Below are 117921 nucleotides of genomic sequence, written 5' to 3'. Positions count from 1 at the left end.
AAAAGTAAAAGAATCACCTCTGTAAAATCAGGGTGGTGAATACCTTACAGGGTAATCAGATTCAAAACATAGAGAATCCCTCTAGGCAAAACCTTAAGTTACAAAAAGACAGAAAAACAGGAATATACATTCCATTCAGCACAGCTTATTTTATCAGCCATTTAAACAAAACAGAATCTAACGCATATCTAGCTAGATTACTTACTAAGTTCTAAGACTCCATTCCTTTTCTGTTCCCAGCAAAAGCAACACAGACAGAGAGAGCCTTTTTTTCCCCCCCTCTAGCTTTGAAAGTATCTTGTCTCCTCATTGGTCATTTTGGTCAGGTGCCAGCGAGGTTATCCTAGCTTCTTAACCCTTTACAGGTGAAAGGGTTTTTCCTCTGGCCAGGAGGGATTTTAAAGGTGTTTACCCTTCCCTTTGTGACACCCCCCCTTGGTAGATTATTCCAGAACTTCACTCCTCTGATGGTTAGAAACCTTTGTCTAATTTCAAGCCTAAACTTGTTAATGGCCAGTTTATATCCATTTGTTCTTATGTCTACATTGCCGTTTAACTTAAGTAACTCCTCTGTAAATACATCAAAGAGATAAATACAAGGGTGGGAGAGAGCAACCATATCTCCCCTCAGCCTTCATTTAGTTAGGCTAAACAAGCCAAGGTCTTTGAATCTCCTCTCATAAGGTAGGTTTTCCATTTCTCAGATCATCCTAGTAGCCCTTCTCTGCACCTGATCCCGTTTGAATTCATTTTTCTTAAACATGGCAGACCAGAACTGCACACAGTATTCCAGGTGTGGTCTCACCAGTGCCTTATACCATGGTACTTACACTTCCCTGTCTCTACTGGAAATACCCTGCCTGATGCATTTTTGGACTGCATGATCCTTTTCACAGCTCAGTCATCCTGTGATCAACTAATTCACCCAGGTCTTTCTCCTCCTCCTGTCGCTTCCCACTGATAAATCCTCAGCTTATAGCAAAAATTCTTGTTGTTAGTCCTTAAGTGTATGACATTGTACTCTTCATTATTAAGTTTTATCCCATTTCTATTCCAGTTTTCAAGGTCATCCAGACCTTCTTGTATGGTATTAGGGTCCTCCTCCATATTGAACTTCTGAACTTCATGTCATCCACGGATTTTATTAGCACAATCCCAGTTTTTGTGCCAAGATCATTAATGAAGTTAAAATAGGTCCAAAACCCAATCCCTGAAGAACTCCACTCATAACCTCCCTCCATCCTGACAGTTCATCTTTTAGTATGACTCCTTGTAGTCTCCCCTTTAACCAGTTCCTCACCCAACTTTCTGCCAACACAGTAATCCCCCATCTTCTGTAATTTAATAATTTCCTATGTGGAACTGGATCGAATGCCTTACTAAAATCCAGGTAGATGTGAACTGATTTTTGTAGACAAAGAACATGCAGATATCTTAAAGAATGAGATCACATTGGTCTGGCACAATCTACCTTTTGTAAAACCATGTTATATTCTATCCCAATTACCATTTACCTCTATGTCCTTAACTACTTCCTCTTTCAAAATTTGTTCCAAGACCTTACATACAACTGAGGTCAACCTAATGGGCCTGCAGTTTCTTAAAAATAGATACTATATTAGCAATTCTGTAGTCATAGGGTACAACCCCCGAGTTCACGGATTCATTAAAAATCCTTGCTATTGGGCTTGAAATTTCATGTGCCAGTTCCTTTAATATTCTTGGATGGAGATTATCCAGCCCCCTGATTTAGTCCCATTAAGCTGTTTGACTTCCACCTCAGATGTGGAAATTTCCACTTCCATATCCTCATTCCCATTAGCCACCCTTGCACTATCCCGAAGAACCTTATTACCACTTAGACACTTTGCCTCAGTTTAAGTGTTGTCACGCCTCGATTATCTTTAATTTCCACCCCATCCTCAGCAGTCCCACTTCTTCTTTCCTTAGTTTCTTTCTACTTATATGGCTACAGAACCTTTTATTATTGGTTTTAATCTTCTTTGCAAGGTCCAACTCTGCTTGGCTTTTGACAGCTCTCTTTTCTGACCTCCAAGAGGAATCATCTTTCCTTGCTGATCTAGCCCATTCTGCTTTCTCTTAATACCCTCTTTGAGACGCTTATCCATTCAGCTTGGTCTGCAACCCTTCCCTACAAATGTTTTCCCCTTGCTTGCGATGCAGGCTTCAGACAGTTTTTGCAATGGTGACAAAGTAATTCCAAGCCTCCACCACATTCAGAACCTTGAGTTCAGTCCAGTCCACTTCCCTAACAAATTCCCTTAATTTTTTAAAGTTTGCCCTTTTGAAAATCAAGGACCCTAGAAGCAGATCTATTTTTGTTTATCCTTCCATTTAGTTTAAACTGAATTAGCTCATGATGACTTGAACCAAGGTTGTCCCTACAATCAGCTCGTCTATGAGGTCCTTACGACTCACCAATACCAAATCTAAAATGGCATCACCTTCAGTTGGTGCAGTGATTCACACCCAGGAAAATCTGGGCCCTACTACTAGTAGTAACACTCTTCCTCCAATCTGTGTGTGATTATGGGAAACTAACTTCCCAGATAATTCCCAGTATTTATTTCATTAAAAACATTAAAGAGGTCTCTATCCATATCCAAATTGGATTCTGGGGGGTCTGTAGCATACCCCAAGCACTAGTCCTGGGGAACCTCTGGTAGTTCTTCCTCAGTGATTTTTGACCCAAAACAGACGGTCTTATCCATCACTTCTTTTATTTAGTCTACCTTGTCATTAATATACTACTCCACCACCTTTACATTTATTTCTGTCTTTCTTGAACAGCACATACCCTTCAATACCTGTACTCTAGTCATGACTACTATTCTACCACATTTGCTATCCTTACAATACCTGGTTTCACTTCCTGCATGAGTAGTTCTAGTTCCTCCATTTTGTTATCCAGGCTCCTTGCATTGGTATACAAACATTTTAATTGTTTCTGCTTGGCTTTGCCCAGATTCCTCACCCAATTGGGTACAGCCATTTTACTGCCAGTGTCACCTACCTGTTAGCTTAATTGATATGAGCACTCTTTCCTCTTAACGTTCATTCTTCTACCCCCTGCTGTTCCTTTCTCCATTGCTGCATTCTCTTTCTTGATTTTCCTCCATCAACATTAGAATCAGACATGAAGATTACACGATCGTCTCCCAACCATCTCCTCTGAGTTCCTAGTTTAAAGCTCTTTTAATCATTTGTGCCAACCTCCAACCCAGATGTCTATTTCTCTCCCTACTCAGGTGGAGTCTGTCCCATGACAACAGTCCTCTGTCCCTGAATACTTCCCAGTGGTCAAACACTCCAAAACCCACCTTATAGCACCACTGCCTGAGCCATCTGTTGATCATCATACCTTTGAGATCTGGATGCACTGGGCTTGGGGGGCGGAGAAGGAGTGCTGTTCCTAGGTGCAGGGGCAACGGGACTCAGCAGGGGATCCCGGTGAAGATGGTTGGAGCTCAGCAGGGAGGTCTGGGTGTGGGGGCTCAGTGGGGAGGTTCGGGTGCTGGGGTAGTGGGGCTCGATAGGGTGGGGATCGAGGCGCAGCAGGTCGGGGATCAGTGGGGTGGAGGGGGCTCAGAGGGGTCCAGGTGTATGGCAGTAGGGATTGTCAGGGTGAGGGTTTGATGGGCCTGCTTAACAGGGGAGCCCCAGCTGCTGCTGAGGGGATACTGCATGCCAGACTCTTGCTTCTCCCCACAATTCCCCTATCCCCTTTCTTCTCTATCCCCCTCCCCTCACTCCCACGTTCCCCTCCCCCTGCTCTATTCCACCCCTTCCTTCCTCACTGCCTCTTCCCCAACCCCCGCTTACCCAGCCCCACCACAGGCACTCACTGTTGCACAGAAAACAGGAAAGCTCCCAGCACACACAAAGGGAGCACAACTACCACTCGGACTCAGGAGGCGGTGTTCAGCTGCAGAGGCAGCAGAGCGGAAAGCAGCCTCCTTCAGCTGGATAGCTGTGTGCTTGCAGAAATGAGGGCGGGCAGTGGCATAGAGCCCTGTGTGTCTCCCCTGTGCCTCACTCTGTTTGGAGGGGGCAATCCCCCCCAAAAAACTGCAGCCATGGTCACCCCACCTCCTTCCTCCAGCGTGGCTTCCCTTTGCTTCCCTGCCATTTTCTGCAGGGAAGCCTAGGAATTCTACAGGAGAGCCATTTTTAGTGGGCATGCAGAATCTCCCAGGCAGTATACTTCCTTCAGTTTGCATGTGAAACTCCAGAAAAAGACCTGTAAATTACTCTAAGATTTCTATATTTAAAATAATCACTGAGTTATATCTATTCCTCTTAGTTTTAATTAGAGTATGAAAACAAATATTTTATTAAGAAACCCTGATGCTTTAGTGAAGCACCATGTGTAATTTCAGTGTATTATATACAGATAGTACAGATATATTTTCTATAGGAAAAATGAACAGAAATATATGTGTAAACATTCTTGGTGAAAGCCTGCCACCCACTGAAGTCAACTGCAGAACTCCCATTGACTTCAGTGGGGCAGGATTTCACCTCTAAAGCATATAGCAGTGACAGAATATTTTAAAAGTGCATATGTTATGTGCAACAATTCTTTAATTTTGAACATTTTATATAAGCATATTTAATTCATATCTATTACGCCTCCTTAATTCAGTCTCTTCTGGTTCCAGTATCTCTCTATTTATTATTTCTTGAACTTCTATCACCTTTGGCTCAATCAGCTGACCAAGTGTGAATTCATCATCACACAGTTCATACTCTTCCTTTCTGTAACAACCATCAGTATCTTCAAGCACATCTTCAATACTATGATCTTCTTTGTCATCTGCTTTTTCCTGAGTGTGTCTGCCAAACGACTGAATGAGATCTTCAAGTTTCTCATTACACGTGTGATTAACATCTTAGTTTACAAAACAAGAAAATGGAGATTTAAGATTAGTGATAGGGTTTTCAGTTTCAGAAGTCATTCTTAGAAGTTTCAGTTTGAATTCCTCCAAAAAGTCTGACTAATGCATTAGAGACCTATTGAGGTTGAGAACTCATGATGCAGTCAGACAATTCCAGTCTCACTAATAAAGCAGCAGAGGACTTCTGGCTCTAAATGCAGCAGTGTATTCTGGTAGGATTGAACTGTGTTCCCACCTCTAAAGATCCAACATCTCAATTTGTAACTAGGTACCCCACAGGTAAGAATTGAGCTGCTACTTTTATAGACTATAACAAGTGGCAAAAAATAAGATTTTAAAATACTGTCTGATAATATTCACCAGTATGGAAAGTAAGAACCATATTGCATCCAAGATGTATGAACTGAACATTCAATTATTTACAACTTAAGTAAGCTAAACACTGATTTTACTGTAATAAGGATCTACAACAGGGGTCTCAAACACGCAGTCCGCGGAGCTATTAGCTGTGGCCCGCCAAGTTCTCCGTATCCCCTCCCAGTTATTTCCTGCGGCTACCAAGCTCCCCTCCCCCGCCGCCTCTCCAATGCGCCTCATCCCTGCTCCTCTACCTACCTCCAGGCTCTTCCAGCCGCCAAACAAAGTGCTGTTTGGCAGCACTTAGCGGTTTCCAGGAGGGGCGGCGGGAGCGGGGAGCTGTGTGCTCAGGAGAGGAGGCGGATAAGAGGCGGGGCAGGGATTTGGGGAAAGGGTAGCGGGCAGTGTCAGTGATGCGGCCCTCAGGTCAATGTATTAGTCTTCATGCGGCCCTCCTCGTAATTTGAGTTTAAGATCCCTGATCTACAACATTGACTGAAAACTAGAAGTACCTTTTAGTTTCATTTCTGATTTATCCAATCCACTTTCCTTCATCAGCTGCCTAATGGACTGGAGCTGTGTCATTATTTCATCTTTCTGTTCACAAGCCAAAGCATTAACACTGAAATGAAGAAAGACACAAGAAGCTGAAGGTTCACCTGAGCTACAACTGGAAATGAATACTTGTCAAAATTACATTGAAAATATTATTCTGACTCCAGAATAGATCGAACTATTTTTTCCAGGTGAATTACTACTACCATGGTTGGAGTGACTAAACAGTTTGAAAACTTGTTGGCAACCATCATTACATTTCCTCTGAAGATTGAGGGAGAAAAAAGCAAAACTGAAATATAGCTACTGGCTGATTTCATTACTGAATTTTTATGATGGGTGTTCCAGATTAAGTGCCCACTGAAACATGGAATTAACGATGAAAGCTATTCTAGACAACTTGTCTAAAGACCTCAGAAGGGGAACATTACAGCTTCGATAAGAGTGTTTTATCAAGATGTTTTGTTTTGAAGAGATTGCCGTTAGAGTATTAGCCAATTGCAAGTTTGTCATTTAATTTTCTGGATTTAATAAGTTTCAACACATGCAGTACCTGTTAAATTTAATAATGTATTGAAAGTTAAGTTCAAGAACAGCACTGAGGTAATACATTTGCTTTAATTGAATAATGTAGTTCTCATGAAAGATGTCAAATCAACACCCAGTACTCAGTACACATGCAGACAGGGACTCTTGATTGCTGATGTACAACACTCCCAATTAGTGTGCCTCAACCCTACTTCAGGGGAGGTACTTTTCTAGAGGTATAGGGAATGAGCTACTTATTTTCTACTGAGACTACCAATGGATCAGAAATTATGATAATTCCCTATGATATACATTCATAGCTACTTAAACCAAATAAGTTAAGTTAATAAAGGCCAAATATGGTCGCTATCAAATGGTAGTTACTTTTGGTCACTACCCATGATCTGGAAGGGGAAGAAACTCCATATTATGTTAAGTCATGAGCCATCCAATCCCCAGCAAAGAATTTCAAATGCTATTTAGGTTTACTTTGTATTTAGAAGAGATTTCACTAAACTATACTTACTTCTCCTTCCTCAGAATCTGTATTAAGTTTCAATTAAGATCAGTTTTTCTACAACTGGGCTTTCCATAATTTTGAAGACAATCTTTAATAAAAATCATTTGAGGAAACCAGGAATTTTACTTAGTACTTAAGATAATATTGTTTCTAAAGAACTGAAGCAAAATTGGTGAACGTGTTTTATATGGGTGTTTTGAATGTGGCAAGACATGAAAATACCACTTTGCAGTATTATCATCCCATTACTATGCAGCTTACATCTGTATGTCAAAAAGGGAGCCGTCTGTAGGAATGCCTGTTTAAATCTGAAGAGTTGGCTACTGTCTGTACAGCATTATACAAATGCTACATTACAAACAAGGTTTCTCAGTACCTCATAAATAAGATAATCTTGAGATGTTTGTAACTCCCTAAAAAAGTTAGAAGTCAATTAGTATAACTTTATTTAAGGCATAATCTGTATTCCTTATCCTGGAATTACTCACCAGTTTGACAGTGGGTCTAACTGAGTCAATAAAGAATTTAAAATTTTCTCTGTCTGTGCTAGATGCTGCTCCAGTTCCAAAAGCTGATGTTCTAAAAGAAAAGAGTGTATTAGACATGTGTTCACACTGCAAAATGGCAGCAAAGAAATAAAAACCAATTATATTTCTGGTTGGGTATACATCAAAGAAATAAAGTAACCCCGTCTCTGTAAAACTTTGGAGTGACTGTGTGTAAAAGTTGCTCAGCTCTTGGCACTATCTTACTAAAATAAGGAGGAACTGAAGTTCAGAAAAAGTAACTCCAGTTATCAGACAAATGCGGGAAAAAATTGACGAATGAAGAAGAAAAACTATACACACAATTATTTTTCTAAGCATGATGGGGAGGACACCCTAATAGGTTATAGGGATTTGAAGGATGTAAACACCAGCAAAGGCACAGGAGTTGGTTAGGGTAGTAAATAAAAAGCAATGTAACTAGGAGCAATAAAGGGGAAATCATGACTACAAAGGCAAAACATCCTGAGAGTAAATATTAAGCTCTCTTGCAGGCTCCCCGAAGGACGTAACAGAAACCACATTACTTGGCATTTAGACTAGGCTCAAAAAGACACTAGAAAGTGTGTTGCGGGGAACAATCCTTTATTAATATGCAGTGGTAATGGATTACTCCATTACTCTTTACTACATCTCTTCTATAAAGCTGTTAAACTTTATAGTATAGTTAAAAATCATGACATGCCCAGTCTGACCTACTCTAAAAAATGACATTAGTACACATTGATCTTCTGCTCTAGAGTGCAAGACCCAAGAAAACAGATTGTAATCTACTTAAACTGCCAAACCCCCACCCTCAAAATTACTTTATTGGAGAATATTCAACCAACCATAACGGGTGGGCAAACTATGGCCTGGGGGCCACATCCAGCCCTTCAGATGTTTTAATCTGGCCCTCGAGCTCCCGCTAGGGAGCAGGGTCATGGGCTTGCCCCCCTCCGCATGTGTCATGGCTCCCAAAAGCAGCAGCATGTCCCCCCTCCGGCTCCTACGTGACCAATGGGAGCTGCAGGGGTGGTGCCTGCAGACAGGGCAGCGCACAGAGCCGCCTAGCCACTTCTTAATGTGGAAGACAGAGCGGGGTCCCAGCCCAGAGAACTCTCTTGCATCCGCAACCCCATCCCAGAGCCTGCATCCCCAGCCAGAGCTCTCTCCCGCACCCTAAACTCACCATTTCTGGCCCCAACCCAGAGCCTGCACCCCCAGCCAGAGCCCTCACCCTAACCCCCAATTTCGTGAGCAATCATGGCCTGCCATACGATTTCCATACCCAGATGTGGCCCTTGGGCCAAAAAGTTTGCACACCCCTGAACCATAAGAATGGCCATCCTGGATCAGACCAATGGTCCATCTAGACCCGTATCCTGTATTCCAACAGTGGCCAATGTCAGGTGCTTCAGAGGGAATGAACAAAATGGGGCAATTATCAAGTGATTCATCCCCTGACGTCCACTCCCAGCATCTCATAGTCAGAGGCCAGGGACACCTAGAGCACAGGATTGCATCCCTGACCATCTTGGCTAATACCCACTGATGGGTATTATAATAGTGTTATAATATCCTCCATGAACTTATTGATCTCATTTTTGAACTGAGTTATACTTTTGGCCTTCACAACATCCCCTGGCAATGAGTTGCACAGGTTGGCTGTGCACTGCGTGAAGAAGTACTTCCATTTGTTTGTTTTAAACCTACTGCCTATTAATTTCATTGGGTTACCCCCTGGTTCTAGTGTTATGTGAAGGAGTAAATACCACTTATTTACTTTCTCCACACCAGTCACAATCATATTCCCCCTTCATCATCATCATCATCATCATCTCCTCTTTTCAAAACTGAAAAGTCAGTCTTATTAAACTCTCCTCATATGGAAGCTGTTCTATACCCCTAATCATTTTTGTTGCCCTTCTCTGTACTTTTTCCAATTCTAATAGATCTTTGAGATGGGGTGACCAGAACGAGACATAGTATTCAAGGTATGGGCATACCATGGATTTATATAATGGCATTATGACATTTACTATCTTATCTTCTATCCTTTTCCTAATTATTCCTAACGTTCGGTTCGCTTTTTGGAATGCGACTGTGCATTGAGTGGACGTTTTCACAGAACTATCCATAATGACTCCAAGATCTCTTAAGTGGTAATAGCGAATTTAGATCCCATTGTCTTGTATGTACAATTGGGATTAGGTTTTCCAGTGTGCATTACTTTGCATTTATCAACCAAAAATGTCCTGTTACAGCAAGTTATTCTAAATGTATATTGTGTCCTCATTGCCAAAAAGAACAAGCCAACCAATAAACAAAAGTCATGCCCTTAGCATTTTGAAACCAAAGGCTCACAAATAGCTCCTTTACCTGAAAAATGAAAAAAAGAATTCTATAAATGTAGAAACAGACAAATTGCTAAGGATGTACAGACAAGAACAGCACAAGCATGTAGAGACAAAAATCAGAACGCCTAAGACAAAAATGTGTTACGTCTAGCAAGAAACAAAAGGCAATATGAAGAGGTTCTAGAAATACATTAGGAGGAAGAGAAAGTACTGGACCACAGCTTAGCTGGAGAAGGAGAACTAAGAACACGTGACATCAAGAAGGCTGAGGTGTTTAATGCCTGTTTTGCTTAAGTCTTCCATAAAAAGGTTAACACAATATTAACAATAAGAGGGAAGGAACAAGTTAGAGAATATTTAGATAAATTAGATGCATTCAAGATGGCAGGGCCTGACAAAGTTTACCCTAAGGAACTGAAGGAATTAGACATAGCAATCTCAGAATCATTGGGAATTATCTTCAAAAATTCACGGAGGACGGGTACGGTCCCAGAAGCCTGGAAAACAGCAAACATAGTACATATCTTTAAAAAGGGGAACAAAGGACTCAGCTAATTAGAGACCAGTCAGCCTAACTTTGATACTTGTAAAAATACTGGAACAAGTTATTAAAACAATCAATCAATTTATAAGTGCTTACAGGATAATAGGGTTTCATGTAATAGTCCACATGGATTCATCAAAAATAAATCCTGACAGGCCCCTTCTTCGATAGGGTTACTGGCCCACTGGCTGGGGTGGAAGTAGCATGTGTGATAGATCTTGATGTTAGTAAAGCTTTTGACACAGTCCCACATGACAGTCTATTAAGCAAACTAGGGAAATGTAGTCTAGAAGAAGTTACTATAGGGTGGATGCACAGCTGGTTGAAAGACCATTCTCAAATAGTAGTTATCAACAGTTCACTTGGAATGAAGTGGAGAATATGCTCGTAAAGTCTGAGGAGGACATCAAGCTGGGAGGGGTTTCAAACACTTGGAAGGACAGGATTAGAATTAAAAACAAAACTGAAGAACTGGTCTGGAATCAACAAGATGAAATTCAATAAAGACAAGAGCAAAGTACTGCACTTTGGAAGGAAAAAAATCAAATGTGTGAACACAAATTGGGAAATAACTTGCTAGGCAGTAGTATTGCAGAAAAGGATGAGGGTGTTATAGTGGATCATAAATTGAAAATGAGCCAACAATGTGAATCAGTTTCAAGAAACTCAAATGTCATTCTGGGACGTATTAAGAAGGGTTGTATGCAACACAGGAGGTAATTGTCCCACTCTAGTTAGCAATGGTAGGCCTCAGCTAAAGTTGTGTGTCCAATTTTGGGCACCACACTTTAAGAAATATGTGGACAAGCTAGAGAGTCCTGGGGAAAGCAACAAAAAGGATAAGAAGTTTAGAAAACCTGAACTATCAGGAAAGGTAAAACAATGGGACATATTTAGTCTTGAGAAAAGAAAGCTGAGGGAGGACTTCAGTCTTCAAATATGTTAAGGGCTGTTATAAAGAAAGACGACAGTGATGAATTGTTCTCCATGTACACTCAAGGCAGGACAAGAAGTCAATTGTTTAATCTGCAGCAACGGAGATTTAAGGTGGATATTAAGAAAAACACTCACTAAAACAATAGGTAAGCTCTGGACTAGGCTTCCAAAGAAGGTTGTGAAATCCCTACCATTGGAGGCTTTTAGGAACAGGCTGGACAAACACCTGTCAGGTATGATCTTGGTATGCTTGGTCCTGCCTCAGAACAGTGGGTGGGCTAGAAAGCTGCTCCGAGTCCCTTCCAGACCCACATTTCTCTGACTGTAAGTATGCCACTACTGAGCACTGCTCTATGCCTATCACATACTCAAGCACCTAATTTTAAATTAACAGTCTTGCTAATGTTCTTCAAAGCATTTTAATAAACTAAGGGATTGGGTTTTGTTCTGCAACATATCAATGAATGCATATGGTTTTATTTTAGAAGGAAAACTATGCATTTTGCAATTATGCAGGTTCTGAACTGATGCCTTGCCTGTTTCTTTTGCCTTATCTTCTGTATTTTTCTGTTTCTTGGAAGAACTTCCTTCTTGAGATTTCATCTAAAAAAAAGTGAAGTTACACTTAACCCAACATAATAGCTTAATATATGTTTTAGAAGATAGAAACCTTATTTAAGCATCTAAATCTATTAAAAGTCTCAGCTACTGTTTACTTTGTGATATTTTCATTCACCCTTGATCCCCCCACTCCTCAAATGCAGCAAAGCTCTCACTGAAACTATCCAAAGCTTTTTGCTAAAGGGACATTTTAACATTTGTGAAATAATATCCATAAAACGTTTGTCCAAATCACTCTAGTTTTGCTAGTGTAGTAGGTGTCCTGTTGCTTTCAGCAGATGCATTATATGAAACAAAGTAATTTTATTTGTTTCAGATTATCTCACCAGAAGTACTCACTTCAGAATCAGGCAATTTATTTCAGAAGCTGCCAGAAAACAAGCCAAGGATAACAAAGATGCGTGTATAAAACTACGTTCAAGATCTTACATATGTTCATCGATCCAAAATATTTTGACTTCTACCTCAAATATGTCATTGTAAGCACATAGAAAAAAAACACTGATTTACACTGCTACCTTAAACTAGGTGCCACATTTTTGTCAAAACGGTTTACAGAATTTCTCAAGTCACTGTATGAACAATGCATGAAAATTGCTATACGGCTATTCAATTGTGCAAATACACAAATTGGTCTCAAATTTATGAAGGGGAATTTGTTTTAGCAGACACATTAACACCTTCAATTTACATTTAACCACAAAAATCTTCAGAAATTTAACCTCCTAGACCATATAATTATGCAAGACAATTAAGACTCCATTTCTGATCAATGTATGCTAACTGCCTCAACAACAGTAGGTTAATAAATCTCCAAGTATGTGAAGACTATAAACACCAAGAATGCTGAGGAATGCCAGCATACAGGGTGGTAGGGAGAAATCTCAATGGGAATGATACCTTTATTTAAAAAAAAAAAAAACGTTATGCTGAATGTCAGGAAAATTTTCTTGATAAGGCCTTTCGGGCCCTGGAATTCTCCTCCAAGAAAAGTGGTGGAAGCCCTATCTATATCTAGGGCTTCCACTATTTTTCTTGGGAAAAATTCCAGGGCCTGAAAGATCTTAGCAAGGAAAACAAAAATATATATATAATATAATATAAAATATCATATAACATCTGGAGCATTTAAAAGGCAAAGGGGGGAGGTTTTGCTTTTAATACTGGATAAGCAACCTCTAGCAATGACCTTTTCTCTCCAACCATACAGTTAAGCCTCATGTAGCACAGGCCCTCATCCTGAATCTCAATTACCACTACCTTTTCTTCTCCAGCTTTGAGAAATGCAGTCTGCCCTGCTTATATCGCTGCAAAAATAGTTTTCATGGCTCACCACTTTGACTAGGTCAGCCCCCTTTGCATTCCTCCTTCTCCTCACAGCAAACACGCTACTCATCTTTTCTTTTAAGGCCCTCCATGATACTTCTGCAGGAATTCTATGCCAAAATATTCTGCATATTTTGTCAAAATAACACAATATAATCATGCTTATGTCAATTATTTTGGTAATACAGCAAGTATGTCTGTAATAATTGCTGGAAAGGAGCCTGGGAGTGAACCTGGAGGGTTGTTGGGTGTGGGTGGGAGAGTATGGAACAGGGTTTGTTTGTTTGTTTTGAGGGGGGTGGATTGTTAGGCAGTTCGGAAGCATCCCCCACACTGACCCTAGCCTCTCACCCTCACTCAGCCACCCTCCCATGCCCCCTGGGGTCCTACAACACCCCCCTCACTCAGCCACCCGCCCATACGCCCTGCCTCCCCCATCACCCTGCACCCCCATGTCCCCTGGAGTTCCCCTCATCACCCTGCACCTCCAGTCCTAGTCAGCCCCTAGCTCAATGCTGTCACCCCAGTAGCTCCTGTGCCCCCACCCCAGTCTGTCCCCCCCACCCTTCTGAACCCCAGTCTATGTGACCCCCAGCAGCCCTGTGTGCCCTGCTCTGTCCATCCCTCCATATCCTGAGTCTCCTCACCTGGCCCTGTTGGCAGGGCACTGTGAGGAATGCAGTCTCTCCCCTCCTCCCTATCTGCAGCTGGCTGCTCCAGCCTGAGTCAGCTGCCCTCTGTTCTGGCATCACAGCAGCCCCTGGTGGGTAAAATGTGTAACCACAGCACCTCTCCAGCAGAATTCTATTTTCTGCAGAGAAAAAAAAAAAAAAAAAAATCTGTGAGGGACATGAATTCTCCACATGTGCAGTGGCACAGAATTCCCCAGAAGTACCTTCAAGGCCTGTCCTCCATTATCTCCTATGCACATGAAGATGTCAACTTCAGCAGCATCCGCTTTGATAATGACACCAGCCTTTGTAAATTTAACAAATGTGTTACAAACAAGCACCTTCACGCTCTCTCCCATATTGCTTCTCATGCATGGGAGGAGGTTCCCCATAAACACCCACAAGGCCAACTGATCAGCCTCCTTAAAACTCTCTTCTCTCACGATTGCCATAAAAGAAACTTACACCAGCTGCTGACTGCTGTTAAACGTGACAACTACTTTTCATGCTGACCAGTTTTGACTTATTACCTTATGCTCCTTGTTTGTTGTACTCACCTGTAGTCTCTGGTCTCATTTAGACTGTAATCACTTCAGAAAAGTGACTGTCATTTTATTATGTGTTTGTATAGTGCCCAGAATGGTTTTCTCCAGTTCTAGGACTAGAGATCTTAGTAGCTACCACAATGCAAATAAATATCAGGTCCTCACTTCACTAGAAAACTGGATTACCACCTCTCTTTTGGCACTAAAAATACATATGGTGTTCTATTTTTTAAACAAAATTCCCCATTGTTGCTGCATAACTGATGGGAGGAAAAAAGTCTAGACTTTTCTTACCGCTAAAGATTTCAGGGTGTGTCTATACAGTGCTCCTAGCATGCTCTAGAAGGTACCTAGTTACATGAATTAGGTACCTTTAGACCCTGCTGGCATGTTCTAAGACAAGGCAGATAGATTTACTCCTGAGAGAATTTTACAGAAAAGAAATTAAAAATTCTACCTATTTTATTTGTCAGACCACCACCACCACACCATTTTCAATTATTTGCTGAAAAGTATTTTGAAATAAATTACCTATATAACTGAAAATGGTGTGGTTCATAGAATCATAGAATATCAGGGTTGGAAGAGACCTCAGGAGGTCATCTAGTCCAACCCCCTGCTGAAAGCAGGACCAATCCCCAATTTTTGCCCCAGATCCCTAAATGGCCCCCTCAAGGATTGAACTCACAACCCTGGGTTTAGCAGGCCAATGCTCAAACCACTGAGCTATCCTCCATTGTGTTACTGTGTTATTTTGACAAATAAAATAGGCAGCATTTTGCAGAAATTAAAGTTTTTAGGCGCAGAATTTTTAATTTTAGGTTCAGCATTCCCTCAAGAGTACCAGGGTTCTGTGTGGTACAATTTAGATGCAGGCAGCTCTGTGGGAAATCCAGGTGCAAGGGGGATCTGTATGCACAGGGACTCGTTGTGGGGTTCTGGGTGCAGGGGAGTCCAGGTGAAGATGGTTAGGGCTCAGTGCTGGGGGGTCCGGATGCTGGGGCAGTGGGTGAGGTTTAAGGGGGTGGAGGGCTCTGGATGCAGGGAAGTCTGAGGGTGGGGGGCTCCTGATGCAAGGGGTGAGGCTTGGCAGGGTAGGAATTCCGGGGGGGGCAGGGGAGCTGGGACTGGTCCAGATGCACAAAGGTTGGGTAGACAGGGGGAACAGCTCCCCATACAGTGACCCCTTTCCTCGCGGAGGAGGAACAGTGGGGCTAAGAAATGGGTGGATGGGTCACTGTACGGGGAGCTGCTCCCCGTCTGACCAACCCCCATGCATCTGGACTCACCCCACATACCCAAACCCCTCACCGAGCCTCACTCTCCCACATGCAGAACTCCCAAACACTGAGCCTCACCGTCTGCACCCACACCCCTCCGTCATTCAGAGCTTCCTGCAGCTGGGGGGAGGTTTCTGGGGGGTTGATCTGACCCAACCCTAGTTGCTCCATGTGGGGGAGGGGGAACTTCATCTCCATGTCGTCCTCCTCCCCCATCCCCTGCCCAGCTGGGACTAATGTCCCTGTGCAGCCAGGGCACCCACAGACACCTCCAGCCCCTTTCCCTCCTGCAGTGAGACTTACCTATCCCCCAGCTGCTCCAGGTGCCTGGACAGATGCATCTGCACTGCCAGGGCGTGAGCACTGGTACAGCTTCTCTTTGCTTCACCACAGAAACCATTTTTCTGCAGGGAAGCAAAGAGAATCTGCAGGGGGACACGTTTCTATGTGGGAAGACAGAGAGAGAGTTTGAGCTGCTGCTTAGATTATGAATAGTACTATTATATGAGGCTGTATTTCCAAAGTCTTGCCCAAGACCCAGAGAGGGAAGTTAGGATCTTAGATTTTAAATGTAAAAGACAAGAGGAAAAATGAAGAGTTAGAAAGGCTCCATACACAAAAAAAAAGCAGTAAACAGCACAGTTTTTACTTTGCAGCTCACCTTTGAAACGACACTGGGCAAAAACCAAAATAGGAGTATTTTAAAGAACAATCTGCATGGACACAGGGGAGGAACAAATGACCTGTTAGGTCTTCACAATCTCTCACTTCTATGGTTAAGATATTTATATTTAATATTTACCTTTAGGAATTTGTATGCTGCAAACACCCCCACACCAATAGCATACAAGGGCATGAGAGTAAAAGCTAAGTCTTTGCCACTTCCTCTAGTTCTCTCACTCTTCCTGTCCTTTTCCCTTACATGCCTCATCTGCTGAAAGCTTTGGTATGCTTTACTTTCAGAACCTCCTGAATTCAGATGAGACTGATGAACTCTCTCAGAGGCACCTGCAAAATGAAATATTTTAAAAGAAAAAGTTTAGCCTTGTAGTTAATTTCAAAATGAGACTGTTCTGAGATTTTCCTCCTTGTAGATTCACCATTTCTTTAATATTGTGTCAACTGAAAGCTATTATAGAACAACCACATACAAGACTACACTAGACCACCCTTTCACATATGCACAGTAAAGGTTATCTTTAAAAAATTCTCAAAGTAAAACACTCTTTCTTCAAAGCTACTAAATTAAACACAGTACAAGATACTAGGCGATTTCTTTCTTACCAACGGAAATAATTTGGCAAAGTAATTGCAAACTGCAGTTAAGTTAGATATAACCAGTAATACACTGACATTAAAATGAAAATGCAAATAGCAATCTGGCATTGAACTTAAACCTACTGGAACTGATTTTTATTATTAGGATCAAACTTTCACTAATTTTTCCATAAAAAGAGCTTTGATTTCAGTATTATCTATCTTTAGAAACAGAAATTTAATGTCTCCCTGTCTAAGCAAGAGATATTCACTGAAATAACCAGATCAACATATGTAAAATACAGGTTTTAGCTCTAGGTTCAGTGTTATTGTGAATGCTCTTACGCACGTGTAGGAGTGTCATATCTCAGTACAGTTAAATATATAGTATTACACATATGCAGTACACATTTTCCAAACACTTAACTCTATTTCTAAAAAGGCTTTCCATGTGTCTTATTAAGATGTCCTATTGACAACTGAATCAACAAGGAGTCTGAAGTTTCAAAATTAGTGTCTTTGAAATGTGAATTGAGGAGAGCAAGAATTGTATTGAAGCATGAAAAGTCTGCCTCCCGCATACCAATATGATCTAGAAAATGGAAAATGAAATTTTAGCAACCTTTACATGGCTAACCAATATATACCCTTAAGATGAAAAGAAGCATGAAGTTTCAGACTACAGTGTAATTCTCCCCCCAGAAATAAGTAACAAATGCATTCTTAGCTCAAGTGCCACCTCCCAGTCAAAACTTCTAATATCCTTCAGAACACCAACACAGCTGAGGATTTCTAGTGAGAGTAACGAAGAACATAATTATAGACAGTTCTCATGTGAATCATAGTAAGCTTACTACTTCTGCCAATAGTTGCTAGCCTATGGCCATATTTTGCTGCCTATTGAACAATGTGCCTTAAAGTTTCCAGAGATGTGAGCCTTGTTTCATTTAACACCACTTCACAAGAAGGTGATACTGTACTTGAAAAAAACAGTCCCTGGTATTATCTTACATCAAGATAGCAGTGTCCGGTGAATGTACAACAAGTGGGATTCAAGCCTTAAACAAAAATAGACATTGCAATTTTGTCACAGTCAAAGGAGAAAGATTACTAAAATAGATTCCTCTAGGTGGAGGAGTGGTTTTGATAAAAAAAAAAAAAAAAAAATTGTAAGTCAAGAAGTGAAAACATGAACTTAGATGCAGGGAGACTAAATCATGATATTTTGTAAATCTAGAATACAATGTCTAATGTGAGAATAATTCTTAGGGGTTTTAGAATTATCTTAAAATGCCAAAGCCCTCACCAAAAAACATTCAGACCTCTAATGATGAATTGGCAGTATAGTTGAGATTAATATCAGCTCTTCAGTGGAGCGGTTCTCAACAACCCTTCAAGTTCTGTCATATTTAATCAGTTTGCAGCATCTGAAATTTGAGCAAGTTTTACATATCCAATTGTTGTTCCTTGGAACATGAAGTAGAGCCGGGTACCCATATTAAGATATCACATGAGCTACTCCAACTAATGCAGACAGAACTCAAGACAGCACAAACAGCTACCTCAATCAAGTTCATGGATATCCTGACAGAGCTAAAAAGAGTTTAAAATGACATTGGCAGGTAGCAAACAACGTTTGAATAAAACAGTTAAGTCATTAGGCCATTTTGTATTAACTCAAACCCAGGAAGATTTTGGGTTTAAGGTTCTTATCAAACCTTTGGCATAGCTCTGATTAAGGGATTGGTACTCAAAATTAGAAAGCCTGCTTTTTATAGCGCCGCAGTATTCTTAATATAGTGTCCAAAAGTCACTAGATTCTTTCCTAACATATGGATGACAAAAATTTACAGTCTTAACAAACCAAAAAGGGTAAGGTGACATGGAAGAAATAGCATGCAATAATTATTTTTAAGATATATATTTTCCTTCACCTCATTATTTTGCCCATTAATAGTTAGTCTTTACTTTCTGTTGTTTTAACTTGTGCTCAGTCATAGCCATTTGTACCTATTTCCAGTTTTGTTCGTTTTCAAAACATTTAAGTTACTTTAATCTCTTATTTCCTTTTTTTTTAAAAGCCATTTATGTAAACATTTCTACACGCTTAAACTTGTTTAAATCAATCATCTTGTGTAGTCCTCATGACGAAGGCTACGATTTAGTCATGGGTATTTTTAGTAAAAGTCATGAACAGGTCATAGGCAATAAACAAAAATTCATGGCCAGTGACCTGTCTAAGGCTTTTACTAAAAATATCCACGACTAAATGGGTGGCGGCCGGGGGGGGGGACGGGGACGCTGATGCGGGGGGGGCCGGCTGCTGCTGCTCAGGGGGAACACCACTCCAGCAGCGGCCAGTGCACCGAGCTGCCGGGCTGCCTGAGCAGCTGGGTGCAGAGCTGGTCCAGCAACTGCTGGTGTGGCTGTCCCCAGAGCCATCTGAGCAGCTGGTCCCGGAGCCAGCTGCCTGAGCCACCCTGGGGTCAGCCACACTGGCCGCTGCAGAAGTCACAGAACCTGTGACTTCTGAAACCTTTGAGAAAACACATGGACAAGTTAAAGCACTTTCTTCGGTCTTCTTTCTTTTGCATAAATAACCAATGGGAAAATAGGCAGCATGATTTACTGACCAAACATCCAAGATGTGCAAGGGTCTTACCTAACGTATGAGTCAGAGTCTGGATATCTTCTGAATTGGCACAGGGAACTGAATATGTGGGAACTGCACAGCCAGCTAAAGAGTTTATTTTACTTTGTTACCATACCAAAACACTGGCTCCAGTAGGTAGTGCACAGGAATGTGGGCCAAATGCTGGCCTCCAGTCAAACAGGATGAATTGATTTAACTCATTGATTTTGATCATGATTTAAATCAGCAAGCAGGAAATTTTTATTTAAATAAAGAATTTTAATCTCATTTTGCATTTGCACTTTTTAGTCCTTCTAATGAAAAGTTGAATCTCATTGGTTGGTAAATATATTGATTTTTAATTAAATATAGTCTTTACTCTAAGTTTGGTGGTACTTTTTGCTAATAAGGAGGAAATGCTATATCTATTTAATTATATAGCTTAAGAGATTTATTCAGATTCTTATTTTTATTATGTTAAAAATGGCCTCTGGCATCTTATTTACTAAATGATTAATATGTTGCGTGTGATGTTTTTCCAGCTGCATGTAGATGGAAAATTAGAATTAAAGATAACTTGAAAATGGCGGGGTTTTGTGTTTTTCGTTAAATACAACCCATCTTAAATTCACTGGATAGGCAAGAAAAAAAGTTTATCAAGATATATTTTATATTTAAAACTAACTTATTTATTAAATAAAAGGAAGTATTAGCTATAGTTCCAATTGTTTCTGGTCTTCATGTACTTCAAGATTTTAAAACTAGTACATCGCATCCCAATTTTATTCATAGATTGGAAGAGAAAAACAAGCTTTCCCGCTTTTTCAGCTGCCAATCAGTATCTCAGTTTTGAACGGATTAGTCAGTGAAATGAAATACATGAATAAACTGAAATGGAGTGTGTTCTCTACACCTGAAGAGACTACTGCTATCAAAAGGTAGTTTAGCGCTTCAGTAAACTCTGATTCCAGGTGCTTAGCCAGTGACTTTCAACATTTCAGCAACATGACTCTTTAAATTTTACCAGCAAATATGTGCTGCTTGAATATTTAATTTAATTTAAATGGTTTTAAATAGATTATAATAAATTCAGGTCTTAACATAGGTTGTCAATCTCAAATTAATTTTGAATAGTTTTTTTTTAAATGTAATTTAAATTTTAAAAATCCATTTTTTAAAGTATTGATTTTTATCCACCCTGCAGCCGAGAACTCATCTTCAGTAATCGGCATGGAACATACTCAGATGTAGAAGGGATCTCTTGTAGTTCAGTGCAAACCCCTGTGACAGTGCCCCCCATAAGGCTTTATGGAAATACGCTTATGCATATATATGACATAACTGGAATATATTCTATGCTACATATGCCATGTAACATGTCTATATAAAGGTTATGATCTACTGCATCTATTAATCCTACTTGGGGGGCAAACAGCTGTGCATATCTCTCTATCAGTGTTCTAGAGGGCAAACAATTTATGAGTTTACCCTGTATAAGATTTATTCAGGGTTTGGGCCCCACTGGGAGTTGGGCATCTGAGTGTCAAGGACAGGAACACTTCTGTAAACTGCTTTCAGTTAAGCCTTCAGCTGTTAGGGGACATGGTTCAGACCTGGGTCTGGGTTTGCAGCAGGCTAGTGGGTCTGGCTCAAACCAGGCAGGGCACTGAAGTCCTAAACTGACAGGGCAGGAAAGCAGGAGCAGAAGTAGTCTTGTTATTTCTCCTGGTTTACAACTGCCTTCAATTTATCAAATCCTAAGGCTGTCTCAAGAAGTTAAATTGATCTAATTAATTGCAAATATTAAAATGGAGCACTTGCCTTTAGATATATAGGGCCAAATCCTTGGCTGGCATAAATTAGCACAGTTCCATACCAATTTAGACCAGACAAGGATTTGGATTTAGTGAACAGCTCCAATCTCAGCACAGATGAAGATTATTAGTTTTAAACAAACATCACCCCCAATGCCTGTTTGCAAAAGTAAATACTAGCACATGATCCACCAATCAACATTATTTGATTTCCTTATTGAGATTGTAACACTCAGCTTTTTCACACTTCCCTGCATCCTGTTTTTACCATTTATTTGGAATAAAAATAAGACTAAGACCACCAGTTGGTTACAAGCAATACCTCGTTAGCCTAATAAAATGTGTGCTTTTGAGAAGAGAGCATCATCTACACTTTTAGGAGAGGGGGGAATGCTCCCAGTTACCTCCTCTCTATTAAATGAAACAAAGTGTGTCTTAGCAATGTCTCTATCTTGTGATTCCTTTATAATCACTTCATTCTGTTGACTGCAAATAGTTATGTTTATTTTATGCACCAGAACACTGGGTGAGTGTAGGAAGTTAGATAGTTTGACTTATTCAGAGTTGATTGTCACAAAACTCTTTTCAAGCTAGCCTCCGATGTGTAGCTCTAAACATGAAAACACAAAGCAATTCCAACTATTGGCCACATATAAGTGTTTACAGAGAGGGAGGCAAAGGCCAAAGCCTGGTCTACACTATAGGGTTGCCTTGACACAAGCGGTCTTACATCACCTAGCTGTGGAAGTCTTCACTTACATTTGACTCCAGCTGACATAAGTGCCTCACTACACCAATTTAGTAACATCACCTCCCCAAGCAGCCTAGAATCAGGGTCAATGTAATTAGGTCAGCATCCGTGTAAACACGGAGTTGCTTACATCAACTACTAGATGCTTTCGGGAGCCACCCCACAATGCCCCACACTGGCGATAAAATTGGTAGAAGGGCTCCTGGTGGTGTCGAGGACCCACACCACCAACACAAGGAGCCAAGCCTGCACAAGAACACAGGAGCGATCTGTGGCTGTACGCCACCATAAGATAGGTCGACATAATTTTGTTGGGTAGACATGGCCTAAAAAGGCTGTGGCTTCACCCCATTCCACAAACCCTCCTGACTGGAGACCAGGGTCACAGATTGCGCCATCTCTCACACCCCCAAGCTAACCCCCCGCGGGGGGAGGGGAATAGCATAAGAGAAACTGCTGCCTGTTACCCTTTCTCCCACCACCTCTCCTCCAGCTAGGGGGACAAGGGGGGGAGAGGGGGTTCAGCCTGTTACCCAAAGCCGGCCCACCGGCCTAAGGAGGACGCTTAACAACAAGTGGCGCCGCCAGTCTCCGCTGCTGCTGGGACAGAAGGGAGGCTCGGGCGGCGGCTCCTCCGGAGACAAGTCGCAGCGCCCGGCGGGAGGGGGCGGTCTGTACCTGTGGGGGGCGGATAGGGACCGTAGCGACCGGGGCCAGCCTTGCCCCCCCGCAAGGCTCTGCCTGCTCCTCCTCCGCCCCCGAACAGCCTGGGCACCGCCACGAAGAGGCAGAGCAGCAGCACGACAGAGACCATGCCCTGCTGCAGCGCAGAGACCGCCATGGCTTAGCCGCGCGCGCCCAGACGCCCGCTGCGAAGCCCCGGCCCGCTGTCCCTTCAGGAGGAAGGAGTCGGACCTGCCGAGGAGCTGCCAGGGAGCCCGGGATGAGAGGCGGCCCCAGCCCTGCTGCGGCTCCTCCTCCCCTGTCGGTATCGCCCCCCTGCGGGCTCCAGCCTCTCCTTGGCTAGCAGCAGGATCTGGTTCAGGCAGCGCTGCAGTCATAGACGGTCCCCCAGCCCTGTCATGGGTCCCGCTCCCTCATTGCAAAACAGCCCCCAAACACCCCTGCACAGAGCCAGGTCGCGCCTTACAGTCCTCCTAATACACCCGCCACAGGAACACCACGTGGTGCAGTACAGCCCGGTTACACCCACCCACTGAAACACCACGATAGCAGCTGCTCAGTGCTCCAGTCAGGTCACACAGAAACACCACGGTACGGAGCCTTTCAGTGCAGTACAGTTATAATAAACACACATTCTTTAATGCAAAATAAAAATTAAGACATTATAAATACGCCTCATCCACAAAAAAGCAAGATTTAGTAATGCCAAATGCCTTTCCCCATGAGTGTTTTAGACTGAGATAGATGAAATCTTTAATAAATAAAATAAAATAAAACACGAATAATTAATTATTATTATTTATTGGACTATTGTAGCTGAATAGACGAGAAATTTCATTCCGTAATGGGAAATATTTACAATTTCAAAATATTCTCTCTCTCTCTTCACCCCCCCCCCCACACGCACACACACACTTACTTTTAATTCAGCATATATCCTTCTTATTACTCAACAGTGGAAAATGTAATTAGACAAGAACTCGAACTGTTCAGGTAGTTAGAAAGAATGGGGATGGAAAACCTCTGCGCTATAAGAAGTATATTGGGAATGCTGGAGTGGACTTGACACATTTTTGGAGGCTATGCAAATGTTTCCAGATTGGACCTGTTTCAAACATTTTCCAAGAAAGATCTCCAGAGTCTAAGCCCTCTCTGATCTGAAAGCCACCGCAAATTTAACTCCTCATCCTGACATCTGTTTGTCAGGAGCTATATGTTTTTACCAAGATGCAGGAGGTACCAATGCATTCCAGGGAGGCAAAGATTATTCTCATTCATACGTCTACAGACTTGGTGGCAACCAGGGGGTGACAAATGCACAGGGGACGGGGCTCTTTGCTGCTGCAGAGCCTTGCAATTAATATCAGGTTGGAGGAAGGGATGGTTTTCAGGGAGAGAAGTAGAGTTAGTGATGCTATTATGTGTGAGTTCCAGGAAATTTGCAGGTGTCAGAGTGCTGTAGCTCGATGTCAACGGGAGGGAAAGAGGGCTATGTTAGTGCTTCCAGATTACTCTTTCGGAGGGGGATACAGAAAATGCTGCTGGGGAGGAATCCTGATGCGGAGTAGAATCTATACTGTGGACGAGTGGCGGGGACGACTTAGTGGGAGACTGTCAATGCATGCATGTTGTGAGGGGGCCCAGCCAGTGCTGTGTGTGTGGACGGGTCCCCGGAGGCGGAGGGGCTCAGTCAGAGCGGGGGGTCGGGCTCGCCTGGGGGCGGGAGAGTCTCTCGGGGACCGTTGCAGTCACAGCGCGAGCGCGCCCGGGGAGCCGTTTGAGAACTTGACTGGTGCCGCTCCCGGCGCCGGGTAGAGGCCGCCTGCGACCGCTGCCTCGCTCGGACCGGCGGCGCCATGCGGCTGTGGCTGCTGGCCGTGCTGGGGCTGGGAGTGCTGGCGGATGTCTGCCGCGTACAGGGCAGGAGCGCCAGGTCGGTCCTGCCGACCATCACCAACCAAACGTTCATCAACGCGTGCGTGCGGGAGCACAACAAGCACCGCACCGCCGTCCGGCCCGCGGCCGCCAACATGCTCTACATGGTAGGGAGGGGCCGCTGGGCCGGGGTGATAAAGGGCGGGCGCAGCTGGGCGGGCTGCGGCCCCATGGGAGACAAGAGGAGGACTGGTTGGAGGGGGCGCTGCCCCACGGGGGACGTTGGAGGAGGGGCTGGTTGGAGGGGGCGCTGCCCTCTGGGGACATTAGAGGGCGCGCTGCCCCACGGGGGACGTTGGAGGAGGGGCTGGTTGGAGGGGGCGCTGTCCCATAGCGCCTATGAAAGATCAAGGCTGGAACCAACCTAAGAGTCAGAAATGAAAAATAAAAATATTAATGAATAATTGACACTTAAATGGCTGGTGCTGCGAAAGCATTTTATAAAGGGAATGGTGAAGTATAATTGTTCCTATTTTACAGATTAGACAAAAAGGCCACATCTACAATGTAGATCCAACAGGTGGGGAGCCATTTACACTACCATTCAATACAGATCAACTGCGTGCCGTGGGCAGGACCAAAACGTATTTTAACATTTCCACCGCATAAAGCTTCAGCCTTGAGCTTTGCAGAGTTGCTGCCTATTTCGGGAACACCATTCAACCCTCTCACTGCAAAAGTAAACCATACCGTACCAGGGGCTAACTGGGTCCCCCCCGGCCCTGTCGGATTCGCAGTGTACAGAGGACCTTTCTTGTTTAGACCCAGGTATTGGAAAGGGGGCAGGCAATTCTCCTTTACTGCAGTGGAAGCTGCAGCCTCACCTCAGGATCAGTCCCACACGTTACATTCATCAGGTTTGAATGTGAGGGAGTGATTAATTTATAATTATATTTAATTATTTAAATATCTTATTTAATGGCAGCTAAGGAAACTTGATAAGAGAGATCTTAAGAGAGGGAAATTCAAGCTACCTCTAGGATTGGGAGGTGCCACAGGGCATCATGGGGATTGTAGTCTTTGATGGTCCCTGGGTCTCTCTCTCTCTCACAGGTTTCAGAGTAACAGCCGTGTTAGTCTGTCTTTGCAAAAAGAAAAGGAGTACTTGTGGCACTTTAGAGACTAACCAATTTATTTGAGCATGAGCTTTCGTGAGCTACAGCTCACTTCATCCGATGAAGCTCACGAAAGCTCATGCTCAAATAAATTGGTTAGTCTCTAAGGTGCCACAAGTACTCCTTTTCTCTCTCTCTCTCACACACACACACACACACTCTCTCTCACACACACTCTCTCTATCTCTCCCTCCCTCCCTCCCCCTAGGTGATCAGTTCCTTGCCCTCCTCACAGCACAGACAGGCCTCGGAACATCTGTGGCCAGCAAGATAGAAACTAGATAAATCCAACATGAGGGCAGGATCCTATCACGGCGAACAATGGATGTGAAAATAAAAAGTCAAGCTGCTTAACTGGGGAGAAATGTTTAGGGGTCAAACTGTGCATTGTTACTATAGCCATGTTGGTCCCAGCATATTAGAGAGACAAGGTTGGTGAGATAATATCTTTTATTGGATCAACTTCTGTTGGTGAGAGAGATCAGCCACACTATCAGAGGCTCGTTCACCTGCACATCCACCAATGTGATATATGCCATCATGTGCCAGCAATGCCCCTCTGCCATGTACATTGGTCAAACTGGACAGTCTCTACGTAAAAGAATAAATGGACACAAATCAGATGTCAAGAATTATAACATTCATAAACCAGTCGGAGAACACTTCAATCTCTCTGGTCACGCAATCACAGACATGAAGGTCGCTATCTTAAAACAAAAAAACTTCAAATCCAGACTCCAGCGAGAAACTGCTGAATTGGAATTCATTTGCAAATTGGATACTATTAATTTAGGCTTAAATAGAGACTGGGAGTGGCTAAGTCATTATGCAAGGTAGCCTGTTTCCTCTTGTTTTTTCCTACCCCCCCCCCCCGATATTCTGGTTTAACTTGGATTTAAACTTGGAGAGTGGTCAGTTTAGATGAGCTATTACCAGCAGGAGAGTGAGTTTGTGTGTGTATGGGGGTGGGGGGGAAGTGAGAAAACCTGGATCTATGCAGGAAATAGCCCGACTTGATTATGTAAAGAGTTGTCACTTTGGATGGGCTAGCACCAGCAGGAGAGTGAATTTGTGTGGGGGAGTGGAGGGTGAGAAAACCTGGATTTGTGCTGGAAATGGCCCACCTGTTGATCACTTTAGATAAGCTATTACCAGCAGGACAGTGGGGTGGGAGGAGGTATTGTTTCATATTCTCTGTGTGTATATAAAGTCTGCTGCAGTTTCCACGGTACACATCTGATGAAGTGAGCTGTGGCTCACGAAAGCTCATGCTCAAATAAATTGGTTAGTCTCTAAGGTGCCACAAGTACTCCTTTTCTTTTTGCGAATACAGACTAACAGGGCTGTTCCTCTGAAACAGAGCTCTTAAGACTTCAGGTCTGGGAAAGGTACTCCCAACATCACAGCTAAGTACAAAGGAACAGATTGTTTAGTATAAGTAGTTAACACAAATTTCAAGAGACTATTCAAAGCGAAGTGGCCAGTTAACACTAGGTCAAATTACAAAGGATGAATATAAACAAACAACAAGCATAAAGGGACAAAATTAGAAAGGCCAAAGCACAAAACAAGATTAAACTAGCTAGAGACATAAAGGGTAACAAGAAAACATTCTACAAATACATTAGAAGCAATAGAAGACCAAGGGCAGGGGAGGCCCTTTGTTCAGTGAGGGGGGAAAAGACAATAACAAAAAATGTGGAAATGTCAGTTTTAAGCAAAAAATTAAGTAGTGATTGGATGTCTAATATAGTGAACGCCAGTGAAAATGAGGTAGGATCTCAGGCTAAAATAGGGAAAGAACAAGTTAAAGATTATTTAGACAAGTTAGATGTCTAGTCAGCAGGGCTTGATGAAATACATCCTAGAATACTGAAGGAGCTGACTGCAGAGATATCCTGAGCCATTAGCAGTTATCTTTAAAAACTCATGGAAAACAGACTAAGTTCTCTGTAAGCTGCGCAGCCACGCAGCAGCCTATTTAGTGCCGTGCAGGCACTCAGGGAACCTGTCCAGGGACCTGTCAGGGGAGGGGCACCTCTCCCCTGGCCCCAACATAGGCCAGCCCCCAACCTGCCATGGCAGCCCCCTAGCCCCAACTATGCCACAGCCTGGACCTGCTGCGGCTGGGGCAACCCCCCAGCTGCAACTATGCTGCGGCTTGGACCTGCCACGACTGGGGTGCCCCAACTCCGGCCTGGAGCCAGCCGCAGCTGGCGCAGCACGGCCCGAACCTGGGTGGCCCTAGCCACTGCAGCCCAGCCCATACCTGTCGTGGGGCCCCCCTCCCTGAACCCAGCCCTGTCTGGACCACGGGGGCCGGGGGAAGGATGGCTATCCTGCGGCCCCAGCCCTGGAGCTGCCACGGCCTCTCCCCCCCATCCCAGGTGTTGCTGTGGGGAGAGAGAGCTGGGGGGAGTCCTCTCTCCCTGCCGTAGCCCCAGAGCACCCTCCTGAACCCCTAACAACCTCATCCTCTGTGTCCCGCCAGAGCCTACACCCCCATCCGGAGCCCTCATGCCCCTGTACCCCAACCCTCTGCCCCAGTTCTGAGCCCCCTCCCACATTCCGAACCCCTTGGCCCCACCCCCACCACATGAATTTTTTTATGTGCATCGATATGAAGGTGATGTGTCACACATCACCTCCATATTGGTGCACATAACAATTCATTCTGCACATGGGTGGGAAAAATTAGAGGGAACACGGACGATGGGAGAGATTCCAGAGGAGTGGAAGAGGGCACATGGTCAATTTATAAAAAGGGGAATAAGGACAACCCAGGGAATTACAGACCAGTTAGCTTAACATCAGTACCCAGAAAGATAATGGAGCAAATAATCAATTTGCAAACATCTAAAAAATAATAAGGTGATAAGTAACAGTCAACATGGATTTGTCAAGAACATATCATGTCAAACTAACCTAATAGCTTTCTTTGACAGGGTAACAATCCTTGTGGATGGGGGGAAGTGGTAGATGTGGTATATCTTGACTTTAGTAAGGCTTTTGATGCGATCTTCCATGACCTTCTCATAAACAAACTAGGGAAATACAACCTAGATGGAGTTACTATAAGCTGGGTGCATAACTGGTTGTAAAACTGTTCCCAGAGAGCAGTTATCAGTGGTTCACAAGCCAGAAGTTCCTATCAAGTGGGATCCCATAGGGATCAGTTCTGGGTCTGGTTCTGTTCAATATCTTCAGAAATTATTTAGATAGTGCAGGCAATACCAAGCTGGGAGGGGTTGCCAGTACTTTGGAGGATAGGATTAAAACTCAAAATGATCTGGACAAACTGGAGAAATTATCTGAAGTAAATAGGATGAAATTCAATAGAATAAATGCAAAATACTCCACTTAGGAAGGAACTATCAGTTGCACACATACAAAATGGGAAATGACTGCCTAGAAAGGAGTACTGCAGAAAGGGGTCTGGATTACAGTGGATCACAAGCTAACTATGAGTCACCAGTGTAACACTGTTGCAAAAAAAAATTTAAAAAAGCAAACATCATTTTGGGATGTATTAGCAAGAATATTGTAAGCAAGACATGAGAAGTAATTCTTCCACTCTACTTCATGCTGATAAGTCCTCAGCTAGAGTATTGGATCCAGTTCTGGGTGCCACATTTCAGGAAAGATGTGGACAAAGTGGAGAAAGTCCAGAGGAGAGCAACAAAAATTGATTAAAGGTCTAGAAATCATGACCCATGAGGACAGATTGAAAAAATTGGGTTTGTTTTGTCTGGAGAAGAGAAGACTGAGGTGGGACATGATAACAATTTTCAAGTACATACAGTACAATTTTCAAGTACATACAGTAAATCTTATACGGCCCTTTACTAACTGGAAAGCTCTATAAACTGGCATTTCTAATCTTCATAGAAAGTCCGGTTTATAGTACGGTTGGTGCAGGGCCAGCAGGCTACCTACCTGGCTCCGCGTGGCTCCCTGGAAGCAGCGACATGTCCTTGCTTCTCCTAGGCTGAGGAACGGCCACGAGGAGTTCGGAGTACAGGAAGGGGTGCAGGGCTGCGAGTTGGGGCGTGGGAGGGGTGCGGGGCATGGGCTGTGGGAGGGAGTTTGGGTGTGGGAGGAGGCTTGGGGGAGGGGGTTGGGGCATGCGGGGGGTGGGGTGCTATATCCGAGGGGGGACTCACCTCCTGCGGCTCCCCGCAAGCAGCGACCTGTCCCCGCTGCTCCTAGGCAGAGGTGTGGCAGGCAGCTCTGCGTGCTGTCTCTGCCCGCAGACGCCACCTCCCCAGCTCCCATTGGCCGCGGTTCCTGGCCAATGGGAGCTATAGAGCCAGAGCTCGGGGCGGGGTGGGGGCAGTGCGCAGAGCCCCCTCCTGCACCCAACTCCCTCCCAAAGTCCACACCGCACACTCCCTCCTGAACCCCAACCCCCAGCCCTGCACCCCTTCCATACTCAAACTTCCTCCCTCTTAGTTAACTGGAATTTTTCACTTTCCAGCACCCCCCATTTCCCCAACATGCTGTATAAAAGCATTTACTTTAAAAGGCTGTTAGAAGGAGGAGGGCAAAAATATGTTGTCATTAACCTCTGGACAAGAAGCAATGGGCTTAAATTGCAGCAAGGGAGGTTTAGGTTGGACATTAAGAAAAACTTCCTAACTGTCAGGGTAGTTAAGCACTGGAACAAATTTCCAGGGAGGTTATGGAATCTCTGTTATTAGAGGTTTTTAAGAACAGATTAGACAACACCTGTCAGGGATAGTCTAGTTAATACTTAGTCCTGTCTTGAATGCAGTGGACTGGACTAGATGACCTCTTGAGGTCCTTTCTTGTCCTATACTTCTATGATTCTATGTAGGTAGACATGGCTACAGTTTTTGTACTGATTTTTCTAGATTGGTTTAGAAGACGCCACAGTTAAATCAGTGCAACCTGCTAGTATGGCCACAATTATATAGAGGGGCTTATATTGGTAAAGCTGTATAGTAAATTTTCAGAAATAACAATACCAATATAAGCATTATTAGAGCAGTAGAATTGCATCCACACCAGAGGATTGCACTGATTTAACCATAACTGTTTCTAATCCGATAGTTAAAGCAGTGCAAAAACTGAATGTGGACAAGCTCAAGGCTAAGGAAAGCCAAGTACTGCAAAGTATTCAGGTGAGGTATGTTATGCTGTGGGGGGAGTGGGCTTCCCTAGACCCTCCCCAGGTTCCGCTGTCCATTGTTTATCCTTGCTTCCTCCTCCCCCCATTGGCAGCACTGTGGGGGAGCTCTATGACTCTGTGGCAACTGCACACAGGCAGAGGGTCAGGCTCCTCCCCTTCCCTTCCCTTCCCCTTGCAAGGGATAAGGATCTGCCTGGAAAGAGGGCCAGACAGCCCCAGGATATTCAGTTCTAAGGGCGTAGGCTCCCAGAGTCTATTGCCTCTTTGCGGCGTTTACCTTCTACCCCTCTTCCTGGGGTGTATTGCCTCACTATCAGTCAGGGCACTGCTGGGAGTGGTGCATCTTGCAACTGTCTTCTCCTCAGCTGGACTACCTTATGTTACCAGCATGGAGCAGCCTTCTTCCTGTTCATCTCTCCTTCCTGTGGTAAGTTTCCCCCTTTTAAGGTCCTCCTCCTCCAGGCTGAACAAGTCTTGTAGGTACATCTTGTTAGTGTGGAAGTCTTACCTGCACAAAATTCTCTGTTACTCACACTGTCTAGGGGCACCCACCTTTACTCATTTCCTAGGGCTCAAGGCGTAACCCTCTTAATTGAGGCACCCATCCTTACCCCATTCCTAGGGCTCAAGCATAACCTTACACTTTAGGGCACCCACCCTTACCCTGTTTCTGGGGCTCAGGCATAACCCCGTCAATTTAGGTACCCACCCTCACCCTTCTGTGGGCTCAGGCATAACCTTACACTCTGCGGGTTTGCAGGGTCTTTTACCGGTGAAAGAGCCTTACACACTAATATCCTAATTCTCTATTTATTAACAATCACCAAAAACAGAATGCACACACTACACATACAATGCTCACCACTCCCAATAAGACAGGTGAACTTTTCTTGATGGCCAGTCAGGATCAGGTTCATCTGGGGGACTCCAGCTTCTGCACAGTGTCATTGGCAGAGTGTTGAGGTCTGGCAGGTCTATTTGAGGCTGTGTCCTGGAGTTGATTTCCAAAGAACTCCCTTTTGGACCCCAGTTTACATAGTGTAATTTGAGTCCTTTTTAGCTATACCTTAACCAATCATTATTCTAAAATTTTACTAACCAATCCTAACATAGTGTAACATTCTCTAACCAGTCCTACCCCACCAACTTAATTAATTTACACCTAGCAAAATTAATTATGTAACAGACAGAAACAATTAAAGAACCAGACTGAGACCATACAGATAAACAATAGGGAAGTGGGGACCATAATGACAAAACAATAAAGAAATGAGGATTTCACAGCCACAACTATTGATAAGTCATTTCTTGACAGACAGAATGCTATCAAACTAAGTTTTGTTTAACCATCTTAAGATCTGTTTCTTTATCTGGTGATAGTGGGTGCTATTAGGAGAGGGTCTCCTTACCAGCCCGATACTACATTGTTTTAATGTAGTTTAGATGGAATGTGAGGATGTGACTTCCTCCTTCTCAGCTAACGGCTGCTGCTCAGCTGCTCTTTTAATCTGGCCGCAGACGAAGGCTTTAGGCCAGTGGTGGGCAACCTGCGGCCCGTCAGGATAATCAGCTGGCAGGCCACGAGACAGTTTGTTTACATTGACCCGCCGCAGGCGTGGCCGCCTGCAGCTCCTAGTGGCCGCAGTTTGCTGTTCCCGGCCAATGGGAGCTGTGGGAAGCGGCAGCTGGCTGTGCCTGCGGACAGTCAATGTAAACAAACTGTCTCGCGGCCCGTAAGTTGGTTAACCTGATGGGCCGCAGGTTGCCCACCAGTGCCTTAGGCCTTACAACATGGTTGCAGACAAAGGCCTTATCCTTACAGAACAGGCCCAGAAGAGCTCATTAGCCTCCTCCATACTAATGTGAGGGCATGCTCCTTCAGGTATGCAAACTGTTTCTTTTGTTTTACAACTTACCGTTTTCTCTCTATTAATAAATCTGTTTTTTTAAGAAAACTATTGTTGTATGTGTGATTTCACACAGATGGCCCACAAAAATCCCCCACGAATCCCTCATTCCGTAAGGACAAGTGCTGAATAGTAAGAAATTTCAGGAACCTAATCCCTCCTCTCATGGTCTTGGTAACATGGGGCATGGAGAGGAAAATGTCCTCTCCCTTTAATGGATATCTGGCAACACAGGAGAGAAACCTAGTGTTCAAGGAGATGTGCATTGGTGAGGGCTCAGCTAACATTAATATTCCACTGTGAGAATTATCCCAACCAGAGTCAGTCACTTGTGGTGGAGTCAGTTCTGAATGTGCCTTAATGAACAACATTTATCCCATTAAACAGATACCAGGATATTCTGGCCACAATTTCCTGGTATTTTCATGGTTTCAGTTACAACTAATGGACTGCATTCATTTAAGATAGTTTTCTTCACAGTAAGACTACACAACCAAGCCAATCCTTATTCTCCAAGAAACAAAGGATTAGAGTAGCCAATATAGTGGTGGGGGAATGCAGTGAAGGGAAGCTTGTTTCTACAGTTATCTTCCTTTCCGTGGGTGATGGTCCCCAAACTGTGGGGCATTTCCCCCAAGGGCAGCATGGAGAAACATTCGGGGGAGGGAGAGATAGTGGGGCCCAACCCTGCTCTGACCTAAGCTATGTTCCAGTCCCACCTCAGCCCTGGCTGTGGCTTTGCTCCCAGCTGCAGCCGCAGCTCCAGCCCCACTCCCATGCGTGGCCCCACTCCTGGCCCCTGACCATGGCCCCCGGATCCTGGAGGCAGGATGTGGACTGGTAAGAGGGGGCGCAAGCAAAAAAGTTAGGGGACCCCTGGCATGGGGTGACCGTACGTCCTGTTTTGACCCCAGATGTCCCAACTTTTTTGGCAAAACTGGTAATCAGTTGGCAAGAGCAAATGAGACAAATGCCCAGTTTTACCAAAAAGAGGCTTTGGGGGGGTGAGCAGCAGGGCTCGTGGGGGAGGAGTGGGGGGGGGGGGAGCTTGGGCCAGCCCTGTGCGAGGGAAGAGGGTGGCTTGGGTGAGTGGCTCAGGCTAGTCCAACATAGGGGTAGGGGAGAGGGGTTTGGGCTAGTGCTGTGCCGAACGGGGAAATGGGGGCCCCCTCAGGTCAGCTGTGTGCCACATGGTGGGGCCCCTCAGGCCAGCTCCACATCGCGCGGGGAAAGGGGGACCCCTCAGCCAGCTCCGTGCGGGGCTTGGGTGAGCAGCTCCACACAAGGGGTCAATATGCTCATCCTACCACAGACTGCAGCTGGGCCCAGTCACAGGGTGGGGTCTCAGGGAGAAGAAGAGGAACAGGGCAGTGGGGCACCAGTTAGAGAGGAGGAGCAGGGGCCGGGGCCTGGTTCTGGTGCTCCTGCAGGGCCCCCAAATTGGCTGGGGCCCCTAGGCACAGTGCCCGTTGGCCCATTTGATAATATGCCGCGGGCTGGAGGATTTTATGTTTATTTACCTGTTTCCATAAGCTCTGTTTCAGAAAATGTGTTTTTTAAGAAGTAATAGACACAGAACTGAAACTATGTTATGTATGCAATTTGACATTTCCTTGATTGATATGTAAACACTAAAACTCCCAAATAAACTACTTGACCAAAAACAAAACAAAGAACAAAAGAACAGTTGTGTGTGTAAAGTAATGTAAATTATGTCATTTCTTACTTAAAGATAAAAATGCATTTTTAAAATGTTATGCACTGATTAAAAAAAGTTGCCACCACTGGGATACTCAGGATCTCTTTTAATGTCAACAACATCAGGTGCCCAGGCACACAGGTGAGTGTTGCCTGCTCTCAAGTAACCCAGGGAAGAAAGGGGTGGGGGTTTACACACACTTACCCAAGGTTCCTTCCCCTGCATTGGGCTCACTGGTGGGACTGGCTGGACTGCAGTGGGGTCAAAAACAGATCCTGGCTCACTCTGCAGCTGGTTCCCCTGGCTGCCTGTCTTCCATACACCTCCTCCTCCCTGTTCACGGCAGGGGCCTGTGACTCGGGCTCTTTGGAGGTATCCACAGTGCTGTAAGGGTGGTAGTGGAGTCTCTGCCAAGTAGGGCATGCATCTTTTGTAAAAGTGGGCAGGTCTGCAGACCGATTGTTGGCCTCCCTAGCCTTCTGGTATGCCTACCAAAGCTCCTTGGCTTTCACGCAGCATTGCTGGTCCTGTTGTAGCCCCTGTCCTGATTCCCCAAGCAATCTGCTCATAGATATCCACCATTCTATGTCTGGAGATCCAATATTTCCTGTCTGCGCATCTGGAGGCAGAGCATGTAGCTGGCATGGTCAGCTTGGCAGTTGCACTCAACAGTGGACAGCTGCTAGGTGTCCTCTCCAAGCCAGGCAATCTGGAAAAGGAATTTCAAAAATTAACAGGGCTTTAAAGGGAAGGGTGGGCTTCCAGACTCTGTGACCTTTGGCAGCAGAGTTCACAATGGTGACCAGAGCGGTCAGCACTGGGCATTGTGGAACAGCTGCTGGGGGACAATAAAGGTCGACTTAAGTAATGCAATATCTACACTCACACTGCATTGACCTAAGTACATCAACCTTGGCTCTATGTCACATGGGAACATGGCGTTATTAAGTTGGCGTAATGGGGCTCTTATGTTGGTGGGAGCCAAATTTAAGTGTAGAGTCATGACTAGGTCAACGTAAGGTCAACATAAGCTGCCTTGTGTTGACCTAACTTTGTAGTGTAGACCAGACCTAAGTTTTCTACAGCAACACAAGAAAAAAAAAGAAAATGTTGCAATGAGTCATAGAAGGTGATTCATTCTATAACACAACAACTGTCTTTGTTCTACATCTGCAGAAGTGTTAACTGCCCACTTCACTTTGAATGGTCTCTTACAACAATCTGTTCCTTTTTGTATTTAGCTGACACACTCTGGATATGTCTACTTAGCAACTGACACTTGTGGCTGGCCCATGCCATCCAGCTCAGGCTCACAGGGCTCAGGCTGTGGGGATGTTTCATTCTAGGCTCTGGCTGGTGCCCAGGCTCTAGGACCCTGTGAGGGGGAGGGTCCTAGGGCTGTTGCTGCAGCTCGAACCTGGAAGTCTACACAGCAATGAAACAACCCTGTGGCCCGAGCCCTGCAAGACCGAGTCAGTTGGCATGAACCAGATGGAGGCATCTAGTTGCTGTGTAGTCGTACCCTCTGAGTACCTTTCCCTGACCTAACAAATAGCTCTATGCAGGCTCGAAAGCTTGTCTCTTTCACCTGCAGAAGTTGATTCAATAATCATCAATAATCATTTCTTGTCACTCTTCTATGAGTAAGTCAGTTTACATTTCTATACAGCTACCCTAAAGTTCACTGGTAAGTTAAAGACAGGATTTTGGAGTGCTTGACTGGATGACAGAAGGGGAACAAAATATTTGTATTGTATAATTTTACAGAATTTACAGACAATTTTAGTTAAATTCAATTTATAGCTATTCATTTTCTACTTTAATTTGTCTGATGGATACAAATGCTATTGTAATTTAATTCTCTGCATAGCTTCTTCAACTTTACTGTTTTGCAGACTTGGGATGCAGCTTTAGCACGGACTGCCAGGGCATGGGCAAAAAAATGCCTTTTTAAACATAGTCCATATTTAACAAAAAAATTTATGTCCCATCCTCATTATGGGCATGTTGGAGAAAATATCTGGACTGGACATTACGGGATATTTGGTGTCCCTGAAGCCATCAAATTATGGACCGATGAAGTCCGGCACTACAATCTTCAGACTCACAAGTGTACTAAAACATGTGGTCATTATACTCAGGTAACAATTTTCATTGCTAAAACAGTTTACGCAGCTCAAAGCACAATCCCAAGAATTAGAATTGGTGGACACAATAAATAATTACCAGTTAGTGGCAAATAGCTGTTATAATGAGTGACCCATACCCCACTTTCTTTCAATGTTCCATTTAGATACTTGTACAGCCCCCATCATCATACTGTCTGCTAACTCTTAAGATACAGTTTGAAAACGATCACCCTCGGTTGCACAACAACTATGAAAGACTTCCTAGCTAATACTGTGATTATGTTAACTGTTGTAAACAGAAATTTTCTCTAACTTGGTGTTCAATCTAGCCAAAGCACCTCACTCCTCTTTTCTAAGTTTTTCAATCTTATAAGAAATAAAGAAAATTCTGTAGCGGAAAATGGGGAGTGTGACGGGGCTCCACTCATCACACTGGTGACTCCTGCTGGCCGTCTTTGGGATTAGCTCCGTAGGTCAGTATGCCCACTCCCGGTGGTGCCTTGTCTGCCGTCACTTTTGCTCCCGGACCCACGTCACTCCAAGGACTGCGGCGTCTTCTTCATGAGCATCTGTATCATGCTCTGTGCTCCCCCCTTCCAGGGGTCAGTACTGCAACCCAACTGTTCCAGCACTTCCCCAGTTGTGATGGGGGAGGGTAGGGGGACCTGGACCCACCCATTACTCCGTATCCCGGCACAGGGACCCTGTAGATGGCAGCCACGTGCTGCATCCCCTCCAGCTCATCAGTACCTTTCCCTGGACCACTTTCCTGCGGCCCCAGGACCCTCTTCGACCTTGCCTCAGGGCCTCAGCCTGCAAATCCCAGCTGCCAGCCAGAAGCTCTCTCTAGCTCTCCTGGTCCCTGCTAGCAGCACTGCTTTGTCTAGGGTGCTAGCTTCTTTCTGCCTGACTAGGAGCCTGATTTTCCCTCCGTGAACTCCAGGCAGCTACTGAATCCACTCTGCCCTGCAGTCTTCTTCTATATGCCTGCCAGGCCCTGATTGGCTGCTTCTTGCAGCCCCTCTCCTATTGGCTGCTTCTCTCTCAGCCTCCCTAGGGCTCTATTAACCCCTTACAGGCCAGTGTGGGGCAGATGCCCCATCACAGGGGGGAAGAAAAGAGATAACTGGTTATTTGACAGAAATATAACTCTGTTTTATTTGTATCAAAAAGGTAAATAAGCTTTATGAAAATCTTAAATGATTGTGAATCCACATGAACTTTGAAACAGAATTGTTTTCTAGTATTGCAGATATAGTCACATTTTACCTCTCTGAAGCAGTAGTTAATTTTGTCAGGCTCAAATTGTTAGCTAACAGCCAATAGAAGTGGGTATTTAAAAGAAAGACTTCATCCTTTATTTTTAATTATGAAACACCAGATTGTGAGTTATGCTTATATGTTGATCTTGCATTTTTTCATGTAGTGAAACCTATTAACAGCCACTGGAGTGACTACCAGTTCATCAAGTGGCTTCTGCACTTATGGGACCAAGGCAGCTGTATTGTGAGCTTCCAGAAGCTTTTACAGAGAAGTAAAGGGCCACTCACCTCTTCCCTTCCCTCATGTAGAGTTCTGAGGTTATAAAAGGGGGAGTTAGTCCCAACTGCCTGTTTCTTCTAATTGCCAAGGGTGCCATATCATCTAATTGCCAGATCACACTCAATATCCTCAGTGCTTACTTTGGTTCCATGGTCCTTTTAAGATCCTGCAACAGGTTAATCCAGTCACTTTTGAACTCCAGAGAGCGGGGTAGTTGAAGATTCATTTGGTGATTCACGTATCACTTTTGAAACCCTACACGGAAACCCTTTCCCTCACAGGACCTAGCCGCCTCCTCCATCAGTACAGGTACAGGGTCACAAGAATTATTTATTTAATGAGATCCTGGACTCTAAATGTAAACATGTCAGACTCTGGTATCTTGTTGACTGGGAGGGGTGCAGGCCTGAGGAGCACACCTCGGAATCTGCAGAAAATGTACATGCTACCACACTTGTGCGGGTGTTCCACAGGAATCATCCTGAAAAGCCTGGTTTCACATCACCCTGAGAGTGCCCCTTGGGGAGGTGGTGATGTCATCAGAGACCACAGGGCTATTAGGAGCTTGTACGTTCCAGCCTGCCATCCGGTGACCTACTAACAGTTTCCAGAATTGAAGCTGAACTCCAACAGAGGTTTACAGTCCTGGAATCTAATTGGCAGAACGCTGAGGGACCTGATTGGTTCACAGCTTCTATATAAATCCAGCACAGGAACAGGAAGTTGTCCTTGCAACTAGAATCTCCCTGCTTAGGACTGCTTCCACTGCAATACCTGTTCTTGCTACTTGCCACTGATCTCCTGGTAACCTGACCCTGCCTGCCTCCTGACACCTGACTCTCAGTTTTACCCTTTAGCTTGCCTTGAACTCTGTCCTTCTAGTATCTGACCTGGCCTGACTCCTGACTCCCAACGCCTGCTCTGACCACTAGATCAAACTGCCCATGCTCTGGTCATTACAAAGGCCTCGGTTCCCTTGATTGTATATGCCACAAACGGTACTGAAATCTATGGACCTGAGTGGGTTGACGGAGTCTGGTGCTTATGGTCAAGCTTTGCAAAGAGCTGCTCAGTATCATGGCTCCATATCTGGATGGACTTGGAGGTCTGTGTTGGGGTTTCTCAGTGATCTGACTTTCATCCTAACATTCCTGGCCAGACCACAACTTGGGTTTTATCCTAGAACAGCAGGGTCAGGTCCCCCGTCTCCCAGTCAAGTCTTACTCACAGTCCTGGTCTTTCCCCCGTAGTTCACTGTCTCAGCTGCTACAGCGTCTGCCTTCTTGCAGCCAGTCTCTCATCCACTATCCCCCTGCACTTGTCTGCCAGAGCTTCCTTTTAAGCAGGTCCTCCATAGGAAGCATACCTGGCAGCTGCTGGGGACAGGGCCTTCTTAGTCCAATACTGCTCCACCACTCCTTTTAACCTTAGTGTGGGGGCTGTAAGCCCCAACACAAGGACACAGAGCTTTCTCAGAAGCTGGTCAAGGACTCAAGGTGCATTTCTTTAACTTTGCCTATAAATATATAGCAGTGTACATATTTATTTAAAAGAAAAAACAGTTACCAAAACACTCCACTTCACAATACTGGAGTTTAGTGACTGATTTAGTGATAGTCTTCGTCTTGGATCAGCGGCGACTGGGGTCGAAGAGCTTGCCGTCCATTCTGTATTAGATGTGAAGTACAGAGGGGAGCTTGTCAGCGATGAGAAGGAGGATGACAGCAATGAAGATAGAGGGGTTGGAGCGATGACATAGCCTTTCTTTACTCCTGTCTTGACTAGGAAGGGGTCCGTTTTGTATCCATTGTTGGTGTGGAGGAGTTGGAGGACGGCAACAAATTTTGGCGGGCATCCAAATCTAAGGAGAATTCTCTACATAGCCTCATGATTGATGGAGTCAAATGCTTTCTTGAAGTCGATGAAAGCCATGTACAGAGGTTGATGTTGCTCACGGCACTTTTCCTGAAGTTGGCAGGCAGTGAAGATTATGTCAGTGGTACCATAAGGTGGCCTGAATCCACATTGTGACCTTGGGAGGATTTCTTCTGCCAAGGGAAGCAGCTGGTTGAGGAGAATTCTGGCAAAAATCTTTCCGGAAATGAACAACAGGGCGATTGCTGGATAGTTTGCACAATCTGATTTGTCTCTTTTCTTGAAGATGGTCATGATCATAACATCCCTAAAATCAACTGGGATTTCTTCTGAATTCCAAATCTTGAGGATTAAGATGTGAAGCTGGTGAGCCAGTTCTTCTGCTCCTTCTTCCATCAGGTCCAGATGCCTTATTGTTCTTCATCTGTTTGATGACTTTTTTTTACCTCGACGAATATTGGTGGGGTTCTGAGGTCATCCTTGATAGGATATTAAGGGATTAAGTCAATGATGCTTTCGTCAGCATTGGAGTCATGATTCAGGAGGTCTTTGAAGTATTCCTTCCATCATGCATTGATTGATTCATTGTCCTAAGGAGGTTGGCTCCATCCCTGGATCTGAGACGGGGTTAGCCCTTGGGTCCGAAGAGGGCTTTGATGGCATTGAAGAATCCGCTCATTTCATGGGTGTTGATGAGTTGTTGGATCTCCTTCGCATTGTTCTCCCACCACCTGTTCTTCATTTCCTTTGAACCTCAGCTTTCAGTTGATGGTGGATGTATTGCTTCTGGTTGGAATTGATGTAATTCTGCCAAGCACAGAAGGCCTTGTACTTATGTTTGATCAGGTCTTGGATTTCCTGATTGTTCTTGTCAAACCGATCTTGGTGCTTCCTGTTTGAGAAGCCCAGTGTTCCCTCACACACAACATGGACAGCCAATTTGAGCACTTTCCAGTGATCTTTGGGGTTCTCCATCTTGATTTTGATATTCATCAGTTTCTTGGTGAGGCACTGCTGTAAAAGGTCATGGTATAGTTGGGTCTTTAGGACTCTCGACATTGATCTTCTGTCTGGCTGATTTCTTCTGCATTTTTTGTTTCAGTGCGAGTTTGATGGAAATAATGGAGCAGATAAGGTTATGGTCTATCCAACAATTGCTGCACAAGTCAGCACTTTGTTGATGTAAAGTCTTCACAGTTACGAGCACGGACAATGACATAGTCAATCAGATGCCAATACTTAGATCGTGGGTGTTTCCACAAGGTCTTGTACTTGTTATTTTGGCAGAATGTGGTGTTCGTGAAAATTAGGTCATGTTCTGTGCATATGGTCAGAAGAATTCTGTTGGAATTGGTCTTGCCCACTCCTTTATTTCCAATTGTGCCATTCCAAAGGTCCGAGTCACATCCAACTTTTTTGTTAAAATCACCAAGGAGTATGAGCTTGTCCTCTTTGCAGATGGTGGAGAGAATTTGGTCAAGGTTGGTTTAGAATCCCTTTTTGATTTCATTGTCAGCATCAAGGTTGGATCGTATGCACTGTTGAGTGTTGCATGCTGGTTCCTGGCAAGTTTAAGGTGGAGGGTCATGAGTAATTCATTGATGCTAACAGTCATTGAACTCCAGAATGCATATAACTGTGCCCTGTGTGCTCAGTAAGAAGAATATCTTCAAAAAATATTTCACATTTCCTCTGAAGCCTACAACCAACTTGGCATCACACTCAACACCAAGAAAATGTAAGTACTCGACCAGCAGGCTCCGAATCACAAGGATGCTGCTCCCATAATTCAGATCAATAAAGAGACCCTGGAGAACATGGAGCACTTTTACCTTGGCAGCTATCTGTCGCAGAAAGCTGACATTGGCGAGAAAATTTGACACCGCCTTCAATGCGCCAATGCAGTTTTCGGACTCTTGAGAAAATGAGTCTTTGAAAATTGTGATCTCAAGAATCAAACCAAGCTTCTCATGTACCAGGCCATTGTTATCCATGCTTTTTTGTACATGATCGAGGTTTTGGCACCGTACAGTAGATACCTCAAAGTTCTTGAACAATACCATCAACAGTGCATCCGCAAGATCTTCTGAATCAAGTGGGATGACCAATGCACCAACATCAGTGTTTTGTCCCAAGCCAAAACCTGCAGCATTGAAGCGGTGATCATCTGCCACCAACTCCATAGGGGTGGGTCACATGCTTTGAATGCCAGAGAATCTACTCCCTAAGCAAGTTGTCACAATGGAGCAATGGCCAGCGGATGAGGGGTGGGCAAAAAAAGCACTTCAAAGACACCCTCAAAGTTAACATGAAGAAGTTCAACACTGACATAAACTCATGGGAAACGCAAGCCCTCAACCGATCAAAATGGAAAAGGACCTTTTAGCAAGGATCTGAGTATTTTGAGATCCAACGGAGACAACAGGAAATGGAGAAATGGGAAAGGAGGAAAGAATGCACCACAGCCTGACTCAACAATCCAGATCTACCCCTTCCATCGGGAAATGTCTGCCCCAACTACGACAAGATCTGTGGATTGGTCTCATTAGCCGTCTGAAGATCCACCAGTAATAAGTAGCTATCATTTTATGGAAGACAATTATCCTTGAATTCCGAGGGATTGACCACTCCACAAACAGTTTCCCCCCTGAAGAGAGGAAATGTAGTACATGTGACAGATGTTAGCCATGTTGCTTTATGCGTTACTGGAAGAGGTTCAAACACTACAGTGATAAGGTTGATACAAGAAACTATAGAGAATAGAATAGAATACCTAGTTCTGGTACTGGCTACTACCATCAGTGCTGTTTCGTGTGTTGCTGAGCCCTGCCTTGGTGCTACAGACACCAAAGAACTCTCATCCTGGGTCTTCACTGAGCCCTTCTTTGGATGTGAGGAGTAAACAAGCTTCACATTTGAGAGGGTCTCTGTACCTCAGCTTCAAATCCCCCCATCTTGGAGGTGGCAGCTATTCTGTTTTTGGACCCTGAGAAGTGATGAATATTTTTACACTCATCTGAACTTAGGTAGTGACTTTGGCCAATGGGAAAAAACAGTAAGCTGGAACTCTTGGATTCACACTTAGGGGTAAAGACACCAGTTACCCAGCTTATTGGTCTGTAGGGTATATTCCTTGCCCCTGCATCCCCTTCTGCAGGTGAGAATTGCCTGCTATAAAGCAGAGTTAGCTATATGACTTCCTTATCTCGGGATGCATTACCTTGTCATGTCATCTCTCACGGAGCTGATTCAAGACAAAATCACTTTTCTGTGGGTGCCAGAGATAGACCTCTTGATTATTTCCAATCAGAAATATTTCTTCTGCCTATGGTGTCTTCCCATCAATCACACTGAGCTAAAAGCAGCTCAAAAAACATATATTTTTATATCTTAATCTGTCTATTCCAGTGAATGTACTCTGGTTTGCAATAGTAGGAGACCTCTATCAATGAAGCTGTATCCTACACTTTGGCCTTTATACGGCACCAAGAGTTTTCACCAATTGCCAGACTGACATAACTATTTTTTATCAGCTGTCAGGACATCCAAATCTATATCCAGACTTTGGCCCTCAAGAAAGTGTGCAGGTTCTTCTAGTCCTTGGAACTTCACACACACAAATAATGCTTTACTTTGATCCAAAAGCAAAAGGTGGCTAGCCCTGCATATGCCATATTCTATATGGAAAATGTGATCTTATTTGCATCATCATCCTAATTGATATCTAAAAAGGTGTCTGATTTCAGTTGCTTTCAGGTTACTAGCCTCTTTATTTCATCAAGATTCATTCACATCCAGGAAGGTAGGCACCATAACTTGAATGTCCAAAGGTCCTTAAGTTATCCATCTGGAACCAACCTGGGGGACTGGATAGAGCCACTTCTCCCTTTCCCTTCCTTTTTCCCCCCTTCCCTCCTCTTCACTACTCTGCACAGACCTGATTGGCTAGAGGGAGTGCCATTCCAAAACAAGGCCACACAATTAAGTACAGATCACCTGAGAGGGTTTGAGCCAGTGAGGAGATGGCTGGGGAGAGGCAGGACAGGGAACAAGCCTGGAAAGATTTAGAAAGAGAAGAAAGAAAGAAGAAAACATAAGCAGCAACTCTGAGCTAGGGCAGAGACGGAGACACCACCAGAGTGCAGGAATGCAGAGCCTGAACTAGGAGCTGCTTGGAGGAGAGCCAGCTGCTGCACTGGGGCTTGCAAAATAGGACTCTTACAGCTTGAAGCCAAAAGGACAGCTGAGACCACGCAGCAAGACCCACCCTCACAATGCATGCCAGTATCAAAGTGCACAAACAGGTTTGGGGGGGGTGTATTGGAGCAGAGCAGACAGTCAGTATGTGTCTAGCTTGCAGGGTGTGTGTGCATCTGTGTGCTGTATACTGTATCGGGGGCAAAGGAGTCTGGCTAGCCCCTGCTACAGATCCTGACCTGGGCCTGTTCTTGGCTTTGCGGGGGTTAAGTAAAAGGGCTGTTCTATTGTTAGGTGTGGTACTTGTTCCAGTGGTTAACTCTGACCCCCTCAGAGGGAGGGTTGGTGTTTGTGCAGAGATTTATGGGTGGGACCTGGGGCCCTTCATCCAATCCTGGCATTCCCCTACACAACAAACCTACCACAAGTTCCCTACACTATTAGGGGGATGAAATCAGGGATCAGTCCATCACAACTCAGAGACTCGCCAGGTCACTCAGACTATGAATCACAATTCTTATGACCTAGCATATATTCAATTACTTGGAGATATCAAAGTGTACTCAACTAGATCTCAGGCAGGTTCCATAGCATTCCCTCACATTGTTGTCATCATAAAAATGTACAGGGATGTTAAGCAAAATTCTATACATGCATCAGGTAGCTCTTTTTGGCAGCTGAGGCTTCATTTAGGAGAGCGAGAGATGCTGTCACTTCTAGTACACTCTTGACCTGGGATCCAGAGCTGATGCTTGTTTTGGCAGTTCTGCTGTTTTTGTCACCTAGAACTCCTCAACTCGCATTCCCAGTGGTTGTACTACTCGCTAAACTCCCATAAGTGGGAATGTGCAAAGGCCATTTGAAGAAGAAATGGTTATTTACCAGTAACAAGTTTTTTCAAGATGAGCTTGTGTACATTTACACATCTCACCCACTTTCCCAGAATCTTGGATTAAGAATTCCTAAAATTAGTGGAAGGAATTGAGGAGTAGACCACTTTCCCCTTTTTACTGTGGGAACCCTACATAAGGGGAGGGGGAAACAGAGAGTGAGTGACCAACTGACACTGCTGTGTAGAAGATTCTGGAAACTTCTGGTACACGTTCCTTGATCCGACAAGTGCAAATGTACAGAAGCTCATCCTAAAGAACTCCAGTAACTGGTAAGTAATTTTTATTTTTCTGGGTACTGTAACAGGTGGCTGTACAAAGCAAATAAATCGAAGAACTCTCATGAGACCTGAGATTCTCCTGGCTCTTAGAATAGTTCACAGTGAGCACAATTTAAGCTTTATTTTGTAAAAGAAAAAATTCTTATTTCTTCTAGGTTGTTTGGGATAATTCTCATAAGGTGGGCTGTGCTGTTGTTTTTTGTCGTAAGGCTGCAGGAGTAAGAGATGCAGCACATTTTATATGCAACTATGTACCAAGGTAAGTTATTTTTAAAACATTTTAAAATGAAGAGAGTATTCATAATATTTTATTCCTCTAAAAATAAATTGGAATCCATACACATCAGTAGTTTAGTGTGTGGAATCAGGGAAATGATTCATCACTCAGTTAATTCAGGCATCTAAGGACCCATGAACTCTGATTAATGGTGCCTGGCAGAGGTTGGCTGACCCTCTAAACTGGTCAGAGGACCAGCCTACCTCTGACAGGCTCCACAAGTGAGAATGGGGTAGCTCAGGTTCACCTGGGAGTAGTTAACTGATTGAGTAACAGGAGGTAGTTAATTAGACAGGGAAGCACTTAGGCATGATAAAAGGTTAAGGACCTCAAAGGAGGAACTCCTGAGGAGAAAGGCAGTTTCCAGAGAGAGGATCCCTCCAACAGACTGGTGAGAAACTGCCTGAGAAGCAACACTCCAAAGAGGGAGAAGAAGGGTGAGAGGCTTGGGAAGCCTACAGAGGAGGAGACATAGCTCAAGAAGTGGCCAGGGACTGAGAAGGATTGGTTGTGGCTGTTCCAAACAGAGAGCCTGAGCTGGAACCCAGTGGAGTGGGTGGGTCTTGGCATCCCCTACCTACTCCAGCCAAGAACTTTGAAGAAGAAGGCTTTAAACCCAGAAGACTTAGGGCTGTTTAGCCACCACTAGAACCATGGAACTTCCAACTCTCCATTATCTTGAAGGGGATAGAGACTATTAAGAACTTGTGCAGAGGGCTGGAAGATGAACAATTGAGTGTGATGACATAGGGGGGATGGTGTCAGCTGGTGTAGCTTCCCATCTTGCCACAAAGGGGTGCTAAGGGATAAAGGCCCCATATAATACCACCTGTCAGTAGTTTTGATTTTGTGAGCTTTGTTAGTAAATCTTACACCTTCTAACAAAGGAGGGAACTTCTGCACTAGGAGAGGCCTTACATTGTAGACTCTCTATGTGGAGTAATTTCTAAATGCATGAACCAGATAATTGGTTCAAAGGTAGATGGGTGTTTCTGTGCCTGTAGCAAGATGGAGTGGCCTCCTTCTGAGACTGACAGGGAGGAACCACTCTCTGCTTTCTGGTGAGCAGAGCCAGGCTGGGCCCACCCCTCATGCCAGAAGTGGAGGTGTGGAACAGGAAGTATAAGAGGAGGGGCTTCCAGCTCAGTTGAGCCAAAGCAGGAGCTGGACACCTCTGCCTTGCTGCTAGCCACTGCACCAGAGACTGAGCTGTACCAACCCTACCCCTGGAGGAGGGCCCTGAGGGAAGGAACAGACATCTGCTGAGTACCCCAAGGAGCTGCTGGGACTGCTGGCTGCCAGGCACCCTGAGAAGACTGAGAACCCACGAGCAATAGAGCCCTACAGATGGGTAGGAAGTAGCCCAGAGAAACCAGACATTACTCTTGTGTTGCTGAAACCACAGTTTGTGTGTTTCGGTAGGCTTCCCGCTGACTCAGTGGTGGGATTCTGCATCACTGTTAAGGTCCTGGACTAGGATCTGGTGGAGTAGGGTGGACCGCTACCTCCTGCTGCCAACCCCACCCCTAAGGTGGCAGCCTACCCACTTTAGGCTGGATGTCCTGCATTTGCTTGATATCTGCCCCAGCCACGGAGCTGGGCCAGAGACCACTACTGCACGGTCATGTCCAGAGAGCTTGAGCCTGACTGTTTGCTGTCTGCTTCAGCCCAGGAGCTGGGTTGAAGACTAATTGCCCTGCCCTGCCCCAGTGGACCAGAGCCCTAGACTCTTTGCTGACACTTAGCCAATGGACACATTTAGCAGGGTATCAGTTACTAGATGGTGTAGTGAGGCGGAGTGGCCTCCCTCAGAGGCCGACAGGCAGGAACCACTTGAAGCTACTGCAGTACCTTAATACACCTTCTGTCTGAGCAATTTAGGCCCATCTGAAATGGATAATGTGTAGCCCAGTCATGTTAACTGTTTTTATATAAACAAAAAACCTAATGTTTTAACTATAGTAGAGAATCGTGTTTTAACCCTGGCACAGTGCTTAGGTTAAAATATGGTCTCTTAAAATGGTCATAGTTTTTCTGTGCACAGAGAAAAAACCCTCATGTTGTAACCCAGTAGGTGAGCAGGGCTACAATCTTGTTACACAATCATATTAAAAGAGTTATTTTGGTAATCTAGACAAGCGATTAAGCTATGCTATAGTTTGTGGATCAGTCAATTGGTATTTGTGTTCCATCTTACCTCCTCAAACCACATTATTAAACCTTGAATATTTACTTTCCTAAACCTCATAGGAAACTTGTAAATCTGTTTTTAATCCTTTTGTTATCTGACTGAGAAGATATTAATTTGGTTATAACAGAAAATCCTCAGTTCATTTGAAAACTGTTAGTCAAATCAGTTACCCCAAAACCAAACCTGGATAATGTGCTGTGCTCCAGTTGACTCCTCTGACTTGGCCCACCTCACTGGGCTTTAGAAATAGTCAAGAGCAGAGTCAGGGTACAGCATAAGCAGAATAGGCACATAACATCAGATTTTAAACTGAATAATTTTATTGGAAATTTCTTGGTAAAATCCTTGGAAACTGAATACTTCCTTTTGACTTCTCTTGGGAACTGTAGTCACCTTCACCTATTTCCCACAAACTCCTAGTTTAACATGTCTTCCCCAAACCTAAAACTTTCTATTACCAACCTGGTTCTCTTATGCTTATAGCATCGATCATCTTTTTGGTATACTCTTCACTTCAGAGTTCATCAGAGCCTAGCAGACTTAAATATTTCTTCTCACCACCATCTTCTCAGCTACCAATTGGGATTCCTTAGTTTTTTTCCAAAAAGTTATCTACCATGCTTGCAAGAGCTGATGCCTATTGATGAAAATGTTAAGGTCTCACAAACCCAGCTGCCAGTATGCTTGGTAACTACAATATCCTCGTGTAGATAATGGACTATTTTAATTTGATTTTGCACCTGAGATGTTAAGATAAGTGTTAAGCAAAAATGTATGATGGGGTATATTGTGGGATGAAAACCAAAAAGAACAGAAGCTGCTGGGTACCTAGAGGCTTGCACTCATGGATGGAAGCTCCAGTCAGATTACCTTTTTAGAATTTTGTGGGTGTCGAATGTGAAGGATCATTGCTTGGCTCTTGAGGGGAGAGAATATGATCACAGAGGGGACTGGGGACCTAGACTATGATCAGGAAGGGAATCATTGTTAGGCTCTTATAAATCAGGCTTTTCCTCTACTACTTATTCCACAAGGGTTACTGAAAGCTATTATGTACTTTAATATCTTTAATCTAGTTAAATTTATCTTTAATCTAGTTAAACAAAAGTTTAGTAATCAGTGGGTGAGGTTTTGAAGAGAGCTCCAGGGCCCTTGAGACAGAGTTAAGAAAAGCAGCCAGGATTGCCTAATATTTATAAGCAAGTGTCCTGAGAGGAAGATCAGAGGGGTAGAAGGGCTGTACTAGTGACCCCAAAGGCACCAATGTAAAACAAACTGTGTGCCCAGAAAGGGGCAGGTGGTGACACCTTAAAAAAGGGATACCCAAATGTAGTGGTACCAATGGCCCCATTGACAACCGTTGAGAAACTTGAAGACCATACCTAATCTGTATGATCATTTTATACATTTTCCATGAACGTGTAAATTCTTCGAGCAATGTTCCTGTGAGTGCTCCACTTCAGGCGTGCATGCACCCTGCACCTTTGATCAGAGATTTTGGTAGTGGTGCCTGTTCAGGCCATGTATGCACCCTACACATCCTCATGCTGCATAGTGAGGCTGTATAGGGCTGGGAGAGCAAACTGCCCTCACTTCCTTTGCCCAGAGATGGAGTTTGTGTGCCTGTTTTTTTTCCTTTAGAGTTAGAATATACTACACAGTGTTAGTTTATAGGATTCTTACAACTTGTATAGTTATTAGAACTGTTGTTCCTGTTTTCTTAGAAAAATAAAAGCTATTTAACCCCTTATCAATGGGTCAAAGGGGATGCCGGGCTCTATGAGTTTTAAAATGTGCCTATTCTGTCAAGAAGTGATTCCCATCAGCAACTGGCATTTTCAGTATATTTGTTGCTTGAAGAAAAGGAGGACTTGTGGCATCTTAGAGACTAACCAATTTATTTGAGCATGAGCTTTCGTGAGCTACAGCTCACTTCATCGGATGCATACTGTGGAAACTGCAGAAGACATTATATACACACAGAGACCATGAAACAATACCTCCTCCCACCCCACTGTCCTGCTGGTAATAGCTTATCTAAAGTGATCATCAAGTTGGGCCATTTCCAGCACAAATCCAGGTTTTCCTCACGCTCCGCACCCCCCCCCCCCACACACACAAACTCACTCTCCTGCTGGTAATAGCCCATCCAAAGTGACCACTCTCTTCACAATGTGTATGATAATCAAGGTGGGCCATTTCCTGCATAAATCCAGGTTCTCTCACTCCCTCACCCCCCTCCAAAAACCACACACACAAACTCACTCTCCTGCTGGTAATAGCTTATCCAAAGTGATCACTCTCCCTACAATGTGCATGATAATCAAGGTGGGCCATTTCCAGCACAAATCCAGGTTTTCTCACCCCCCCACCCCCATACACACACAAACTCACTGTCTTGCTGGTAATAGCTCATCCAAAGTGACCACTCTCCCTACAATGTGCATGGTAATCAAGGTGGGCCATTTCTCAGCACAAATCCAGGCTTTCTCACCCCCCCCCCCCCGGGGAACACACACACACAAACTCACTCTCCTGCTGGCAATAGCTCATCCAAACTGACCACTCTCCAAGTTTAAATCCAAGTTTAACCAGAACGTCGGGGGGGGGGTAGGAAAAAACAAGGGCAAATAGGCTACCTTACATAATGACTTAGCCACTCCCAGTCTCTATTTAAACCTAAATTAATAGTATCCAATTTGCAAATGAATTCCAATTCAGCAGTTTCTCGCTGGAGTCTGGATTTGAAGTTTTTTTGTTGTAAGATAGCGACCTTCATGTCTGTGATTGCGTGACCAGAGAGATTGAAGTGTTCTCCGACTGGTTTATGAATGTTATAATTCTTGACATCTGATTTGTGTCCATTTATTCTTTTATGTAGAGACTGTCCAGTTTGACCAATGTAAATGGCAGAGGGGCATTGCTGGCACATGATGGCATATATCACATTGGTGGATGTGCAGGTGAACGAGCCTCTCATAGTGTGGCTGATGTTATTAGGCCCTGTGATGGTGTCCCCTGAATAGATATGTGGGCACAGTTGGCAACGGGCTTTGTTGCAAGGATAGGTTCCTGGGTTAGTGGTTCTGTTGTATGGTATGTGGTTGTTGGTGAGTATTTGCTTCAGGTTGCGGGGCTGTCTGTAGGCAAGGACTGGCCTGTCTCCCAAGATTTGTGAGAGTGTTGGGTCATCCTTCAGGAGAGGTTGTAGATCCTTAATAATGCGTTGGAGGGGTTTTAGTTGGGGGCTGAAGGTGACGGCTAGTGGCGTTCTGTTATTTTCTTTGTTAGGCCTGTCCTGTAGTAGGTGACTTCTGGGAACTCTTCTGGCTCTATCAATCTGTTTCTTCACTTCCGCAGGTGGGTATTGTAGTTGTAAGAAAGCTTGTCAGAGATCTTGTTGGTGTTTGTCTCTGTCTGAGGGGTTGGAGCAAATGCGGTTGTATCGCAGAGCTTGGCTGTAGACGATGGATCGTGTGGTGTGGTCAGGGTGAAAGCTGGAGGCATGTAGGTAGGAATAGCGGTCAGTAGGTTTCCGGTATAGGGTGGTATTTATGTGACCATTGTTTATTAGCACTGTAGTGTCCAGGAAGTGGATCTCTTGTGTGGACTGGACCAGGCTGAGGTTGATGGTGGGATGGAAATTGTTGAAATCATGGTGGAATTCCTCAAGGGCTTCTTTTCCATGGGTCCAGATGATGAAGATGTCATCAATATAGCGCAAGTAGAGTAGGGGCTTTAGGGGACGAGAGCTGAGGAAGCGTTGTTCTAAATCAGCCATAAAAATGTTGGCATACTGTGGGGCCATGCGGGTACCCATAGCAGTGCCGCTGATCTGAAGGTATACATTGTCCCCAAATGTAAAATAGTTATGGGTAAGGACAAAGTCACAAAGTTCAGCCACCAGGTTAGCCGTGACATTATCGGGGATAGTGTTCTTGACGGCTTGTAGTCCATCTTTGTGTGGAATGTTGGTGTAGAGGGCTTCTACATCCATAGTGGCCAGGATGGTGTTATCAGGAAGATCACCGATGGATTGAAGTTTCCTCAGGAAGTCAGTGGTGTCTCGAAGGTAGCTGGGAGTGCTGGTAGCGTAGGGCCTGAGGAGGGAGTCTACATAGCCAGACAATCCTGCTGTCAGGGTGCCAATGCCTGAGATGATGGGGTGCCCAGGATTGCTTGAGAGACTCATATCCCCAGAAAGTGCAAGATTTACACTTCTTTTAAGGGAAGGTTCCATAAAAACAGGAAAATGAAGTATAGATGACTAATGGTGGAGCAAGCCTTAAGTCCAGCTTCAGAGCAGGTACAGAGAATCTCCAGGAGCCTGTAGTTCTGTTAGTGCCAGTCTACATCGAGATAAGTCGCTGAGAGCTTCCAAGGTGAAGGCAGCATCAAAACCCTGGGCTCCAGCATGCTTTAAGTACTGACTGAGACCTACTGAATTTGTTACTGATGGTTTCCCATTAAGGAGGGGGATAAGAAGAACAGAACAGAGTTCCTCCTCAAAGAAAGCTTGGTCACTGGAGACCTCAGGCCCAGAGAGGAGTGCTATGAGGCTCTGAGTCCTTTGGCTAACGTGATGCACTATAAGACTTCATCTAAGTCCCATACCTTGGCAGTAAAGAGCATGATACTGAAGACTACTATTATGGCTACCATCAGTGCCCATGATGGTAAATAGAGTAGCCTCATTAGAATCTGTGGTACCATAAGCAGCACCTCAGACAGCATCAACTAACCCTACCCCCTCGCCTGGGGCCATGGGGGGGAGGGGTCAAGCTCTGAGCCCCCTGCCCCCCCGCTGGGGCCAGCCATGAAGGGGGAGGGGCTGAGAACAGCAAGAGGGGCATAGCCTCTGCTGTAAGTAGTGGGGCATGGGGCTAGCTTCCTCAAGGGGAAGCTTCACCCATGGACCTCTTGGTACCTAATGAGCCTGAGTCTCCCCTCGTTGCAACTTCCAGACACCTCTCGATACTGATATCTGGTTGGTCACCAACCGCACATGTACAATTGAGACTCACTACTTCTCAACATCTACCGTTCAAGAAGAGGTATTGTCGCCTTCTTTACAATATGTGGGAGGGCATTCTGACTCAGAGCTTTCTATTCAAAGCACTCAAGCTTATTCGAAGAGATGTTGTTCTCCTCTGCAGATACAAGACCTGTGCCTATCAATACTTGGGTCAATGAATGATGGCTACCTCCCCTTTGCATTATGGTCCTTCTCATTGGCCTTATTAGAACCCATGGGCAGTGTACCTCCAGCAGTTTCACCAGGCCCCACTATTCTCACAAGAACATAGAAAAACTAGTTCTCTGGTACTTTCCATCCCTCCTCCCCACTCTGAATCAATAGATGAGACATTTTGAGGAGCAAGAGGCGAGGGCCGACCAGGAGGTCACCCCCACCCCTTTACAAATGTCTTCATCGCCTGATGAGACAGTAATGCTGCTGCCGCCACTACCACCATCATTAGCTGATGACTTTTGACAGTTCCAGGACCCGAAGAAATGGGTTGCGGACACACTTCAGATTCTCCTGGGACAAGTTCCCATCATAAGCTCCTGGACATATTGCATGCTTCCACTTCAGCAGAGATAGAAACTACCAGTTAATGAAGCTCTCCTGGAGCCAGCCAAGACCATCTGGCAAACAGGAACATGGAGATCCGTTTTAGTGCCGAAATAAAGGAGGGTCAGCTCATGGCCAAGACATCTTTGCAGGCTTCACTTTGTAGGCGTGACTTGACATGACTAAACATGGGGAAGGCCTCATTTCTTGGAAGACAGGATTAGAGAGGTGACTAGGTCAGTAGGCTGAAAATGGAATGTTTGTGCTAATAAGTACATGGGTCAGTAAGCTAGAAAACACTGTCTGAGTTAGCTAAGATAAGAAGGAACACTCAGCGAACCATTTACTAAGAACAATACTAATTTATTCTGTCCAATTTAGCGAAAGGGTGAAAAGTATATAGAAGACTAACAATGCATAGACAGAGCATGCTGCACAAGGACTTGGTCCTGCAAAGTAACCAAGCCAATGTGTGATGCAATGTATATAAAGGGAGAGTATGTCTCGCAATCAAGGTGGACATCACCCATTTCCAACAGTTGACAAGAAGGTGCGAGTATCAGCAGAGGGAAAATTATTTTGTAATGACCCATCCACTCCCAGTCTTTATTCAGGCCTAATTTGATGGTGTCCAGTTTGCAAATTAATTCCAGTTCTGCAGTTTCTTGTTGAAGTCTGTTTTTGACGTTTTTTTGTTGAAGAATTGCCACTTAAGTATGTTATTGAGTGTCCAGGGAGATTGAAATGCTCTCCTACTGGTTTTTGAATGTTACAATTCTTGATGTCAGATTTGTGTCCATTTATTCTTTTGCGTAGAGACTGTCCGGTTTGGCCAATGTACATGGCAGAGGGGCATTGCTGGCACATGATGGCATATCACAATGGTAGATGTGCAGGTGAATGAGCCCCTGATGGTTAGGTCTTATAATGGTGTCCCTTGAATAGATATGCGGACAAAGTTGGCAACAGGATTTGTTGCAGGGATTGATTCCTGGGTTAGTGTTTTTGTTGTGTGGTGTGTAGTTGCTGGTGAGTATTTGCTTCAGGTTGGGGGGCTGTCTGTAAGCAAGGACTGGCCTGTCTCCCAAGGTCTGTGAGAGTGAGGGATTGTCCTTCAAGATAGGTTGTAGAACCTTGATGATGCGCTGGAGAGGTTTTAATTGGAGGCTGTAGGTGAGGCCTAATGGTGTTCTGTTTCTTTGTTGGGCCTGTCCTGAGCTTTGTTGCTTCAGTTGTCTTTTTAACCCGGGAGGTACAGTTGACTATTAAGCATTCATCATTTAATGGCCACCAGCTCTTTGTGGACTCAGACAACTCACTTCATGCCCTAAAGTACTCTACAGCTACACTTAGATCCCTGGGGATATACACACCTGGAAAGAAAAGGAAATTCAGCAGGTCTCAATCAGCACAAAGATCCCATCCTGCTCAATTTTCCACCTTCCGCTTTGCTTCGCTGTTCTCTCTGTGGGACTTTTTCTGTTCCTTCTCTACTGCAGACTTGGGGAGGCCAGCATCACATATAAGAAAAAATTTGATCCTTCAATAAGGGGTAAAGCAATTTTTTTTCCTAAGAAAAACAGGAACAATTCCAACAATTATAAAAATACTAATACTATAAACTAACTAAAGAACTAACACTATATGCTATATTCTAACTCTAAAGAGAAAACAGGCACACGCTAAACTACATCTCTGGCCGAAGGCAGTTGAGAAGAAACGGTGGGCGGTTCACTCACACAGCCCTGTATAGCCTCAGTAGGGGGCATGAAGATGCATAGGGCACATGTATGGGCTGAACGGTCACCGCTACCAAAGAGATCCAGTCAAAAGGCACAGGGTGCAAGTGTACCTGAAGTGGAGTACCCATACACATCTCTGAGAACTTCAGTTACTGCACAAGGTGAGCAACCTCTCTTTTCCTCTTTTTTCCCTCAGCCTTGGATGACCTTTAGAATAAAACAAATGTCTAAATCTAGCTTACTAAATTTAAACTTGTTTTGTTCTTCTTTGTTTAATTCTCCTTCCCTCCCTCTCAACTGCTTCCTCATTTCCAAACTATTTACTTTGTTTTACTTCTCCTTTCTAGTGTTTTCTTCTTTTCCTCTTACTGGATTACTTTTTCCTTCTTCAAGTACTCATCCCCATTTTCCCCCTCTGCTCTCATTTCTGCAAGTATTCCCCCCCACTCATGCTTCTTTCACTTTTGTCCTTAATATCCTTCCATTCTCCTGTTGCAGATTGGAAACTGGCTGAAGGATTGTAAGTAAAAAAAGGTATGAAGTTGGGAAGGTGTAGAGTGGGGGACAGTAGGGATCAGTGTAGGTCATCTTATTTAGTATCTTCATTACTGGTAAAAAAGGCTGCCTGCACATAAATGGAATTTGCAGAGGATGCTTGTGTTTTTGAAAGTAATCTAAAACCCATAGATATGCAATGGAAGAGAGAATCCTGCAAATAAGTAAAGCTGTGGGAGTGGCAATAGTGGACAACAAATTAGACCTGAGTTTGCAATGTGATAATGTAGCAAAAAACTCCATAAGGTCAATGCAATATTTGGCTGCATACATAGAGGTTAAGTAGTAGAGATAATAGACCATTTAATATGGTACTGGTGCAACAGCATCAGAATATTCCATTCATTTCTTAGCATCACATTACCAGCGAGATGGTTGACAAACAGGGAGAGCAACAACAGTTATGAGGAGACTAGATTGACAAATTATATAGCTTAAAACTACTAACGGATGTGGACATCAAAACAGTCTACAAATGCTTGAAGTGTTCAGACATTAAAGCAAGGCAGAGGAATTATTTAGGGAGGTGCGAGGGGCTATAACTATGCAGGGGAAAAAGGAAAAACTTAAGGTGAATATCAGGCAAAACCTTCCCTGATAATAAGATCTATTAAGATGTTCAAAGACAACTTGGGACACTTTAAAGTGAACAAGACAAAATACTACAAACTGTACTGAACTCTCCAGCATTGACCAGGAGAACACCTGCATCGTAATTCTCCATTTCTAATGTCTGATTTAATTGCTTCTAGTTTCTGCATTCTTTGACCTACTATTAGGGTTCTTTCTGATATCCTGGGTCTTTATTGCCACAGAATACTATCCAAAGTAGGCTCCCAAATTACAGGGACTTTTTGGCCATTGTCTTTATTTTGTTCAATGTAACAAATATAGAAGGATCATGTAAAAATAATAAGACAATGCAACATATGTAGGGGAACATAAGAGTTTGGAAAAATTGTAGACGGGATCTGTTGTGTGACTGTGAATTTTGTAACAAGGTGTCATCTAGTGGTGGAGGAAGAAATGTTCATCCATATTTCTTATGCTTTGTCTGAGGATGGTTTGTAGTTCTAAAAATTGTAAATATCCACACTTAATTCAAATTTTCATCTCATACCTCTGAAGGATTCAAGCCACATGGAGGGATGCGGGCCACTGTATAAATTTGAAATGCATGGTTTTAAGTTAGTAGGACCTTTGGTTCCTAACTCCTGTGTCTGTATACTACCTATTTGTATTTGAAGGATTTAACTGACTTCATGTACAAAATGCAAGATAACATACCCTCTGTACTGTATCTGAAATTAGAATTTTACTTATATTCCTGGATACAAACTACATGAAAAGAATTCAGACTGAGAATATAGATATCAACTATTTAGAGTAATGGGGAATTGCGATTACCCCAAAATAAGCATTTTAAAACCAGGAAATTCAAAGTTAAGGTTAATCTTAAAATAAATGCAAACATCCTGTGTCACAGAAATGCACAGTTAAGGCACCCAAATAGCCTTAACTCTGTCCTGTAGGAACACCATGCAATAACCATACAGTTAAGATTAATGCATCTTTAGTGTTTGTAGTCCTAGATTAAATTTCATGATTTCTTTTTCTATCCATCCTCCTCCCCTCCCATAGTATCACTATATGGCAGAGTTAAGGTTGTGTGGGTCCCTTAACTCTGTCAAACCTGAGAAAAGGCAACATCTATAAGAACATGCATAATGAAAGTCTCTGTGGGGGATGGGAGGGACTGTTAAAACATACTTCACTATGAGAATACCCCACATCCTATATGGCTTATTAAAATACTGCTCTATTAAGTATGACAAAGTTCCTGTTCTTCCTTGGTGGGTCTTGCGCTTATTGGCGGATTTGCTCGCCTTGGAGCTTCACAGCAACCCTCAGCTTGGCCGTTTTTCTTAACCCGCAGTCCAGGTCGACTCCTCCTGTGTCTGACCAGGAGTTGGGAGGATTTGGGGGGAACCCGGGCCCACCCTCTACTCTGGATTCCAGCCCAGGGCCCTGTGGAATGCAGCTGTCTAGAGTGCCTCCTGGAACAGCTATGTGACAGCTACAACTCCCTGGGCTACTTCCCCATGGCCTCCTCCCAACACCTTCTTTATCCTCGCCATAGGACCTTCCTCCTGGGGTCTGATAATGCTTGTACACAACAGTCCGCATTCTCACTCTCAGCTCCCAGTGCCGCTTGCTCCCAGCTCCTCACACGCACACCACAAACTGAAGTAAGCTCCTTTTTAAAACCCAGGTGCCCTGATGGCCTGGCTTAATTGATTCTAGCAGCTTCTTGATTGGCTGTAGGTGTTCTAATCAGCCTGTCTTAATTGTCTCCAGAAGGTTCCTGATTGTTCTGGAACCTTCCCTGTTACCTTACCCAGGGGAAAGGGACCTACTTAGCCTGCTTTCCTGCTGCTGCCCTCTGGCCTGGGCTTTCCTTGCTTTCTGCCCCTGCTTTCGGCTTTCCCCCTTTTCTTTTCGTTGTTGTTTTTTTTTTCCTTTCTCTGCTGTTGCTAGAGTGCTGGCCGGCTGTTAGCCCCTCCCGCCCGCCCTCAGACACTGCTGCGCTCCTGCTGAACCCCCCCCCAAGAGGGGGGGGGCCTGCCGACCTGCTTCGCCAGAGGGGGAGAGTGGAAGGACCCAGCCTCCAGACCCAGCCGCTTGCTGTTTGTCTGCAGACCCGTCTCCGGTCGAGAGGACTTTTATCACTTGCTCCGGCATTTCTGGAATGCAAAAAAGCCCGGAACAGACAGAGAAAAAGCCGTCCACCGGAGGAACGCCGCCCGGGGAATCTATAAATCGCCGTGGAGGGGGCCTAAGACTGAGTAACTTTCGAACTGTGCTCTTGTGTGGGGGGAGGCCTTGACTGTGTCTTAACTGTGTTTGTAGGGACACAGGGGGTGTGGCACAGAGCTGCCCCCCCAATCCATCCATGTCCTCCCAACCCCCACACTACGATCTTCACCCTCCCCCCCCCCACCATCTTTGCTGGCTGTCCAACATCTGCCTCTGGACTAAGCTGCTTGTCCTGATTCCACCGCATGGGCCAGAAGCACCAGCCACCCAAACAGAACTCTCTGGACAAGCGTACGGTGGTTCATGTGCCTCCCCCCCAAATTGTCCACCCCACAGCTTGTCCCTTTCTACCTGACCCCAACTCCTATTAATCACCTGCCACCGCCCCCGCTGGGGCATCGGCAATGGAGGGCACCGGGGTGACCTCCGCCGCTACCATGCCCGTCGCCTCCCCCACACTCTAGGGAAGCTCCCCCCAGCCGGCGGGAAAGGCCAAGGCAAGAAGAAGGGGAAGGACCCCACTAAAACCACCAGGCCCTCCACGACAGGGATCACCCCCGCTGCTGCAGCCCTGCCACCGACCATGGCATCCTCCCCCGCTGCCCCCTCCACCAGCTCTGCGGAGTCCCTCCCTCAGCCCCCAGGACGTATGCCCGGGTGATGGCAGCCCCTCCCCGCCTGCCGCCTCATCATCTCTCCCGCCCACCGCCTCCGCCACCATCAATAGCGGCTGGGGCCCCTTTCCCACCATGACAAGGAAGCACGGTGTCCGACGCCTCCTGGTGCCCGCCTCGCCCCACGTGGAGACCTACGTGCAGGCGTTAGCGAGGGTGGTGGGGCCCTCGGCCATTGTGGCGGCCTCCAAAATGTACAGGAAGGTAGTTTTCCTCTTAACATCAGAGGCTGCCGCCCAGGAAGCAGTGGAGAGGGGCCTGGCGGTGGGAGGGGAGAGGGTGCTTGTCCCCCTAGAGCCGCTAGAGGACCTGGGTGTCCGCCTAGTCCTGACCTCTGTCCCTCCTTTTCTCCCCAGTGCTGCCCTGCTACCCGCCCTTTCCACCCTGGGGAAACCTGTTTCTGTTATTAGCCCTCTCCTGTTCGGCTGCAAGGACCCCACCCTCCGTCACATTTTTTCCTTCCGCTGGCAAGTGCGACTTTTCACTGCTGTCGGCGGCGCGTGACGGAGTGGTGCTCGAAGGGTCCTTCCTAGTCCCCCACCAGGGGACCCGTTACCGGGTGTACTTTTCCACAGGGGAAGCCCGTGCTACCTCTGCCGGGCGTCAGGGCATGTCCAGAAGGACTGCCCCTTAGCCCGGGAAGGAGGGGCACCTGGGATCCCCGAGACCCGACAGGACATCGGCCCCGTCATGGCCGATGCCCCTGGCTGCCCGGAACCCGAATCCGCCCCCCCTCCTCTTCGGACCACCACTACTCCCGCTCAGGCCCAAGGGGCACCTCCCCTACAATGCCCAGATGAGTGGGAGAGCCCTGCCCTCGCCGCTGACAATCTAGCGGGGCCTACAGAGGAGGGTGTGGCAGAGATACCACCAGGCATGGGAGAGAGCCTGCCCCAGGGAGAATCCTCCCTCCCTTATGCTGCCCACCGTCTGTCCCCCCCCAAGTCCCTGAGCCATCGCCTTTACCCCCTGACATGACCCCTGCTAACCAGCCCCCAGCTGATGCCATGGAGGGCTGGGCCCTAGTCCAGGGGAAGCGAGGCAAGCGGAAGGCTCGAGCTCTGCCTCATCTACCCGAGGCGGAGGCCCCCTGGAAGACCAGGAAGGGGGGCACCGATGCCGAACCTTCCGCCTTGCCCACGAGTGCGTCCCATCCACCGATGTCAGTCAAGAAAGACGTGGCAGCACCGGAGGGTAGTCTCTCCCCTCCACGGGAGACCCTCCCCTCCGAGACCCTCGAGGAAGTCCCTTCTGTCCTGACGCCACCCGAAGCCCCCGTGAACCCCGAGGCAACCGTCGTGGCAGGTGCCGGCGGGAAGAACCTCGGGGCGGTGGAAAGTGTCCTCTCCTCCATGTTCGAGGAGATCGAGGCCTTAGATCTGACCCCGGTCGCCCAGGGGGAGGACAACTTTTTGCCAGCAAATGTCGATCTGGGCGACCTCATTCCACCCCTCTTTTCCCCATGCTCCATCCCCTTAACTGCTGCTTCCGCGCCCACCTCGAGGAGTCCCTGGACTTCTCCACCCACCCGGCCACTGATGGCATCCCACTGACGACCACGAGCCTGCTCAGGTGACAGCCAGCACCACGCGGCCGGGGCACGAGTCGCCAGGGGCACCCCCCGTTGGTGCGGAGCAATCGACTTCCTTCCCGGGTGGGGGCCCTACAGAAGATAATCCACATCCTGATGCTGTGGCCGCTAAATCCACCACAGAGTACGCGCCCAGTGTCACTGAGAGCTCCCTCCCCACCCCCTTAACCCTTGAGCCTGATCGGGAGGCGCCATCATCCAGCTGCTTGCCTCCCAAAACCCAGAACCTCGCCCCTGCCCCTGCCCCTACCCAATTTACCTCCTGCAATGTCATTGCCACCCCCAGGGCTGTCTCCTTCCCTTTCCCAACTGATGACCCCCAGGGAGCGGCGTTTGTGTTCTCCTGCCCCAACCCATTAGGAGCTGCTATTTTCCCTCCACCGTCCCCTATCGCCCCAGAGCTTGAGGCAGGCCTAGAAGCTCCAGCCCATCAGGCACCCCGTTGGGGGTCCACACCCTGCTTGTCCGTTTTAGTGGACCACAGGGCTGCACCAAGGGCCCCGCCGGGGAACAACCGGGAAACCGTAACCCCACCCCCCCATGAGCTGCGAGGAGAGCTGCGGAAGTTTTTAGAGGATGTCCGTGGCTCCCGCAACAAGGTACAACTTGCTCTCCAGCGATGGGGGAACTTTTCTCAAATCCTCCGGGCCACAAGGGCTCTCATGGGGGAAGGTAAAGGGACGGGGAAGCAGGATGCCACGGCCTACTGGCGGGTCCACGTCTTCCGTGAACAATTACTCACCTACGGGATGGGTCACGGACTGCTGGGTGGCCCGCTGGGAAATGCGAGCATCCCTGCCAGTGAGAACCCCCCCGACCCTCCCCGTGACACCTCTCACCATCACAATGTTGAACACCCGGGGTTGTAGGATGGCTCTCCGCAGGTCCCAGGTGCTCTCCTTCCTTCGGGAGGGAGGGTACTCTGTGGTTTTCCTGCAGGAGACCCATACGGACCCGACCGACGAAGACAGTTGACAGCTGGAGTGGGGGGGACAGGGTCAACTTTAGCCATGCCACGGTTCGACAGGCTGGAGTGGCGACCCTGTTCTCCCCTGACCTATGGCCCGAGGTGCTAGGGGTCGCCAAGGCCGTGCCGGATCGCCTGCTGCATCTCCGGGTCCGTATGGAGGGGCTCGTGGTTAACCTCGTTAACGTCTATGCCCCGACATCGGGCCCGGAGCAGCTGCAATTCTACCAGCGGGCATCCGCCTTCCTCGGCACTTTAGATTCTCATGAGTGCCTGGTCTTGGGAGGGGACTTCAATACCACCCTCGAGGAACAGGACCACTCGGGGACCGAGCAGAGCCCGGCTGCCGTGGACATCCTCTGGGAGATAGTCGAATATCACTCCCTAGTGGACATCTGGCATGACCACCACCCGGATGACACTTCCACGTTCACCTTTGTCCGGGTGGAAGCCCATCGGTCAAGCCACTCCCTGTTAGACCGCATTTATTTATCACGCTTCCATCTCTTATGAGCCCACTCCTCCAGCATTCGGCTGGCCCCATTTTCTGACCATCATCTAGCCACTGTGCGGAGAGGCCGGGGCCGGCCTACTGGCATTTTAACAACAGCCTGTTGGAGGATAAGGGCTTCGTGATGTCCTTCCGGGAATTCTGGCTGGCCTGGCGAGGGCAGCTGTGTGCCTTTCCCTCAGCGCGGCAATGGTGGGACCTGGGGAAAGTGCGCGCCAGGCTTTTCTGCTGCGACTACACCCAGGGCACCAGCCAATGGAGAAATGTGGCAATAGAGCAGTTGGAACGGGAGGTCTTAGAGCTGGAGAGGCATCTGGCCGCCAGCCCCGAGGACCCGCTCCTCTGCGGAGCGTGCCGGGAGAAGCGGGAGGAGCTCTGGGCCCTCGAGGACCATTGGGGCCGGGGTGCCTTTGTTCGATCCACATCCGCCTCCTTTGGGAGATGGATCGCGGCTCCCACTTCTTCTATGCCCTGGAGAAAATGAGGGGGGCCAAGAAACACATCACCTGCCTCCTGGCAGAAGACGGCACCCCCCTCACGGAACCGGTGGAGATATGCGGGAGGGGCCGAGCCTTCTATGCAAGTCTTTTTCTCTCCGGATCCGACCGACCGTGGCGCTTGCAGAGTGCTCTGGGAGGAGCTCCCTACGGTCAGCACGAGCGACCGAGACCGGCTAGAGTTGCCTCTCACTCTGGCCGAGTTCTCGGAAGCCCTCCGTCGTATGCCCACCAATAAGTCTCCAGGCATGGACGGGCTGACCATGGAGTTCTACCGCATGTTTTGGGACGTCCTCGGCCCAGACTTAGTCACTGTCTGGGCCGAGTCTCTGCAGAGCGGTGTCCTCCCTCTTTCGTGCAGGCGAGCGGTGCTCGCCTTGTTGCCAAAGAAGGGGGACCTCCGGGATTTACAAAACTGGCGTCCCGTCTCACTCCTTAGCACGGATTACAAAATCGTAGCGAAAGCAATCTCGCTGCGGCTAGGGTCCGTGATGGCGGACGTGATCTACCCAGACCAGACCTATACTGTCCCGGGTCGCAGCATTTTTGACAACCTATTTCTAGTCCGAGACCTTTTGGAACTCAGGCGGAGAGATGGTCTGTCGTTCGCCCTCCTGTCTCTTGATCAGGAGAAGGCGTTCGATAGAGTGGACCATGGGTACCTCCTGAACACTCTGCGAGCATTTGGCTTCGGACCCCAGTTTGTGGTTTTCTCCGGGTGCTGTACGCCTCCTCAGAGTGTCTGGGTTAAGCTCAACTGGACCCTGACTGAACTGGTCAACTTCGGGTGAGGAGTATGGCAGGGGTGCCCCCTCTTGGGCCAGCTGTATGCTCTGGCGATCGAGCCCTTCCTCTGCCTCCTCCGCAGGAGGTTGACAGGGTTGGTGCTGCGGGAGCCGGAGCTGCGGCTGGTCCTGTCGGTGTACGCTGATGACGTGCTCCTCGTGGTCCAGGACTCGGGCGACTTGGTGCGGATGGAAGCTTGCCAGGCCATCTATTCGGCAGCCTCCTTTGCCCGGGTCAACTGGGTCAAGAGCTCTGGCTTGGCAGTAAGAGACTGGCGGCAGGCGAGCTCCCTCCCACCCGTGCTTCAGACCATCCGGTGGAGCGTGGGTCTGCTGTTCTTCCTCAGCATTTACCTTTCTGCCACGCATCCCTCTCCGCCGGAGAACTGGGAAAATTTAGAGGGCTGGATGATAGAGCGGCTCCGGAAATGGACGGGGCTACTCCGATGTCTCTCCCTTTGTGGGAGAGCGCTGGTGCTTAATCAGCTAGTCCTGTCCAAGCTCTGGTACCGGCTCAACACCCTGGTCCCGGCCCTGGGTTTCCTGACCAACCTCCGGATATCGATTCTGGGGTTCTTTTGGTCAGGAATGCACTGGGCCCCTGTAGAGGTACTTCAGGCCCTGTTCTCCTTCCTTCAGGGGTAGATGAAGTGTCTGCACACTCAGGTCTGCATCTTCCGCCTCCAGGCCCTACAGAGGCTCCTTTATAGTGCAGGCAGTTCGGCATGGAGCATACTGGCGCCCACCATCCTGCGCCGCATCCGAGGGCTCCGATATGATCAGCAGCTCTTTTATCTCTGTCTGGGAGGTCTTCCGCGAGACCTCTCCGGGCTGTCGGTCTTCTTCCAGGACCTCCTCTGGACTTGGAAATGGTTTTTAACGACCAGGTCCGTGGCAGCCACCAAGGGGACAGATCTCCTCGAGGAGCCCCTGCTACACAACCCCCAGCTCTGTGTGCAGGTGGTGGAGTCCCACTCGGTGCGCCAGAGCTTGATCCTGGCAGAAGTCACGAGAGTCGGAGACCTCCTGGACTACGACCGGGGAGACTGGCTGGATCCCCTGACGCTCACTCGGCTCATGGGGCTCTCTAGACCTCTTACCCCCCGCCGTGTACTTCAGGAGGTGAAGGCCGCTTTGCTGCCCACTGCTAGAGCTTACCTCGATCGGGTCCTGCTCGAGGGCACGCCCCGCCCACCCTCTACCCCAGGCCTGCCGGACCTTTTCATTGGTCCCCTGCCCCGTAGACCCAATTGACCCCCTCACTCCTTTACGGCGAGCCGGCTGCATGAACTGCAGCCAGCATGCTTCCAAACCGCACCAAGGAAACATCTGTACACGCTCGTGCTCCACCCCCTTCACGCCCTCACCCATGTCCCGCCCCGACACAAAGTGGCGAGACCTTCTACCACCTTTGGAGGTTGAGCAGCCCCAGGGGGCCAGCTTATATTCCGCCTTGGTTCCGAGGCCTGTCGGGGACATCAGTTGGCAGCTCCTTCACGGAGCTGTGAGCACGGGCACGTACTTGGCGCGGTTTAACCCCATCCCAGATACTTGTCCCTTTTGTGGTGTGAGGGAAACCCTGGCGCACATATATTTGGAGTGCGCCAGGCTGCAGCCCCTGTTCCGGCTCCTCACAAATCTTTTATTATGTTTTTGGTTGCATTTTCCCCTCACCTTTTTATTTATGCACTTCCCATCTGTGGCCTCACAAAGTCGCTGGATCTCCTAGTTAACCTCCTCCTGGCCCTGGCTAAAACGGCCATCTATAAAACCAGAGAGAGGATGTTGGCTGATGGAGTTTCCTGTGACTGTGGGGCCGTTTTCCGATCCTTGCTCCGTTCATGTATCTGGGCGGAGTTCCTCTGGGCGGCGTCCACTGACTCCCTTGATGCTTTTGAGGAGCGGTGGGCGCCATCTGAGGCTCTCTGCTCGGTGTCCCCGTCTGGCTCCCTTTGTTTTGACCCTTTGATTGTGGGAGAGAGTAAGGGACCCCAGCCCCAGCCATTGCTGCTGCGGACACCACCACCTTAGAGGGGTCCTTTCACATGTGGGTGTACGTGCCCCCCGGCGAGTTGTCCACCCCACAGCCTGCCCCTTTTGTTGGGTGCTTTCAGAGGAGGGAATTGTTGGTGACACTCGGGCATGGCACCAGGTAACTCAAGGAGGTGGCAGACCTTGAGAGTCGATGAAGGCCCCTCGCTCTGGACCACCAGGTAACTCGGAAGGGTGGAAGACCACGAGAGTTGAGGAAGCCCCCCGCTCTGGGCCCAGGCAAGCTTGAACACTTCCCTCCCCTGAAGCTAATGAGAAAACAATTGTGATTGGTTGCTGTGTTACACATTGCATATGCTGTTGTTTTGTAAGTGTGTTATGCAAATAAAAAAAACCTTTTTTGCTTCAAAAAAAAAAAAATTACTCTCCTATAGCCATCTGGCCTGCCCTGTCACATAAGTTACACTAGGATAAAATTGGATCATTTAAAAAAACTGCTGGGCAGTTTCCCCATTTTCTGTGACCAGAAGTAATCTAACCAAGGGAAACATTTTCATTAAAGAATGTGAAGCTATTGAACTCCTGGGCCTAGCTATAGAACTCTATGGGTATGTCTACACTACGGAATAAGGTCGAATTTATAGAAGTAGTTTTTTTAGAAATCGGTTTTATATATTCGAGTGTGTGTGTCCTCACAGAAAATGCTCTAAGTGCATTAAGTGCATTAACTCGGCGGAGCGCTTCCACAGTACCGAGGCTAGAGTCGACTTCCGGAGTGTTGCACTGTGGGTAGCTATCCCACAGTTCCCACAGTCTCCGCTGCCCATTGGAATTCTGGGTTGAGATCCCAATGCCTGATGGGGCTAAAACATTGTCGTGGGTGGTTCTGGGTACGTATCGTCAGGCCCCCGTTCCCTCCCTCCCTCCGTGAAAGGAAGGGCAGACAATCGTTTCGCGCCTTTTTTCCTGAGTTACCTGTGCAGACGCCATACCACGGCAAGCATGGAGCCCGCTCAGGTAACCATCACCCTATGTCTCCTGGGTGCTGGCAGACGCGGTACGGCTTTGCTACACAGTAGCAGCAACCCATTGCCTTCTGGCAGCAGACGGTGCAGTATGACTGGTAGTCGTCCTCGTCATGTCCGAGGTGCTCCTGGCCACGTCGGCTGGGAGCGCCTGGGCAGACATGGGCGCAGGGACTAAATTTGGAGTGACTTGACCAGGTCATTCTCTTTAGTCCTGCAGTCAGTCCTATTGAACCGTCTTATGGTGAGCAGGCAGGCGATACGGATTGCTAGCAGTCGTACTGTACCATCTTCTGCCAGGCAGGCAAGAGATGAGGATTGCTAGCAGTCGTATTGTACCATCTTCTGCCGAGCAGCCATGAGATGTGGATGGCATGCAGTCCTTCTGCACTGTCTGCTGCCAGCCAAAGATGTAAAAGATAGATGGAGTAGATCAAAACAAGAAATAGACCAGATTTGTTTTGTACTCATTTGCTTCCCCCCCTCCCCTGTCTAGGGGACTCATTCCTCTAGGTCACACTGCAGTCACTCACAGAGAAGGTGCAGCGAGGTAAATCTAGCCATGTATCAATCAGAGGCCAGGCTAACCTCCTTGTTCCAATAAGAACAATAACTTAGGTGCACCATTTCTTATTGGAACCCTCTGTGAAGTCCTGCCTGAAATACTCCTTGATGTAAAGACACCCACTTTGTTGATTTTAGCTCCCTAAAGCCAACCCTGTAAGCCGTGTCGTCAGTCGCCCCTCCCTCCGTCAGAGCAACGGCAGACAATCATTCCGCGCCTTTTTTCTGTGCGGACGCCATACCAAGGCAAGCATGGAGGCCACTCAGCTCACTTTGGCAATTAGGAGCACATTAAACACCACACGCATTATCCAGCAGTATATGCAGCACCGGAGCCTGGCAAAGCGATACCGGGCGAGGAGGCGACGTCAGCGTGGTCATGTGAGTGATCAGGACATGGACACAGATTTCTCTGAAAGCATGGGCCCTGCCAATGCATGCAGCATGGTGCTAATGGGGCAGGTTCATGCTGTGGAACGCCAATTCTGGGCTCGGGAAACAACCACAGACTGGTGGGACCGCATAGTGTTGCAGGTCTGGGACGATTCCCAGTGGCCGTGAAACTTTCGCATGCGTAAGGGCACTTTCATGGAACTTTGTGACTTGCTTTCCCCTGCCCTGAAGTGCATGAATACCAAGATGAGAGCAGCCCTCACAGTTGAGAAGCGAGTGGCGATAGCCCTGTGGAAGCTTGCAACGCCAGACAGCTACCGGTCAGTTGGGAATCGATTTGAAGTGGGCAAATCTACTGTGGGGGCTGCTGTGATGCAAGTAGCCCACGCAATCAAAGATCTGCTGATATCAAGGGTAGTGACCCTGGGAAATGTGCAGGTCATAGTGGATGGCTTTGCTGCAATGGGATTCCCTAACTGTGGTGGGGCTATAGACGGAACCCATATCCCTATCTTGGCACCGGAGCACCAAGCCACCGAGTACATAAACCGCAAGGGGTACTTTTCGATAGTGCTGCAAGCTCTGGTGGATCACAAGGGACGTTTCACCAGCATCAACGTGGGATGGCCGGGAAAGGTACATGACGCTCGCATCTTCAGGAACTCTGGTCTGTTTCAAAAGCTGCAGGAAGGGACTTTATTCCCAGACCAGAAAATAACTGTTGGGGATGTTGCAATGCCTATATGTATCCTTGGGGACCCAGCCTACCCCTTAATGCCATGGCTCATGAAGCCGTACACAGGCAGCCTGGACAGTAGTCAGGAGCTGTTCAACTACAGGCTGAGGAAGTGCAGAATGGTGGTAGAATGTGCATTTGGACGTTTAAAGGCGCGCTGGCGCAGTTTACTGACTCGCTTAGACCTCAGCGAAACCAATATTCCCACTGTTATTACTGCTTGCTGTGTGCTCCACAATATCTGTGAGAGTAAGGGGGAGACGTTTATGGCGGGGTGGGAGGTTGAGGCAAATCGCCTGGCTGCTGGTTACGCGCAGCCAGACACCAGGGCGGTTAGAAGAGCACAGGAGGGCACGGTGCGCATCAGAGAAGCTTTGAAAACCAGTTTCATGACTGGCCAGGCTACGGTATGAAAGTTCTGTTTGTTTCTCCTTGATGAAACCCCCCGCCCCTTGGTTCACTCTACTTCCCTGTAAGCTAACCACGCGCCCCTCCTCCCGTCAATCACCGCTTGCAGAGGCAATAAAGTCATTGTTGCTTCACATTCATGCATTCGTTATTCATTCATCACACAAATAGGGGGATGACTACCAAGGTAGCCCAGGAGGGGTGGTGGAGGAGGGAAGGAAAATGCCACACAACACTTTAAGCACAGCACTTTAAAAGTTTATAACTTTAAAATTTATTGAATGCCAGCCTTCTGTTTTTTGGGCAATCCTCTGTGGTGGGGTGGCTGGTTGGCCGGAGGCCCCCCCACCGCGTTCTTGGACGTCTGGGTGTGGAGGCTATGGAACTTGGGGAGGAGGGCGGTTGGTTACTCAGGGGCTGCAGTGGCAGTCTGTGCTCCAGCTGCCTTTGCTGCAGCTCAACCATACACTGGAGCATACTGGTTTGGTCCGCCAGCAGCCTCAACATTGAATCCTGCCTCCTCTCATCACGCTGCCGCCACATTTGAGCTTCAGCCCTCTCTTCAGCCCGCCACCTCTCCTCCCGGTCATTTTGTGCTTTCCTGCACTGTGACATTATTTGCCTCCACGCATTCGCCTGTGCTCTGTCAGTGTGGGAGGACAGCATGAGCTCGGGGAACATTTCATCGCGAGTGCGTTTTTTTTTTTCTTTCTAAGCTTCACTAGCCTCTGGGAAGGAGAAGTTCCTGTGATCATTGAAACACATGCAGCTGGTGGAGAAAAAAAAAAAAAGGGACAGCGGTATTTAAAAAGACACATTTTATAAATCAGTGTAATATTTCAGGGTAATACTTGCTGTTAACATTACATACATAGCACATGTGCTTTCGTTACAAGGTCGCATTTTGCCTCCCCCCACCGCGTGGCTACCCCCTCAACCCTCCCCCCTCCCTGTGGCTAACAGCGGGGAACATTTCTGTTTAGCCACAGGCAAACAGCCCAGCAGGAATGGGCTCCTCTGACTGTCCCCTGAAGAAAAGCACTCTATTTCAACCAGGTGACCATGAATTATATCTCACTCTCCTAAGGATAACACAGAGAGATAAAGAACGGATGTTGTTTGAATGCCAGCAAACATACACTGCAATGCTTTGTTCTACAATGATTCCCGAGTACGTGTTACTGGCCTGGAGTGGTAAAGTGTCCTACCATTAAGGACACAATAAGGCTGCCCTCCCCAGAAACCTTTTGCAAAGGCTTTAGGAGTACATCTAGGAGAACCGCGAATGCCAGGGCAAAGTAATCCTTTCACATGCTTGCTTTTAAACCATGTATAGTATTTTAAAAAGGTTCACTCACCAGAGGTCCCTTCTCCGCCTGCTGGGTCCAGGAGGCAGCCTTGGGTGGGTTCGGGGGGTACTGGCTCCAGGTCCAGGGTGAGAAACATTTCCTGGCTGTCGGGAAAACCGGTTTCTCCACTTGCTTGCTGTGAGTTATCTACAACCTCATCATCAATCATCATCATCATCATCTTCTTCGTCCCCAAAACCTGCTCCCGTATTGCCTCCATCTCAATTGAAGGAGTCAAACAACACAGCTGGGGTAGTGGTGGCTGAACCCCCTAAAATGGCATGCAGCTCATCATAGAAGCGGCATGTTTGGGGCTCTGACCCGGAGCGGCCGTTCGCCTCTCTGGTAGGCTTGCCTCAGCTCCTTCAGTTTCACGCGGCACTGCTTCGGGTCCCTGTTATGGCCTCTGTCCTTCATGCCCTGGGAGATTTTCACAAAGGTTTTGGCATTTCGAAAACTGGAACGGAGTTCTGATAGCACGGATTCCTCTCCCCAAACAGCGATCAGATCCCGTACCTCCCGTTCGGTCCATGCTGGAGCTCTTTTGCGATTCTGGGACTCCATCATCGTCACCTGCAGCTTGCCATGCTGGCCAAACAGGAAATGAGATTCAAAAGTTCGTGGTTCTTTTTCTGTCTACCTGGCCAGTGCATCTGAGTTGAGAGTGCTGTCCAGAGCGGTCACAATGGAGCACTCTGGGATAGCTCCCGGAGGCCAATACCATTGAATTGTGTCCACAGTACCCCAAATTCGAGCTGGCAACGTCGATTTAAGCGCTAATCCACTTGTCAGGGGTGGAGTAAGGAAATCGATTTTAAGAGCCCTTTAAGTCGAAATAAAGGGCTTCATTGTGTGGACGGGTGCAGGTTTACATCGATTTAACGCTGCTAAATTCGACCTAAAGTCCTAGTGTAGACCAGGGCTAAGAAGGAAAGGTGTCTGCAAAAGAGGAGAGGACAAGAAGGGAGGCACTTGGATCCTGAGAGATTGCAAGGGTTACGACTGTCATTGAACTGAAAACAAGCAAGTATCTGGCCCCAAAAGATTTCCCAACAGCATAATGCTAGGAGTTGCGTCCTAATAGTTTCCATATCTGCACCCAGAGGTGCCACAGTTTTGTTTTATTTTTAATTTTTAGCAGACAGAAGGACGGACACCTTAAGCGCAGTCTCTGACTAAACAGCAGTAATTCAGGACTCAGCAATTATCCACATGTAAAAACCTCTCTGGTGAATTTTAAAAGTGCAAATTCTTTCATTTAGCCAATGTTCCTGTCTTTACAGAGTATTTTATGCAGTTTGTTTGTTTTGTCCCAGAATATATAAAGGTATACAACTGGAAAACAAAGATAATATTTCATCTCCAGTTGTGTGGAAGTGTCTGGGACTCTAGGTTTCCAACCACTGGAGGCAGTGGGGAAGAACATCTACAAGCAGCAAGGGGCACAAATATTACAGTTCAGGACATTGCTGCTTTATTTTCACCAGAAAATAATCTAGCCAACATGTCACTAGACTGAAAGAGCTTGAGAAGCATAACTGTGAAATGGCCTACTGGCTGCCAAAGAATATGAAGGGGGAGAGAAGGTCCTACTAAATCAGGAATTTGAAGGCATGTTGGACCTGGGTTTTACATAGGGATTCTACACATTAGATCTTTAAAATAAAAGACTAGGAAATTAATAGGAAGGTGTGTGAATGTATTTCATTGGTATCCCCCAACAAATCATTTTGCAATCAAATTTGAGTTTAAGTTTACCCTTATTCTAGAAGGATGTTGCTTTCAGAGGTTTTTTTTATTTGTGACAAGCTTTCTTAATACATTAGATTTTTACCATCTGAGTTTTCCTCTCCATTTCACCACTTGACTTATAGGGGTATCTGCTTTGTATGAAATTACTTCCACTTTGCCTTCCAGAGTGATATTCAGGCATTAATCTTACAGGCAGATGAATTTATCAGATCCAGCATACTTCAGTTAAACAGCCTTCATATAAATCTTTCATCAAGAGTTAGGATGATATCCTAATTTTCAACTCAGCCTGCACTGACTTGAGAGAAGTCAGAGCTGTTGGTCTGGTCTTTTATTAAGCACTTTGGTCCCAATTAAGCAAGGCAGTTAAGCATATTCTAACTTTAAGTCCCATTGACTGCAGTAGGATTACTCGCATGCATCAAGTTAAGCAAGTTCTTAAATATTTTGTGAATCAAAGCTTTATCTCAGGAATTTAAATCAGTTGTAAAAAGCATGCAAATCTCTTTGCTGAAAGAGATTTTGGGAGTGTATTGAGTTTTCTGCCTACAGAAAACTCGCAATTATATTTACCTTAGTTGCAGCCAAACTCTACTGCTAGATATTCATTTTAAAGAAATTTGTACACTTATGCAGGGTTTGATTTATAAATCATTAGCTTTTTCTATTTGGAAAAAGGTAGAATTTTAATGCAGTTGTCTTTAATAGAGGAAGGAGAACAGTGAACACAAGGAATGGTTTCAAGAATGTTTGTTTTCCCATGAGGTTTTACCAGTTGTTAAAATATGCTGAGAAGTTTATATTAATGTATTCAGAGCTGGCCTTTGGCTGTCCAGACCCCTGCCCAGGGCAGCCCACCAAAGAGGGCCAGGGCCGGATTAACCTTTTGTGGGCCCAGCGTCAAACATATTTGTGGGCCCCCATGGGGGCAATGGAGCGTGGGGACTGACGTCCTTGCACCAGAGCGAGTGGCCAGCCTGGGGCAATGACATGTGGCACAGCAGGGGTGACCCCGCTCTGCCCAGCCCAGTGCGAGGGCACTGTTTACAAACTGGCAGTATCCAGACGCACAGTGCCCCGCCTGGTCTTGTGCTGCCAGCATGCCCCTTCCCCTCGAGGCTGGGGCCAGGCCCATGCCGTGCCACACAGTCTCCCCCCTCCCCCAAATAGCCCATAGGTGCCAACTCCATGGGGGCTCCAGAGCTGGAACACCCACAGGAAAAAAAATATATAGTGTGTACTGAGCACCCACCGGCAACCCCGCCAATCAGCTCCTCCCCCTTGCCCACAACACCTCCCGTGCACTACTGATCAGCAGTGGGCAGGAGGCACTGGGGGGAAGTGGACAGGGGAGGAGCAGGGGCAGGAAGAGTCAGAGTGAAGGCAGGGGGGCACTCGGGAGAGGGTGTGGGATGGGGCAGAAAGAGGCCAGCATCTCTCTGCCCACAGCCCCACCACAACCCCACACAGAACCCCCACTCCCTAATGCCCCAAAACACACACAGATGTTCCCTGCCCTCTCACAGCCCAGTACGCCCCCAGGCCCTACTGAGACCCACTCCCCCATGCCTTGTCTCCCAGCCACACTCACCCGCCCTGCTGGGAGGCAACTGTCTGCCAGGCTGAGCCGGCAGCACAACCAGGGGTGGTCATCGCTCCAGCCCCTTGGGAGTAGCGCGATCTGGGCTCCCTCAGGAGCCACTTGCCTGGAGGAACCCAGCCAAGCCCCCGACACTGTCTCCCCACAACTGGCCAGGCTTCTGCACCAGACCCAGGCAGCTCAGCTCCAGGGAGGCAGGCAGGGCCCCACAGTGGGTGAGAAGCAGAGACTGCCTGGAACTGGAGGTGCACCGGGGTCTGGCCAGGAAGCGGAGAGGAGCCCTCGGCTGGGCTGGCCGAGAGGAGCAAGTGGGGGGGGGGGGAAGCCAATGAGCTGGTGGGGTCTTAAGGCACAGTCAGAAGGGGCCCCAGCCTGCTCCGCTTGAGCATGGACCCGGCTCCATGGCACCATTGGCGCTATTGTAAACCCAGCACCGAAGAGGATGCTGTGCACAGGGTTTGGATTTCCACCTGACCTGCCAGAGCCAGCTGGGCTGACAGAAGTGGCAGGCGAGCAGCAGCGCTGGAGAGGGGGCTGGTGTGGGTGGGGGAGGGAGACCTGAGCTGCAGGGGGCAGTTGGACAACCAGCCCTCTGAGCCAGATGACTCCTCCGGAGCAGGGATTCCCCTCCACCTGCGAAGCTGCTGCTGTCCCTGCCCACTCGAGACTGGGAGTGTCTGCCTGTCTGCTGTGGGGTGGCGGGGGCTGATGTTAGGGTGTTCCCCCCCACACACACACACACCTGTGTACCCAATTTTCACTGAGCTGGGGTGACAGGACAGGGGGAATCTGTTTCCCTGCTGCTGCCTCTCTGGGTTTAGAGCTGCTGGCCGCTGCTTGTATCTGAACACAAGCCTTCAGGATCTTGACCTTGAATGCTTTTTTAAAGAGACAGCACACTCATATACTTAGGCACACACACAACACCAGGGCTCCCTGCATTCAGGTCACTTCCCCACCTGGGCTGTGCTGAGGCATCAGCAGCTGCTACTCTCCTGCCCTCTCCGTAGGCAGCCCGGGGGGGGGGGGGGTGTGCATGGGGCGGAGGAGCAGCAGTCCAGTGGAGGAGTGAGCAGAAATGCCAACTGTTTTGTACATCCAGGTGGGTCAGTTTCCCCACATGGGTGCAGGAGGGAGATGCAGGGTAGGGGGCTCAGGAGGGAGAAGGGAGAAACGAAGGAGGCAAAGTGCAGGGGTTAGGGGCACAGGATAGGAGTGAAGGGGTGCAGGGCTTAGGGGGCATGGGAGGGGAGAGCAGGGATTAGGGTTGAAGGTGGCACAGTGCAGGGGTTGGGGGAAGGGAGGGTGGGGAGCCCATGGGGGACCAGGGGCAATGGGGGGCACCATGCCCATGGGCACCAAAATGCAAGTTCGCCCAGGGTGCCATTTTCCTTAAGGCCGGCCCTGAATGTGTTTAATACCTTAAATGTAGGATCTTATTAAAATTGTACACAGTGAAATTCATCTAACAGAATTTTCTTCTGCCTTTGTAGCGGCAATTACCCAAGAAAACCTTATAAAGCAGGAGCATCATGTAGTCAGTGCTCAAAAGAGGACACCTGTGTGGACAATCTATGTAGTAAGTAAAAGTGAATTTATTAGGGACTAGGAAAAGGCAAACAATATCCACCCTATTGATAAACTGTTCCTTATATTCTTTATACCATCTCAGGACCCTCTCAGGCCACAATTCAACAAAGCACTTTAGTGTATACTCAAGTCCATTCCTATTCAGTAAAGCACCTAATTAAGTACTTCATGTCTTACTGAATTAGTATCTCAATAAGGATTGCAAACTACCAGATTGGTTTTAGCCAGTTATTACTGTCATTGGGACAAGATGCTACCAATCACTGACTTTCTGTTAAAGGCTAATAACCAATTTAAAAATCACTGATCCAAGAAAGTAAAGTTCCAGCTAAGCACTCTTTGGGCAGCTTACAGTATATCTGACATTTATTTGTTCACTAGCATCCAGTCACTTTTGGGAAACGGTTGTGACTAATTCGTGCCAGGATGTGAAAGAGTGACTTATCCCTGCAGATGTGCAGCCTGCAGACAATTAATCTATAGGAGTGTGCCATTCTTCACAGGGCTGTTTCATATAAATTTAACATCCTTGCAGGGGGGGAAATACCAAAGAAACCCAACAGAGTAGCAGTTAACTTCAAAAGGGGGAACTGTATAAAAATGAGAAGGCTAGTTAAATAGAAATTAAAAGAAACTGTCAGTAGTGTGAAATGCTCACAAGCTGCATGGAAATCTTTTAAAAACCACCATAATAGAGGCTCAAACTGAATGTATACCCAAATAAATAAAAAACCACACTACAGGAAGAGGGCCAAAAAAAAAAAATGCAACCACGACTAAACAAAGTAAAAGAGGTGGTTAAAGGCAAAATATATTTTTAAACTTGGAAGTCAAATCCTACGGAGAAAGATAAAAAGGAGCATAAATTCTGGCAAGTAAAGTATAATTAGGTAGGCCAAAAAATTTGAAGAGCTACTTGCAAAAGCCACAAACTAACAGCAACATTTTTTGTTTAAGAACATCAGAAGCAGGAACCCTGGAATCCAATCTATTAAGGCACTCAGATACTATGGCGATGAGTGCAGTATAGAAAGCTACAGAGAATATCAGGGTTGGAAGGGACCTCAGGAGGTCATCTAGTCCAACCCCCTGCTCAAAGTAGTACCAATCCCAACTAAATCATCCCAGCCAGGGCTTTGTCAAGCCTGACCTTAAAAACCTCCAAGGAAGGAGATTCCACCCCCTTCCTAGGTAACCCATTCCAGTGATTCACCACCCTCCAGGTGAAAAAGTTTTTCTTAATATCCAACCTAAACCTCCCCCACTGCAACTTGAGACCATTACTCCTTGTTCTGTCATCTGCTACCACTGAGAACAGTCTAGATCCATCCTTTTTGGAACCCCCATTCAGGTAGTTGAAAGCAGCTATCAAATCCCCCCTCATTCTTCTCTTCTGCAGACTAAATAATCCCAGTTCCCTCAGCCTCTCCTCATAAATCACGTGCTCCAGCCCCCTAATCATTTTTATTTTCCCACATCCTTCTTGTAGTGTGGGGCCCAAAACTGGACGCAGTACTCCAAATGAGGCCTCACCAATGCCAAATAGAGGGGAACGATCATGTCCCTCGATCTCCTGGCAATGCTCCTACTTATACAACACAAAATGCTGTTAGCCTTCTTGGCAACAAGGGCACACTGACTGATAATCCAGCTTCTCGTCCACTGTAACCCCTAGGTCCTTTTCTGAAGAACTGCTGTCTAGCCAGTTGGTTTCCAGCCTGTAGCGGTGTATGGGATTCTCTCTTCCTAAGTGCAGGACTCTGCACTTGTCCTTGTTGAACCTCATCAGATTTCTTTTGGCCCAATCCTCTAATTTGTCTAGGTCCCTTTGTACCCTATCCCTACCCTCCAGAGCATCTACCACTCCTCCCAGTTTAGTGTCATCTGCAAACTTGCTGAGGGTACAATCCATGCCATCCTCTAGATCATTAGTGAAGATACTGAACAAAACTGGCCCCAGGACCAACCTTTGGGGCACTCCGCTGGACACCAGCTGCCCACTAGACATGGAGCCATTGATCACTACCTGTTGAGCCCAATGATCTAGCCAGCTTTCTATCCACCTTATAGTCCATTCATCCAGCCCATACTTCTTTAACTCGCTGGCAAGAATACTGTGGGAGACTGTACCAAAAGCTTTCGCTAAAGTCAAGGAATAGCATATCCACTGCTTTCCCCTCATCCACAGAGCCAGTTATCTCATCATGGAAGGCAATTAGGTTAGAATAGATCTTATTTCAAAAAGCTCTTACAGATATGCAAAAGAATGACAATGCTAAAGGTCACAAACTAGAGGTCTCCCGATGCTGCATAGATGTCAAAATAAAGTGAGGACTTGAGCTTGGCAAAATTTTTGGCTACATTTTCTTTTTCTACCAAGAAAATGCAGATTCAGGTTGACTGAAGCATTTTGTGAATTGGTGTTGATTTCAGTAGTTATTTTGACCAAAAGAAAGAAATTTTGAAAATTGTTAAAATGAACTATTTTGACATTAATGAAACAGATTAGCCCAGAAAATCAAAACAGACTTACAAAGGAATTTAAGTACAAAAATAGTTGGTGGAGGGGATGGTGCCCCCCCAACTGTCCAGGGGGGGAAAGGAGCAGTTTGTCCTAGTTCTCTATTCCAGAAGGTTCTCAAGCCCTTTGAGTGTGTGGTGTTGCGATCTGGTGCACAGAGTTGCAGTGCCAGTCAGTGCTAAACTTCAGGGGTGCTTGTGACCCTCTGTGCCCGGCCTCAGTGCCCAGTGTGGGGAGCCAGTCTTGTCCCTGTGGGACAGGAGCCATTGCTGCATGGTGAATGCAGGGCAGACTCACTCTCCAACCCTCCACCCCACCCTGAGGCCTCCCCTCAGGGGTTTTTTCACCCTTAGAAGGGGGCGGCCCTCACTTTCAGATTTTTCCCCAGGCCCCTACAAAGCTCTATGTAGTCCTGTCACCACCCCTCCCCGAGTAACCTTTAGCACAGTGGTTAGGGCACTCCTCTTGGGAAGCCTAGGTTTGAACCCAGGTCTCTTCTCCCCCCACTTCAGTGAGTGCTCCAAACACCACCCAAGTTCTGGTCCAGGGGTCAGCAACCTTCAGCACATAGCCCATCAGGGTTATCCGCTGGTAGACCACGAGACATTTTGTTTATGTTGACCATCCGCAGGTACGGAATCCCGCAGCTCCCAATGGCTGCAGTTCACCGCTTCCAGCCAATAGGAGCTCCAGGAAGCGGTGGCAGCCAGCACATCCCTGCGGCCCGCACCGCTTCCTACAGCTCCCATTGACCAGGAACGGCAAACCACGGCCACTGGGAGCTGCAGGCGGCCATGCCTGCAGATGGTCAACGTAAACAAAATGTCTCGCGGCCTGCCAATGGATTAACCTGATGGGCCGTGTGCCGAAGATTGCCGACCCCTGTTCTAGTCCCCACTCCACTAAATATTTAAGTATTTATACAAAGTGGAACATCCTCAATGGGAGTGATTGAAAAAACAACCCACCCAGAATACCCTATAGCCTGGTGATTAGGGTGCTCATCTGGGAGTTGGGGGACACATCTGGGTTTAAGTTCTTACTCCCAACAGGGGATTTGAACCCGAGTTTTTCCCCTCCCATGAGAGTACCCTCACCACTGAGCTAAAGGTTATAAGGATGTTTTGTGAATCTATCCAATCATTTCCTTTGCCTTTCTTAAATACCTGAACCAAAATGTTCCATTCAACCCAAACATACTTTTGTATCTTATTTTTCAGAATTGCCAGTGAGCCAAACTAGTTATTTACCCAGCTCTAGTTAGGACATTTATTTTCTGTTTCAATTGAGAGGTACAGACTGAAATCAAGACTGGGCACTAGGAAAGGCCTGGGTTCTCTTTGACAATTGCTCATTGCCTTAAGTTACATATAGATTCATAGTCTAAGGCCAGAAAGAACCATTGTAATCATCTACTATTACCTTCCTAATAGCACAGGCCAGAGAACTTCCCCAACATAATTTCTAGAGCATATCTTTTAGGAAACACCCCCCTTCTTGATTTGAAAATTGTCAATGAGGGAGAATCCATCCAATGGTTAATTATTCTCACTGTTTAAAAATTTACCTTATTTCCAGTCTGAATTTGTTTAGCTTCAACTTCCAGCCATTTGATCATATTATACCTGTCTCTTTAATCAAGAGGAGAACATCATTAAATATTTGTTTTCTATGTAGATCCTTATAGACTGTAATCAAGTCACCCCCTAGCCTTCTCTTTGTTATGTTAAATAGATTGATAGACTCAAGTTATAAGGCATGTTTTCAGAGAAAAGCCACAAGGATGATGAAAGGATTAGAACTCTCTCCACTTTATCAACATCCTTCTTGAATTGTGGGCACCAGAACTCGACACAGTGTTCCAGCAGCAGTTGCACCAGTGTCAAACATAGAAATACAATAAACTCTCTACTCCTATTCAAGATTTCCCTGTTTATGCATCCTAGGATTGTACTAGCTCTTTTGGCCACAGCATCACACTAGGAGGTCATGTTCAGCTGTTTATCCACCATGACCCCCAAATCTTTGTCAGTCACTACTTCCCAGAATAGAGTCCCCCTTTGTGTAAGTATGGCTATATTCTGTGTTCTCAGATGTGTACATTAACATGTAGCAATATTAAAATACATACTGTTTGCTTGTATCCAGTTTATCAAGCGATCCAGATTGCTCTGAATCAGTAACCTGTCCTCTTCATTGCTTACCACACCCCCAAATCTTGCATCATCTGCAAACTTCCTCAGCGATGATTGTGTGTTTTCTGCCAGGTCATTGATAAAGGCTTTGGCCTGGAGTTTGCTACTGACCACTGGGGCGCTGCCTTGGGATTAGCACACTACTAGTCTGACATCCCTGCCTTCAGTTTCTTGCCCCATGGTTTCACACTCACGCTTTCTGAAGTCAGATTATTTCCTCTCCCTTGCTCAGGGTGCGCTCTCTTCAGAGCTTGGCCCTGCAGCTAGGTCACTATAATCCTCCCCTTCTGGGGTATCAAAGTCCTACCGGACAAACCATCTCAGGCAGTCTTAAATGCCACTGCCCAGTCAGTGCCATTTCTCCAGTGATTGTTATGGAAACCTGGGCCCAGCCATTACTCTGGATTCCAGCCCAGGGACACTACAACCCACAGCCAAAAGCTGCACTGTCCCAAACATCACTGCTGTTTCCCTGGGCTGCTTCCTACTTAGCCTTGATCAGGTTCCTTCTCCACCCTTCTCTCAGGGCCAGGGTCCCAGAGCTTTTATTGTCCCTCAGGTTTCCTCCTTTACCTCTTTAAGCCCAGAGAGCGACTGCAGATCTTTTCTGCTGCAGCCCCCTTCTTATACTCCATTTCCTGGTTTTATCGCAGCTCAGCCTGACCATTGCCCAGCTGCACTTCATCATCAATTAAAAGCTTATCAGCCCTGACTCTCCCCCTGGTGCAGCCTGTTGCAGGCTTAATTGGCCCTTTCTCTCTACTCAGGCCTGTTGTGGGGTAGGCACCCATCACAATGTTAAATAGGGTAGGGTGAAGAACAGCAGGACCCTGCTGGGAACACACCTGCTCAATGTTGATTCCCCATTTACAATTACATTTTGAGACCTATCACTTAGCCAGTTTTTAATCCATTTAATGTGCATCATGTTAACCTAGAACTATATAAAATTTTTAAATCAAAATGTCATGTGGTACCAAGTCAAATGCTTTACAGAAGTCTATGTATATTACATCAAACTATTATTATTAAGTATATTATTATCTTTATCAACCAACTGTGTAATTTCATTAAAAAAATCAAGTTAGTTTAACAGGCTCTATTTCCCATAAACCATGTTGTTTTGCATTAATTACATTACCCTCCTTGAGTTCTTTATTAATCAAGTACCATATCCTTTATTTTGCCAGGATCAGTGTCAGGCTCACAGGCCTATAATTACCCACGTCACCCAGTTTACTCTTTTTTAAAAATTGGCACATTAGCTTTCTTCTAGTCCTCTGGAACTTCCCCAGTGTTCCAAGACTTATTGAAAATAAACATGAATGGTCCAGCACACTCCTTTATCAGCTCTTTTAAAACTCTTGGATGCAAGTCATCTGGACTTGCTGATTTAAAAATGTCTGACTTTAGTAGCTTCTGTTTAACATCCCCCAAAGACACTAGTGGAATGGAAAGACAGTCTTATCATATGGTGATAATACTATCTTTTTTTCCCAAATAAAGAATAAATATTAATTGAACACTTCTGCTATTTCTTCATTATTATTGATAATTCTACCACTTCCGCCTAGTAATTGACCAGTACTATTGTCAGGATTCTTTTTGTTCCTCATATATTATTGTCCTTAACTGTGGTGTCTAGAGAGTTCTCTGTACATCCCTTGGCTTCCCTTAACTTTCTAAAATTCCTAACTTCTGATTTATATTAATTATTATTAACTTCCCCATTCTTCTGTTAGTTATATATTTATTGTTTACAGCTGCCTTCACGTCCCCTCTAAACCGGGATTGTTTTTTTTAAAACCAGCAGTCTTCTTCCTCAGTTGTGGCACTGGAGTATCTAGTACGGTGTTCTTAAATGGTTCCCAAATATCACATATTTCTGATTAAATTCTTTCTCTGTTGAAGTGGCTCATAATTGTTTTCAGCTTTGTGAAAGTAGATCTATTAAAAGTACCGTGTGTGTGTGTGTATATATATATATATATATATTATTACTGGCCTGGACTTTATTTTGCATGCACATTGTAAATGTGGTCAAGTGATTGTCACTTGTATCTAAGCTGCCACTAACTTTTAGTTTTGTAATCAGTTCCTCTTTATCTGTTAGGACAATATCTGATATAGAATTCCTTTGTGTTTGTTGCAACATTTTTTGAGTTAGAAAATTGTCATCTATAATGTTTAGAAATTCTAAGGATGCTTTAGTACTGGCAGAATGAGACCTCCAGTGTGTGTCACTCAAGTTGAAATTCCCCCATGATCACCTAATATTATGTTGGTTTTTTGCCTCCCACCCCCACCTACACATTATAGAGGGTGCGTAAGGAGGCAGTTATCTTGTTCCCCAGTGTGATTTGTGGTCTGTAGCAGACACTGACTAGTATCTCATCTTGTGCTTTATCTGTTAAGACATTGATCCATGATTCAAAAACATTTTCTTCCAAGCTATCAGTGACTTATACAGGTAATGCCATTTTTGACAAAGTGCCACTCCCCTTCCCCTTTTGCCATTTGATCCTTCATAAATAGGTTATAACCATTGATTTTTAACATTCCAATTGTGGACTCATTCTACCAGGTTTCAGTAATACCAACTAGATTAAATTTATGATAATAAATTAGCAATTCCAATTCCTCTTGTATGTTACCCAAGCTTCTAGCATTAATGTATAGGCAGTTAAAGAATTTCTTGATGTCCTTTGGTTCCTTGGTTAATTTTGTTCTCAACATCTCGATTTTGTGCTGAGTTCTCATATCTTCCCTCTTTTTTTTTTACCCTCCCCTATTGCTATTAATTTAACCCCCTCCTAACTACTCTAGTCAGCCTATCCACAAGGAGATTGGTCTTCTTTCTACTGAGGTAGAAGCCATCCAACCTATAAAACCCCTTCTCCCCATGGAAGATGGATTAGTGCTCCATAAAACCCAAGCCCTCCATGCTACATCACTTATTTAGGCAGTGATTCACTTCCAAAATCTTATGCCTTCTGTCTTCCTTTGCTCAGGGGACAGAAAGATATCAGATTAGCTTTATTTTCAGAATCAGTCACTAATCCTTTGAATCTGAATTTTTAAGTGACCAGCTTGAAACACATTAGCTACAGTTCTTCTTCGAGTGTCAATTCCAGTCAGGTGTGTGTACGCGCACGTGCACAGTAGCCGGATAATTTTTCCATTAGCAGCATCTGTAGGTCGGCCTAGGTGCCCCCTGGAGTCACACCTTCATGGCGCTCAATATAGAGCCCGGCCGATCCGCCACCCCCTCAGTTCCTTCTTACCGCCAGTGCCAGTAGCTGGTACTTCCCCTTCCTCTTACTTTGGCAAGCAGCTTAGCAGTTCTTTACTTACGCTATACATAGTTAAGTTTCCAGTTTAGTAAGTTAGTATAGTCTAGTAGTAGTTCTATAAATTTCAGTTACGGCGGTGGGGGGGATTCCCCCCGTTTCACCCCCATTTGTTACCGGGGCATGCTGCAATCCCTGGGCTTTAAGACTTGCCAGCTCTGCGTGAAGCACATGCCCAAAAATGACCCCCACACCTCTTGTTTACGGTGCCTGGGTGAGGGTCACCAAAAAGAACGCTGCAAGATTTGTCGGGAATTCTGACCGAGAACCCTTAAAGAGATGGAGCAGTGTCTCAAAATTCTCCTCGTGGAGGCATCTCACCAACCTCAGTTGGACACAGGCACTGGAGATCCCGCTCCCAGCGTGTCATCTTTGACGTGAAGCACTCCGGTGCCATCCTTGAAAGATCCAGCATTGAAAAAAGGCACTGGCAAGGAAGCTCGGCAATGTCATGGAGCCCCTCAGGGGCACTCCAGCTTTCAGCACCGGTCCCAGTCGCCAGCGCAGAAGAAAAAGAGATCAGAGATGAAGATCCCCCTCAGCAAGACCCAGGACCAGCCACATTGACTCCTGCCCAGGTGAGGCAGTTGAGTCCGGGCCTGTCTTGCTCACCGAACCCATCGGAGCACCTGCCACTCCCATCCACCCCAGAGGCTTTTGTAGTGGCGCAGGACCTGCTCAGACTCATGGTACTGTTCTCGCCGCCAAGACAGGAGGACGTGCTGGTACCGCAGGCTCCATCCTGGCACCCTGGACAGTCTAAGGGAAAGCTGGTGATGATGGCATGTCGTTCCCCATCACCTCGGCACCCCTCCATGCCAGCACCTTCATCAAGGCAGCGTGGTCAGTCCCCTGGTTCTTGACGCTCTACGTTGAGAGGAGCTGCGCCACCCTGATCCTCCTATTCCGAGTCGGAGTCTGACTCATACTGCTCCAACTATAGTAGGAGAAGAAGATCCACCTCTTGGCACCATAAGATGCCCAATGCAGTGGCCCCCTTATTGGCAAAATCTGTCTCAGTGGCCCTTTTGGACTCAGTGGGCCTTTCATCAAGCCCAGGGTCGGAGGCATGAGTCCCGCTCGGGAACAGCATCAGTGGCGTCCGCGACATTCATTCTGCGACAATCAGCAACGGCACCAACACCGACAGCTGCGGTGCCGTCCTCAGCATTGACACCGACCGATGGCGCCCACCTCAACCACACCTTCGGCACCGGAGAGGTCAGGTACAACACCAGCACTGGTGTGGGGGCACAATGCTGGTACCAACCATCACGCCTCTCGCGGCACTGGGACCAGGCAGGCCTATCGCAGTCCCCCCCAGGTTCATGAGATCCCTCAGGTGGGGATGGTAGGGAGCAACCACCTCCCCTGCTGGCCTCCTCCCCCTCCTCACCTGATTGGGCCCTGGTGGGCACTTCAGTAGCCCCAGCTCTGGAAGACTTCAGGGTGTTGCAGCAGCTGCTGCGCCGGGTTGCAGGGGTTGGGCATTAAGGCGGAGGAAGTTGTAGACGATGCAGACCCTATGGTCAACATCCTGGCCCCCTCTGGCGCTTCCCATATCGCCTTGCCATTAATTAAAACAATTACGTATATGAATAAGACCTTGTGGCAGACCCCGGCCTTGCTGCCACCTACTGCAAAGCGTAATGAGCGCCGATACTTTGTACCCTCCAAGGGCTACAAACATTTCTTTTCTCACCCCCAGCCTGACTTTCTGGTGGTGGATGCTGCTAAACAGTGGGAGAGGCAAGGCTTCCAAGGCCCTTCCCCCAAGAACAGGGACGCAAAAAGTTAGATCTCTTCGGACAAAAGGTTTACTCCATTGGGGGATTACAACTCCGAATATCCAACCAGCAGGTCATAGTCATCAGATAGTCTTAATTCACGGAGTTGGTCCCCTCAGACTTCCGTGCTGAGTTTTCAGCGTTGGTTGAGGAAGGGAGACTGATCTCAAGGGCATCCCTTCAGGTGGCACTTGACAGGGCAGATGTGGTCACAAGGGTTATGGCCACAGGAGTGTCTATGAGAAGGGGCTCATGGCTCCAGGATTCTGGCCTCCCCTCCAAGGTACAGCAAACCATTCAGGATCTGCCTTTTGAGTGTGAGATTCTCTTTTCAGAGAAAACTGACAAAAGGCTAAACAGCCTTAAAGACTCCAGAGCCACCCTCAGGTTCCTGGGCCTCTATACACCTTCAACGCAGAGGAGACACTTCTGTCCACAGCCTCCTCAGTGGTTCGATCATCAGAACCACCAAGATTGCTCCTGAAGGAGAAATCAGAGTGGCAGGAGAAGGTCATGTTAACCCTCTGGCCAGGGCTTGGGACAACCCAAGCAATGTTCAGGGTAAACTGGCCTTTTGATGGTGCAGTCAAGGACAACCGTACCAGAGCAAGATCTGGATCCACCCTGCCTTACCTTTTCGTCCCAACTATCTCTTTCTACTGAGCATAGTCGCATATTATTTCAGACCATTGGGTGCTCCACATGGTAGAGAGGGGATACTCCATCCAATTCTGTGCCCTCCTGCCCTTCCAGCCCCCTTCCCCGTCCCTCTTCAGAGACCCCTCTCATGAGAAACTCCTTATACAGGAGGTGCACTCACTCCTATTGCTAGGGGCAGTGGAAGAGGTTCCTCAGGAGCGGAAGGGCAAGGGCTTCTATTCCTGGTATTTCCTAATACTGAAAGCCAAAGGTGGCCTCAGGCCCATCTTGGATCTGCAATAACTCAATAAGTTCATGAAGAAACTCAAGTTCCGCAAGGTCTCTTTGGCCTCCTTCATCCCCTCATTGGATCCAGCAGACTGGTATGCTGCCCTTGACTTGGAAGGACGCGTATTTTCGTATTGCAATCACTCAGCCCCACAGAAAGTATCTCAGGTTTGTAGTGAACAATACCCACTATCAATTCACAGTCCTTCCATTAGGCCTGTCAGCAGTACCTCAAGTCTTCACCAAGTGCATGACGGTCATCGCCACATTCCTGCGTAGGCACCAGCTACAGGCGTTTCCGTACCTCAATGATTGGCTGATCAAGGGCTGCTCCAGGACCCAAGTGGAACCTCATGTCAGATTCATCAGAGCCACCTTCAACAGCCTGGGTCTCCTTCTAAACGAAGCAAAATCGATTCTGTCCCCTGTCCAGAGGATAGCGTTTATAGGGGCAGTACAGGACTCGACCCAAGCCAGGGCATATCTGCCGGAAGCTTGGTTTCAGGCCCTGGCCGACATCATTCGAGGCCTCAGACAGTTTCTCACCACCACAGCAAGAAACTGCCTGAAGCTTCTGGGACACATGGCTGCCTGTACCTATGTGGTACAGCACGCCAGACTCAGGCTTTGACCTCTTCAGTCGTGGCTCGCGTCAGTGTATCACCCAGCCTGGGACAGCATGGACAGGATAGTGACCCTGCCTTGCCTGGTCCTCGACTCCCTCCTGTGGTAGCTCAACCCTCAGGAGGTATGCTCAGGGGTCCCCTTAGTCAGTCCACAACCATCTCTTTCTCTAGTGACGGACGCATCAGACTTGGCGGGGGAGCACATCTAGGAGACCACAGGACTCAAGGTGTCTGGTCTCCACATCAACATCAGAGAGGAGAGCGGTGTGTCCCTGTTGTAGCCTCTGTCCATCATGCCCTGTGAGATTTTGGCAAATATATTGGCATTTCGTCTTTTGGAACAGAGTTCTGCCTGCACGGATTCTTCTCCCCATACAGCGATCAGATCCAGTACCTCCTGTTCAGTCCATGCTGGAGCTCTTCTGCGATTCTGGGACTCCATGGTCACCTGTGCTGATAAGCTCTGCATGGTCACCTGTGCTGATCAGCTCTCCATGCTGGCCAAACAAGAAATGAAATTCAAAAGTTCCTGGGGCTTTTCCTGTCTACCTGGCCAGTGCATCTGAGCTGAGAGTGCTGTCCAGAGCAGTCACAATGGAGCACTCTGGGATAGCTCCTGGAGGTCAATACCATCGAATTGCATCCACGCTACCCCAAATTCGACCCAGCGAAGTCAATTTTAGTGCTAAACCCCTCGCCGGGGAGGAGTATAGAAATCGATTTTAAGAGCCCTTTAAGTCAAGAAAACAGGCTTGGTCATGTGGACGGGTGCAGGGTTAAATCGACCTAATGCTCCTAAATTCGGCCTAAACTCGTAGTGTAGACCAGAGCTCAGACACCTCAGAGGAGTCAGTTACCACTGCTGTCTGTGGGAGAAAGGAGCATCGCTTCTCATCTCTGGTACTGGGCAAGAGGAATCTAGAGTTGTTATTCTAGATAACTCTGTAGCAAAGCCAGTACCACCCTCAACATCAGTCCTAAAACCATTCTCTTCTGAATAGCTGTCAGTACGGATGATGATACCATCTCTCACATCAGTATCTACAGTAATGACAACAAGTACCCAAATTTATTCCAAAAGTAGTCTCAGACTTTCAGACCAACCGTTAGATATGTTTACCAGGGTTCTTTCTGAAACCTCATTCATCTCCAGGTGAGACAAGATTACACACCGTAGATGTAAAGGGAGCTATTACCTACACACAAAAAACTCTTTTGCAAATCAGCAAGATTATTTGTGGCACATGGAAGCAAATCTAAATCTCTCATCTCAAAGATTTTTGAAATAGTTATCAAACTTTATTAGAACAGCCTGTAACATTAGCAAGTTGACTTCTCTGTCTCATGTTAGATATCATTCTACCAGAGCACAGGCAACCTCAGCAGCTTATCTTAGTAGTGCTCCCATAGCTGCTATCTGTTGGGCAACTACTTGGAGCTAAGTTCATATATTCACGAGCCACTATTCATTGATGTCTGGTGTCAGATGTGATGCCAAATTTGGTTGGATTATACTGCAATCATTATTTAGGGCTTGTCTACACTACACAACGGATCAGCAGGCAGCGATCGATCCAGCGGGGGTTGATTTATCGTGTCTCGTAAAGATGTGATAAAATAGACCGCTGAGCGCTCTCCTGTTGCCTCCGGTACTCCACCAAAACGAGGAGCGCAAGCAGAGTTGACAGGAGAGCGTCAGCTGTCAACTTACCACAGTGAAGACACCGTGGTAAGTAGATCTAAGTACGTCAGCTTCAGCTACGCTATTCATGTAGCTGAAGTTGAGTATCTTAGATCGACCCCGTGCGGTAGTGTAGACAAGCCCTTAGATAACTCCTTTAGGAAGCAGGGGATAGGAACTTAACCGCTAGCTCATGACCAGGATTGGGATACGCAAATACAGACTCTCAAAGAAGAAAGAATTGTTACTTTACAGTAACTGATTCTTTGAGATGTTCTGTACATGTGGATCCCACGACCTGTTCTCCTTCTCTGTAGCTTGGAATCTTTCATTTGGATTCTGGGTGGTGAAACACCTAAATAGCAATTGGTGTCCCTATGCCCTTTCTGCCCTTGAGTGGGGGAGCGCAAAGGAGAGGGCAACCCCAATGGACACTGCTGGTCAATTAACTCTGAACTCTTGTGCATGTAGAGCATGTGCAGTAAGAGTGGGATCCACATGAATCATCTCAAAGAATCACAGTGACTGTATGGTGAGTAACTATTTGTTCCTAGCTGATTAAACTATTTCTTTCTTTTTTCCCTCCTAGGAAATCCAAAACGTGATAAAATTATACGTATGTATTACAATTCTACACTATTACTTCAAGTTTAGTTCTTTATAAGCATGTTGTGCCCAATAAGAATTTGTGTTTGTATGCTTGTTTATAGGTTACACAAGATGGTATCCACCCTGGGAGAATAGGATCGTATGTGATGAGTCCTGTATTGCTGTTGTGGTTTTAAGACCGTCACTGATGTTAATGGCTTTTCTAATTGTTTTTCTTATGCAGAAGCGTTATTCAAATATGAGTATATCTAAATAATCTATTTGAAATATATATTTCGTGAAAAGTTATGACAAGTCTTTAAAAGATTAATAGGTCACACCCACCTGTTAATCAAGAGAATTCTCTTGATTGATATTTTTACAGTGAATTTGATAATTTAAAACAGATCATAAAGTGTTATGGATGTTTAATGGGTTATAAAGAGTAAATTATTTTTGCTCTAAGCCCTTACTTATGGTATTTATAAATATAGATAAATATATTGTATTAAAGATGTGAAAATAATAAAAAAGGCAAAATTTTAAGTTAAAGGTGACAGTCTGGCAAGAGTCATCAGAGGGATATCTAGTAAATGTTTTTTCCATGATGAAATTTTAACAAATAAAGAGGAACACCTGGCATCTGGAATTCAGTAAGTAAATTAAAACAATGTTTCCACTGTATAGTATTTGTAGTTTCCACTATATAAATATTTGAAGTGGTGACTGCTTAATTTAGATGTCTGTCTACAGAATCATACTGTTATGGACCTAATCCTACTTTTCTGGAGTCAAGTCAAAACTCCAAGTAAAATGGCAACAGAATCAGATATCAATTCTATAAAAAGAAAGCATTTTATAAATATTCAATAGTACTAGTATAGCTCTAGAAAATTTAGATACATTTGTAAATGGCAGCTATTCATTAAGGTTTCAACTATTAAAAATTATCCTTCAATTAATTTGTTCCTAACTTATTTTGAACTTAGGAAAAAGTGAGTAAAATGCTCCAGTTTATACTTTTCTTGTAGTTCCTGGTTTACTGTCACAACCATTGTTATTTAAATATGGATACCTTATCTGTTTTTAATGTAAAACAATACAGAATTTTATCTGAGAACCATTCCAAACCCTCTGATAAATATATATGTACCTGTATTTTATCCAAGAGACTTTAAAGGCATTAAAGGTATCCTATTTAGATGTATGTTAACTTGAATTGCTGCAAAAGAGCATATGTATTGACTCAGGGATGTTAAAGTATTTTTCTTTTGCTATGTAGTAAATTCTAGAGCCACGATTGGTCCAATATGTCTAATATTTAGTGAGGGCTTGTCTACACAAAAACACTTACTTTGCAGCGAACTGGGGTGTAAATCTACCCAGCAGTAGCCTGCTGCACACTAAATGTCCATGAGGATCATGCTGCCACACACTAGAAGTTCTGTAGTGTGCTTTAATCATCTCTGCTTTGAAATGGGAGTAGATTAAAGTGCACCACAGAATTTTTAGTGCACAGCAGCAAAGTCCACACAGACACAGTGTGCAGCAGGTTAGCACAGGATAGATTTACACCCCAGCTCACTGCAAACTAAAGTGTTTGTGTAGACAAGCACTGAGATTGCTTAAAGCAATTCTAGTCTACATGGTAAATATGTAACTTTTTACAAAATGTGTATTGTCTCAGAAATCTTTATTATTTCAAAAGCTTAATTGATAGTTTTTTGTTTATGTGTTTGTTTGTTTTTTAAAGCACAGGGTCAAATTCTGCCATGTTTTCATGCCCAGAGCTCAGGATGAAGTTAATGGGACCTTCACACATGTTCATTTTAGGGAACAGTTGGCCCATAATACCTTTATATATTCCATTGTAGTTCTAAAACATTATACTTGTCCTATAATACTATATTCAGAATTGTATTGATTCATCTTATAAAGTGTCCCAGAATAAAAATGATTCTGTTCATAAAAACTTATTTAAAAAACAGTTATTGGACATAAATGCTTTTACATTTCTAAACATTTAGAACGTACCTGTTTCAAAACTAAAGTTACCAAGAGGGTTGCTAATTTTTTTAACTTGGGCAAAATTTTTCACAAATGGGTGCCTAAAGTTGGGCAGGCAAAGCCATACTTAGGGACCTAAATAAAAGTTGCCCAATATTCAAAGTTGCTCAACATCTGTAGCTCCCAATGACTTCAATGAGTTTCAGATGCTCACACCTTTGAAAATGAGTTTACTTATTTAGGTGCCTAAATATGGCTTAAAGAGCCTAATTGTAGACATCTGGTTTTGGAGAAAGAAAAAAAAAAGTCCTTAATCCCTAACATACAAACGGTTTATATTTGTAATAAAGCGGTTTAAAGTTTTAAGCTTCCCGTTTAATGTTATTGCATAACTTTAAGGCACTACCTTTCTTGCAAGCAACAACAAAAATCTAGTAATATTCAAACATTACTCAACATAGGATTACTTAGTTGTGGAAGATAATATAATTAGGGAAGATAATACAATTATACCTACTCAAACCACCAGGGGGAACTCCATCATCACTTAGTAGCTCCCCTTGTAACAAAATTTGAGAATTCACTTATCTCATATGTCTCTCTGAAAACAAAAGAAACTAGTTTGAGAGCAAAGGAGGGAGGGAGGAGATCTGTTGTCTTCTAAGTTGTGTGAACACCCTCAGCACATATTGGCCAGACTTCTGCCAGCATGGTTTGAGGCTTGTAAACCGTAAACTCAAGGCACAGCTTAAGTGGGTTTGAGGATTGCTCTGTATTTCTTGGAGAGCTCTAGTTACGAAGTCCTAAATGAAAACATGTGAGTCATACAACTGCTTAACTAGCAGATAGTGGTGCCTACCTGATTAGGAGACAATTACTTTACCATCAATTCCTTTTTCAGTGGGAAAGTTTTCTGTATGCGTGAAGCTTATTTTTCACATCTCAGATGCTGAGCCTAGCATGTAATTGTTCTTTAGCTGTTTTCAATTTAGCTGTTTCTTTGTTAGTGAAGATAAAGAGTGAGACTGGAAGATGCCTACAGGTTTATCAAAATGGGGATTAGGATATGATTAATGTGCTTTACACAATGCATGGTTGTCAGCTAACAAAGCTTTTTCTGAAGGGGAGACATACCATTTTGTGACAATCATTCCATGTTCAGTTCAAATCTCATACAGAATGGGAATGTGTACTCCAGATGGCATTGCACCTTTGTGAGCATGAAAAATTTGAAATGGATGGCCAAAGACACTCACCCTAAAAAGGCCTCCACACCTTCTGAGCCCTTCACATGCCATCTCAAAAGATAAGAGAGATGAACTAAGAGTCCTGAGTTTTTATCCCAACTTTTCTGCTATTTGTATGTTTGTTTATATAGTGTTAGTATCTGAAATTGTACAAGACAACAAATGTTTTATTTGCTGTAGATGACAACTTTATTTCCATGTTTGTTTCAAATAAATTCTTTTCACATTCACGGACTGCATTTTATTTTACCATAGTCTGTGTGTCCATTGTAGTCACCTAAGAAAGAATGACACTTGCAGTAATTAATTGAAAAGTAAAGGAGTACTTGTGGCACCTTAGAGACTAACAAATTTATTTGAGCATAAGCTTTCGTGAGCTACAGCTCACTTCATTGGATGCATTCAGTGGAAAATACAGTTTCCTCTCAGTGGACTTTGATTCTTTGATTGTGCATAGTTACTTTATTCATAGTAGTTAAGTTTTGGTTGTTAAGTTAGGTAGTTAGATTAGCAAGCCCCGCTGGGGCATGCCTAGGTCTCAGGGGTTTAAGCAATGTGCTTAATGCCACAAGCCTATGCCTGTCAATGATGCCCACTGCAGTTCCCTTAAGTGTCCGGGGGAAGCTCACGTGCGGGAGCACTGCAAAATCTGCAGAAACTTCAGGCCCTGCACCAGGCTTAGGTTCCTCCTCACAGAGGCAACAGTTGGCCCTCCCTTGGAGCCTAGTCACTCCGACTCAGCATTGAGTACTTCAGCCTCAGGAAGAAGTGCCCGGGCTTCTATTAGTGATACTCAGTGCTGTTCTATATCTCCAGGGCCAAAAAAAGACACTTCTGCTTCTTGGGACTCCTGGCACCATCAGTCAACCCCAGTGCCGAAGAAGATCACTCTGGCAAGGGACTCTCGGCACTGCTCTCCATCATCAGTGCCATGGCGGAGGGTATAATAGGCCAGGGAAGGCTCTGCCTCCCCTGGCGCTGCCACTGGACCCCTGGTTGTGGGATACTGGGGGAAGTTTTTGCTTTATTATGCCCCATGCAGGTTCTGAAGCCGCTGAGGAGGCGGTATGGGCTATTCAGCTTCCTGGGTTCTTCAGTAATCTCTCTGGACTCCAGGGCGATTACGGACAGACCCAGGAAGGTGAGTAGCAAATACCGCCTCCTCAGCGGCCTCAGAACCTGCATGGGGCATATCAAAAGCTTCTTCAGATGAGAGTGAGAGGCAACCACATGTAAGGAGCGACAGGGCTTTTCCCAGGGCTGTGCTGCAGCCAAAGCCTTTAGGAAGGAGAAGAGAGCAAGGAGCGGTGTTGCCTGGTGGGGTACGTGGTGTGGTGTAAGCTGGCCATAGCTGGTCCTTAGAGTTCTGAGCAGTACAAGGCCCTGCCTTGTTAGTGTAGTGGTGAGTATCCCTGCATACCCTACAGGAGACTGGGGTTCAATTTCCCAGTGGGGAGAATGACACCTTTCAAATGGGAAGAAAAACACCTTGTCTGGCCAGCACAGTCCACATTTCCTGCTTCTATGGCAACTTCCATTCACAGCCTGCAATGTTGATTTTCACCTCCTGCGAGACAATTAGCCCACAAGGCCACCCCTGCCTACTTGCCCTAGTGAAAGCCTCTACTTTGCCTTCCACCACTGGGCCAGCTTCAAGATCTGCATGTCAGGGCACGTTTCAGAGTGGCAAAGGGAAATACTGTGACAAAGGACATGAGGACAATCGCCCAGCCAAACAGGGGGTCAGCTGGTCAAGGGGCAAGGAAAAGACAAAAGCGGACAGGCAGCAGACTGGCCTCCTGTCTTTTTTCCTTTGATTATGATTTTAACTGTAATGGGGAGACTTGAGAAATACCTGTGGCCATTGGTGAGGTAGGTGGCTTCCCGAAAGCGCAGACCTGAGCATTTTAGGCTCAGCTGCTATGTAACTTGGCAGCTGGCCATGATCGTATGCTGTTAGTACTCTGTGCTGTGGCCACAGCAACCTCGGCTCAAATCCAAGTCACGGCCTTGCTTTTTGGTGGGGGATCTCCTGACACGCACCTAGTGGCTCAGCCTGATCGCATCCATTTGCAAAGACAGACAGAAGTTGGTTCCTAGTTTCTGCTTGGTAAAGGAAAGTCAAGCAGGTAAATCAATCAGAAAAAGAGTTACAGGAATTCTTCCTGGGCACCAATGTCCGGAAGCAACATATTCCATCCTGGAAATAGCTGTGTTTGCATGTCCGGCCACTGCACGTTGAAAGGAAGGAGCTGCAGGCCTGAGAAGCTGCAGCCCTCAAGAGGCGCTTCTAAAGCCAAAGGGGCCTTGGCTGAGTTTGTGATGGCGTGACTTTGAGGAGCATCTGAAGTGTGGAAGGGGGAGGGTAGAAAGAGACGGTTGTTATGAGAGGAAGAAGGTGCTGAACAGCCCATCATTGAGGGAAAGGTCCCAGGCAGGTGTTGTGGGAGGAGCTGTGTAGCCCCCAAAAGCGGCCTGCAGCCAAAGCCTTTGGGAAGGAGAAGAGAGAGTCTTCTAGGACCTCTCCTGTCATCCATGAGTTTGTAAATATTGTTTGCACTGGAGATAGAGAGTTCTTCCCCTCCCAGGAGACCTGTGGCCATGTTGGGGCTCCCTGACAGTTCAGAATGGGGTGCTGCTCCAACCAGACCATTATACACATGGTAGCCAACCATACCATTTCTGGGGAATAAAGTCAGCATAGCCTCTGTGCTGCCTCAGTGCTGAGGCCTTGCAGTGAACCTGTGGGCCAAATGCACAATATTATGCCCTCCCAATCACAGTGAGAGGGGGCTTCTCCAGAACTGACTGGTGTAAATATGTGCCCCTCCTCCAGTTACCTGGAAGGGTAGTGCCCTCCTCCCCCCCAGCCTGGCTATATTCTTTCTTGCCCCATCCAGGAAAGCATTCCCTTCCATCTCCTATTTCAGAGCACGCTCATATGGAGTAACAACCCCTTTTCTTCCAGCCAGCCGGACAAAGGAAGGCCCCACAACATATAGTTGTGGTGAGCACATTTTTGCTTTCATCTAGGCATCCAAACAATAATAAAGCTCAACAATAATCTAAAGAATTATGAGGCTCCTTTAACAACTAAATAGTTCAGTTGTACAATGCTTTAAAGCTATGAAGTGATAGAAAAAGTTATTTTCTTCTTGGAAAACTTCTAAAAGAGTTAAACACATATTTTATGTTGTTGTTTTTTAAAAAGACATAATCCAGTCTCATAATCAAGGACATTTTTAATGTAAATTATATTTAGTTTAGAGAGGAAGGAGAGTGAAGTGGTTAGGGTGCTAGTCTAGGGCTGGCAAAATTTGAGTGCCACAGATGTGTATAACCTTAAGCAAGCCACTTAGTCTCTCCGTGTCTCAGTCCCCCCACCCCTTTACAATGTGGTAATAATACTGTTCTACCTCACAGAGGTGTAGTAAGGATAAATACATTAAAGACTGTGAGGTGTGTAGATACTACAGTAATGAGGACCATTATATCATTTTGTTTTCAAGGCCTCCATAAACATTAGCTAATTCTGCTAACAGCCCTATTGGTTAAGCACTACCCCCAAGCTGACAAGCTACACCAAATTCTGAGGTTCAGGTCATGAAATCCAGCACTTCCCATGGGATTCTTATGTAAATCAGAGTGGGGCAACACAAATCTCCTGGAGGAGAGGTAGGGCCTCCTTGATTTCCAAAGATTAGCTGACCTAGAAATCCCATCCACGTTTCCTCATTTGTAAAGAAGGATAATGTGACATGAGGTCTTGTCGGAGGGGATTGAACTGTGGTCTCAAAAAGGTAAGAAGGCATCTTCCACAGAGGGCAATTTGATTTTTTTTTTTTAAATTAAGCAACATTAAAGTGACAAACCAGTTTCCTTACTTTTATGTTGAAGCTGCTGAAGCAATTCATTTCCTGTTATCACACGGGCACGAATCAGCATGACTTCTTCTTAGGAAACTGACAAGAGTGGAAGATAGAACCCAGTTTGAAACCGCACCCCCAGAGTGCTATGTGGGAAGCAAACAGCACCATAGCCACCTAAGAGATTCTTCTTACAAAGTTTTGAGAGAAATCAAAAACAGTTGAGAATCATGAAAGTCAGATTATTCCTTGGTGTTCTGCTATTACTAAACCTTTTAAGTTCCTGTTATTCTTATGAGCCAAATACTTTGCCTGATATAGAAGATACACAGTTTATTAAGGAGTGCGTGAATGCTCATAACAACTTTCGGTCCAAGGTGAATCCACCAGCCAGTAACATGCTTCACATGGTAAGGAGACCTTCACCATCTATTTGTAATGGAAATTGGATTGTGCTGTTGAATTAACACATTTGCCTTGTACTTTTCTCACCAGTTCTGTGAATATTTGAGCTACTCCAGTTGTTAGTAGTTTATAGTAAAAACAAAAAAGGCAATTAATGATTACAGCTGGGTACAGACTTCTTCAGTCTTCCTCATTTGGAAGGAGAGTCCTTCATTTAAGACTAGATTGCCAATTTGTAGTCCTGCCTGAGTCAGGAGGGCAGTGCATTGCTGTGCTGCTTCAGGAGAAAGACAGAGACCAGATAGACTTTGAGTGCCCTTGTAATACTGGCACAGTTTACTTGCCCTGCTGTCCTGGCTCAGGTGTCAAAATTAAGGCTCTTTCCACTTCTTGCCCCTGCCCAGCCACTCCTCCCCCTGGTGACAGCAGCTACTGTCCTGTCAGAGCCACACACACAGTCTGATGAGTGGGTAGCTTAGAAAAGTAAAGGGGCTTCTTATGGCCCCTACTCCCTGTGCAGGTGCACAGCTGAGCTCATGACTGAGCTCTCACTGTTTAAAAGCTTCCTTAAATGAGTTCAGTTATAGAGGGCAGATTTTACAGCGTGTTGCAATAAGACACTTAGAATTTCTCCCATTCAGATTGTCATAGCTTGACAGCACATCAGAGGTGAGTGCACATTAAATGTCTTTCAAGATATGAGGGACAGACAGGAAAGAAAAGGAGTACTTGTGGCACCTTAGAGACTAACCAATTTATTTGAGCATGAGCTTTCGTGAGCCACAGCTCACTTCATCACGAAAGCTCATGCTCAAATAAATTGGTTAGTCTCTAAGGTGCCACAAGTACTCCTTTTCTTTTGCGAATACAGACTAACACGGCTGTTCCTCTGAAACCAGACAGGAAAGAGTGGATTTTGTAGTGAAAGGGAACAAGTGACAGGATTTTAGGAAAGACTGGATGTGGGGCAGGGAGACAAGCAGAGAAGAGTCCAAGTTTGGAGGCCTGGGAGGCAGGAAGGATTAAGAGAAAAGTTTCATCTAAAGAGGTTTGAGTTTGTGCAAGTCGTTGCATTTTAAGTAATTTTCATGTCTTTTTCATTCTGCAGTCCTGGGACTCTGCTTTAGCTAAGAGTGCCAAAGCATGGGCAAAGCGATGCCACTTTGATCATAATGTCTACCTTAAAGTACATGGAAAAGTGCACCCTAACTTTACTCCAGTTGGAGAAAACATCTGGACTGGCTCTCTCTCTCTTTTCTCTGTGAGTGCAGCTATCAGCACCTGGTATAATGAAGTCACAGCCTACACTTTTGAGACCTGCCATTGTACAAGAATATGTGGCCATTACACCCAGGTGATTCTTTTGTTTCTCCATCTTAATTTCAAATGAGCTGTGGTCTTTGAAGAGAAAAAGACACACACACATTTTGCCTTCTACGTGTTATAAATTGTAGCCTAAATCACTTACAAAATTGTGATTTACAAAGTGTGGGTTAGGAGAACTTTGTGCTAAAAAAGAAAAAGGGACAGAGGCAGGAGGGTGCTGTGCAGCAAGAGACCCACTGGCCTTGGTTTTGGTGTGGAGACACAGCACCTCCATGCAGATATTCCTGTGCCTCTCTCGGAGAGATCCGTGAGATGACTGGTTCTGGCATTGAACCTGACATAGAGCGGGAAGGAGGCATGCTCTGGTCTAGGGAGAACTCAGTGAGCGGATATTTAGATTTTTCTCCCCTATCCTCACAAGCCCTGGGGGATTTCTCTGCAGGAGGGGGATGATTTGAGTCTAAGAAATATTCCAATATTACACAATCACAAACCAAATAGTAAATACAAGAACTGTTCATCTAAACGGCTCCCTAGGCTGGAACTAACGCTTCTGTAGTTGCTGTTACAAAACATGCCCCCTCATCTGGTTGTTTCTTGTTTGATATCATAACTGCAGCAGTCTCTGGGTAGTCCTGGAAAAGTTTAATATATTTTGGTTTTCCTTTTAGGTTGTTTGGGCTACAAGTTACAAAGTTGGCTGTGCAGTTCAGTTCTGTCCTAGCGTTACAGGTTTCAAAGGACTCACCAATGGAGCACATTTTGTTTGCAACTATGGACCAGCGTAAGTCAGTTGATGTTATTTTAAAAGATCCCAGAGCAGGTGATCAATTCCACTCTGGCTGATGTTTGGAGTGGTCCAGCCAGAGAGCTGCATCCAGGTTTCTTTGACCTGAGGAACAGTTGCCTTGGACCTTTGCTATGGAGGCATGAAAGGATATGCCCATCATCTCCTTCCCTGCTCACAGTCTGCAGAATAGCCCTTCCAAAAAAACTGATTAGAGGTTATGCAGATGCAGAAGGCATAAAAACTGCACCTTCCCGGGGGGAGGGGGAGGAAATAAACCAAATTGCCAACTAAAGCTTCACTGTGTCCCTCTCCGTGAGGAAGCCTAGGGTCAAACAGTGCATTCATTTTAGTACAACTTGGCAAATTGCAAACCAGCCAGTGTTATAGCTTTTCTGACAAGGGGTAAGCATGACTATTTTCTAATAAAAACATAGCACCCAATCACACCTATGCCGGGTGTGAGATGAATCCACGCAGGAGGGATATCTTTTATTTAACTAGGTCCTCAAGCAAAACAGAGGCACAGTAAGTTCTGTGGCTATTCTGTATTTCCAGTTTGATTATTTATTGGGTCTTTATTACAGGAAAGCAAGAGTTAGATACTGCCCCTCACTTTAGTACGTGTTGGCTAGCAACCCAGTAATAATGGTTTTTTGTCGTTGCTTCACTCTGACTATTCTATTGTACTTCTGGTTAAAACCACTAAAGAACCAATAAAAAAAAAAGTTACTTCCCCACAAAACCATTTTAGGTTCACCCATTACTAGTACACCAAAACAGATACAGTGCTTAAAGCTCCTTAAAAATCTGCAAAAAGAAAAGGAGGAATTGTAGCACCTTAGAGACTAACCAATTTATTTGAGCATAAGCTTTCGTGAGCTACAGCTCACTTCATCGGATGCATACTGTGGAAAGTGTAGAAGATCTTTTTATATACACAAAAAGCATGAAAAAATACCTCCCCACACCCCACTCTCCTGCTGGTAATAGCTTATCTAAAGTGATCACTCTCCTTACAATGTGTATGATAATCAAGGCGGGCCATTTCCAGCACAAATCCAGGGTTTAACAAGAACGTCGGGGGACGGGGGGGTAGGAAAAAACAAGGGGAAATAGGCTACCTTGCATAATGACTTAGCCACTCCCAGTCTCTATTCAAGCCTAAGTTAATTGTATCCAATTTGCAAATGAATTCCAATTCAACAGTTTCTCGCTGGAGTCTGGATTTGAAGTTTTTTGTTGTAATATAGCAACTTTCATGCCTGTAATCGCGTGACCAGAGAGATTGAAGTGTTCTCTGACTGGTTTATGAATGTTATAATTCTTGACATCTGATTTGTGTCCATTTATTCTTTTACGAAATTGGTTAGTCTCTAAGGTTAAACAAATACTCCTTTTCTTTTTGCGAATACAGACTAACATGGCTGTTACTCTGAAACCTTAAAAATCTACTAACAGCCAACAAAAGCTCCCTTCCTGGGAGACTTCTTATTTCCTCCATACTAGCTCTCTATTTCTGTAACACGTGCCTAATGTAGTTCCAGTTTACCAAGTTCTGCACAACTATGTAAGTCTCATTGGTGTCAACATGCTAAAATGTGTACAAAAGGGGGCCCTTCACAAATAGCATTTTTAATGCAAAAAAGTTAGTAGCTTAAAGGTAACCTGCAAGGGATTTTTTTAAAATGGGGTTTGTGCCTCTTTTAGCGTCTTGATAATGTAACAAAGTTACAGAGTTTTGTATGTTTAATTGAAAAGGTGTGGGAAGAGCAGCTTCTGCTTCAACTCAAATCTCAGGAATGTCACATTTGTGCTTCTTTGATTTTGCTGGAATATTTGTTGGTGATCTCAGCTGTGTATTGGAAGCTCTCTCATACCTATGAATGAGCGGGAGCATTGAGTCTTCAACACAGTTCTCCTTTCTCTCAGCTATTTTAGACATTGATATTAACTAGGTGTTGATAAAAACAGATAAGCAAAAAACCAGAGTTTTAAACGGACTAAATATTCTTACCATCTTAAAATCACTCAGTTTTTAATCTCATCCCATTCATAGGCAGGGGTCCTTAAAGGACCCAGAATTCAAAGGTGCTTTCACGTGGGTTCACATATCCCACCCCTGAAAAGGGAGCCTGCTGCTACCACCTCTGCCAATGCGGTCATCTCTGCTGGTGCACTCTGCGGCTGCCACCACTGTTCTCTCCACCACTACTCACCTCTGCCGCCGCTTGCTGCTCGTTTGCGTCTCAGTGCCACTTCTGTGATGCTGCATTCTGAGGGCCAACCCCACCCTTAGTGATTTCACTAGGTAGCGGGGAACCTCTCAGCTGCTGTTGTTGGATCATATTAAAGAAGTTCTGTATTAAAATCACAAATGAGTTTGATTCCCCATAGTTTAAATTCCAGGGTATTACTAATTAAGAGGTCTCTTGGGTTTTGGTACTGTTTCTCTCCCTCTGTGTGTGAAACTTGCAAGCTGCTAATTGCGTTAGTACATTCTAAGACAGAGTCTGTTCTCAAAGCAATTCACAGAGAGAGAGACTCAAAGCAATACTCTAACAACAGAAACAGCACCCAGAGACTCCCCGCCCTTTTGTTGTATTAACAATTGTGATTAAAATAGAGATAGAGGATGTATGTGGATGGATGCTTGGTGTGGATAATAACTGAATGATCAGGGAGGTGCCAGCCTAAGAATCCAGCGTCCATCGGCTGGAGAAGGCGTCAAGTGGAAATAACCAGAGGACCCCCGGAGGGCAGACTGGAATCCACCCAACAGCCTCAAGAATGGGAGAACCAAAGAATAAGATAACATCTTGGAGCCGACAGGAATGTGCTATCTGCTGATTGATTCAGCAACAGCATGATGAAGCAATTCCCATAGACTGGCATAGGAAGAAACTCCTATAAAAATAGACTCTAAAAAGTGAGAACTTTGGGGGTCTGATTCTGCAAACCAACTTCCAGGAGCATCAGATGAGCATCTGACAAGGCCCTGCTCCCTCCTCATGTCCAGGCCACCTGGCCAGTGGCTTGGCATGAGCAACTCTAAGGCTGGTAACTATGATAACAACCTTGCAGAACCTGTGTGTGTGTGTGTGTGTATGAATGTGTGAATAAATATGAGATTGAATGGAATGTTATAGCTATAACTAACTGCTTACTATGATTCTTTCTGTTTTCACAATAAATGTGGTATTTTGCCTTTTTCCCTTTAATAAGATCGTGCTGGTTTTTATTTTATTGGTATAACACTGCCTCAGTTGCCTTTCACCTGAACACTGTTCCCACACCAGATACAAGACTAAGCTACTAGACCAGCTCATCAATGATGTCAGCCATTGTAACCCCAATAACAAGGACTTTCAATTGAGTCTGGTCATTTTTGTCTTTAAACACTGGAGGGGGAGGGGAGGGGAGGGCCAAATAGTGTATAAGACCCTTTGGGTAGAGTGCACATCATCAGCTGAGAACACCTGTCATTGTGCCTCTCATTTTCACTGGGATTTGACATCCTTACCCATTTCTTAGCAAGTGAGGTTCAATGTAAGGTGACCCAGTCAATCAGGCATGTGAAGTACAATGCTGATGCCCTTTACTCATACAATAAGGATAACATGTTTCATTGCCCCTGCATTCAATACAAAATTGAATCGTAACCCAAAACCAGCCAAAATTGGGGGAAAGGAAGCAGTTCTCCACCAGGCTAGCACTGCAATCCTGCTACAGCCCACTCAAACTTTGCAGCTACTGTAAATTCAAACTCAAAAAAAAAAAGATAATTTCCATTAAAGAAATACCCTCAAGTTACTGTCTTCCACAACTGTGGTATAAATTCTTTAAATAAAACAGGTTTCAGTAATGCTGAGTCAGATTCCCAGACCCTGAATAGCACATTGCTCTCCAGGAAGTCCCATTCATTTAAATAGGATGAGTCATGTGAGTATCTGCTCCCCAATGTGAGTGAGAGATTCATAGTCTGGACCAAAAGAAATTTCTAAAACAATTGATTTTTATTTTTAAAAGCTACATATTTCTGGGTCAAGGGTTTTTTTGTTTGTTTGTTTTGTTTTTAATAATCTTATGTGATTGTAACAGTTCAAATCACATGATGTATTTAAATTCTTCCCCCAAAGGATTAAACAAAACATTTTTCTGCTTTGCAGTGGGAATTATCCAATACAGCCTTATAAAACAGGAGCAGCATGTAGTGACTGCAATGGTGAAAAGTGTGTGGACAAGCTCTGTGGTAAGTGCAAGGGAATCTGCTAAGGGCGTTCTATGGAAAGCAAAGTCGCATAATTGGCAGGGGAAATGTGGCAGGTATTCAAGCTGTACCAGGTTAAATGAGTTATTGACATTATTCCATCAGCTGGAGTATTTTCCTAGAATTTTTATATCTGAATTCAGAATTGACATGGAACAGAAAACCAACAATGAAGAACCTCTGTGATTTCTGAAAAATAGCAATAAAGCCTAATCCTGCAAAAGGGTCTGCAACACAGACCCTTACTGCTATGTAACATCCCAGTGAAGTCAGGAACCATCTTTAACATCAGGGATATTTTCAGTAGGTGCAGAAGCGCTTAAAGGACAAACTCCAATACATAAAATGAAAATATCTATTTTTAGACTGAATATCCCCACTAACCAGGCTCAGGGGTGCTCCAACCGCACAAATACCCAAACCTTTAGATTTTTTGTTTCCTGGCTGTGAAATCCTGCTGGCATGTTTTGCAGTCCATGGCATCTGATATCACAGACTGATACATCAAGGGATTACCAGAAACATTTCACAGAGGGAGTTAAAAAGAATTTTCAAACGTTTAAGGCTAGATCCTGCAAATATATCCACCTGCGCTGTTCTGATATGGAGTATGACTGACTTCCATGGGGTACGCCCAGGCAGATTCACTTGCAGGATTCAGCCGTTAATGAAAATTGTGTTTCAGCACAAATGACTGTGCTTATTGCACTTTTTAAAGTTATGTAAATCTATCACATTTTAAAAACAATAAATCCCACCTTTTATATTTGTGGTTTCCCTCATCTCAGTGATACCAATTTTATTTACTGCATCTTCCACCATTTTTTATTATCAGTTCACAGTCAGAGCCAAACTTTTAGATACCCCTCAGCTAGGGATACAGTTTTGTTGACATGGGTCAAATTCTTGACACGGGTCATTTTTGTAGGACATTTGGAAATCTACCTGGGGTGTGAGTGCAGTCAGTGAGTTAGTCATCTAAATGGTGTTTGCCACTTCCGGCTCTTCTCTTGTGCCTTTCACATCATGGGTTGCTTTATATGATTTGCTGAGTGATCTGGCTCAAGTCTCTGCCACTTTGGCTGAAAGTGGGTGATGACCAAATTCCAACTCAACAAGCCTCTGTAAAAATCTGCAGTTGTTGATCTTAGTACTTTAACACTCTTATAAAATTAAGGGGGATCCTTAAGTATTAGCTTCTGCCCAGGCAGGGAGAAAACAAATCCTAGACCGACCATTATTCAGAATATCATCAGCACCAATGGGCTATCCATTTTTCATTAATAAATACAGCTGAACGATAGCCATAATTACATTTCTCTCTCATCTCTCACCAGAAAATCCAGAACGTGAGAAATTGAAAAGTACGTATCACAATCGTATATTGTTACTTGAATTACTTACAGTCTTCTACATGTCACATGGCTTGATAAATACATTATCTCCTTTTTGTTTTCTAGGTTACTCCAGTTGGTATCCAGACTGGGACACCCCTCCACGCCCCAACCCCTCTGGTGCCCCACGCCCCAACCCCTCTGGTGCCCCACGCCCCAACCCCTCTGGTGCCCCACGCCCCAACCCTCCACGCTCCTCATGTGACCAATACTGTATTACTGTTTTAATAGTAAGGCTACTGTTTGTGTTACTGACTTTTGGTGCTGTCTTAGTAGTACAATGGCAGTATCCCCAGATATTTATATATGAGTAATCTCCATTTGCCTCCTATTATCAATATACATAAGCATTAGTACCAGCCAGGTTTCAGAGTAACAGCCATGTTAGTCTGTATTCGCAAAAAGAAAAGGAGTACTTGTGGCACCTTAGAGACTAACAAATTTATTTGAGCATAAGCTTTTGTGAGCTACAGCTCACTTCATCGGATGCCAGTTTTCCTGGGCTGCTCATGATTGTTTGAGACAAGGAGAAGGAGGAGGAAGGTATGTTAACTATTCAATCAAAACCAGACATTTTGTACCTCTCTGCACCCCAGGTGTACCTCTTTGTTGTCCATTCTTTTCCCTACGAAGCACCTTAGAACATAAGGCCAGAAGGTGATAGCTTTAGATATTTCACTATAACTGCCTTCTCCTAACCATCACCATTGTCAAGTAATGATCTCCCATAAACACATCATGAGAATCACCCCAGATACCTTCCCTAAAGGGTTCCGCAGTTAAAGGAGGGTCATTGCCAGTGGTGAGCTGCAGCCAGTTCGCACCGGTTCCTGGGAACCGCTTGCCAAATTTTGAAGCAGTTTTAGAACCGGATGTTAAAAATTGTTAGGAAATTAAATGTTATAAAATGATCTTAAAACGTATAATCTTAATCTTATAAAATGGTGTAGAAAATAATAGGGCAGGGGTTGGTAACCTGTGGCACACCTGCCAAAGGCGGCAGGCGAGCCGATTTTTACTGGCACGCTGCTGCCAGCTGGGTTCCACTGGCCCCACTCAGCCCGCTGCCTGCCTGGGTGAACGGAACTGAGCAGGGCCCGCGGCTGGGACCCCGGCTGGCAGGAGCCCGCAGACGGAACCCCAGAGCGGCCGCGGGTGAGCCGCTGCCGGTCTAGGGTTCTGTCCACCACCCCGCTCAGCCCGCTGACGGTCTGGGGTTCCAGATGCTGGCACCTTGCCAGCTGGGGTCCCAGCCATTGGCCCACTCAACCCGCTGCTTGCCTGGGTGAACAGAACTGAGCGGGGCCGGCGGCCGGGACCCCGGCTGGCAGGAGCCGGCGACCGGAACCCCAGACTGGCAGCGGGTGAGCCGCTGCTGGTCTGGGATTCTGTCCGCCACCCTGCTCAGCCTGCCACCGAACTGGAGTTCTGACCCCGGCCCCTTGCCAGCTGGGGTCCCAGCCATTGGCCCCTCTCAGCCCGCTGCCTGGCTGGGACCCCAGCTGGCAAGGGGCCAGGGGCCAGAACTCTAGTCTGGCGGCGGGCTGAGCTGGGTGGCGAACAGAGTCTGGGGTTCCGGCCGCCGGCTGCTGCCAGCCAGGTCCCGGCCGCCGGCCCCTTGTCAGACGGGGTAATGGCCGCCGGCCCCGCTTAGCCCGCTGTCATTCTGGGGTTCCGTGGGGGGCTCAGGTAAATGTAAAATTTATAACTGGCACGGGAAACCTTAAATTAATGAAGACTTGTAATACGGTGTACAAAATAAACTTCAAATGCAAAGGGACGCGGAATTCTAGCAGTTAAAGAGCCATTTCTACAACAGATAGTTCAAGATTTATGTTGCTATGCGCGTGTGCATGTAATGTCGCAGTCTGCGACTCGGTCGCATCTAAGTTCATCCTGATGCAAGACAAATGTCTCGTTTATTATTTTATTAACAGGGGTTGCACTTGCCTTGTCCATACACTTGCTCAACTGTTTTCTATACAATTCAACACGACCAGTGAGTCCTAGTCGGTCTGTTTGTTTCTAGTAAGTTGTGTGTGATATTTCGGTGTGTAATACTAACTGGACTGTTATTTGAAGATTAAAGTTTTCTATTCAATATTATTTATCCTTCATAAGGAATCGCCAGAAAAGCATTAGTGACTGGTTTTCCACTAAAATGACAAAATCATTTGTCAGTAGTTCTAGTAGTGAAAATAATGATTTAAATACTGAAAATGCCAATGACAATGATTTTGGTGATGAAAATATCTTAAATGTTGAATCATCTGAAAATGTGTCCGCAATGGAAGAGGATTTACATGATTGTGAAAATGTAGTACCTGATTGTTGGCCTTCCAAGCAGGCACAATATTTTTTAAAGAAATATAATGGCTTGATAATTGAAAGCAAAAAACTTGGCTGTTCCCACTGTGCAAATATGTCACATTTGGGGGTCCTTGGAGGAAAATCTTGACACATTTCTTTGGAATGGCAAAAGTGTACTATTAAAGCCTCTGGAACTGATAAAAAAGTTCAGCAAGCTTCATTAAGAAAAAAAATGAAGGAACATTTCAAATCAAGCTCTCATTTGAGAGTTATAAATATTTTAAATGAATCTAAAAATAGAACCTCTCACTAGAGTGATTGATAAAGTTACTGAAAAAAATATTGCAATAACCAGCAAAATTTTCAACATAGTTTGCAGCTTAGTAAAAAGAAACCGACCAATGTCAGATATGGAGGATGAAGTAGAGCTACAAATTAAGAATGAAACCGATTTAGGGAACGGGCTACATTCTCGATTTTTGGCCATCAGAATCGTAGAGCATATTGCTGAATTAATAAGAAAACAAGTTTTTAGTAAAATCATTGAAAACAATTCAAAGATTTGCATTATTATTGATGAAGCTTCTACAATTTCAAGTAAAACTGTGCTTGTAATTCTTATAAAATGTGAAATACAAGATTCTTCACCAACAATTTTTCTCAATTTAGTGGAATTAGAATCAACAAAAGCAGAAAATATTTACAATGCTTTGAGAAATACGTTAACCAATACAGGATTTGACACAGAATATTTAAAGAAAAATTTAATTGGATTTTGTTCTGATGGCACGAGCACCATGTTTGGACATAAATCTGGAATTGCTACAAGACTCATTCAAGATTTTCCAAACATTATAATTTGGCATTGTTTGAATCATGGGCTACAACTGGCTTTAGATGATGCTATAAATGATATCAATGAATTAAGCCATTTCAAGGTTTTTTTGGACAAGATTTATGCAATTTTTCATCAGTCAAATAAAAGTCAGTTTGAACTTAAACAAGTTTCTGAAGAACTATATATTGAAATAATCAAAATAGACTGTGTTTTTGGTCCACGATGGGCTTCTTGTAGCCTTAGAGCTGTCAAAGCTGTCTGGAGAGCTTATCTAGCTCTTTATATCTATTTTTCCAAAAATAAGAAATTTTCTGGCATGGAAAAAAGATTGAAAAACAAAGAATTTTTAAAAGACTTGGCATTAATGATTGACATTTTGGATTAACTTGATTATCAAATGCACTGCAAGCGAGACAATTGAGTTTAACAAAGGCAGATAAGCTAATCGAATGAACGATTGATTTTTTTCATACAATTAAAAGATAGTTTTGGTATACATGAAAATAAAATTAATGAAATGATAGAAAGTGATGCTTTTAAATGCATAGAGTTTGAAGATAATGTAAGGTTTAAATCACTGCCACGAGACAAAGTAATAGAGTGTATTATTGAAAAAATGAAGGCAAGATTATTAAACGAAAATCACATTAAATATAAAGAAGATAATTTAGGTCATTCTAGTAATACACCTAAAATAGCTGAATTATTCAATGTTATGGATCCCACTTCGTGGAATACTGAAGAAGTCAGGTTACCTTGGAAATCAGGAGAAGAAAAAGTGCATGAATTAAACAAATTCATAAAATTTGTAGTCGATTTAAATGATTTTCATGACTATGTAGAGAACAACATTCAATCAAAACATCTTCCTGATCCGGAAATAAGGAAAGCAAAGCAAATTATGAACACAATTGCAATTAGTTCTGCAGAAGCAGAAAGAGCTTTTTCATTTTTCCCCCTCAACCCCTGATTAGACACAGGAGGAGTTGACCTGGTCTGTGAGAAACACCAGAAGGGAAGGTCTAAATTGGAAAGGGATCTGCCCTGTCCCTGACCCACTAGGTAGGACACAGAGACCGTGGGGATTGACCTCTGTTTCCCCCATGCTGGCCAGTGATGAGGTTAGCTGAGTGGATGGCAGGTTTGAGCCACTAGCAAGAGTGGCTAAACTGAGAGCTGCTGTGAATCTCTGAGGCAAACAAATCTGCCAGTAAGCACAGGACCCACTGAGGCAGAGGAGGAACTTTGTCACACGTATATATATATAAAAGTTGGTGTATTGAAGCATTGGCAGAGCAATGATGGAGTCAGCTGCCTGTGTACTTGATAGCAGCAAGGAGCCCCATTCCAACAACAGCAGGCTGTGTGTCATGTCCTACATGATCATCTGTTCTCCTATTGTATCCTCATCACTAGACATTACACGCACACTTTCTAAGGGCTGAGTGACTTTAGGGAAATAGAATACAGAGCATTTCTGCTTCACATCCAGAGCAAGTGACTGAGATTGGAAGTTTTTACCAACCAAATGACTAAGGAGGAATTAATTTGTTAGGTCTCAGTCCAATTCCAGGAGGACAAGTAGTTTGAGGACCTACAAATATAATTACAGAATACTCCGTATGACCCATATTCCCTTAACTGTAACTCCAAGGACTCCACTCAATGTTTCCTTGGCTTCAACCTGGGATAGGTTATAGAATCATGGGAACTCCCCTCCTACCTTCTGTCATAAATATAAAGGGAATGGTAAACACCTTTAAAATCCCTCCTGGCCAGAGGAAAAACCCTTTCACCTGTAAAGGGTTAAGAAGCTAGGATAACCTCGCTGGCACCTGACCAAAATGACCAATGAGGAGATAAGATACTTTCAAAGCTGGGGTGGGGGGAGAAACAAAGCTTCTCTGTCTGTGTGAGGCTTTTGCCAGGAACAGAACAGGAATGGAGTCTTAGAACTTAATAAGTAATCTAGCTAGATATACATTAGATTCTGTTTTGTTTAAATGGCTGATAAAATAAGCTGTGCTGAATGGAATGTATATTCCTGTTTTTCTGTCTTTTTGTAATGTAAGGTTTTGCCTAGAGGGATTCTCTACGTTTTGAATCTGATTACCCTGTAAGGTATTTACCATCATGATTTTACAGAGGTGATTCTTTTACTTTTTCTTCAATTAAAATTCTTCTTTTAAGAACCTGATTGCTTTTTTAATTGTTCTTAAGATCCAAGGGTTTGGGTCTGTGTTCACCTATGCAAATTGGTGAGGATTTTTATCAAGCCTCCCCCAGGAAAGGGGGTGTAGGGTTTGGGAGGATTTTTTTGGGGGGGAAAGACGTTTCCAAGCAGGCTCTTTCCTGGTTATATATTGGTTAGATGCTTGGTGGTGACAGCAATAAAGTCCAAGGGCAAAAGGTAAAATAATTTGTAGCTTGGGGAAGTTTTAACCTAAGCTGGTAAAAATAAGCTTAGGGGGTTTTCATGCAGGTCCCCACACCTGTACCCTAGAGTTCAGAGTGGGGAAGGAACCTTGACATCTATTTCCCCTTCCTCTGCCCCCAAGCTGGTTTTCCATACATAAGGTTTTAATAAGTGTTTGTCCTACCTCTGTCAGCGCTGCCATGAGGCTCTTGTCTTGCTCACTTGGCAGGTTCTGCTCAGTCACTCTGGACCCAGTGCTGCTTCCAGACATGTTGATTCAGCACAAGGGGCACAAGTGGGACTGCAGCAGAGGTAGGACAGAGAGAGGCCTTAAAAGACTTATTACCAGTGGGTTGGATTTGACATTAAACTAACAACTAGCTTGGATTAAAATAACCCCCCAAATCCCTGCAGTTCTAGTTGAGGGGGTGGGGGCAGGAAAAGAGCTGGAGAGGTATCTATTTAATACACAATAAACACTGAATTACATACCCGAATACGCTATACGTGACTTTACTCACCTAAAATGTAAGCCACCACATTGCAAGCCCAGTGTTCTTGTGTGATACCAGACTAGACTTAATGGTTTCATGTTATGACTCTGGCAATGGCCATACCCAATTATTTACAAAAAAATAACCCATATGTACCTGGCTGATTGCGCAATGCTTTGTCCCAGGAGAAAAATTCCTCCCTGACCCCCAAGGCAATCAGACTGTGCTCTGTGGTATGACATTTGGCTGCACTTCTCATGCTGAGCTATAGTACAAGTATTCTCAAGGATCATAAAATTAACGATAGTCAATATTGCCCTTTAAAAATATGGATATAGCTAAAGCATTGTTCAGTTAACTGTCTGCAGCACGGCAATGCAGAGTTTGATATTACCCTGAATAAAGGAATATTTCTTTTTTATTGGCTGTAAATTGACACTTCACCAGTCAGAGTAAACCAAGGGTCATGGTAGATTCTCCTTCACTGACTATTTTTAAATCAAGATTGGGTGTGGTTCTAAAAGCTGTGCTCTGGGAATTATTTTGGGGAGTTCTATGGCTGACTGGTATACAGGAGGTCACAATGATCTCTTCTGACCTTGGACTCTGAATCCATTGAAGATACTCATGAATTGTTACTGCTACATCTCTGAAATAAGAATGACCATCACACAGCTACAAAAACAGCTTAGTTGTGTTTGTCATATATTGCTTTTGTATCTAATAAAATCTGCCATTTATTATTTTTAGTCTTTGAATCTTAGTCTTTACACTAAAGTTTTTTGCATTTTAATTCTTATTTTAATTTCTGTGCCAGATATTTTGCCTCCTATAGCACTATCTCTCTTGAGAGGTTGGATCATTATCCTCAGAACAGCTTCAGGGAAAGAGAGATTTGTGTTATTGAGGAGTGTGAGAGCACATAACAATGGGGAAGTGGCCTTCATTGGATTGTAGGTTGGACAGATGCAGATGTGAAAACACCTGCATATGCCATTAGTAAATAGCAAAACTGTAAGTTTAACTTTAGGTTGTGTGATATACTATGGAAAGCCTGGACATTGGAAATGTAAAGATGACAATGCATTCTAACTTTCAAAGTTGGGGGAAAAGAGGAATAGAATGGGGTGGAGAAAGTGAGCTAAGAGGAAGAGTCTGTCCTGGAGAGCAGAGCCTAACATTTTTGGGGACGACTCAAAGTTGTGATGGATTCAATCTCTTCTCCCACCATTTACCCTTAATTCACCTTGTCCACACATCTGGATACAGAACAATGAAGAGATTTAAAAGTTATATTTGCACACACAAGCTAATTTTCAATGGTTAATTTGCCAGTTTCAGAAAATGATATACAAAAAGACTTTTACATTAGAAACCTAAATAAAACCCCATTCATTTTTAAAATAGTTTGTTTTAGCACCTGAAATTCTTCAAGCACTCTGTGTGTTCCACTTCTGGTGCCCATGCACCAAGTGTGCTGGAGATTGGAACGCTTTAGCCAGCCATATCCACTGGGCCATGACTACACCCTTCCTGCCCTGGAGTCCCCAATCCCAGGGCATAACGGGGGCAAAGCAACTAACCAACCCTCAGTTTCATCTTACCACCTGGCTATGAGATGGAGCCAGTTAGTAGCATCCAGTCTCTTGCTCTTGCAGTTCTCCTCATTTAGTTTTTTGTAATAGTTGATAGTGTTGTGTACATTTGGTTTTAATTAAGGTGAGCATTTTTCCTCTTAGTTTTCCTCATCCAGTACCAGGAGCTAGCTCCATGTAGGGCCAGAAGTCTCCTGGGCTTAAATATTGTTTTGAGGTGGTTAAACACCTCAGCAATGAACATTCAACATGTTTATTTTGCCTCAGACAGGGGCATGTTAAGGACAAATGCAGTTCTTGTAGAGATTTTACTGAAAGAACTAGCATCCATGGATTTAGCAAATTAAAACGGTCTCCTGGACAAATAAGTGAGGCCTGCCTCAGAACCTGGAAGAAGGCAGGATCCATCTAGTCCTCAGCACTTTTCAAATAAGAGCACTCCAGCAGCTGCTTATTCAGCCTCCAAGGCTGTTGCTGCCTTTCTGAAGGACTCCCCTACTACCTTGATGGTTGTTCCTTCATCTCATTCTGAGAGAGGAGTAAATCCCTGCACAGGTATGTCGGAATGGATCTCTATGTAAGGATGATCCTAAAAAGCAAAAAGGGATAAATCTCTACTTCTGCTAAGAAGGCAGCACAAAGCCAATCTTTCACCCTTCTGGTGTCTGTAAGGACTTAGCACCTAGGCCCTTGGTGCTGGTGGCATCCAGCCCCTTGGGGATCGCTCAGGGGATTCCCAGAACTGATAGGTAGCACATCTATCTCATCACTAATGCTTTTGGCACATATCACTTGGGTACAACCAACCCAAGTACCAATGGGGTCATGGTTTGTCTCAGCACCACAACAGTTGTTGTCGAGCTTTACGGCATCAGAGGATTTGGCCATCTCTACATTTCCTGAATCTTTTATGCTGGCTTCATTGGAGTCACAGATGTTTGTATCAAAGGCATTCTCAGCACCAGTCTAGAAGCCTTCTCCAGTGCACTACCTCCAAACTCCAATAAGGACTGCTCCACCACTTCAGGAACAAGTTTCAGAGTAACAGCCGTGTTAGTCTGTATTCGCAAAAAGAAAAGGAGTACTTGTGGCACCTTAGAGACTAACCAATTTATTTGAGCATGAGCTTTCGTGAGCTACAGCTCACTTCATCAGATGCATACCATGGAAACTGCAGCAGACTTTATATATACACAGAGAATATGAAACAATACCTCCTCCCACCCCACTGTCCTGCTGGTAATAGCTTATCTAAAGTGATCATCAGGTGGGCCATTTCCAGCACAAATCCAGGTTTTCTCACCCTCCACCCCCCCACACAAATTCACTCTCCTGCTGGTGCTAGCCCATCCAAAGTGACAACTCTTTACATAATCAAGTCGGGCTATTTCCTGCATAAATCCAGGTTTACACACACAAACTCACTCTCCTGCTGGTAATAGCTCATCTAAACTGACCACTCTCCAAGTTTAAATCCAAGTTAAACCAGAACATCTGGGGGGGGGGGGTAGGAAAAAACAAGAGGAAACAGGCTACCTTGCATAATGACTTAGCCACTCCCAGTCTCTATTTAAGCCTAAATTAATAGTATCCAATTTGCAAGTGAATTCCAATTCAGTAGTTTCTCGCTGGAGTCTGGATTTGAAGTTTTTTTGTTTTAAGATAGCGACCTTCATGTCTGTGATTGCGTGACCAGAGAGATTGAAGTGTTCTCCGACTGGTTTATGAATGTTATAATTCTTGACATCTGATTTGTGTCCATTTATTCTTTTACGTAGAAGAATACGTAAAAGAATACGTAAAAGAATAAATGGACACAAATCAGATGTCAAGAATTATAACATTCATAAACCAGTCGGAGAACACTTCAATCTCTCTGGTCACGCAATCACAGACATGAAGGTCGCTATCTTAAAACAAAAAAACTTCAAATCCAGACTCCAGCGAGAAACTACTGAATTGGAATTCACTTGCAAATTGGATACTATTAATTTAGGCTTAAATAGAGACTGGGAGTGGCTAAGTCATTATGCAAGGTAGCCTGTTTCCTCTTGTTTTTTCCTACCCCCCCCCCAGATGTTCTGGTTTAACTTGGATTTAAACTTGGAGAGTGGTCAGTTTAGATGAGCTATTACCAGCAGGAGAGTGAGTTTGTGTGTGTATGGGGGTGGGGGGGATGTGAGAAAACCTGGATTTATGCAGGAAATAGCCCGACTTGATTATGTAAAGAGTTGTCACTTTGGATGGGCTAGCACCAGCAGGAGAGTGAATTTGTGTGGGGGGGTGGAGGGTGAGAAAACCTGGATTTGTGCTGGAAATGGCCCACCTGATGATCACTTTAGATAAGCTATTACCAGCAGGACAGTGGGGTGGGAGGAGGTATTGTTTCATATTCTCTGTGTATATATAAAGTTTGCTGCAGTTTCCATGGTATGCATCTGATGAAGTGAGCTGTAGCTCACGAAAGCTCATGCTCAAATAAATTGGTTAGTCTCTAAGGTGCCACAAGTACTCCTTTTCTTTCAGGAACAAGAGTGATTTTCCTCCTCAGCCCCGTGTAAAAAGAATTTGAAGAGCAGTTAGCAAAAGATGATAACTGTCAAGGTTCATTCCCCACTCTGAACTCTAGGTCAGTGGTTCTCAAAGCCGGTCCGACGCTTGTTCAGAGAAAGCCCCTGGCGCACCAGACCGGTTTGTTTACCTGCCGTGTACGCAGCTTCGTGGCTCCCACTGACCGTGGTTTGCCACTTCAGGCCAATGGGGGCTGCGGGAAGCAGCGTGGGCCAAAGGACTGTTTTTGTCAGTAAATTCAGAAACTGACAGTATATACCTGAAAGAAAAGGAGGACTTGTGGCACCTTAGAGACTAACCAGTTTATTTGAGCATAAGCTTTCGTGAGCTACAGCTCACTTCATCGGATACATAAAATGGAAAATACAGTGAGGAGATTTATATACACACAGACCATGCAAAAATGGATGTTTACCATATACATTGTAAGGAGAGTGATCACTTAAGATGAGCTATTACCAGCAGGAGAGTGGGGTCGGGGCAGAGAAAACCTTTTGAAGTGATAATCAAGGTGGGCCATTTCCACCACATTTCCAGGAGTTAACAAGAACGTCTGAGGAACAGTGGGGGGGAGGAGGGGGAAGAGAAGGGGAGGAATAAACAAAGGGAAACAGCTTTACTTTGTATAATGTCTCAACCACTCCCAGTCTCTATTCAAGCCTAAAAGAAAAGGAGTACTTGTGGCACCTTAGAGACTAACCAATTTATTTGAGCATAAGCTTTTGTGAGCTACAGCTCACTTCATTGCATGCATACTGTGGAAAGTGTAGAAGATCTTTTTATATACACACAAAGCATGAAAAAATACCTCCTCCCACTCCACTCTCCTGCTGGTAATAGCTTATCTAAAGTGATCACTCTCCTTACAATGTGTATGATAATCAAGGTGGGCCATTTCCAGCACAAATCCAGGGTTTAACACGAACGTCGGGGGGGGGGGGGCGGGGGTAGGAAAAAACAAGGGGAAATAGGCTTGAATAGAGACTGGGAGTGGCTAAGTCATTATGCAAGGTAACCTAAGTTAATTGTATCCAATTTGCAAAATGAATTCCAAATCAACAGTTTCTCGCTGGAGTCTGGATTTGAAGTTTTTTTGTTGAAGAATAGTCACTTTTAGATCAGAAATCGAGTGACCAGAGAGATGGAAGTGTTCTCCAACTGGTTTATGAATGTTATAATTCTTGACATCTGATTTGTGTCCATTTATTCTTTTACGTAGAGACTGTCCAGTTTGACCAATGTACATGGCAGAGGGGCATTGCTGGCATATGATGGCATATATCACACTGGTAGATGTGCAGGTGAACGAGCCTCTGATAGTGAGGCTGATGTGATTAGGCCCTAGGATGGTGTCCCCTGAATAGATATGTGGACACAGTTGGCAACGGGCTTTGTTGCAAGGATAGGTTCCTGGGTTAGTGGTTCTGTTGTGTGGTGTGTGGTTGCTGGTGAGTATTTGCTTCAGGTTGGGGGGCTGTCTGTAGGCAAGGACTGGCCTGTCTCCCAAGATTTGTGAGAGTGATGGGTCGTCCTTCAGGATAGGTTGTAGATCCTTGATGATGCGTTGGAGAGGTTTTAGTTGGGGGCTGAAGGTGACGGCTAGTGGCGTTCTGTTATTTTCTTTGTTAGGCCTGTCCTGTAGTAGGTGACTTCTGGGAACTCTTCTGGCTCTATCAATCTGTTTCTTCACTTCAGCAGGTGGGTATTTTAGTTGTAAGAATGCTTGATAGAGATCTTGTAGGTGTTTGTCTCTGTCTGAGGGGTTGGAGCAAATGTGGTTGTATCATAGAGCTTGGCTGTAGACAGTGGATCGTGTAGTGTGGTCTGGGTGAAAGCTGGAGGCATGTAGGTAGGAATAGCGGTCGGTAGGTTTCCGGTATAGGGTGGTGTTTATGTGACCATCGCTTATTAGCACTGTAGTGTCCAGGAAGTGGATCTCTTGTGTGGACTGGTCCAGGCTGAGGTTGATGGTGGGATGGAAATTGTTGAAATCATGGTGGAATTCCTCAAGGGCTTCTTTTCCATGGGTCCAGATGATGAAGATGTCATCAATATAGCGCAAGTAGAGTAGGGGCATTAGGGGATGAGAGCTGAGGAAGCATTGTTCTAAGTCAGCCATAAAAATGTTGGCATACTGTGGGGGTATATACATGTGGGTACCCATAGCAGTGCCGCTGATTTGAAGGTATACATTGTCCCCAAATGTGAAATAGTTATGGGTGAGGACAAAGTCACAAAGTTCAGCCACCAGGTTTGCCGTGACACTATCGGGGATAGTGTTCTTGACGGCTTGTAGTCCATCTTTGTGTGGAACGTTGGTGTAGAGGGCTTCTACATCCATAGTGGCCAGGATGGTGTTTTCAGGAAGATCACCAATGGATTGCAGTTTCCTCAGGAAGTCAGTGGTGTCTTGAAGATAGCTGGGAGTGCTGGTAGCATAGGGCCTGAGGAGGGAGTCTACATAGCCAATCAATCCCGCTGTCAGGGTGCCAATGCCTGAGATGATGGGGCGCCCAGGATTTCCAGGTTTATGGATCTTGGGTAGCAGATAGAATACACCAGGTTGAGGTTCCAGGGGTGTGTCTGTGCGGATTTGTTCTTGTGCTTTTTCAGGGAGTTTCTTGAGCAAATGCTGTAGTTGCTTTTGGTAACCCTCAGTGGGATCAGAGGGTAATGGCTTGTAGAAAGTGGTGTTGGAGAGCTGCCTAGCAGCCTCTTGTTCATATTCCGACCTATTCATGATGACAACAGCACCTCCTTTGTCAGCCTTTTTGATTATGATGTCAGAGTTGTTTCTGAGGCTGTGGATGGCATTGTGTTCCGGACGGCTGAGGTTATGGGGCAAGTGATGCTGCTTTTCCACAATTTCAGCCCGTGCACGTCGGCGGAAGCACTCTATGTAGAAGTCCAGTCTGCTGTTTCGACCTTCAGGAGGAGTCCACCTAGAATCCTTCTTTTTATAGTGTTGGTAGAAAGGTCTCTGTGGATTAGTATGTTTTTCAGACGTGTGCTGGAAATATTCCTTGAGTCGGAGACGTCGAACATAGGATTCTAGGTCACCACAGAACTGTATCATGTTCGTGGGGGTGGAGGGGCAGAAGGAGAGGCCCCGAGATAGGACAGATTCTTCTGCTGGGCTAAGAGTATAGTTGGATAGATTAACAGTATTGCTGGGTGGGTTAAGGGAACCATTGCTGTGGCCCCTTGTGGCATGTAGTATATATACCTGGGGATTGGCAAATGCCTGTTAAACGGCTTCATTACCACTTGAATGGCTCTTTAAGTTTCAATGTGCTAATAGGTCTGGCAGGCTTTTTCACTTTTAAGTACTAGATGCACTCCAGAGGAAGACTCACCAGGCTGCAGCAGCCAGCTGTGGTGGGAGCCTACAGGAAGGGTCAGAACAGGGATTGGACGAGGCGGAAGGGTGAACACTAAGATCCAGGGATGCTCCACATTTTCGCGTGCCCTATGCAGCAGCTGCATATGTCTAAGGACACCCTTAACTGTGATCATCTAGTCAGACCTCCTGTATAACACAAACCATAGAACTTCCCCATAATAATTCCTAGAGCAGATCTGT

At 45.4% G+C, this 117921-nt stretch overlaps 3 protein-coding genes and 1 pseudogene across 3 annotated transcripts; 3 read left to right on the top strand and 1 right to left on the bottom strand.

Moving 5' to 3' along the window:
- Nucleotides 1-4320: 4320 nt before the first annotated feature.
- Nucleotides 4321-23030, bottom strand: CCDC107 (coiled-coil domain containing 107). Its single transcript, XM_048835736.2, has 6 exons — nt 22819-23030; nt 16489-16694; nt 11780-11846; nt 7368-7458; nt 5789-5898; nt 4321-4912 (listed from the first exon to the last, which is right to left on the bottom strand). The coding sequence occupies exons 1-6, from the start codon at nt 22979-22981 to the stop codon at nt 4620-4622; spliced, it is 930 nt and encodes a 309-aa protein (XP_048691693.1). The 5' UTR covers nt 22982-23030; the 3' UTR covers nt 4321-4619.
- Nucleotides 23031-24669: 1639 nt separating this feature from the next.
- LOC125630169 (glioma pathogenesis-related protein 1-like) lies at nt 24670-89704 on the top strand. Its single transcript, XM_048835735.1, has 6 exons — nt 24670-24866; nt 36528-36773; nt 45702-45805; nt 75041-75126; nt 88814-88840; nt 88935-89704. Exons 1-6 carry the CDS (start codon nt 24681-24683, stop codon nt 89087-89089), a joined length of 804 nt encoding a protein of 267 aa, XP_048691692.1. The 5' UTR covers nt 24670-24680; the 3' UTR covers nt 89090-89704.
- A 6308-nt stretch (nt 89705-96012) lies between these two features.
- Nucleotides 96013-105557, top strand: LOC125630168 (glioma pathogenesis-related protein 1-like). Its single transcript, XM_048835734.2, has 6 exons — nt 96013-96342; nt 97446-97691; nt 98335-98447; nt 102620-102702; nt 104058-104084; nt 104181-105557. The coding sequence occupies exons 1-6, from the start codon at nt 96163-96165 to the stop codon at nt 104426-104428; spliced, it is 897 nt and encodes a 298-aa protein (XP_048691691.1). The 5' UTR covers nt 96013-96162; the 3' UTR covers nt 104429-105557.
- A 701-nt stretch (nt 105558-106258) lies between these two features.
- LOC125630166 (E3 SUMO-protein ligase KIAA1586-like) lies at nt 106259-110833 on the top strand (annotated as a pseudogene).
- The last annotated feature ends 7088 nt before the right edge of the window (nt 110834-117921 follow it).

This window comes from Caretta caretta, chromosome 1, assembly GCF_965140235.1.
Source record: "Caretta caretta isolate rCarCar2 chromosome 1, rCarCar1.hap1, whole genome shotgun sequence".
NCBI classification, from domain to species: Eukaryota; Metazoa; Chordata; order Testudines; family Cheloniidae; genus Caretta; species Caretta caretta.
This window is presented reverse-complemented; position numbering and strand designations above follow the sequence as displayed.

Coding starts and splice junctions, on each gene's coding strand:
- CCDC107 (XM_048835736.2), bottom strand. CDS start 22,981: ATGGCGGTCTCTGCGCTGCAGCAGGGCATGGTCTCTGTCGTGCTGCTG. Junction 16,695..22,818: donor TCCCTATCCGCCCCCCACAG/GTACAGACCGCC, acceptor TTCATTTTGCAG/GTGCCTCTGAGAGAGTTCAT. Junction 4,913..5,788: donor ATCAGAAATGAAACTAAAAG/GTACTTCTAGTT, acceptor TTGTAAACTAAG/ATGTTAATCACACGTGTAAT.
- LOC125630169 (XM_048835735.1), top strand. CDS start 24,681: ATGCGGCTGTGGCTGCTGGCCGTGCTGGGGCTGGGAGTGCTGGCGGAT. Junction 24,867..36,527: donor CCGCCAACATGCTCTACATG/GTAGGGAGGGGC, acceptor ACTGTTTTGCAG/ACTTGGGATGCAGCTTTAGC. Junction 88,841..88,934: donor AAAACGTGATAAAATTATAC/GTATGTATTACA, acceptor GCTTGTTTATAG/GTTACACAAGATGGTATCCA.
- LOC125630168 (XM_048835734.2), top strand. CDS start 96,163: ATGAAAGTCAGATTATTCCTTGGTGTTCTGCTATTACTAAACCTTTTA. Junction 96,343..97,445: donor CCAGTAACATGCTTCACATG/GTAAGGAGACCT, acceptor TTCATTCTGCAG/TCCTGGGACTCTGCTTTAGC. Junction 97,692..98,334: donor TATGTGGCCATTACACCCAG/GTGATTCTTTTG, acceptor TTTTCCTTTTAG/GTTGTTTGGGCTACAAGTTA.